The 144,179-nt window shown below is 44.0% G+C and overlaps 1 protein-coding gene across 1 annotated transcript; it reads right to left on the reverse strand.

Moving 5' to 3' along the window:
• Window positions 1–38,674: 38,674 nt before the first annotated feature.
• On the reverse strand, window positions 38,675–89,154 carry TRMT9B (tRNA methyltransferase 9B (putative)). Its single transcript, XM_029584136.1, has 4 exons — window positions 88,987–89,154; window positions 63,244–63,398; window positions 54,832–55,005; window positions 38,675–39,897 (listed from the first exon to the last, which is right to left on the reverse strand). The coding sequence occupies exons 2-4, from the start codon at window positions 63,395–63,397 to the stop codon at window positions 38,885–38,887; spliced, it is 1,341 nt and encodes a 446-aa protein (XP_029439996.1). The 5' UTR covers window position 63,398; window positions 88,987–89,154; the 3' UTR covers window positions 38,675–38,884.
• Window positions 89,155–144,179: the final 55,025 nt, after the last annotated feature.

Consider the following 144,179-nt stretch of genomic DNA (forward strand, 5'->3'; position numbering starts at 1 on the left):
AAACGTCCCCAGGTTTTAAAGAATCTCTTTCCGGCAGACTGATCTAACAGGTTCTTGTTCACAGTTTGATTGTGACAAAGTTGTTTGCATGAAACTGAAATATAGAGAACAGAAAACCAGAAATTGGTTAAATAAATAAATAAATAAATAAATAATGAATTCGATGTGTGTAAAAAAAGAGAGTGTGAGCAGTAAATATCACACACGGGGAACTCGTGGGTACTCGTTGTTCTCATGGATATTTTCCCACAGAAGCAATGGAAGAGAAGAGAAGCCAAAGAAATAGACTTTTCTCTACTTAAAAAGCAAAAGTACAAATGAGAAAAGTTAAGAGTTTGGGCCAAAGCCACTTTGTGGGAGAGAGAATCCAAGGGCTTCCATTCCCATGGCAGTGCTGGACAAAGTCTGCGATTGCAAGAGATTGCTCCAAAGCTCACTGGGAGCTCATGTCTAAAGCCCCTGCTAGAAACCCAAAATCTACCCAATTAGTGTTTATTTTCATATGTGAGGATTTTTCAAACTGCACTGTGTGTTTTAGAAACATTCTTTTATTTTAAGAGAGAATATTTTATTTTTGTGATTGCAAGTGACTAGTTGTTGTTAATCACCTCCCTGGCCAATCTCTCTTTCTCTTACATACAAACCAGTTACCTCCCTGACAGTCTCTTGCTCTCACACATGTTTTTTCTCTCTTACAAACAGTCTCAATCACACCATTCTCTCACACACTTACATGCAAACTGGCTCACTCTCTCTGTCTCACTCACTCACCCCCACCCCCAGCACACATGGCAGCTACAGCTCAAGGTAGCCGTATGCCGCTATTAAAGCAGTCGTGACAGGCTGGGAACTGCAGCAGGAGTGGCTCTCCCCCGGCCCCGCAGCAGTAAGAAGGCAGCACTCAGCGGTTTGCCTGTGCTGCAATCATCGTGGCACAGAGCAGTCAGCTGAGAATGTGGCCGCGGGGATTTCTTGCCATGTGGCTGTTTGAAAAATCTATCAATTAGCTGTGAACGCCGCACACCCGGGAAGCTAATAGATGGCTTTTCCAAACAGTTGCGTGGCAAGAAGTCTCCGTGGCTGCATTCTCAGCTGACTGCTCTGCACTGCAATGATTGCAGCACAAGCAAACAGCTGAGTGCTGCCTTCTTACTGCTATGGGGCCGGGGGGAGTCACTCCTGCTTCAGTTCCCAGCCTGTCATGACTGCTTTAATAGCAGCATACCGGCTACCTTGAGCTGTAGCTGCCATGTGTGCTGGAGGTGGGGCTGAGTGAGTAAGACAGAGAGTGAGCCAGTATGCAGGTAAGTGTGTGAGAGAATGTGTGTGATTGAGACTGTATGTACGTAAGAGAAAACATGTGTGAGGGTGAGAGACTGGTCAGGGAGGTGACTGGTGTGTGTGTGTAAGAGAGAGAGAGATTGGCCAGGGAGGTGACTGGTGTATGTGAGAGAAAGAGATTGGTCAGGGACATGACCTGTGTATGTGTGAAAGAAAGAGAGATTGGTCAGGGGCATGACTGCTGTTTGTGAGAGAAAGAGAGATTGGTCAGGGAGGTGACTGGTGTGTGAGTGTAAGAAAAAGATATTGGTCAGGGATGTGACTTGTGTGTGTGTGTGAGAGAGAGAGAGAGAGATTGGTCAGGGAGGTAACTGGTGTGTGTGTGTGTGTGTGTGTGTGTATGTGAGAGAGAAAGTGATTGCTCATGGAGATGTGTGTATGTGTGAAAGAAAGAGAGATTGGTCTGGGAGGTGATGTGTGTGTGTGTATGAGAAAGAGAAATCGGTTAGGGAGGTGACTGGTATGTATGGGAGTGAAAGAGAAATTGATCAGGAAAATGATTGGTATGTGTGAGAGAGACAGAAAGAGTCTGACAGACAGATTAGTCATTGGCCCTAAGGAAGAGGAGCATGAGGACTGAGATTCAGCAGCCATTGCTGCTTCTGATGTGTGCTATTGGCCAACAAGGGAAAGGAGTAGGATAATTGCTGGAGAGGGGTAAGTAAAGGTGGCTTTTTAAGTTTATCTCTCTTGATTGACTGCCATTTTAATTATTGGGTATTTTGTGATGTGTCTGTTATTTGAAATATTTTATTGGTGCTTAAAGAATTTCTAATAATTTTGTAACTTTTTAATGATTGGATGTTATTCTATTTATCATTTGTTTTAAAACATTTATTATATTTATTATTCTAGTTTTAGAATTATTATTTTATATTACTTTAAAAATGTATAAATAGAAATGTGGAGACAAAAACTGAACTGGAAACAGCAAGAAGCCAGACTGAGTGTATGCAGTGCAACAATGGAAAAACAAAAATATTAACTTGATGTTCACTTTATTCTCTATTTGGTAAGGGTCTGTCTGTGTTCTGCGTGTGTGACCCAGGATAGGATATTCTGCAAGCTTGTAGTTTGTGTGTAGGGATCTATAGCAGTTTGGCTTGTTCTGTTTTCCTAATAGGAGGTGTATTGGTGTTTAGGGCCTGGTTAAATATCTGCAGTGTTGCCTTTTCATAGGTAGGGTTGTTACTGTTTGAATGAGTTCCATAATGCAGGTGTAACTTTTTGCACATTGGTTTGTGTACATAATTGCATGTCCTGGGAGTCTGTTAGGTGCTATATTTCTGTTTCCATTTCTTCAGTTTTGCACTGAATGCAAAATGGATTTTTGGGTTTCCATTCCAGTTTCTGACTCCATATTTGTAATTTGCAGTCTTTCTGTACTTGGTGAAGGTCGATTCTATGTGTGTGACCAATGTGAGGTATTTTACTAGCATGTAGGCATTTGTACAATATTATTTGTTGTGTTTTCTCAATAAGGCATGTATTGGTGGTAAACTCCTGTTTTTTTCATAAGGAGGGCTATTGCGCTTGGTAGGAGAGAGTGTTTATGTAGCTGTTACTGAGATGACACCAGAAATATCTTTTTTGTATGGTAAATTGAATGGGGAATGTCCTAATTCTGTTCTGCACCCATTGTTGGGGGGGGGGGGGGTATCAGGGTGCTTCCTGTAGATACAGAGGATACGTTTACATTTAGCCCCATGATGATCATGTATTCAGTGTATCATGCATGTGAGAACCATCTGTCAGGTGTGTCCCGACAGAAAAAAGGTTGAGAACCATTGTTCTAGAGAGTAAGAGAATAGGTTAGAGTAGTGTAAGAGAATAGGTTAGAGTAGTGTAAGAGAATAGGTTAGCGTAGTGGGCGGTACCATTCAAATACAGCTCCTCCTCTTGTCTGGAATGGCCATCCCCCAACCTGAGCTCAGGAGGCAGAGGTGTAGAGAAGTTTAACTTTTGTTGTTTTTGCAGGCCCAGTCAGCAAGAGTAGGCTAGCCCAGCCTGTGGATCCTGACCAGGGTTGAGAGGGTATTCTCCTTCCAGTACACAATCTGTCTGGTGGAGTTTTCCTCTGGGTCTACTTTAAGGGATTTCTGAGATTTTTATTAGGAGCCTCACTGAACACCTGGACTTTTCCTGCCCACAGGGATTGGGGAACCCCGCGTGTAGACATCATAGGGATAGGGAAGATACACTTCTGAAGTGATGGTGACCTGCTGTGAGGAGGGGACTCTGCTATTTTGATTCTGTTCCTTTTGGGGGGAAAGTACACTTTTTGTTAGAAGATCCAGCAAGAGGTTTGACTGCCCCTTCCTTCCTGTCTTGAAGCAAGGGAACTGCTTGTTTCCAAGAGGATTCCTTACCATCAAAGATCCTGCGAAAGAGTGCTAAAGAGACTGTGTAAAAATTGAAGAGGATGCAGAAGATCTCCTAACCGAGAGTAAAGGAACATTTCACCAACTGGAAACACCTATCAGCGCTTCACACCCTGGGGAGAGAAAGAGAGGATTTAACCATCAGTTTTGGAAGGGATTTTGTCCAGTTTAAAAGACCCTGCCCATCTGAGAGCTCCACTTAATTAATCCAAGGGAGTGAGAGTTTTCCCTGGTTTCCAATACAAGTGAGTTCTGCACAGATAGAGGAAAGAGACTGTAAAGGATTTGAGAAGATAATTCTGTGGTGTTGCAGTTTAAGTTTTGTGCCATTCATCATCAGTGTTAACAGTAAATACTTTTATTTTGGACATTACCGAAGTGACTCTAAGAGTATTTATTTTGCACTCATTGCACCCACATAAAGGACAGACATCCTCCCCAGGGGGAACACAAGGGAATGTGTAAAGAAAGCACCCCTGTCACATTGGGACCTGAAGGGACTCCTTTCTTCCCCCAGTCCAACGAATTCACACCTGGGGAAGTGAGGGAGACAGAACTGCTAGCCAGGGAGAGGTTCCAGCCCCAAAGAGTAACAATTAAGTTTGTGTACCCACCCGTGCAGAAGAGGCACACTGGGGTGGGATTACATAACTTGTGGGGTCACAAGCCTCAGCCTTGTTCTCAATAAGTCCAAGACTGAACTGCTGGTCATTTTCCCCAATGATAATAACCCACCAGCCAAAACTACTAATACACCATTAGTAAATCAAGTGAGAGACCTTGGAGCCATCCTAGACTCCAGAATGAACCTTAAAAAATTCATTAACAACACCAGTAAAGAAGGCTTTTACAAACTACAGGTCCTAAAACAGTTAAGACCTCTCCTACACTTCCATGACTACCGCTCGGTCCTTCAAGCCATACTATTCTCAAAGACTGATTATTGTAATGCGCTGCTGCTTGGTCTCCCGGCCTCTTCTACCAAACCTCTTCAAATGCTGCAAATCGCTGCAGCCAGGATCCTCACAAACTTTCTGCCGCACAAAGGAACTGTTTTGCTGGTAACTGCGCTCTCATATAACTTGCCTAATCGACTCCACGGTGTAAATTGAATATAATTCTTACCATGTAAGCAATTACTCTCTGCTTACATGCACTGCTCTCCAGTTAGAAATTGTTAATCTATCCCTTTTTTTTCTAACAGCCTTATTCCACATTCCCTGTTGTAATGTAACTTTCGCTTTCAGTGTTAACTGGTTTCCCTTCCCTAGTTTATTGTAAACCGGTACGATAAGACCTGGTCTTGAGCATCGGTATATTAAAAGAATTTAAATAAAATAAATAAATAAATACATTAGCTTTGATGCTCTTCCATGATCTCTCTCAAGCTCATCCCTGAATTTCCAATAGGGCGCTGGCAAAATCTGTACCATGCAATGTATTCCAGATGTGGCCTGTCTAAAGTATTATGGAGGGGTAGTATCACCTTCTTTCCCTTCTGTTTATTACCATTCTCAGACATGTAATAACCTATGAGGCACTTGGGATTTCTGATAGAAAACAAACTAAAATTAAAGTTCAGAGTGAGAATCTGGCCAGGTATCAGTGCTTTTTCTTAATCTGTGAAAGAAAACACCAGTTGACATTTATTTAGATTTTGTTATTTATTTAGATTTTTATATTCTGCTTTTCGGCTCTTCAAAGTGTAAATCAAAGTGGATTATATTCAGGTACTATAGGTATTTTCCCTATCCCCACAGGGTTTATAATCTAATTTTTGTACCTGAGGCAATGGATATGGTGATTGCCGTTTGTTACAAAGCAGCCATCACCTATGTCATTCATGTCCACTCCTGCAGCCAATCAAGAAATGCTATTTTAGTTTATCACTGCAGGGATGATGGTACAGACTCTGAACCTTACTCAGTTTAAATGCTTTTCTGTTTCTGATAAATCTATTTCACTGAAGGAACTCAATGGATATTGCAGACCTCCTGTGGCATTTTTTCTGTAAAATGATAAGACCTCTAGTATTCTAAAACATGTTGGAGCTACATAAATTGCTGAGTATCTGGAGATAATTGGCCTGCTTTATTTTTCTCAGACTGCAAAATAGAAATTTCAGCTGACTTGGATATTTGAGTTTTCCCTGTGGAAAGTATTCTTTTGTATAATATTTGTGTATCTCTTCATTTTGCAGGATGCAGGTCAAATCAAGGTGAGAGAGCTTTACAAATAGAAATGCTCAGTATGTCAATACTGCACTTATGTTTTTAGGTTCCAGATGGCAAGTATCTGGGGATACTTGAGGTTTTTTGAATAGCAACTGGCATAAAAATGTTAGCATCACCGGCTGCGGCAAGCCGCAACTGGGGCCGGGTGTCATGGCCGCCGGCCACGGCCGGCCACAGTCAGGTCCGGGCCGGTGGTCGCGCAAATAAATTTACCTAAGGCGTCGGGCATCGTCGTGGGCTCCTGTGGGTACAGGCAGCCCTCTTCCTCTTCCTTCAGCGGACGCTGCCACGGCCAGGATTAGCAGCGTGGTCCCGCGACGATTCGGCTCCTCCCCCTCTACCTTCTCTTAGAGCCACAATCGTGGCTGATGATTACTCTTAAAGGAGCCATGACAGGAAGTAGTCATGGCTCCTCCTGACTCCTCCCCTGGCTTCCTGTACTTAAGGCAAGGTCTGAGCCTCAGACCTTGCCTTGGTATCAAGGTTCCTGGCTGCGTTTGTTCCTGTGCTCTTGGTTTTTCGTCCCGCTCTGCTTCCCTGCTCCGTGGATTGACTCTTGGCTTCTGACTTCTGGACCGGCGTGCGTGTTTCCCTGGCTTGATTCTGATATGGCTTGCGACCCTTCTCCTGATTTCTCCTGGACTGGCTTCGGACCCTTCTCCTGCTTTGATCTTGGACTGGACTTCGACCCCTCTTGTGTACCGAACCCTCGGACCGGCTTTGGACTACTCTTTGACTCCATCCTTGGAATACTACGACCTGCTGGAGGCGCCAGTCGTCTGGAACCCACGACCCGCAGGAGGCGCCTGCATCCAGACTTTTCTTCAGTCTTCAAGGGAGTCTCCTAAGTCCCAGTGGCCGGATCCCTACGGGCTTCTCCTGGGGGGATCACGAGCTTCCAGGGCGAAGTCTTCGTTCAACAGCTACTTGCCCTTCGACGGTAGAGACCTAAAATGATTTCTTTCCTTTTAGGTAGCGCTGACTCTACCTCGGAACAGGGGTCCACCTTCCGATTCATAACAAAAAAGGGATATTCAAAAGATATTTATGCACAGTGGCGTGTAGTCAAGGTCTTTTTGCAGTAGAAGAGAACTAGAAGGCTCATCTGCATACTGTTCCAGCATCCCCCAGGAGAGGACTTCAGAGGTCACATTGGTCGCTCTAGGCCAGTGGTTCTCAACCCTGTCCTGGGGACCCCCCCAGCCAGTCGGGTTTTCATGATATCCACAATGAATATGCATGAGAGAAATTTGCATGTTATGGAGGCAGTGTATGCAAATTTTCTCTCATGCATATTCATTGTGGATATCATGAAAACCCGACTGGCTGGGGGAGGTCCCCAGGACAGGGTTGAGAACCACTGCTCTAGGCTTTTTTGAGATGCAGCTACCAGAATTGTACACAGTATTCAAGGTACAGTCTTACCATGGAGTGATACAGAGGCATTACGATGAGTGAGGTAAACAAATTTGCAGATGATTCAAAATTATTCAGATTAGTTAAATCGCAAGTGGGTTGTGATAAATTGCAGGAAGACTTTGCAAGACTGGAAGATTGGCTATCCAATGACAGATGAAATTTAATATGGACAAGTGCAAGGTGATGCTGCATATAGGGAAAAAATAGCCCTTGCTGTAAATACACGATGTTAGGTTCCATATTAGGAGTTACCACCCAAGAAAAAGATCTAGTCATCATAGTGGATAATACATTGAAATTGTCGGCTCAGTGTGCCTCGGCAGTCAAAAAAGCAAATAGAATGTTAGAAATTATTTGGAAGTGAATGGTAAATAAAACGGAAAATGCCATAATTCCTCTATATCGCTCCATGGTGAGACCGCACCTTGAGTACTGTGTACAATTCTGGTCACCGCATCTCAAAAAAAGCTATAGTTGTTTTGCGCCCGTCAGTCACAGGCGGCTGCGACCTATGCTGCTCATGTCCTTTCTCTACACAGCTCCAAGCCTGGGCAGAATGGCGGTCTCTGCTTCTACATGCCAGCTCTCATGGTGTGCCCTGGATGCCATGGGCGCTTCCGGCAGCCATCTTTCATCCGGGGTTACTTAGGCACGTGCGTGCCTGCCATCCTTTTAACTATGTCATGGTGGGAACCTCGGGGGCGTCCCCACCGCATGACATCACCCACTCACGATACTTATACCCAGCTGATCATCTGAGCTACGAGTTAGCAAAGAATCTCGTCTTGCTAGTTCCGCTACCTTGGGACTTCCTCACTGACTACGGAGTTCTACGGAACTGATCAGCTGATTCCATCCTCGTCTGCTTGCTCTACAAGAATTTGCTGTACAATAAGAACATAAGAAAATGCCATACTGGGTCAGACCAAGGGTCCATCAAGCCCAGCATCCTGTTTCCAACAGTGGCCAATCCAGGCCATAAGAACCTGGCAAGTACCCAAAAACTAAGTCTATTCCATGTTACCATTGCTAATGGCAGTGGCTATTCTCTAAGTGAACTTAATAGCAGGTAATGGACTTCTCCTCCAAGAACTTATCCAATCTTTTTTTAAACACAGCTATACTAACTGCACTAACCACATCCTCTGGCAACAAATTCCAGAGTTTAATTGTGCGTTGAGTAAAAAAGAACTTTCTCCGATTAGTTTTAAATGTTCCCCATGCTAACTTCATGGAGTGCCCCCTAGTCTTTCTACTATCCGAAAGAGTAAATAACCGATTCACATCTACCCGTTCTAGACCTCTCATGATTTTAAACACCTCTATCATATCCCCCCTCAGTCGTTTCTTCTCCAAGCTGAAAAGTCCTAACCTCTTTAGTCTTTCCTCATAGGGGAGTTGTTCCATTCCCCTTATCATTTTGGTAGCCCTTCTCTGTACCTTCTCCATCGCAATTATATCTTTTTTGAGATGCGGCGACCAGAATTGTACACAGTATTCAAGGTGCGGTCTCACCATGGAGCAATACAGAGGCATTATGACATTTTCCGTTTTATTCACCATTCCCTTTCTAATAATTCCCAACATTCTGTTTGCTTTTTTGACTGCCGCAGCACACTGAACCGACGATTTCAATGTGTTATCCACTATGACACCTAGATCTCTTTCTTGGGTTGTGCACCTAATATGGAACCCAACATTGTGTAATTATAGCATGGGTTATTTTTCCCTATATGCATCACCTTGCACTTATCCACATTAAATTTCATCTGCCATTTGGATGCCCAATTTTCCAGTCTCACAAGGTCTTCCTGCAATTTATCACAATCTGCTTGTGATTTAACTACTCTGAACAATTTTGTGTCATCTGCAAATTTGATTATCTCACTCGTCGTATTTCTTTCCAGATCATTTATAAATATATTGAAAAATAAGGGTCCCAATACAGATCCCTGAGGCACTCCACTGTCCACTCCCTTCCACTGAGAAAATTGTCCATTTAATCCTACTCTCTGTTTCCTGTCTTTTAGCCAGTTTGCAATCCATGAAAGGACATCGCCACCTATCCCATGACTTTTTACTTTTCCTAGAAGCCTCTCATGAGGAACTTTGTCAAACGCCTTCTGAAAATCCAAGTATATTATATCTACCAGTTCACCTTTATCCACATGTTTATTAACTCCTTCAAAAAAGTGAAGCAGATTTGTGAGGCAAGACTTGCCCTGGGTAAAGCCATGCTGACTTTGTTCCATTAAACCATGTCTTTCTATATGTTCTGTGATTTTGATGTTTAGAACACTTTCCACTATTTTTCCTGGCACTGAAGTCAGGCTAAGCGGTCTGTAGTTTCCTGGATCGCCCCTGGAGCCCTTTTTAAATATTGGGGTTACATTTGCTATCCTCCAGTCTTCAGGTACAATGGATGATTTTAATGATAAGTTACAAATTTTTACTAATAGGTCTGAAATTTCATTTTTTAGTTCCTTCAGAACTCTAGGGTGTATACCATCCGGTCTGGGTGATTTACTACTCTTCAGTTTGTCAATCAGGCCTACCACATCTTCTAGGTTCACCGTGATTTGATTCAGTCCATCTGAATCATTACCCATGAAAACCTTCTCCATTACGGGTTCCTCCCCAACATCCTCTTCAGTAAACACCGAAGCAAAGAAATCATTTAATCTTTCCGCGATGGCCTTATCTTCTCTAAGTGCCCCTTTAACCCCTCGATCATCTAACGGTCCAACTGACTCCCTCACAGGCTTTCTGTTGTATCTCTGCTGAGACCTTGCCTGTCAGGGTAAGGGTCCATAGGGCTCCTCCCTGTGGGCGGAGTCTTTGCTCGCTTTGACCCAAGGGCCCACAATTAAGTTCAAGACACACTGAACTTAACAGATTGCTATCTCCATGGACCTGGCCACGCACGTAAACCCCGGTACGCGCACAAGTGCCAGCCCCTGAAAAAGGGGCAGGCCAGGGGGCATGGTCTGGATGGGGAGGGTCAGGGTGAGATGGAGGCCAGCCGAGACAGTGGCCATTAGCTCCTGTTCTGGCATTACGCACGCCAGCAGCTGGCCGGCGCGCATAACTTGCTCCTGCTCCGGAAGAGCAGTAAGTAAGTAATAAAATAAAAAATTTAGGGAAAGGTAGGTTAGGTTTAGGGGGTGGGGAGGAGAGGAGAAGAGGGAGGAAGTGTAGGTAGGTGGTAGAGAAGTTCCCTCTCAGTCCGCTCCTTAATTGTCCGGCATGTGCATGTTATAAAGTCGGCACATCATCTGTGCATGCCGGGAACCACTCGCACATGGATGCATGCTCACTACTTTGATATCTAACCATATTTGTAGTAGGCTGCTAGTCTGGTGAGACCTTGAGTGTGTGTCTCAAAGGTGAGTGTGCCCACTTATCTGTGGTCTCTGTCTCTTGATCCAAGGTTGGTCTGTTGCTGTGCATTTTCTGAGGCTGAGTATCTGTATGCAAAAGATCACACTCCTCTCATATCATAACTCTTTATCACCATAATCATATGGATCTGTGAGTGGCTGAGCAGCTAGCTTGATGGTCTAGTGGGTATCCGTGGTGTCTAATGGGATCCAGAGAACCCCTATGTTCTGGACCAATCAACACCATTTTCCAAGAAGATGCTATCCAGCCTTTGCCCCTATCACGTGATGAGGCAAAGGTCAGCTGACACCATATTGAAAAATGGCATTGACCAACCCAGAGCCTAGGGGGTGCTCCAGTCCCCACTAGACACCAGGAATTCCCACTAGACCACCAGGAATGGTTTCTAAGGCATGGTGGAATTCAGAGTGTAGAGGGAACTAGACATCTAAGGTGGGGGGGCCTGGGATTGGATGGAGGGTTGGTGGTAGGAAGCCATCTGGGGGGGTTAGTTGAACTGTGGAGGTTGGAGCCCAGAGGATGTGAGGTTTTTGTGAAAAGGGAGATGTTTGAGTAGAGGGGTGGAGTATCATTTTGCAATTTTTTTCTTTTTTTTTTTGCACTTTTGCTCCTGCTGGGCCACATCTAGAGGTAGTAGAGTGGGCTAGGGTCTACTCAAACCCCTGAGAGAAGATATTTTACATGGATGGGGGTGTATTGGATTTAGGAATTAGGACAAGAGGATGTGAAGAACTTTAGTGTACATGAGAAGGGCCAAGTAGTCCCTACATAAAATGAATCACTGCTAAGGGCCACACACATATATACTGCTTCCATATATACAGTGAAATATTCTAATTAACTGTTTTACTTAGTAAGAAACTGGCAAGTACAGAATGAGAAATTGTTTGCATAGGGAATAGTATATTTGACATATTATAGTTAGTGAAGGACATATGAAACTGCATTGAGATATTGGGATAATATGGAGGCAGTTTTATCCTGACAGAAAAGACATCTCTGCTACCATTTCAGAACTGAGTCAAACACATAGGCATTCAAAGCAGGTGGTTTTGGGTTAGTAGTTTCAATAAAGTTCATCTGCTCTGTAAAATAAGAGAAGTCAGACATCCTGGTCATAAGCCCAGAATTGGACGTTGGTTCAGAACTAAGGAACTGCTTGTAAGACCAGATAGTCAGAAGATAGTTTTGATAGCTTGCTTGAAATATACTATTTTATAATAATTTAGTTAAAATTCAGAAGCTGTATTGAAAACTTACTTTGAATGCTTAGACAATACTGTAGTACCCAAAAGAGGAAGTAGTTACAGTGGCTCAGAAAGCACAGAACTGGGAAGTATATTTTTGTCTTAGTGAGAGATGAGGCAAAGATATATATGTGACATTTACCATATAGCTAATGGATCCATCCCCCTAGTTGGAGTTGTGACAGTATGACCAAGAGCAAAGAAAACTGAACTACGTCTGTGCAGTTAGAAGGCTCCTGGCTGTTGACCCCAAAAATGGCCATTTGCCTAGGGTTGGATAGTAGCCAGATACTAGTTCTGCAATTTGGAGTATATAGGAAAGGGAGAATGAAAATGGCCTTTGCACTGAGTGGACAACTGACCCAAGACCATCCACGATGACCACAGTGCCTAGCGTGCCACCTGTTCTCCTATCGAGACCTTTCTTTATAGACATTGCTGAGGGTGAAAGAGAGAAGTGCCTACTATAGATATTTTTTCGAACCATTCTCATAAGTGGTCTTGTATGTATGCTCTTTCATTTGGTACCACATTTATATGCTCAGTTATTTTCTAGACTAATATATAATCTGAATGCTTTGCTATCACATTACTGATTACATTGCCTATGATTTTTGGTGAAGTGTTTGTTTTGAGTTATACTACTGCCATTAGTTCTTGTGTAGGACTAAAGCTCACCTAAACACTTTTGCTGTATCTCTCAGTGTATATGCCTTATTTCTGCTGGGTAATACAGGGCAAGCATTCCAAACCCTGGCCACACTACAAGGAAGTGTTTTGGGCTGCTGCTGGCCCTTTACTTTTCAGGTTAGAAACATCAGGATTTGCGTTATTGTCCCAATGCTCCCATAGAAGGTTAGCTACAACTCTTGAGTTATAACTAACTTTCTGGGAAATAACACTTCTCTAGTAAGCCACATTATTCTATCTGCATAGTATTAGGTAATAATGAGCTGCTTTATATGGATTAGAAAATTTTATGCATCCAAATCGCATGAAAAGCATCTTATTGTAATAGGGATCGGTTTTTGACCAAAATATTGCACAATATTCCAAATATCAAAAGATATCACCACGATATGGATATATTGCATAATAAATAGCATTTTACTCATGATAAACACTGGGTTTTGGGATTATACTCACATCACAGTTTAGTAAATGATTCCCTTAATCTGTAGGACATTTTACAATAGAAATTTGTACATATAGGGGTAGATTTTCAAAGGGTTACGCTTGCACACGCCGAGCCTAATTTGCATAGGCTCGGCGGCGTGTGCAAGCCTCAGGACGCGCATATGTCCCGGGGCTTCGAAAAAGGGGTGATCCTGGGGTGGGGCTGTGGGCGGGGTTGTGGTCCGGGGGCATGGCGGTGGTCCGGGGGCAGTCCAGGGGCATAGCCAAGTGCCCCAACACAGCAGCCCGTGTTGGGGCCTGCGCGCGCAAGTTACGCCTCTCAGAGGCAGAGGCAGGCGTAACTCAATGAAATAAGGTAGAGGGGGATTTAGGTAGGACTGGGGGCTGGGTTAGATAGGGGAAGGGAGGGAAAGGTGGGGGGGACCCAAAAAAAAGTTCCCTCCAAGGCCGCTCCGATTTTGGAGCGGCCTTGGAGGGAACGGGGAAAGCCATCGGGCCTCCCCTAGGGCTCGGCACGTGCAAGGTACAGAAGCGTGCACCGACCCTGCATGTTATAAAATCGGGTGTACATTTGTGTGCGCCGGATAGCGCACACAAATGTACACCCGTGCATAATATTAAAAATCTTAAAGCATTATACCACAGTAGATGTGGAAACACAAAGTAAAGCACACCAAATATAATAATGAAAGCAAGAGTGTGCTGCACAAAGACTATGAGGTCTGTGAGTTCATCTGAAGATTTGAAAATGTAATGTACCACTTGAAATAGCACCAGTCCAGATCAATTAATGATGAATCATGACAAGAGGATTCCAAACTGAATAACAAAATTTGTAAACAGTGAGTCAAAAAACATTCCTCTGTCCCCCGACAAGGGCAGTGTTTCACACCAGGCTGCATAGGTAGGAACAAATCTACAACAAGGAGAAAATAAAAGGATATTAAAAGTTAACAATGTTCAAAAAACAAATTTGTGGCTGTACAGCAGAGGGGGTACATCCCAAGTCGGTGGTATATCATACAATGACAATAAACAGGTCTGAAAGAAGGTAACAGAAATTAAGACAAACCACATTAGAGCTAAATACAGAAAACAGACCAAATATTGTAAGGCAAAGGCTAGAGAAACTGATAATACAAACCTTATAGAAGGTGCATGAAGGGAAAAAAATGTATTTCTATAGTTTCATCAAAAACAAAGGTTCGTGCGGCTTAAAAGCAGAGCCGATTGAGAATGGCTGAATAATGTAGCCGCAAGAGAGAAAACCGCGCGAAAGACTACATCGGGATAACCAGAGGGCAGGCCAAGTAATGTCACGGCATCAGATACAAGAGAGGGATGCCCTGGCGAGGGACTAGCTTGATGTCACTAATGCAAATTGAGGATGAAAGAGAAATCTCCCAGAAGCGGGACTGCTGATATTAGTCCTGCACTATTGAATATAGTTGACTATCTTAAAGTTAGCTGGCTAACTCAACTCCTCCCAGTTATGCCCTCAGAGTGCCCCTAACTTAACTGGCTAAATTATCGCCAGCTAACTTATCAGCCAGCTAAATTATTAGCTAGCTGGAATTTAGCCAGATAAGTGCTCAAATATTCATTTAGCTGGCTGAGTTAGCCGCTAAATGCTTCTGAATGTGGACCTTACCAATGATTTCCTCATCCTAACTCCTCCCTCTGGAATACATCTTTCAAATACATATAAAAGTCCATTCCATTCATACTTTATGTATATAAGCCTTTGGGCAATTTTCCAAAGGCTTATATACGTGTGTAAAATGGCATTTTACGTGCATGTGCCCTTTTGAAAATTCACTCATAAAGTTTTATCGCCTCACACAGTATAGTGGGCCGGATTTTAAAAGGGTTACGCGCATAAGTTATGCGTGTAAACCTCTTAAAAGGCTCCTGCACGCGCCGAGCCTATTTTGCATAGGCTCGGCGGCACGCGCAAGTCCTGGGACGCGCGTAAGTCCCGGGGCTTTGCAAAGGGGGCATGTCGGGGGCGTGTCGGGCGGGCGGCGTGAATTTCGGGGCGGGGCGGGAGGTATGTCGGGGACATGACACCGGCCCGGGGGCGTGGTCGAGGCCTCTGGACCAGCCCCCGGGTCGGGTGATGGCGCTGGTCCAGAGGCGTAAATCTGCCAACAAAGATAGGGGGGGTTAGATAGGGCCGGGGGGGTGGGTTAGGTAGGGGAAGGGAGGGGAAGGTGAGGGGAGGCGGAAGGAAAGTTCCCTCCGATTTCGGAGCGGCCTTGGAGGGAACAGGCAGCGCGCGCCGGGCTTGGAGCGCGCAGGTTGCACAAATGTGCACCCCCTTGCGCGCGCCGACCCCGGATTTTATGATATGCGCAGCTACGTGCGTATCTTATAAAATCCCACGTACTTTTGTTCGCACCTGGTGCGCGAACAAAAGTACGTGCGCGCGTAGATTTGTAAAATCTACCCCAAAGTGTTTAGCAGTGATTTTATTGCATACTTCCAAGTATATGTGAGTACTTTATGTTTGAAAAGTGACTGGATTTCTAAGGACTAAAATGTAGTCAGAATGCTAGTTAGGTGCCCTACTAAAAAGTTTTGTAATGATGCCAATGATGTATTGCATGGTGGAAAACAAGAGTAGGGTTACACTGAGCTTTCCCAGCTGTGTGTGGCTTCTCAGCAGCCCTTTTTCAAACTCAGAACAGATTAAATGTTTTTGCTTGAGATGGGGAATACATTTTTGCTGGAAATGTTTCTAAATCCCTAAAGGAAATAATCAATCCCCTCTATTCATTGAGGAATTCATGCTATTTTATAATATTTGCATCATCTCCCCCACCTCCTCCCCCTTTGGAAACAGAATAAGTTGAGTTCAGAGAAAGGTCCGCCACATACGAGACATAAATGTCACCACTGATTAAACGTTATCTACTGCCAGCAGCATTTGGCTGGCAAAGCAAAGGACAAATCTTTATCAATCTAAAATGAACATTTCTTGTTAAGACAGAAGATAATTGATTTTAATGCTGTAAATTGGTAGCTTACTTTTAAACTATAACACTGAAAAGTTATTAATTGAAAATGAAATTAATTGAAATGGAATTAATTAACCCATGCAGACATTATATTTTCTTTTTCTAACTCTTTTATTAAAATGTTTGTGTAGCCTCGTCTCTTGGTAACACCGGTGGGGCCATAAAGGTAATTTTAGTTCTTCTGGGGACAAGACTAGCTAAACCCTTTCTCACTGTCTCTTTCTCCAGGGCTTGGTTCTTTTACTGACACGGGGGGGTTGGAGGACGGCTCCTCCAGTGCCCTAGGTGGCTGGGGTGACACTGTTTTTTTTCTTTGGGTGAGGTTTTGCTTTTTCTGTCCCTCAGTGGTTGTGAATGCCGAACAAATGATTTGGGAGACTCTGGATGCGTCCAAAAATACATTTAACTAAAGGTGTTCTCTGAATAGTACTTGTTACATTTCACATCAGTCCTTATCTCACATGTGGCTGTTACAGATCTCACTCTCTATACCTGTGCAAGGGTCTCTCTATCTCTTACAGGGCAAGGAACACCCTCATTATCCCCAGGGCATGGATAAATGATGATCCCAAGTGGGCAGGGGTATCCTTGAGTGGGCAGAAAAACCCCTTCCAAACTGGACAGAAAAAATGGAATAATACACTCTATGCACAGACTCCCAAACTTCTCTCTCCCAGGGGTGAAGAATCCACGTGAGTCTCCTCAGATGTTATTCAGTATTTATCTTACTCCCACCCCCTAGACCGCCCCTCCCAGAAAACGCCCCCCGGCCTGCCCCTTTCAGGAAGGCCCGCGCTTATGCACGTACCAGCCTTTACGCACATGACCAGGCCTTTTTGAAAATAGGTTTGGCGTGGTCTTCTGAAAATCCGCCCTTTAGAATGTAAATGTATGCAAATATGCCTCAAGCTATCTATGAGCTACTGCAGGAAACCTGGGGCCTTACTGATGGTATTCTAGAGGACGAGAGTAATAATTCCATAGTTCTGGAACAGTACAGTCTATTGAACAATAGTAGAACATATTATGGGAGCAGAAAATTTGATTTGTATTATTTTATGTATTATTTTATTTTGGGGTCAGCCTCTCGTTGGCCTATGTGAGATTCTACTTGTTTTTACTCTTTAAAATCCATTTTTTTAAGACTTTCTTTGTGACACCTTTGTGTGAATTGATGCACAGCAGATTGGGGCGTCCCTGTGTATGGTTAAATCAAGGGAAGAGAAGACCTGCAGTGTGCTATCTCTCCTTTAGAGGACAGGTCTGACAGTGACCTGATGCAGAGGAATTTGAACTTTAACTATCTTTTTGGACTATTTCCTTTGTTTTGAGGCTAGGAAGTTTTATTCCACCCTTCCTGTCTCATGCTTGATTTTTCCCCTTTTTGGGTTCAAAGACTATTTTTGTTCCATTAGGAGCTGATGGCCCTTGGTACCTGGAACTCAGTAACCAAATCTTGGGGAAAATGATGTCTTTCACCCTGAAAGAAGCTAGAAGCGTGGAGGATTGCAGCTGAAGGAAAGGATTCCTGCCAATGGCAAAAGAGGGAAAGAAACTAGAGAATACAACTTAAAGGTAACCAGAGCTTTGTTGCTGCTAACTCAGGTAAAAAGAAGGGCATGGTCTAAGGAATCAAAGGATTTAAGAAGAGTTTAGTAAAATGATTAATACTGGGACTAAGTGCTGATAACATATTGGCACTATATTCTAACCACCCACATTGGGAAGAGCTAAGATATATTTTGGGAATCTAAAAGAGGATTGAATTACATTCAATCTAAGTAATTAGAATAACTGGGAAGAAGAGGGAATTCCGTGTAAAGAGAGTGCTTCCAAAGAAATGGGGAGGCTTTTCTAACTAAGTGGAGTCACAAGTTTATTAATATTTCTGTTGCGCTTGGAGGTGGACCCTTGTCCTGGAGCAGTGTAGAATGGCTCCCTGGTAGGGACCAGGAAGCACCTGTCCCCAGGGGGCAGAGCACTGGAGGAGACAGAAGCTAGGATGAGCTTCACCACTGGAAGCCCATGGTCCCCCCGGGTGGAGCCCGTAGGGACCTGGGCCGCTTGGATTTAGGTGGGCCTTGCAGGATCTCCTGGAGAGGTAGTAGAGAGGCGTGCCCACGAGCAACAAGAGAGCTCAGTCGGTCACTAGGCTGTAGGTCTGGAGAACCAAGGAAGGCCAGTACAGCATAGGCGATGACAAGGCAAGGGACAAAGCCAGAATCAGAAGAAGTGGTCAATAGCAGCCGGGGTCAGAGTAGTCAACAAAGCAAGGGTCAGATTCCAGAGGTCAGATGAGATCACAAGGCAGGCAGTGGTCAGGACCCAGGCAGCAAGCAGAATGGTCAAGGAACAGGCCAAGGACAGTACCAGAGAGACAGTCCAAGGGTACTACCTGGGGAGACAGGACAGACAGATGCTGGAACAGACGGACACTGGAACAGAAAGATGCTGGACAAGGCTGGAACAGTAGGATACTGGAACATTAGGATGCTGGAACAAGGCTGGAACAAGACTGTGAATGCGGAGGCAAACTAGTACACTTACAGTGCCGACCCGATTGCCAAGGCAAGGAAGTGCAGGCAGGGAGTTCCTTATATCGTACATTCAATCAGGGCACTCTGTGCAGCTAGGACCTGCCCCTGGCTCTACAAGAGGCTGGGCAGTCTGCGTGCGCATGCATGTGTAGGGGCGTGGCCAATGCCACTGAGGACGCCAAACTCCGGTGTGAGGCCTGGTGCGCAGTGGAAGGCCCGGCTAATACGAAATTGAACCGTTCAAAGAAGAGCGCTCATTGGGCTTGTCTAGGATTCAAGAGTTGAGCTTCTTTAAGGTGCTCAAGATTCTTATGGTAGGTGAAAATGGTAAATTTATGTTGCGCCCCTTCCAACCAGGGGCCCACTCTTGGAGCGCCAACTTGACAGCTAGAAGTTCTCGCTCACCAACAGTGTAGTGCTGCTCTGTAGGAGAGAACTTGTGTGAGTAGAATGAACAAGGTATCAATTTACCCTTTGGAGAAAACTGACTTAAGACGGCTCCTGCTACGATTGCAGAGGCGTCGACTTCGACAACGAATGGGCATCTTGGATGCTGAAGACAGGGACCGGAACAGAATGCTTCTTTTAGCATCTGAACAGTGGCTTGTGCTTTGGGAGTCAATACACGAGTGTTAGCCCCTTTCTTGGTCATGGCAGTGAGCGGAGCAGCTAGGGTAGAATAATTGGCAATGAAGCTCCTATAATAATTAGTAAAGCCAAGGAAACGTTGTAAGGCCCATAGGCCTACTGGCTGGGGCCAGTCTCGGATCCCTTGGACTTTATCTGGATCCATGGAGAACCCTCGATCGGATATGATGTACCCTAGGAAGGGTAAGCAATTTCGCTTGAAGAGGCACTCTTCTAACTTGGCATAAAGGTGGTTTTCTCTTAGACATTGGAGGACGATCCAAACATGATCTCGATGGGATTCAAGGTCTTTGGAAAAGATCAGGATGTTGTCAAGATATACGACTATGAATGAGTACAGGAGGTCTCGGAGGATTTTGTTCATAAGGCGTTGAAAGAGCACTGGGGCATTGCATAGCCCAAAGGGCATAACGGTATATTCATAGTGACCATCCCTCGTGTTGAATGCGGTTTTCCAGATATCTTCAGGTTGGATGCGCACCAGATTGTACGCATCCCTCAGATGCAACTTGGTGAAGATCCATGCCCCTTGAAGGCAGTCAAACAGCTCAATGATAAGGTTAAGAACATAAGAACATAAGAATATGCCATACTGGGTCAGACCAAGGGTCCATCAAGCCCAGCATCCTGTTTCCAACAGTGGCCAATTCAGGCCATAAGAACCTGGCAAGTACCCAAAAACTAAGTCTATTCCATGTTACCGTTGCTGGGGAGGTTATGGCATTGAGTCCTCTGTAGTCAATACAAGGACGTAAACTGCTGTCCTTTTTCTTGACGAAGAAAAAGCCCGCTCCAGCGGGAGAATCGGAGGGTCAAATGAACCCTTTTTCTAAGTTCTCTTTGATATAATCAGACATGGCTAGGGTTTCTGGATGAGACAATGGATAAGTTCTGCCCTTGGGAAGCGTCGTGCCTGGCAGAAGTTCTATAGGGCAATTCCACTTGCGTAGCGGAGTCAAGGTGTCCGCCTTGTGCTTTGAGAAAGCATCTTCAAACTCAGCATACTGGGTAGGCAAACCAGATAGACTTCAATCAGTCCAAGGATCAGTCCAAGGAGTAGTCAACGAAACAAGGGTCAGGTTCCAGAGATCAGATGAGGTCACAAGGCAGGCAGAGTTCAGGATCCAGGCAGCGAGCAGAATGGTCAAGAAGCAGGCCGAGGTCAGCACCAGAGAGAGTCCGAGGATACCACCTGGGGAGACAGGACAGATTGATGCTGGAACCGAAGGATGCTGGACAAGGCTGGAACAGTAGGACGCTGGAACAAGACTGGAACAAGGCTGTAACAAAGCTGTAACAAGACTGTGAACGTGGAGGCAAACTAGTACACTTACAGTGCCGACCCGATTGCCAAGGCAAGGAAGTGCAGGCAGGGACTTCCTTATATCGTACGTTCAATCAGGGCGCGCTGCGGAGCTAGGACCCGCCCCTGGCCCTACAAGAGGCCGGGCAGTCCGCGCGCGCGTGCATAGGGGCATGGCTAACGCCACTGAGGACGCCGAATTCCAGTGTGAGGCCTGATGCGCAGTGGAAGTCCTGGCAATCGCCGCCACGGGATGCCAAGGTCTGGAGGTGCTTGTGGCTGCCACTGGGGAGGCCGACCCGTGAACTGCAGAGGAGCTAGCGAGGTGAGCAGGCCCGTGCGCGGGCCGGGTGTGGACGGGGCACGCAACAATTTCTGCTATCTTATTATTTATTCACTAATTGAAATCTGAATTGAAGCTGTAAATATTATCCAGTCATCTGAACAACTATCAGTAAAAGAAGTTGGAAACCATCCTGCTTCTCAGCATGTTTATTGGAGGTGGAGACAGTGATAATTATTCGTGCAGTTTACCAGGGACGGAAAGAGACTTTATTGCAAAACAACAACCAGGTATAAGAACTATTGTTCATCCTCCGAGTGGAGCCTTGGAACTCAGATATTTAATGCTGTCCGTGGAGCGAGTAAGGAGTGAGAGATTTTAGAGGAATTGTGTGCAGAAAGGGTCCATTACATTTTTTTCTTCTATGTACCCCTGGGTGCCAGTAGAAAGGATCTATCCTGCCCAGGGGTTACATGTATGTGCAGTTGTTACCTGCTTCCAAATCTTTGAAAGAAGAGATGGTTTGAATGCATAAACCATGTAAGCAAAAAGTAGGAGACAGATCTCTTTTCTACAATAAGAAAAATATGGAGATTTCATAGATCAGAAGTCATATTTGAATTATCATTATCACTGTTTGTTATATTGGCATCACCTGCTCAGCCGCTGTGTTAGAGCAGAAGTCGAGAGCAGCATGTAGAAACTCATTTGATGAAGAAAAGTGACCAAGCAATAAATGTAATGGGCCAGATTTTAAAAAGGCTACGCACGTAAATCCGGAGGATTTACGCACGTAACCGGCCTTAAGTGAGCCGGGCCTATTTTCAAAAGGCCCGGCGACATGCGTAAAGCCCAGGGACGTGTGTAAGTCCCGGGGCTTTACTAAAGGGGCAGGGCGAGGCAGGGGTGGGGTCAGATTCCCGGCACAGCGGCTATATTTGCTGCTGTGCCGGGGATCGCACGCCGGCAGTCAGCTGGCGCGCAAAAGGTAAAATAAAGGTCGGGGGTGTTAGAGTAGGGCTAGGGGAGGAAAGGATAGGGGAAGGGGTGGGAAGGTCAGGCTAGGGGGAAGGGAACGGGGAAGGCAGCGCAGCTTGGTGCACGCTAGGTGCACAATTGTGCACCCCCTTGCGCGCACTGACCCAGGATTTTATAACACACACATGTTATAAAATCGGGCGTACATGTGCGCACGCCGGGTAGCACGCGCACATGTACACCCGCGTGTAACCTTTTAAAACCTACCCCAATTCTTTTAGTTTTGGAGCCACGTTGTCATCATACTTTAGACTGCTTTCTCCTGCCTGCAAGTATTAGAATCAAAGTCCTCTCCCTTCACCTTGGTGACATCTACATATTTACATATTTTTTACAACATTACTGCCCTCTTCAACATCACAGATTTCCTTCCCAGCATTGTTTGGCATCACACCAGTGTCATTCATGGCCCAGAAGTATCATTGATGGTACTAAGACAGATATCAGTGCCCGTCACCACAATTTGTTTCCCTTTACAACCTACTTCTCAGGTTCTGAATCATGATCATCCCTGATCATGTCTGAATAAGTGACCTATGTGGCCCTGATAGCTCATGTACCACAACATCTTTGGATCATTTTTATGTTGGTCCAATAAAAGGTATCCATTCCATTCCCAACCTGCAAGCATTGCTTGCTGGTGTTTAATCTGACAGCTTCTGAAAGAGCATCAGTGACGTGCCATGCAATTGTTTCCTCTCCAGATGTGCTCCTCTGAGTGCTACCTACCATATCTTTTGTCTTCAGTAACAGTCCTTTCTTTGTTTTAGCTTGTCTGGAGCTACAGCCCTTGAATTCTGCAACAATGCATTTGGATTTCCCATTACTCAAACTCTCCCTGCTGCCGCTGTTGCTGCTGGTATGGGACAAAGAAATACAATCAGCTCTGCCCCTTGCACTGCTTTCTGTGACAAAAAAATATATATATCTTCATTTTTCAGGCTATCCTAACTACAATTCAGCTAGCTTCACCCATTAAATCTTATGCAGTGGGAAGAGCACAAGAAGATAAAGAAAAAGCACTGTTTTATTCTTAGATAACAGAAGTGGTATAGAGCCTTAGAAAGATAAGAGAAAGAGATAAGGGCTTACCCCTCAATTACTAAACCATAGCAGATGAAAGTGAGACATGTACATTCAATTTGTTTTATGCACCAAGTCAGTTTGCTCCGCAAGAATTCAGGCCTATATTTACTAAACCATGATAAGTGATTCATTTATAAAAAAAAAAAGCAAAAAAAACCCCAGCTTTTATAGTGCGTAAAATGTTATTTCTCACAGATAATTGTGATATTTTGAACTAAAATCTGCCCTCTATTGAAATTAGATGCTTTGCATACATTTTCATGCATAAAATATACTAAAGCATGCAAAGCAGCTAATGCATAGGTAATCCTGTGGAAATAAAATAACATGGCTAGCCGAAGCCACGTTATTTTCCAAACAGCACCAACTGAGGGGTTATAGCTAACTTCACTGGAGCATCAGAACATTAATGCATGCCCCAATGCTCTGGGGCAGCTATTTTAAGGGCCACATGGCCTGTAAAAAACAAATCCTTCCTCCCAACATGACAAAATGCCCCCTGGAGGCTGTTTAGACACCCCCCCCCCCCCCCCCCGCTGCTTGTTGAGATGGCCAGTAATAAAAAGAAGAAAACAAATGGCCCAAGGTATTGCAAGGTAAACCCCTCCCTTTTGCAAAACAATCAACCCCCCAACCAAATACCCCCCATTCAACCCCCTACCCCCCCCCCCCTCCCAGTAGCTACCCCCCAGGACATAAAGCATAATCCCTGGTAGTCTAATGGCCCCATCTCCCCTTTCATAGAAAAGGCATCCCTGGTAGTCTAGGGATATCCCTCCCACCCCTCAGACACTCTCTTACCTATGAAAAGCTGTCACTGGAGTGTAGCCTGGAGTGTCCCCCTAGGCCCCGGGATGATCAAGATCAGTATTCATGATGGCGTTGGCCGGCCTTTGCCTTTATCCAACACCATTTTGGAAAATGACATTAACCAGCCCAGGGATTAGGGGGGTGTTCCGGGCCACCACCAGAAATTCTACTAGAAGAGGGTTTCTGGAGAAAGCCGACGGTATGGACTAGTGAGGAACTCGGAACTTACTGGACATGGTATGGAATAAGAGGTTAGAAGGAATTCCTCCACTATTCCAGAAGAACGTTGAGGAAGGTGTAACCTGAAGAAGCATGGTTTGCAGTGGGGAGTTCTTGAAGGGAAAGAAACTGCCCTACTTGTGGGAAAAATAACCCATGAGAATTCTGTTCAAGGAGTTTTCTGCCAGAAGCTCATTTAAGAGGACAGAACTGAGTGGATAGAGATGGTATCTGCCCACTAAACAGTAATGGAGTGTTTCCCAAGAAAGGGGGTTCCTACCCCTGTGAGCTGATGACTGAACTGTGCTGAATTTGGTGTGAATCGGAAACTGAGATTATTTTTTGTGTGCTGTATTTCTGCCTTTTGATTTCCTGGTCATTTCAGCAGTAAAGAACAAGTAATGTGAGTATCCTCCTTGTGGAATTTTTGTGATGTGAATGAGTGGAGAGCAGAAGAGCCCCAGAGTATGTAAAACCCTAAGGGCCTTGAAAAGACATTTTTCTCCCATCTGGGAACCTCAGAAGGTCATAGGGCCTTGCATGGTCTCTGCCCCTCCCCGTGTGCTTCCGTGCCCAAGAGCTACACTAATGAAACTCCTTGTATGCAGAGGCTCTTGCAAACTGTGGAGGCCATTTACTAAGGCTTTTCTCCCATTCTGTGTCAGGTCCTGTGTTAGGAGACCCTGCGAATGTGTTTAAAAGTACAATTCCAGGATCAAGGCAAAGAATGAACATCTCACTAGGTTTAGCTCCTGAGCCAGCATGGAAAATTCTAGCAACTCACTATACACCTAGACTGGGCTTGCTTATTGTCCCTAGGAGGCCAATGTAGTACTCACAGCAGAATCTCCTCCTCCCAGGATCCTCTTTTGGTATCATCATCTGAAGAGTGTAAGCATCTTTCCCATACTGGGTATTGAGAGGGAGTCAGGACCCCTTAGAAGGGATGCCCAAGTAATTTCAGCCAGTCAGTTAATGAAAGGAGGGACCCAGCCAACTACTGTAGATTCCCCTAAGGTTCTTGTGGGTCTGAACTGGAAAATATGCCCTTATGGAGTATCTTTTGCTGCTTCTAAAGCTGTCTCAGAGCATGAAGAGGAAATTCACATTTTCATTGGTCCCATGCAGATACTGAAACATTCTGAATCCATCCTACTTGCTACAACTGAGGCATCTACATGGGCAATGTTTAATGGGCATAGCATTACATATGTTGTCATTTGTACTGTCCTAATCCCTCAAGGGCTATGATTAATGGGGACAGGATCACATACACCTGTGATATTTTTCAATGCCTTGCTCTTTTTTATTCCTGTCATATCAGAAAGAGCAAGGCAATACCTTCATGAGGGAACATTTTTCAGAATCAGACCACTGCTTCAATGATTTTATGGTTAGGATTCTTCAGAACCATCAAAGAGGTTAAGACATTTGAAGGTATAATGATCAAACTCTTCAAAACTGATATTAAAAAAAAAACAAACCCAAGTCTCTGTTAAGTCATTTTAACTCACTATCAGACATAATTTTGCTGCCTTTGTCATCTTTATATCAATCTATAACACATCAGCTCCTCTCCCCTTTCCCCCTTCACACAACCATTGTAATATAATCTATGAGTCACTTGTAAGGAACACTTGGTTTCCTTACCAAAAGGAGTGAATCCAGTTGTTAGAAAGGAACAGAGAGATTAGTGGATAGAGGTTGGAGCCTAAGCTCCCCCATGAGGGAGAAAGAGAGGGTATGTGTTCCTGAGCCTTTATAAACCCCCTGCCACCATCTTAGTGTGTGGATTCTTAGTTCAGATTTTCTTCATGAGTTGTCCCTCTGAGGGAAAGCCCTGCTTGTGCAGTCCCTTTTTTGATTATTTTGCCTGGGGAAGGACTCTAAGGGTTGTCTTCACAGAGGCCTGGGAATAGATTGGTTCAATTCACAATAACATTTAAGATTTGTTGCCTGACATTTAGACCTTTAATCAGAGGCTCCCCAACATGCTTATCAAATCTAGTATTTGCTTATTTATTCAGGCTCAGAATAAAGCTGCAGTCCTCATAGCTTGAGTTATTGAGATTCTCTTCTTCTCATGAAGTTTTATTCAAAATTATTAGATGAACTACTTTTAAATTCCAAGCACCTTCATTATGGAATTTGTTTCCATTAGAGGCAAGACTTGAATCAGAAAATATGAAAATCAGAACATTTATTAAGACATGGCTTTTTAACAGCTATTTAATTGAGCTGCTCTTCCTGATTCTTCCTAACTTTAAAGTTATTATTGCTTTAATGAAGAAACCATTGGATGTTTACTGTTTTAATGTTATGATTAAATTCTGTTCTTATTTGGGTTTTTGGATGCGCTCTGTTTTACATGTTTCATTGTATAGATTGTAATTCATTGTTGTATATTGCTCACTACTTTGACTTTTAAGGAAAAGTGGAATATCAAAATAAATTTGAACTTTGAACTTGAGACTAGATAAGCCCAGCTGCTTTACATTTATTTCTGCACATTGAAATGGATTAACACAAGGTAAGTGCCACCTAAAAGACTGATTTATTGAGGAATGACCTTTCAAGGACAAGAATCCACTTTGTTAGATGTGGACTTTTGCCTCAGAAACTCAAACCTCAATAAATCAGTTTAAGTTTTACAATATTTAATTGAATGTATTTTGCTAATTTAGGGGGTTATTTTCTAAAGACTTATCGCATGTGATACGGCCGTATCGCGTGCAATAAACCTCTATTGCATGCAAAAAGGCCCTTTTCACGTGCAATAGCATGCAAAATTGATTTAGGGCGGAGTCGGGGCAGTGAGGGGAGGGGGCGGACTCGGCGGTGTCTTCGCTAGCGGTGATAGGGTTAGTAACATTATCGTTGCCAGTAGCACGGTGGCTCAATTCGGTGCGAAAGTCGGCAGCAAAGTCACCGCGGTGGTGTGAAGGCTGACAGTTTTCACAGGCCTGTCCCCCCTTCAACCCCCCGCCCCCGTTTTCGCTGGATTCATCATTCAGCGATGAATGATTAATCCAGGCCTCAGATATGTATTCTTTTTGCTATCTGCTTGAAAATATTTTGCTATTTGTTTCTAAGTCATTCTTTCTATTTTCTTCTGCAAAATTAATGAACTACGGTATTTTGTTATGCTCTTTTTATTTTTTCCCGCATTCATATTAAAGATTGATATAGTATTGTATTTTGGGTTTCAGGGTCATTGGTTTTAGATGTTCTTTGTCTCCTGCAATTTGATAAGTAAAAATCAATGGCTCACAATATCATAGCTGCTGATAGATCTATGAATTTCAGCTAATTAAACCTTTCTGGAAACCATCCTTACTGTATTGTGTAAGACTGAGTAGCCGGTTATGCATGATTTACCTGGGTAAAATCCATCTTATTCTAGGATCTGCCTCCTATCAATATGTGGTGCAATGTGATTCAGTAGGAGTCTTCAAATTATTTGTATATATGGGTCGAAAACTAGGGGATGCCCATATTCAAAAATAGCCTTTTCTGGGATATTCAGTGGTACAACCATGCTGCTGTTATACCTGGATAATTTTAAAGTTAGCCAGGTAAGTCTATCCAGCTAACTTTAGACCTCCTCAATAGCAGGTCTAACTAATCTGGCTAATTTAGGGGGTTATTTATCAAAGTGCTATATGGTGTGAGAGAGAGAGAGAGAGAAGCCATAATACCCTCATGCTTGATAGGTATTTATATCTCTATGGGAGGCCCACCTAGTAACTCGAGATGAGCTTTAGGTATTAGTGTAGGGGTTAGGGGCCACTTTGACATTTAAAGTGAGACGTACGAACAGAACAGTGCTCTCTTGTGAAGATTTGATGACCTTCGGAGTGAGGAAACTCACCCAAAGATGAGATTTGTGCAATGTTCTCTCAACCTAGCTTGATGGACTCTCCGAGAACATTGCACAAATCTCATCTTTGAGTGAGTTTCCTCACTCCAAAGTTCATCAAACCTTCACAAGAGAGCATTGTTCTGTTCGTACATTTCACTTTGAATGTCAAAGTGGCCCCTAACCCCTACACTACTACCTAAACCTCACCTCGAGTTACTAGGTGGGCCTCCCATAGAGATATAAATACCAATCTAGCATGAGGGCATTATGGCTAGGTGCTTGTGCTCTCTCTCTCTTTCTCTCTCTCTCTCATGTGAGTATTGCCACTTTTGTATTCACTGTTTTTTAATATAATTACCTCTAATTTCCATGAGTGGTTTACAATAAAACAGACATAAAAACATAAATTTATCATACACATAACATACAAAGTAAAATCTGACAATAACACTTAAAATGAATTAAACACTTCATGAAAGTAAAAAGTTTTTAGTTTCTTCCAAAAGGACTTCAGATCCCTTTTGAGACATATGTCAGGAGCTACATGGGAACGTGCTCTTGCACAAGTAACTTGTAACTTGTGCTCGTGTACAGATGGCTCTATCAGTAAATTGTCAGACTGCAATCTTAATGTCCTACCTGGAGTGTACCTTTCCAATTTGTCAACAAGAGAACATGATTCATCCAAATTCAAAAGCTTAAAACTATTATAAGAATTTTATCTGCATACATCACTTAATTGGCAACCAATGTCATTGGTACAGCACTAGACGAATATGTTCAGTGCGTCCGAGGCCAATTAATATCCGAGCTGCAGAATATTGAATTAATCATAGCCTACCATAATGCTGTTACAATAGTCCACCTGGTTAAAAAGCAAAGCTATCTGGCTAAATTAGAAGCCAGATATTCAGATGCCACCATTAGCCGGAACGTATCTGGCCGAGTGGCATTCGGTCTCCAATGGTTCTTTTCCAGGTTTGACTAGTGCCACTAGTTTCACTTGCTGCCAGATTTTTAAGGATTTTATGAGTTGTTGCATATAAATTATTATGTCATGTTACAAATTGATATAGTATTGTGTTTTGTTTTTTCAGAGTCAGTTTTTGGATGAGTTTTCACCTTCTGATTCTATTATATTTTAGCAATTGTATTTTGGAGGAATGGAGGCCTATGAGTAACTGAAAGGAAAGTTGCTGGCAAGACAGAGGAATGGCTTCAACAAGGCAGCATGCTTGCACCAATACTATTCAATAATTACACCAACTCTGTTCAATATTTAAAGCATTCATGCCTGCTAAATAGTGGATCTATACTACATTGTGCCTATGTATAAATACAAAAATTAATGCTCATGCATATGGAAATATATTATGTGCTTATCAGTTATTAGCAACCAATTCAATTAGAATTGTTAAATTAATGAGCCGAGCCATGGTAAATTCTGCACAAGCTCCAAGATGGTGCTAAATGTTAAGAGTGCTACAAGAGGGCATTATCCTGTCCTCAGGGAAACATAGAAACATGACGGCAGAAAAAGTCCATATGGCCCATCCAGTCTGCCCATCATTACAATGAATTTAGCATCACTTCCGTAGAGATACCCTGTATTTATTCCATGCTTTCTTGAATTCAGATACTGTTTTGTCTCTACCACCTCCACTAGGAGGCTGTTCCACTCATCCACCACCCTCTCTATAAAGAAATATTTCCTAAGCTTACTCCTGAGTCTACCCCCTTTCACCCTCATCTCATGACCCTTGTTCTAGATCCTCCTTTCCATTGAAAAAGGCTCACTTCCTGTGCATAGAAACTTTTGCAATATTTGAATGTCTCTATCATATCTCCCCTATCTCACCTTTCCTCTAGGGTATACATGTTTAGATCTTTAAGATTATCCCATATGATTTAGAACAAAGACCACTGACCATTTTAGTAGCCACCCTCTGGAATGACTCCATCCTGTTTATATCCTTTTGAAGGTGCGGTCTCCAGAATTGTACGCAGTATTCCAAGTGAGGTCTCACCAGGGACCTACACAGGGGCAATATTGCTTCCCTTTCTCTGCTGACCATTCCTCTCCCTATGCAGCCAAGCATCCTTCTGGCTTTTACCATCGCTTTATCCACTTGTTTGGCCATGGTAGTATGATATATGGTGAAGTACTGCTAGGTGGTGCCTTTTAGGAGCACAGTAAGAGGAGCATAGTAACTTACTGGGGAGGTTCTGTGCCTAAACAAGTGTGATAGGTTTGCTTCCCCATTTGGGGACATTCAAATGGAATGTGCTAGTTGTTTATCATCTCAAATCTCCTGCTGTCCTCATGGAGTTTAGTTTGGATTTTGTTGGTGAAGGAGCTCTCTGGCTTTTGTCTTCTAATTTTTCCTTATATATAGGAAAGGAGAAAGGAAAGTTTTCCCCTTTAGGGGCCGGCCTCCCGATTGGCCTGTGACCTACATTTAAGATTGTTTTGGACTCTTTTAAGACTTTTGAGGATTCCCTGTGAGAGCCCATCCCCCTTGTTGCAGTGGATTTGGGGTAAGGAAGATCTGCTTATGATATGTCTCCTAAAGAGCATGCACAATGATAGTGACTCGCTGCAGAGAGAGAATATTTTTGTATCAACTGTTTCAAACTAACTCCTCTGTTGCGAGGCATGGAAGTTTTGCCACTCTTTCTGTGTTGGCAAAAAGGAGGGTGGATGTGGATGTGGTCTGGGCGGGCCATGGGTGGGCTGGGACTGCACTATACAGTCAGTTACATGCACTAGCACATGCCGGGATCCCACAACTGCGAAACTTGCTTCTGCTCTGGGCAGCGTGTAAGTAAGTGAATTTTTAAAAAGTATAATTAAGGGTTAAGGTTAGTAGGTAAAAGGGAGGCTAGTTAGGTAGGGGGTTTAGAAGGCCCTCTCTTTTACTGGGGCGAACTGGGAAATAGGCCTAATGCGTTGCCGCACATGTGCATGTTAATATAAAATCATGCACGCATGTATGCGCAAGTAGCCAATTTTATAACATGCGTGCATAAACGTGCACATTATAAAATCAGTGCGACCATGTGCGCGCGCCAGCAAATGTGTGCACATGTGCGCACCACGCACTTCACTTTGAAAGTTACCGCTTTAGTGAATCAGGTCCTTTGACTTTATATATGGCTACTAGGTATATTGTCTTAATAAATAATAAATACAGAGAAGAAACTGATATAGGATAAAATGAAGCAAAGCACAATATTCTTAGGACAACATTCGAGTTCTGGTAGAACTGGACATGTAAATATTAAGAAAGTCAGAGATGTTGTCTTCCAAAACTTTAGAATCAATGGGCTACATTACATTTTACACCTAATGGTTTAGATAGATGTAGCAAAAGTCATTAGAGGATTAAAAATGTTTTTTGGTTTTTTTTACTATCATCAGATTGAAAATCCAAAAAGTGAAGAATGGAAGATTTCCTAGCAATAATGTTATTACATAACAGATATGACCCAGATTCTTTAGCAAGCTGATAACTTATGAGATGAAACTAAAGTGCCTAATGATGCATGCCCTGATGGACAGCATGGAAAGATAAGACGTGGCTGAGAAATTCCACTACTTCAAAAGGATAAATAATGCATAAGAGGTAAGCATTTTTCATTGTGAGGGAAAATCTAGAACCAGAGGTCATAAATTAGGCTGGATGAGTAAGGCAACAGGATAACATAAGAAAACATTTCTTTATAGGTAGGGCAGTAAATATATGAATAAAAACCTCTACGTGGAGAAAGTGGAGACAAAAATGCAATTAAAATTCAATAAATAATGCCACAATGTGGTGGACGGTGAGTGAGTAGGGGGAACCTCCTCTTCTGCTTAGCCATACTAGGAAATGAGAAACAGGAAAAATAAAATAAGAGATACGGAGCTCCTCCCAGCACATCTTCTTTAGATGCCATCTTGGACCCAAGTGCTCTGTGCTAATCTTGGTACAATACAGCTTACCTACAGAAATCAGTTAGCCCACTTTATTCAACTTTCCAATGAGTGAAGCCACAAGTGCTAGGTAAAGACCAAGATCTGGATGGATTATGGAGTTCTGGGACTAGTGGCAATAATTCACAAAACTGCATGAAGAGCTTTATAAAACCGGTAAACTAAACCCACCTGGGCCAGCATGGGGGTTATTACTTATTACAATTACTAGAGTTTTTTATGACCTTGTTTTCCGCTAACATTTCTCAAAGGAAACTGTCAAAATAATCATTTTGGCTTGCTTCTCGAGTCTGTAAAAGCCTTGTTGACATTTGCAATGCTATGGTAAGAAAATTGATTGCCTAAGTGCCCTTTGAGTATTTCATTTTGTTCTTCACATTATTCTTGCATCCTTCAACATCCCATCATATTGGGTGTGTCCTGAGAAGTAGAGCAGTTTGATATTTTTCACTTTTCCTGCTTGAGTAACAAGCTAGCAGTTCTACCACATGCAAATAATACACTTTCTAAAATGCACCAGCAACCAAGTCAAAACCTCATTATTGCAATTAGCATACTTGAAACTTTCCCCTCCTGTCTCTTTGTTCATGGAAGAGCTGGAAAGGATGCTCCTACTGCTGTTGAACAGTTCTAAAATTAGCCAGATAAACGTATCCAGTTATGTTCAGTGGTGCGGTCATGCCGCTGTTTATCCTGACAAGTTATCTGGATATGCTGATCCGGCTAAGTTTCCTAGCTGGACAAGTTTTGAATATCGACTTCTAAATCTTTTTGCATCACTCATTAAGTGGCTTTTTAACATGTTTGTTGCATTTTTTTTATGAGCCCGTGCTAAGTTTTGTGTAAATTTTATTTCATAATCCCCATAGGACAGGATAAAAAACATAAGGATAAATAGCATATTTTATAGCACTGGGTTTTTATCTGAAAATCTCGGTCAGATACATAATATCTCTTTAATCATGTTAATTCATCTTATAAGACAACTGTGGTGGCCTTTTGGGATCACCAATATATGGCCCTAGTGCCTAAACTCTTTTTGAGCTGAGAGTAGGAGTTAGATAGTAGAGGGAGGGGGGTGCACCATTTCAGAAAAGCATCTCCACAGAGATTGCTGGAATGGCTAGCTCCCTGCTGGTATAAAAGCAGCTTGCAGCATTGCGAGGTGAGGCATTTTGAGTTAGCGATCAGAGGAGAAGGAGCTGAGTTGATGTTTTTCCTATTCTGCCAGGCCAATCTAATAAAGCAACGCGGAAAATGGGCGCTCAGTGTTGAACGCCCACTTTCCTAACGCGCACCCAGCCACCTCTCCTGGGCTCGCGATCAAATATTTAAATGAGGGGTTGCACTGCCAAGGAAGCGCTAAGGACAAATGTGTGCCCCTAGCACCTCCTCGGCAGTGGCCACCCAGGAGAGGTCAGCAGTCATAGGAAAACGGACACTCAATGTTATGAGCGTCCCTTTTCCTATCCTGACCGCAGGTAAACTTTATTTTTTTTTTTTTTGACTTTCTGTCCTTTTGGTTCCTCCAGCTTACAATCACCATGAGCTTTTCTGTACACTTTTTTGGGCTGCTCAGAAATGAACGCCTGCTCTGGACGGGTGTTAATTTCTGAGGGTAAAAATGTGCGGCTCGGGCGCACATTTTTATTTTTTGGATTGAGGGAGATTAGCTAATAGCCTCATCACATGCTTTTGCACGTGATGAGCAGTATTAGTTTTGCAGGGTGTTGGACGCGCTAATCCCCTTAAGGAATGAGGGGCTGTGGACGCGCGTCCAAAACCCGCTGAGCACACTGTACTGGATCGGCCTGTTAGTGTGCTAGACCTGCACTGACCAGAAAGGGGCAATTGCCTTGCTGGCACAGTCTGACCTGTAAGGGTGTCCTGATGCTTGTTGAGACATTTTTGGACTTCTTTTGAGATTGTTTTCTGTGTATTTGGCCTGGGTCGGAGGTCTTTTTTTTTTGGTGGGGGGGGGGAGCTTTTTTTTGTGAAGACCAAGGGTAGAAGAGATTCTACTGCTCTTCATCACTCAGACCATGGATGAATCAGAGATGACTCGCTGCAGGAGAATTCCGTGGTTTTGCTTTTTTTGTGAACATTTGTCTGAATTTTAGGAGGAAGTTTTGCTGCCAACCTTCCTGCCCTGAAGTGTTGAAAACCAGAAGAGCTGTATGTTCCCTGCATCGAAAGATCCCGCATGAGTAAGATCTTTTTGCTATGCTTGGAGGCCCCCAACTGGAATCTTCACCTTGGGAAGAAGAGGTACCAGGGGAGTTGCAAAGAGACTGAGAGCCTATTTTTGTCTGCCAGTATTTGTGGAAGGGTACTTTCCACCCATAAGTAGGATTCCCCTGTACACCTGGGATGCCTTGGTTTTCCATGTCCTAGAGGATGAGTTTATCCCTGGCCTGACAAATAAAGAAAGTTGGAGAACTGTGATTATAGACTGTTGTGCCAAGAACTGATGTGTAAAGTGCTACTATTTGCTACTGAAAATTTGGTACAATAAAGTTTTGTTTTGGAGACCCAACTCAAGCATCTATAGCATTTTATTAGCACTCACATCACTCCCATTGAAAGTGAAGAGAGACCTTCCCAGGAAAGTGAAATTGAGAGTCACCCCCACACCTTAGGTATTGAAGGAGTATTCCTCCCCCTTCACATCGATAAGAACCCAACACTCTGGGGCTGTGGGGCAGAAAGAAAGAAAGACAAGGCCCTGAAGCCTGTGTGACCTCTGTCTTCTAGGCCCAACCACCAGAACAGGGGATACACACAACATTATACATAAAAAGAGTTATTCTGAAACTACCCACATTAGTGCAAAATCTGAGGGTACTTTGTACCTCGGACTTTATCTAATTTTCAAAGAGAAAATATGCATGTATATTCCCTCTGATAATTATTCCAAAAAACCACCCACATACATTTATACCTGCTAATTCATTTGGGTAGTTTTTCAAGAAAAATTGTTCACGCACTTTTGAAAATTCAAAAGTATGTCTGCAAATGCAAACTCCTACCCAGTCTCACACCTGGGAATGCCTCCCCCAACTGTGGGTAATAGTACATGCTTACAGGGCAGGCAGTTTTCTGAAAGTCCATTTCCATCAATAAAGCACCCTTCCCTAATATATAATGGTCTAGGAAAACAAATGTCAAGTTGTATGAAGACTGCATCTGATAAAAGCCAGTCATGTTTTAATGCAATATACATACAGAATTATTGTGAATGTCATGTATTTACTCATTAAATTACAACACAAAGGCCAATAAATGGTGTTGCAAAAAATCTGTAAAAAATATAACAGCACTAAAAACTGAGAAATAAAAGACACTTGTAAAGAATAGGCTAATGGTAAACATCTAATGCCCATAAGCAGAGCACCCAGTTTCCTGCGTGAGATTTTTCAAGAATATGTGGCAAGAGTTGGAAAATTCTGTGGTAGGTTTTTCAAAATTCTGCAGTAATTATGTGTCACATTTGCATAATTTTGCATAAAGATTCAGACCTTGGACTATGTAAAAAAAGTAAATTTTTTATTGAAAACCATTTATGTTGTTTGTTTTTAAACAATCTTTTAACTATATACAATTATTTATATGATTTTTATTGCACTTTTCAGCACTTCAAAGCGGGTTACATTTAGGTTCTGCAGATGTTCTCTATCCCCAGAAGGCTTACACAAAATTTATGAAGTGAAGACATGTTACAAACTAAGGAGTAGATTTTAAAACATTATGGGGCGGATATTAAAAGGGTTGTGCGCGTAACCCCAAAAACCCGCTCCTGCGTGCACCGAGCCTATTTTGCATAGGCCTGGCGATGCTCGCAAGCCCCGGGACGTGTGTAAGTCCCGGGGCTTGAAATAATGGGCAGGGCATGGCAAGGCGGTCCGGGGGCGGGGCATAGGAATGGCCAGAGGCCTCTCCACTGCCGCTGGGCCCAGGGATCGCGTGCCGGCACGCGCAACCTACGCCTGCCTCGGAGGGAACGGGGAAAGCCATCGGGGCTCCGCTAGGGCTCGGTGTGCAAGATGCACAAGTGTGTACTGTACCCCCTTGCACGTGCCGACCCCGGATTTTATAACATGTGCGTGGCTGTATGCGCATGTTATAAAATCAGGTGTAGATTTGTGTGCGCCAGGTTGCATGCACAAATCTACGCCCGCGCGTAGGTACAAATATCTGGCCCTCTGTGCGCGCGTCCACGTGTGAGCGTTATCCGGCGTGCGCTAGGGATGTGCATTCGTATTGACCGCATATGTAAAACGCTACTCATATTTTTTTTTAACTTAAAAAAAGGATTCGACATATACGATCGGATTTCCCACATATCCAACATAGCTATGTTGGATATGTTGGAAATCGCGATTGTTGAGCCAAAATTTATTTATTTATTTATTTATTTTAGGTTTTTATATACCGGAAGTTCCTGTATACAATACATATCACTCCGGTTCACAATTAACAGAGAAAACTATCGCCGGGAAGGCGGTTTACATGGAACATACATGGAACATGGATAAATAAAAATTTAAACCCCCTCACCCTCCTTAATCCCCCCCCCCCAGACTTACCACAACTCCCTGGTGATCGAGCGAGGAGTGAGGACGCCATTTCTGCAATCCTTGGCGAGAAGCATGTGACGTCGCGCCACGTCGAGTGACGCGGCGCCACGTGATTCCCGGCGAGTTCGCGCCGGAAGGCTCGTTCGGCCCAAAAAGAACTTTTGGCCAGCTTGGGGGGACCTCCTGACCCCCCTAAGCTGGCCAAAAGTTCTTTTTGGGCCGAACGAGCCTTCCGGCGCGAACTCGCCGGGAATCACGTGACGCCGGCGTCACTCGACATGCCGCCGACGTCACATGCTTCTCGCCAAGGATTGCAGAAATGACGTCCTCACTCCTCGCTCGATCACCAGGGAGTTGTGGTAAGTCTGGGGGGGGGATTAAGGAGGGTGAGGGGGTTTAAATTTTTTTTTTTGCACATATGGACATATACCCAACTCATTTAATTTTTTTTATGTCCATATTGACCGCAAATGGGACCCCCTTTGGACATATGGACATATGGACATAAACTTTTGCTCTGCACATCCCTAGCGTGCGCACATGGACATGCGATTTTATAACATGCCAGGTCGGTGCAAGCAAGGGAGGGAATAATTTTGTAAATTCATGCGGCGATGCATCAGGTCCTTCCCCAGTTCCCTCCCAGTCTGCTCCAATTAAGGAGCGGACTGGGAGGGAACTTCCCAACCCCCTAGCCTGACCTCCCTTCCCCTTCTCCTATCCTGCCCTCCCAAATGGTAGGACATTTGTCCTACCTTTTGCTCCTGCTTCTGAGCAGGAGCAAGTTGCGCGTGCCAGTACCTCCACCCAGGAATTATATCAAAATTATCTTTGGTTTGAAGAATCATTCTGACTGCTTTTTCTGTCCACTCCAACTTCACCTCTCCCCTCCTATTCAGGACATAAGGAAGGTGGGAAGGAACAACAGAAGGAAAGGAGCTGGATCAGGGAGCAGTGTATCTTCTTTCATCTGCTCTGTCTGCTCCTGCCTCAGCCCCCCACTCCCTTCCTGTTCCCTGCAGACTGTTTGAGAGGGAAGGGGTTGGATCAAGAGTAGAGACAGATGAAACTGAAGGCAGGCATTTTGTAGCTTTCTTCAAAAGATTGAATTAAGAGGTGGGAAAGCTTCAGGAATGTTGACTATGTGTCAGGTTGTAAATTATGCAGCAAACAGTCTATGCTGTTTCTCCAGTGGCTACAGAATCAAGGGAGGCTTAGAGCACTGTCCATAATGTCTTAATCATTAATCCCATATATACTCTTGCATTGCTGCAAAGTTCACAGGCACTTTTTATAATGCGGACTTAATACCAGTTTTTAAAGTGAAAGTACATGCACAGTTTCACTTCCATTATTGCTTATGAAAAATATACGTGCGGCCAGTTTGTCTGATTAAAACAACTTGTGTACTTTGGAAATATCCCACCCTAACCCTGCCCATATTGGAGCACCTCTGTCAAATGCTGGTAAAATTATGCAGCTGTGTCCACTGGGAAAGAAAAGGAGATAGACACTGCATTATGAAAAGACCATTTTATAAGCCCCTAACACAGACTTCGGTCAAAACACTGACCCTGTCAGACTGACTACCTTCAAGTCTCCTACCTGGCATCACTACTTTTTCCAACCAGAGTCCAAGATGTACTATATATATATTTCACTTTGTATATAGGATTCTCATTTCCACATATGAAGGGGTTGCAAATATTCATGAACTGTTTGTTGAAGATTGGTTTTGAGATATTTTATTTTCCACTAAAAATTATAACACATTTAAAAGGAATACTCTACAGGGATGAAACATTTTCCAAAAGATTGACAGAATATAATTTCTGGGACCACTGATTAAAAGTTTATGGGCATTTGGTGCTTACCTTTAGCTCATTCTTGGTGAATGGAGCTTATTTTTCAATTGTTGACAGCTGTTCCTATATGTATATATATATATATATATATAATGTATATATAGTAAAGAAAAAGCAGCAAATCAAACAAAATGCTTGTGTACATATGTAACTATATTAGAAATCTCAAAAGAGCACTCATAGCATGAGTGCTCTTTTGAGATTTCTAACATATACAGTTTATATATATATATATATATTTGCTCATTCACATACTACAATTCACAAAAAAAAACATAAAAGTGGTACTAGCAAATTGATAAAATGTAAATTATTCTGCATTATATTATATTTAATAACAAAGATTTGTTAGACTTGGTCCTTATTCACTACAATTTTCCTCTAATTTAGTGCCCCCAAGAAACATACTTCCTAAACAGTTTCTTAAGGAATTTTTCCCAAGAGGCAGAGGAATGGGTCAGCTCTTCTCCTTAAAGAATATCAACTTTTAATTATGTATTTACTTTTTCTCAGCAATAATATACCAGTTTCCATGATCATAGCAAGAATTTAGAATCTGAAGATCTGGCACATTTTCTTCCAGTAGACAGCAGAGTTCACCTTCCCGAAAAACATGATAGTAACGCATGTAGGCTTTTGCATCTAACATGTCAGCATCCTGGTCCTCAACAGCAACTGCAGCATCCAAAATGGAATCAGCTGAGTCTGTGGTTGAAGTTCTTTTCAAGATTTTGCTAACAGTGGACTTATCTGTTTCATCACTGCATTTGCAGGTGCAGATCCTGTCTTCTGTTAAATCATTCTGAAAAGATGTTCCAATACCGTTGCTCTGAATTACTCCATTTAAATCCCCAATAGCATCTGAGGATAGGAACCACTGTGCTTTTTTGTGGGATGTATTTTCCATGAACACCTCATCATCGTCAAAACTTTCTCCTTGTAATAATGAGCCACGATGACCCAGATCTAAACTGCAGTGCCTAGAAGGCTGAGCAGATATGGCGCTGTTTGCCCATCCTCCTAGGCTTTTCAATGGCTTCATCTTCTCAATTTGCTTCTTTAAAGCAAATTCATCGAGGGATCGGGAGAAAAACCAGGAACGTAAAGATCTCCCCAACACAGCATAAAATCTGCTTTCATCTTCATAAAATTTTATGCAGCATCCTTCAGCAGGTGCATAATTGTCAGTGCTGTGTGATCGTTTTGTATCTAGACCTTGTCTAAGGTTATTCATGTTGATAGATTCAGCAGAACCCATGGTTTGCTTGTTGGGGTCCTGCATTTCAATGCTGTGGCCTAGAGTGCCCTTCCTTCCAGACTGGGTGGTTTCAGAAGGGGGTCTGGAGCACAAGGCCTTATTCCATGGAACAAATACATCTTGCTTTTCAAACCGACGATTCTTTTGTTCCATTGCCCATACATACAGCATAACTTGCCCTCCAGGTATCAGCACTCGCACCATTTCCTTTATTGCTCTGATTCTTCTTTGCTTCGTTGAAAAATGGTGAATTACTGCGAAGAAAGGAAACAAATGGCAGGACTATTAATGTCACAGTAAAAACAAAAAGATATTTTGCCAGTAAGCAGGAATAACAACTTTGTATGTCACAAAGGAGCAATCCAGTAAACATATGGGACTCATAAAATTTTCGTCTTACCCCCAAAGCATCAGTTCATCACACACAAAATATAGTTTTACAACTTACCAAATTCTATCTTGTTAAAACAGGGTTTAAGGTTAATTTGCTGTTTTGTACAAATTTTCATATATTCAGATTACAGCAGCACATAAAGTATATTTTAGTTGGTTCCCCCCTCAATTGGACATATGGTAATTAAGTCAGTTTTCATGGTATATTTGCCACAATAGCATATCCTGTGTATCTAAAAATTTAAAAGTATGCTGCAAGTGCAGAAGCTGGTTTTCAGCATTAAACTGATCTATATTGCTATTGCTTTGTACAGTGTTCCTGGGGTTTTTCTAGTGGACCATTTCTCATCACAGACTGTAGAGACTGTCAAGGGAAAAGTTTAAGACGGAGAGGGAAGCTGCTGGAAAATTTACAGTCTGATGTAGACGCTGGCGCCACGATTATCAGGAATATAAAAAGTAGAAAAGGGAGTGCAGATAATCAGCATTACTAACAAAAACATTGTCCTCAAATAAGTGTTCACAGAATGGTTAGGTATGCCAAATCAACAAGTATTTAATTAAAGCAAAACATAACCCCAGACTCCAATCCTTCAATCCCAATAACTAGAAGCCGGGTTCTGGTTTGGAGCGACTGTAAATGTTTGTGTAAGAATGTAAGCAGCCCGGTATTTTTCTCCTCATATGCTACCCTCTTCACTTAAATCAGCTGGAAAAATACCGAGACTGAGACATGTCCAAATAAATGTCACTTGCTTAGCTCACTGCTCATATTATCAGAAGTCAAACCTAATAAATCGCTATTAAGGCTGACATGAAGTGTTTCATTCAATGGGCTCACTTTAATCAATGTTTTTACTGTTTTTAGCTTTCCTTTCATAGCCTCACTCTCAGTTTCTCCCTTGCACTTTTTCAGGGGATAAACGTATTGTTTTAATTTTATTTTTAAAGTCTTTCTTAGTTTCTCATCAGCACCTAATAGTGGTTCTACTTTTTGCCTAGCTCCCACATTAGGAAAGTTTGCTGAAGTTGAAAGTGATGAAAGCAGCCAAATAAAACTCAAATCTGTTCAAATGTCCTCTTCTGCCAACCTAAAACACTCCTCCCATTTTTTTGGTCAAACGTTCTGTGTTAAGATGCGTGGCAAACTTGGAGTGAGTGTACCAATGCACATTACGGAAAACATACTCGGCTCCTAAGGGAGTCAATAGTGTGCAATACTTTACTCACTTTCTGAGAAAGAAAGTTAAGCACTGTGTTAAGCAGATCTTAGGATCTGGTTCTGTGGTAAATAAGCATTAAGTTACATAAAATGAAAGTGTTACGCTCAGTGGTCAGCGGGTCATTACAGTGGACCGCCGTGCTCACCCTCAAGCCAGGCCGGGTGGGAGCATCGGGCCCCTGCGACGGATGCTCAGCTGGCTCTTGGCCCGATGAGGCACATCCTGGTGGTGGGGAAGGGTTCCTGCTCCAGGGTGCCTGGTGTGCCGTGTGCCGCCGGCATTGGCTGTTCCTACTGAAGCAGGCAGCCTTCTTCTGCTCTGCTCCCCGGGCCTTCCCTACACACGCTCACGCTGACTGAGCCCTCTTAAAGGGCCAGTAGCGGGAATCTTGCGGAGGCACCCTCTGATGATGTCATGGGGCCTCTGCTATTAAGCCTGGCTGGACCTGCCTCAGACGCTTTGGCAATAGGTCAAACTCCATTGAGTAGCTATTTGCCATGCTGTTCCTGTGCCCTATCTGTGGTTCCTGATCTTTGGTTCCTGTTCCTGTGTCTTCATTGGTTCCTGTCTCCTCGTCTGGTGATTCCCGGTTTGTCTGCTCCCTGCTTCCCTGTCTTGTCTTCCTCCCTTCGGATCGTCTCTTCGGCTTTGGACTTCAGCGCGCACCCCGGCTTCTTCTTCAGTATTGGATTCTCGGCTGACCTCGGACATCCTGGACTTCACTGGATTGCTGCCTGCCCTGACCTCTGCCTGAATGGACATGTCTTCTTCTTGCTGGCATTCTTCTTCTATGACATATCCTCCATCATCCAGAGGCCCGCGCCTAAGTCTGGCCGGCCCCGGCACCCAAAGGCTCAACCTATGGGAAACATGGGCTAGTATTGGTGAAGTCCCTGTTGAGTCTCTGCTTTACTCAGCTCTGCCAGCCATTGGTGAAGACCTGCAGGGCTCCTCCCTGTGGATAGCTCTAATCATATATTATGCATATATGTTTATGCATATAAACAGCAATTGTGCATATAAACAAGCTCTAAATCATGTATACAAATTACTACTATAAGGACGTTTAAAAGTTATTATGAGGACTGCTCCTCGCCTCCCTCATATACTCCATTGTATATTATACCCTCTCTTCGTGCCCTCTCTTACTTCCTACTCCAAGTTAACATATCCTTGTTATAATGTAACTTTATTCTCCTTTCAAATTGTCTCTTGTTATTGGTTGTTTATAGTTACTGCTTGTTCGATGTAAACCGAGTTGATTTGATTTGTATCAAGAAAGTCGGTATATAAAAGCCTTAAATAAATAAATAAATAATCTCACCTCGGTCCAAGGGTCCATACTCATAACAGAAAGATTGGGAACATGCTTGTTCTTATTGTGCTTTCAAAGTTTTTTACATGGTTTATAGAAAGTTTCTGTGCTGTTATTTTGTGTTTTGATATTCTGTACCATGTGACCCTTTATGGCACAATTTTGGAATCTATTTCTACTCCTTTTTGGAGCTAGTGAAGAAAAGCTGTTTAGAAATCATCTTGTGCAAAACTTGCTTTAATGGCTTGATGATATGAACTCTTTTCAACTTTTGTATTAATATGTACAGGAAGTAGCCTTTTGATATGTTCTGTCATTTATGTACATTTATTTCTGTTTGCAGTTTGAGGAGTCCCTCCCACTGCAGCTGCACGGCAAAACATGGTCCATATCGAGGGGATTCACCAGCTATGTACATGAACTTTGAAATTTGGTTAAATTTGTGAAAAATTCTGCACAGATCATGTTGTAGGATTGTTTCTGAGGACAGATCAAAAGTTGTTTAGCGACACAATTCTTCTTTTCCTTTTGGATCTTTTGTATATTGCCCAAATTTTCCACCTTCTCATTTGCTTCATATATGTTTCTCCATTTTATTATATTCTGGATAATTATCTACTTGTTGGTGAAGGATTGTATATGTGTACCTGCTGCAAAACATTCCTGGCACCTCAGAGAGTGGCAGGACCTGGATAAGCAGAGGAAGACAGAGAGGGATATAGATGAGAGCTTCACGGACATAGTAGACCTCTGCCAACTCCAGTCTGGCAGCCCCTGTGCTGCTCTGGAAGAGCAAGGTCACCTGGCAGCCGATCATCATCTTGGAGTGGCAGAAAATGATCCCTGTACTTAGGACCTGCCCTCCGGTTGATACCCTATCCTCTTGCACTAAGGATGTGTCTCCAGGGGGAGAGCCCAGGAGGAAAGGGTTGGCACTGCCATTGTAATAAACAATTCAATCATTAGGAATCCAGATAGCTGGGTGACTGTTCAGTGTGGATCATTTGGCAACTTGGCTGGCTGGTGCAAAGGTAGTGAACCTTACATATCACTTAATTATGATTTAAGGAGGAGCTGGCACTCATGCTACATATGGGTATCAAAGATATAAGAAGCTGCAGGAGAGAGGTTCTGGAAGGTAAATTTAAGCTTTTAGATAAGAAATTGAAATCCAGAACCTCCAGGGTTGAATTCTCAGAAATATTTCCTAGTTCTGGGGCCAGTTCTGTTCAATATTTTTGTGAACAATATTGCAGAGGGGTTAGAAGGTAAAGTTTGTCTTTTTGAGAAAGAAACTAAGCTCTAGACATGTTTGAAGGAGAAGAGAGAATGAGAAATGATCTAAGAAAGCTCAAGGAGCGTCAAAGGCTTGGCAGCTAGAATCAATACCAAAAAGTGGAGAGTTATGCATTTAGGGTGCAATAATCCAATGGAGCACAATAGGGAGTGGGGACTGGGCAAAGACTAATGTGTACAGACCGGGAGAAAGACCTTGGGGTGATAGTGTCCAGGGATCTGACCATAGCGAAGCAATGTGACAAGGCAATAGGTAAGGCCAGAGGACTGCTGGACTGCATAGAGAAAGGCATAACTAGCAGAAAAAGGAGGTGATAATGCCCTTGTACAGGTCTTTGGTGAGGCCTCACCTGGAGTACTATATTCAGTTCTGGTGAATATATCTCAAAGGATAGAGACAGGATGGAAGTGGTCCAGAAAAAGACAAACAAAGTGATATGGGAAAGACTTATGAGATGAGACTTGAGGACCTACATATGTATACCCTGGAAGAGAGGAGAGACAGGGGAGATACTGTACAGACTTTTAAATATTTGAAAGATATTAATAATACACAAGAATCAAACTTTTTATGATGGAGCCATGGGTCACTATATGAAACTCCAAAGGGACTGACTCAGGACAATGTCAGGAAATATTTCTTCATGGAAAAGGTGGCGGATGCAGGGAATGCTCTCCCAGGTGTTGTACTTTGGACATTGAAGCATGGGCCCTTGGCCCTGCAAGAGATGGCACCTCCCACAGGGCGGAGCCCTGCAGGGACTTGCAGCGATAGGCTAGCTCCTGAGCAAAAATGGACACAGAGAAGTTAGTTTTTATTATACTGCAACATAGATGAAAACCCAAGGAACGGATAATGATCCCAGCCAGCAGAGGAGATGTCTGAGGGCTGCAGAGTGGAGAAGGCAGCTTCACAATCTCACCAGGTCCCGAGAGGGAGATGGGTCCGGTAGTGGTCCACGAAGCAGGGTAGGCCAAGAACCCAGGCCATGATGGAAAGGCCAATGAGAGTAGATCCGGTAATGGTCCGCTGTGCGGGGTAGGCCAAGGATCTATGGAGAGAGTGGTGAGACAATGCAGAGACAGAACTGGGGCGGTAGTACTCACTCTGATGCTGGCAGTTGTAGTAGAAGAGAACCCCCTAGGAGCGGAGGTCCAGGACAAAATAAGGCCCCCCGAGGAGCAGGTACCTTAAGCATCCTTGTAGGTGATAGGCAACCCCAGAGGGTAGATAGGAGCGAAGTAAGGCCCCCGAGGAGCGGGTACCTAAGTCGTCCTGGAGCAAGAGTACACAGAGTGGGAGTGTCTGGTACCGGAGAGAGATCAGCCTGGAGGATTCCTTGCTAACTCGTATTAGGAATCGTGAATGGAGTTTAAATACCAGAACTTGTGACTTCATGCGGTGGGGACGCCCCCGAGGTTCCTGCCATGACGCAAGTAAAGGATGGGGCTGCATGCGCGCATGCCCTAGGTGACTCCGGGAGAAAGATAGCAAATGCAATCACCCATGCCGGACTGGGAACGCCGGAGGGGTCGGCGTGAAGAAGCAGAGGAAGCCATCTTCCCGAAAGGAACTGAGTCAGGCAGGAAAAAGGTGAGGAATAGAGGGTGCAGCCGTCTGTGACCGACGGGCGCAACACCAGAAGAGATAGTGAAGATAAGAACAGTAATAGAATTCAAAAGGGCAATGGATAAATAAAGAGGATCTTTATAGGCTAGTGGATGGAAATGAAGGAATGGAGTAACCAGTGTTAACTTTAGGTTTAACATTTCTGCATGGGAGGTAACCTGCACAGAACACAATTACTAACCTAAGCAGCTTATTTGGCAGACTGGATTGATCATTTGGGTCTTTATCTGCCACTATTTATTATAACCACATGCAGGAACTCAGTCAGGTTGAGTTCCAGAGTCTCAATGTGTGGATGAGTCAATGGTACAAGGAAGAGGGATTTAGATTTATTAGGGATATGGAACATTCTAGGGAAGGATGAGCCTATTCCAATGGGATGGACTCCTCCTTAACTAGGGAGTAATCTAGCTTCTGGTGCTAAAATTTAAAATGGAGATAGAACTAAACTAAATCATGGGGGAAAACCAATAGTCAGTCAGAATAACAAGGTTCAGAGGGAGGTACTTCAAAGGAAACTGGCAACACAGGGAAGTTAGAATACCCTGATATCATCTGCTAATAAGCAGGATATGATTACAAATAAAAAACATACTTTAAAATGTGTATATATGCGAATGCCAGAAGTCTGAAAAATAAGACTGGAGAGTTATAATGAATGACACTAAATGAAGATATAGACATTATAGGCATCTCAGAGAGCTGGTGGAAGGAGGATAATCATTGGGATGTTGTGACAGAAGTATATGTTAAAGATAAAAATTCTGCAGAAAACAAACTGCACGCTGGAATGTTTATGGATAAAAATTCCAAGTGTGACAGAAAAGAGTACAGTAGTGAGGGTATATATCACCCGCCTGACCAGGATAAGGAAACAGACTATAAAATGCTAAAGAAATTGAACAGGCTAATAAAATTGGCAGCACAGTAATAATAGGAGATTTCAATTACATCAGTATTGATTGAGTAAATCTCATATCAGGGCGTCCTATGGAGGTAAAATTCCTAGATGCTATTAATGACTCTTCTTGCAGTAGCTACTCATGGAACCAATGAGACGGGAAACTAGTTTATATCTAGTTCTCAGGAGAACACAGAACCTGGTACAAGGGATAAAGGTGCTGGATATATGTGCAATAATGACCATAATGCAATCAAATTTGACATAATCACTGGAGGGGGGATATTAAGAAAAACTACTAATTTAGCATTTAACTTAAAAAATAGAGACTATAATAAAATGAGGAAAATAGAAAAAAAAAACAGAAAGAAGTGATTGCAAATGTAAAAGTTTGCATGAAGTATGGATATTGTTTAAAAATACCATCTTGACTGCCCAGACAAAATGTATGCCGTGCATTAAAAAAGATTGAAGACAAATGGCTACCAGCATAGTTTAATGGTGAGGTAAGAGAGTTAGTTAAAGCCAAAAGGGCATCTTTCAAAAATTTGAAAGGGATCCAAAAAGAGGCAAGAGCATAAGTATTGGCAAGTTAGATGTAAGACAAGTCATGAGAGAATTTGAGAAGAAACTTGCCCTAGAGGCAACAACTAATAATAAACCCTTTTTCAAGTACATTTGAAGCAAAAAGCCTGTGAAGGAGACAATTGGGTCACTAGATGACCAAGGGGGTAAGAGAAATGCTCAGGAAGAAAAAAGAAATAGAAGAAAAACTGAATGAGTTCTTTTCTTTGGTCTTTACTGAAGAGGATATTGGGACCATACTTACAATGGAAACATTCTTTGATGGTGATGATTCTGAATAACTAAAACAAACCTTTGTGGTAATGGAGGATAAAATACATCAGACTGACGAACTAAAGAATAACAAATCATCAGTACTGGATGGTATCCAACCCAGAGTCCTAAAAGAACTCAAAATGAAATTGCAAACCTGTTGCTAGTAATCTGGAGGTCAATATTCATAAGTGTTTGGACAAATAATTCAGAAGTTATCCAGATAAATGAATATTTGGGCACTTAGCTGGCTGTATTTTATTATCACATTTGCATGTGATGAGTGCTATTAGTTTCGGGGGGGTTGGCCGCGTGTTTTCCGCATGCTATTGTTACCCCTTACAGTATAAGGGGTAATAATAGCGCGTGTAAAACGCGCGGTCAAACGGGGGCTAAACGGTGCGCTCGGCCGAGCGAACCGTTCTGTATCAGCCTGAATATTGGGCCCATTGTTACTATTACCAATACATGAATATGAAATGCTTGTATTTCACAGCCTAAGTTACTTGAACTTGTAATGTATTTCAATTTGCCACTACATTGTGTAGCGTAGTACTAGTACCTATAAAATGAAATCTTTCTTTATTAGCGTTTGTAATATCCAAGGCCTGACATCCTTAGCCTTTGGAGATACATGCAGAGACCCCGACTGCATTGATAGTGTGATAAACTATGACATAGTCATGTTATATGAATCCTGACTAGGCAAAGGCCCAATAATACACTGCCCTACAGGCTACAAGAAAGAAAAAAGCAGGGAAGGAATGCGGGGGTGGGGGAGAGTTAAATCATCTGGATCAAAGAGGAGTTAATAGAATTTATTACACCTATCAAAAAAGGTGAAACACATTTTTTGGGTTAAAATATCAAAAGTTCTACTCCAGTTGCTATTATACCTACTCTGTGCCCTCTATATACTTCCCTCCAATTGTCACTAGTTTGACTGAGTATTTTACAACCATTCAATGCAAAATTCCTACCTTCAAAATAAAAGGAAAAATTATTTTATAAGGAGACATAAGGAGACCTAAATGCAAACACAAGGAAAGAATTAGATTTTATTTCCAACCAGGGGAATAAGCATATAGTTGAGAACTAAGACATTAGTATCTTAGAAAAACAAAGTAACTATGACAGGGGTAATTAATACACATGGGTAGAAACTCCTTAATCATTGTAAAGTCCCAGGACTATATATCTAGAACAGCAGAGCAAAGGAAGATTCCTTGGGCAGATATACTTTCAACTCAGTACTGGACCACAGTGTTATCGATTTTACTAGAACAGACTTAAACATCAAGGGGCTGGATAAGTAACTTAGCCAGATATAACATTTCCAGCTAAATTAAGATGGATATTCAGCGGCATGGCTATGCCACTGAATATCCGTGTACAAGCCACTACTTAGCCAGATAAGATCAAATATCGCTACTTATCTGGTTAAGTTAACCGGATAAGTAGTGCCACCCTGATTCCCTCACTGCCCAGCCACATTTTATGCAGCTAAGAGATAGCTGGATAAGTGAATTATTCAGCTATCTAGTGGCCAGTGAACATTGCCAGATATTCAGCGGCAGCTAAATAGCCCGATAAGTCCTACTTATCTGGATATCTAGCATTAAACACGCTTTGAATATCACATCATGACAGGAACCTCGGGGTCATCCCCTCCTGATGACGTCAACTTGCTGCTGTACTTAAGCTGACCGGCCCTTTGCTACTACGAGTTAGCAATGAGTTCCCTCGTTGCTGAATCCGCTCCATTCTTGGACTTTCAGTTCCAGATTTCTCTCCTGGCACGTGGACGCTCTGGGTACCCACTCCTCAGGGGCCTTTCCGCGTTCCTGGCTATCCACTCCTCGGAGGGCCTTCCAGCCTTGGACTACTACCTGACCCGCTTCTCGGGTCATACTCCTGGAACTACCACTTGTGAGTACCTTACTACAGACTTCAATGATACTAGCTTTGCTGAAGCTTCACTGCGGAGTACCCCTTTTTTCGGGCCACTACCATTCCTCTTCAGTACAAGCTGTTCCAGTATACCCTGTGCTGCAGGGTATTGCCGTACCAACTACAAGATCCACTTCCGGGTTCCTGCACCTCAGACTATATCATCAGCATCGTCTTCAGTACAGTCATGGCGCATCCATGTGTGCGCGCCAAGAAGCGCGCACACGTATTACAATCTGTTCCTTAGCCTTTATTGCTGACTACTTGATCGCAATAAACAATTGGCTTGCCTCTAACAAATTAGCCCTCAGTTTAAAAAAATCTGAAATTATATTGCTTTCACGTTTCCCTGCCTCTGAGGTGCCTCCAGTGATGCAGTTTGACAATATACAGATCCCAATTACTCACTGGTAATAGAAATTTTAGTATTCTGTTCAATTCTGTGCTGATCTTTCATCCACACATTAACAAAGTGGTTAAAAAATTCCTTTTGAAAAATCAGATAACTACAACATTTAAAATCTTTTCTAGGGAAGTATGATCTTACAACCATTATTCAAGCCCTTATTATGGCACTGTGAGGGAGTCTACAAAAAACTCCCTCAGACCACCTTAAGGGACCTGGCACAACTGTCTCCCCCAGTCCTCCTTAAGAGCCAGATTCACAGGGAATCCTGGGTGATGGGAGGAGCCCTTCACCAGACCATAAAAACTCAGAGCCCAGAAGGGTTGATGGGGCCCCTGGAAGGAGGAAGAAAGCCAGAGGATGCCAGGACTGCTTACATTTGGTTGGGTTTGTTACCAGCACTGTGAGGTGAGCAGTTTCTTTTTCTGTTTTGCTTTATCTCTGTAAATAAATTGTATATAAGGAAAGAGCCAGTGTCTGCCTCCTTTATCGTACTGGCTGTTTCCCCAGGCACGGCCAGCCCAAGTTACCACACACATCAAAAGATTACTACAAAGCTCTGTTTTGGGGCCTGCCATAATCATCATGGAGGGCCCTCCAGCTGGTTCAGAAGACAGCAGCTTGTATGATTTCTAGAAGCTCATCTAGGTAGCACATTATGCTAGTTCTGGAAAGGCTACACATGCTGCACGGAGTGGCACTTGTTACCCTTAACAGAACACATGGGGGTACCCTGCATGGAGTGGCAGTTATTACCCTTAACAGAACACATGGGGGTAACCTGCATGGAGCAATAGTTACTATGATAAGCCAATTGCTGGGCAAACTAGATGAATTATTTGGTTTTTATCTGCCATCATTACTATATTACTATTTTGCTAATGACTGAATGACGGATTAAGTTCAAGGTATTAACCCTGATTTATAAGGCTATTAATGTGCTTGCACATGCATTTTTTAATACTGTACTAAATATCTATCATCCTAGTTGTGTTTTATGGTCCTCTTTTCATAACTTACTGGATGTTCCTGTTACAAGAGTCCCGTGTGTGCATGTTTGGGGCTGTGAGCCCTTTACTCTGGAATTCATTACCAGAGGAGCTAAAAAAACAAGATCTTACTAACTCTTTTCAGGAAGAAGTTGAAAGCCTTCTTATTGAAAAAAGCATTCAATGTTTAATTGTGTTCTTATAGGAGTATGGTATAATCACAACTTTGGGAACCTTTTTCTTGTTTGATATTTTTATCAGCGTTAGCTCTTTCAGGGTATTATTGTTAACATCATAGCTAAAACTGTGAGCTGACTGATTGGAGGAGTGGACCATATCAAGGTCAAGATTCAATGCTATTTAGATGGATAACTCACATTAAAGTCCAGCTCAGCTCATTGTCAATCATTTGCTGTTACCCAGTCTGGAGGGACTACCTCCTCTCAGCCAAAAGATCAAGATTCAGGTAAAATTATAGAAAAAGAATAAATACAAGCTATTCTATCCTAACTGGTTTTTTCTTTCTGTGCTTTTAAAGCCATGTACCCAAGATCTCTGACTCCCCTTGTCACACAGGGTAAGAATCTGTTTGCTTGCTAGTACTGGTTTTTCAATATCTATTTTTTTTTTCACATATCCCACTCTGTCAGAATTCTGCAATTTACTGTCAAGGTTCCATAGTTTGGTACTTTGCCATTTTTTGTTTTTAAAGTGATATTTCACTGTAAGTTACCAGCAGGGGGCTGTAACATCCAAATCCCATACATGAATATCTGACTCATCTATTCAATAGTCACGTACGCACCATCACAGTATGAGATCTGGCATCCTTTTCAGTCTTGCTTTGGCTTTCCCTGGATGGTGGCTCATGTTACATAGCTGCATAGTCCCCTTTTTTAATTTCTGCTGCAGTTCACTTAACTGGTCTTTCTCCCCCCTCCCCCAAAAGGGGGTTTCAAGTTTTCTTCAGCAGTTACATTTTCTGAAACTAGATAGCATGGGGATTTCATGGATGGGTGAAAAATATCTATCCTGGAGAGGAGCTTTATTAATAATCTGCATGTGCATGAATGCTGAAAAATGTTGCAGTTCCACATAATTGTTCGAGAAGAATTCTGGGTAAATATGACAAGTTAGCTACATGAGGTCAACACCACTGGAAAGTCATTGATGTGGTGTTGACCTCATGTAGCTAACTTGTCATATTTGCTTTGTTGCCCTTGAACCAAGAACAAGTTATTGTGGTTTGAAAATGGTATTGCAGGTTTGTTGGGGTGGGTTTGGGGGGGGGGGGGGTAGTTTTATATCCACAGTCATAGGTTCGAATAGCACAGTTGCCATCAGTGAAAATTTTATGTGATTTGGAGTGATGAAAGGTAAAAGAAGAGTAGATTTGTACCATTTACTCTCTACCTAGCTTGATTGCAGCTAAGTAGAGAGTGCATCAGTCTTGGTAGAGAAAACATGGTACAAATCTACTCTTCTTTTACCTTTCATCACTCCAAATCACATTCAGTCTTCACTGATGGCAACTGTCTGTTTGTACGTATGACTATGCATGTAAAACTGCCCCCCACCACCAAAACCCAACCCACCTCATAAACCTCACCACAAGTTCATAATGCCCCCTCTTACAGTGGTATAAAAAGTTCAATTATAAGTGATCCTCCACAGAGGCTCTCTCTCTCCCCCTCCCTTCCAAACCAGCATTTGCGATAAATACCATTTCGGACAGTAACGCACAGCTATTGCAGGCACAACACACAGAAAAAAGGTGTAGTTATTTCCAGTGTTAAAACCTGCATTGCTGCACATTACTATATTGCACGCCCCGTTAACTGGCTCTGATTTCCATTTACTCCACTCAAACTCCTCCCACTCAAATACTAATTTTAAATTTGCATATGCGTTTCTTGATGCAGTATTTATCATGTGCGTTATGGAATTATCGTGCACGTTAGGGCTCTAACTCGCGCGATAATGCCCTAACGCATTTTGATAAATGACCCTGTAAATTCTTTTGGCCACATAGATGCAAGCATCCTTCTCCAGGAAGAATTTAATGCACAGGACCTCAGTTTAACATGACATCCAAATCAGTTCACCCTCAACAGCATTACATGCTCCATGGCACCATGATGAGGCATTGGTCCCATACCAGCTCATAGATCCCAATGCACTAAAAGGTTTTCCCATTTTGCGGGCAATTTTCAAGCTGTCCACATTGGGACAAAGTTTTCACCCACAGATTTTGCGCACATTTTCAAAGCAAATTTATGCCCGTACTTTCGTTTTGAAAGTGGTTGTGAGAACAAAGTAACCGCGGACATTTGCACTTGCTTTCTCACAGGGTCATCTTTTCATAGCAAACAACATATATAGAGTTGAGAATGCAATCTATGATTATTTCCTTCCCCAACCTAACCATACCCCCAGGAATGCCTTCTCTTAATGTGGTTAAAAGTATGAACACTGGAATAACATAACAACAGAAAAAATTGCCATACTGGGTCTGACGTACAGTCCTTTGAGCCCCTGTCTCTGACAGTGACCTATCCAGGTCACTGGAAAGTATTTGGCAGATCTTAATGGGAAGATCCTTCCTTTGTTGTTCATGCCCAGAAATAGGAGGTGAGTAAATAAAAGCCCAGAATGACAATTATTGGAAATGTTACATCAATACAATCCAAATTCCCACCAAGATTGATTCAAAACTTCATTTACATCCACTAAACAAGGATTGCTGGATCTTTTAAACCCCAGGGATTGCATAAATAAAATCCTTGGTCTACTTGGTTTAGATGGTCTCTTAGATTATTTTTTTCAATTTTCTTTTAGCAATAAAAAATTATTTATCAGGCAATGGTGCCAAAAGATGTAATAAACTTAGCTGAATGTGGCCATTTCCTTCCATAACCCTAATACAGTGCTGTGTTTTGAATTCTTCTGCATCAGGGGGCAATTGTTGCGCTGGAGGTGGACCATTGGCCTGGTGCAGGATTGGTACGGCCCTCTGATCGGACCCAGAGAGTGCCTGCCACCAGGAGGTGGAGCACAAGAAGAGACAGAGGCTAGCTGGAGCTTCGCCAATAACAGTCCGGGGTTTCTGCAGGTTGAGCCCTTGGGTACCTGGAGCACCTGGACTTAGGTGGACCTCGGATGATCTCCCAGAGAGGTAGTGGATGGGTGTGCCCACCATGAGCAAGGGTGCGCGGCTGATGTAGGGATGATGGACCAGACCCGAACTGGGAGCTCCGGAGACCTCAGGGAGGTAACAGTTCAGGAAGGTTCTCCGGGTGAGACAGGCAGCGCCTGCGGGTCTAGTCAGGAGACGGCCGCGGGAGGATTCCAAGCAGGTTGGTCTGGTAGCCTCAGTAGGCCAGAAGAGAGTGTCCAGGTGAAGCGCAAGGGTCAGAGCCAGAGTATCAGTCCAGTGATGGTCAGCCAAAGCAGGGGTCAATACCAAGGTCAATCCGAGGAGGTACTACCTGAGTAGGATAAGGGAACACACGGAAACTCAGGAACAAGGAGACGCTGGAACAAGGACACGCTGGAACACCGGGTTAGGCAAACTAGAGCACAAGGTGTCGACCCAATTGCCAAGGTGAGGTCCTGGGGACAGGGCCTCGCTATTTATAGTCAGGTTAAGTGATGTCATCACTTCGCGTCCAGATCAGGTTTCCTGTGCGCGGCCTTTTAAATAGCAAGATGTCGGCCGCGCGCACACCTAGGGGTTGGGGCCGAGGCGGCCGAAGACGCGGAGCCCCGACAGGCCTGCGGCGTGGAGGAAGCCGGAGAGGGCGATGGTGAGCGACGGGGACAGCGGGAACTAGCGGCAGCGGTGAAATCGGAGCTGGTCGAGGGTAGTGCAAGGTGAGCAGGCCCGGTCGTGGCACCCACGTGGCCGGGACGAGCAGCAGCAATTCCAACTCATACTTCATTGAGCACCTCTATGAATGTAATCCATACAGAAATAAGGAGGTGACACTTTCCATGTTTGCCTGGCTAATAATTAATGGATCTGTCCTCCAGAGCCATGTCTAAACCTTTCTTATATTGAAATTATTTATTAATTTCCATCAAAGAGGTGCAAAATATGTCAGCTATGCTATTTTCCAATCTGAGTGCCTAACTCTCAATGTTATTCACCTAAACTCTTTGAAAATTGACCCTTTACATATAAGAAACAGAAGCAGGTAGAGTAATTCCTTCAATACATAGAAAACAGACATTGTATTATAGTCTTACCTCCTATAGAGATGACAGCGTCAAAGCACTCATCCCGACAGGGAAGATTAAGGTTGTCACATACCATTACTTCATGGCCTTTCTTCTTTGCAATTTCTACCAAAGGCCCACAGTAATCACAGCCCAGATTATACACTTCACAATTGACACTGAGATATTTTCCAGTCCCACAACCTTAAAAAAAGAAAACTTTGTTACAAAATTGAAAATTATAAAAGCTGTATATTTACTATTTTTAGGCATGTTTTACTAGAGCAAGAGCACCTATTGTTGAAGGTGTCTGTCTGTATGCCTGTCTGTTCTTCTGTACAGAAGTGGCAGGGGCCTTCTCCTTGAATGGATTTGGATGAAATGGGGCAGCAGAGCGTCTTCCAAAATGTCACTACCCATGCGAAATTTCCATAGCATCTGAGAAGCTGAAGGCCCACTGAAGGGTCCAAAGAGGGAGGCCAGTGGTCATTTCCAACAAGCAGGAAAACTGGTGCAGCAGACAGCAGAAGAAGCTGCAATGTGCCTTCTGTGTGTTATGCTATTAGGAGTGAATTTTCAAAGGGGTTCCGCATGCAAAAAATAGCATGCATGCATGTAAGTAGCATGTACGCACGTGTAAGCTATTTTAAAAATGCATATATTTTCAGTTTCGTGTGTATATTTTACTGGGAGAAAAAAAAAGGGTTGGTTTAGGGGCAGGCTTCAGAAGTACAAATGGGAGTTGCTATTTTGTAAGAGATATATGCGTATGTGCTGCTGAATTTATTTATACACTTTTACACCTGCTAGTTGACTCGTGCAAGTAAAATCGGACTTGTCTATTAGCTGCCGTTTTTGAGTGTGAGCTATAGGTGAGGGCTCAGGATGAAATGCCAGAGAGTCTAAGTGAACTGGAGAAGGATTAGGTGAGCTGGTGGTATTGGCGAACTGATGATTCCAAGTAGGCACACAAGTATTTTCAGACTGGTATATGCCTCCACATTTCATTCATGGTGTTTATTCGTTCAATATCACAATTATTTTACATGTCAAATATACACACACATAATTATAAAATAGGTAGAGAAAGTGTGTAGTTTCATGTATTAGAAATATATATGCACACTAAACATACATGCATACTTCAGAGCAGAAATATGCAGTATTATTTAAACTATGCAGCTCCCACCGCATAGTTTATAAAATGCTAGCATTAATCTCGGCACGTCCACTTATCCATGCAAATATTGTAGTACAGATAAGTTTGAAAGCTGGGCTCCCTATGTACACATTTATTACTTTTGCTTTTAACAGAAATGTTAAGTAATACCCACTTACTATAACTTTTTTAGAAGTAATATAGCTGGTTAGATTTTAAAGTGAGCCGGATACATGTAGCCGGATAACTTGCTACTTATCCATCCAGATATCTTTAAAAGATATCCGGGTAAGTAGCATTGCATCAGTACAAAAATAAAGAAAAAAAACCACAAAAAATCAAAGGGCCCACAGCACCCATCTTCATGTAAATCAAAATTGCTGGCCCAGCACTCCTCAAATATGTTCCGGGGCCATCTGTGTCCCCTCCCTCACCACCCTTTTCCTGTTTAACAGTGCATACATTTCTATTGCACCCCCACCCCAGATTTTGAACCCCCCCCCCCCCCCCCCCCACACACACACACACTCTACATAAGAACATAAGAAAATGCCATACTGGGTCAGACCAAGGGTCCATGAAGCCCAGCATCCTGTTTCCAACAGTGGCCAATCCAGGCCATAAGAACCTGGCAAGTACCCAAAAACTAAGTCTATTCCATGTAACCATTGCTAATGGCAGTGGCTATTCTCTAAGTGAACTTAATAGCAGGTAATGGACTTCTCCTCCAAGAACTTATCCAATCCTTTTTTAAACACAGCTATACTAACTGCACGAACCACATTTTCTGGCAACAAATTCCAGAGTTTAATTGTGCGTTGAGTAAAAAAGAACTTTCTCCGATTAGTTTTAAATGTGCCCCATGCTAACTTCATGGAGTGTCCCCTAGTCTTTCTACTATCCGAAAGAGTAAATAACCGATTCACATCTACCCGTTCTAGACCTCTCATGATTTTAAACACCTCTATCATATCCCCCCTCAGTCGTCTCTTCTCCAAGCTGAAAAGTCCTAACCTCTTTAGTCTTTCCTCATAGGGGAGCTGTTCCATTCCCCTTATCATTTTGGTAGCCCTTCTCTGTACCTTCTCCATCGCAATTATATCTTTTTTGAGATGCGGCAACCAGAATTGTACACAGTATTCAAGGTGCGGTCTCACCATGGAGCCATACAGAGGCATTATGACATTTTCCGTTTTATTAATCATTCCTTTTCTAATAATTCCCAACATTCTGTTTGCTTTTTTGACTGCTGCAGCACACTGAACCGATGATTTCAATGTGTTATCCACTATGACACCTAGATCTCTTTCTTGGGTTGTAGCACCTAATATGGAACCCAACATCGTGTAATTATAGCATGGGTTATTTTTCCCTATATGCATCACCTTGCACTTATCCACATTAAATTTCATCTGCCATTTGGATGCCCAATTTTCCAGTCTCACAAGGTCTTCCTGGAATTTATCACAATCTGCTTGTGATTTAACTACTCTGAACAATTTTGTGTCATCTGCAAATTTGATTATCTCACTCGTCGTATTTCTTTCCAGATCATTTATAAATATATTGAACAGTAAGGGTCCCAATACAGATCCCTGAGGCACTCCACTGTCCACTCCCTTCCACTGAGAAAATTGCCCATTTAATCCTACTCTCTGTTTCCTGTCTTTTAGCCAGTTTGCAATCCACGAAAGGACCCTCGCCACCTATCCCATGACTTTTTACTTTTCCTAGAAGCCTCTCATGAGGAACTTTGTCAAACGCCTTCTGAAAATCCAAGTATACTATATCTACCGGTTCACCTTTATCCACATGTTTATTAACTCCTTCAAAAAAGTGAAGCAGATTTGTGAGGCAAGACTTGCCCTGGGTAAAGCCATGCTGACTTTGTTCCATTAAACCATGTCTTTCTATATGTTCTGTGATTTTTGATGTTTAGAACACTTTCCACTATTTTTCCTGGCACTGAAGTCAGGCTAACCGGTCTGTAGTTTCCCGGATCGCCCCTGGAGCCCTTTTTAAATATTGGGGTTACATTTGCTATCCTCCAGTCTTCAGGTACAATGGATGATTTTAATGATAAGTTACAAATTTTTACTAATAGGTCTGAAATTTCATTTTTTAGTTCCTTCAGAACTCTGGGGTGTATACCATCCGGTCCAGGTGATTTACTACTCTTCAGTTTGTCAATCAGGCCTACCACATCTTCTAGGTTCACCGTGATTTGATTCAGTCCATCTGAATCATTACCCATGAAAACCTTCTCCATTACGGGTACCTCCCCAACATCCTCTTCAGTAAACACCGAAGCAAAGAAATCATTTAATCTTTCCGCGATGGCCTTATCTTCTCTAAGTGCCCCTTTAACCCCTCGATCATCTAACGGTCCAACTGACTCCCTCACAGGCTTTCTGCTTCGGATATATTTAAAAAAGTTTTTCTGTGAGTTTTTGCCTCTACAGCCAACTTCTTTTCAAATTCTCTCTTAGCCTGTCTTATCAATGTCTTACATTTAACTTGCCAATGTTTATGCTTTATCCTATTTTCTTCTGTTGGATCCTTCTTCCAATTTTTGAATGAAGATCTTTTGGCTAAAATAGCTTCATTCACCTCCCCTTTTAACCATGCCGGTAATCGTTTTGCCTTCTTTCCACCTTTCTTAATGTGTGGAATACATCTGGACTGTGCTTCTAGAATGGTATTTTTTAACAATGACCACGCCTCTTGGACATTTTTTACTTTTGTAGCTGCTCCTTTCAGTTTTTTTCTAACAATTTTTCTCATTTTATCAAAGTTTCCCTTTTGAAAGTTTAGCACGAGAGCCTTGGATTTGCACACTGTTCCTTTTCCAGTCATTAAATCAAATGTGATCATATTATGATCACTATTGCCAAGCGGCCCCACCACCGTTACCTCTCTCACCAAGTCCTGTGCTCCACTGAGAATTAGATCTAAAATTGCTCCCTCTCTCGTCGGTTCCTGAACCAATTGCTCCATAAAGCTATCATTTATTCCATCCAGGAATGTTATCTCTCTAGCGTGACCCGATGATACATTTACCCAGTCTATATTGGGGTAATTGAAGTCTCAATGTACATATAGTGCAGGAGGATGTGTAATCCTGACAAAACTGATTCAAACAGTCTTATAAAACAGGATGTCTTTTATTTTTCCAATATGGCAACTCCACAAGGTTATACGAGCACCGGCTTAATGGCGTCCCCCGACACGGTCCCGTGTTTCGCCGCGGGCTGCATCGGGGGGGATCGCCACCGCTGGAATTCACACAAAAGCTGACAGCAGCGTTTTGACAGTGACAGGGAGCGCCTGTCACTGTCAAAACGCTGCTGTCAGCTTTTGTGTGAATTCCAGCGGTGGCGATCCCCCCCGATGCAGCCCGTGGCGAAACACGGGACCGTGTCGGGGGACGCCATTAAGCCGGTGCTCGTATAACCTTGTGGAGTTGCCATATTGGAAAAATAAAAGACATCCTGTTTTATAAGACTGTTTGAATCAGTTTTGTCAGGATTACACATCCTCCTGCACTATATGTACATTGCGATTTTGCTTGAAGTGCAGTCCTTGCTCATTATTTATTTTGTGGTAATTGAAGTCTCCCATTATTCTGCACTACCAATTTGGTTAGCTTCCCTAATTTCTCTTAGCATTTCACTGTCCATCTCACCATCTTGACCAGGTGGACGGTAGTATACCCCTATCACTGTAGTCTTCCCTGATACACAAGGGATTTCTACCCATAAAGATTCAATTTTGTATTTAGTCTCATGCAGGATGTTTATCCTGTTGGACTCTATGCCATCCCAGACATAAAGCGCCACACCTCCTCCCGACTGCTCCTCTCTGTCATTGCGATATAATTTGTACCCCGGTATAGCACTGTCCCATTGGTTATCCTCTTTCCACCATGTCTCTGAGATGCCAATTAAGTCTATGTCATCATTTACTGCTATACATTCTAATTCTCCCATCTTACTTCTTAGACTTCTGGCATTAGCATACAAACATTTCAAAGTTTGTTTTTTGTTTGTATTTTTATTCTGCTTTTTAATTGATAGGGATAAGTTAGAATTTTTTAGCTCAGGTGAGTTTTTAGTTACAGGCACTTGGACTACTTTTCTAATTATTGGAACCTCACTGTTGAGATGCCCTAATTCTAATGCATCATTAGTATCCTTTAAAGATACATCTCTCCGAACCATGCACTGCTGAGCGACTGTCGGCTTTCCCCTTTGTTCTAGTTTAAAAGCTGCTCTATCTCCTTTTTAAAGGTTAGCGCCAGCAGTCTGGTTCCACCCTGGTTAAGGTGGAGCCCATCCCTTCGGAAGAGACTCCCCCTTCCCCAAAAGGTTCCCCAGTTCCTAACAAAACTGAATCCCTCTTCCTTGCACCATCGTCTCATCCACGCATTGAGACTCCGGAGCTCTGCCTGCCTCTGGTGACCTGCGCGTGGAACAGGGAGCATTTCAGAGAATGCTACCCTGGAGGTTCTGGATTTAATCTTTCTACCTAAGAGCCTAAATTTGGCTTCCAGAACCTCCCTCCCACATTTTCCTATGTCGTTGGTGCCCACGTGTACCACGACAGCCGGCTCCTCCCCAGCACTGTCTAAAATCCTTTCTAGGTGACGCGTGAGGTCCGCCACCTTCGCACCAGGTAGGCATGCTACCAGGCGATCCTCACGCCCACCCGCCACCCAGCTATCTACATTCCTAATAATCGAATCACCAACTATGACGGCCGACCTAACCCTTCCCTCCTGGGCAGTAGGCCTTGGGGAGATATCCTCAGTGCGAAAGGACAATGCATCACCTAGGGAGCAGGTCCTTGCTACAGGATCCTTTCCTGCTACACCTGGTTGGTGCTCTCCCATTATGAGACCTTCTTCCTCCAAGGCAGCACCAGGGCTGCCAGTCTGAAGTTGGGACTGGACTACTATGTCCCTGAAGGTCTCATCTATATACCTCTCTGTCTCCCTCAGCTCCTCCAGGTCTGCCACTCTAGCCTCCAGAGATCAGACTCGTTCTCTGAGAGCCAGGAGCTCTTTGCATCGCATGCACATGTACAACTTCTCACCGGTGGGTAAAAAATCATACATGTGACACTCTAAAAGTATTTTATCTTGAAGGTAAGAGTATAATATTTTATCTTTTTTTTTTAATTTATTAATCTTTTACAAATAATAACAAAGATAAACTTTGCAATGGAAATTAAGAGACAATCTTAAAGAAATCTCTAATACAATAAGCAGCTAAACAAGTTAATCTCTTATTCTTTTCCCTTGGAAACAAAAGGGGGGAAGGAGAGAGAAGGAAAAACAGAGGAGTTTTTCAATGAAACATATTTATACAAAAATGCTGCTTGATACCCGTGAACACTTATATGATCCACACTTGAACTACAAATTAATTACAGGATGTAATACTCTAGCATTCAAGAACTCCCGCAATTGCTCAGGACTGAAAAAAATATAGGTATTACCGGAAAACTTAATTATGCATTTGCAAGGATATTGTAACAAGAAACTTGCATCTAGAGTATAATATTTTAAATTAGGTTTGAGTTTTGGTGACAAATAGTTATAAACAAAAAGCCAAAAGCAAGTGACCTTTTAAATTGATTCAGTGTGAAGAGATAACTATCAAGTTTAATTAATTGAATGCAACCATCCTTCAGAGATATGATCAAAAAACTGAGACCTTCAAATTCTGAGGAAGAAAATTTCAGTGTCTCCGTTATATAATACAGAATGCATGGCACATTGCTGGGCAAAAGGCTTATTTGATTTTCTTCTAGGACCCACTATAATTCACAGAGATGTGGCATAAGTAGAATATATGAAGGCATGCCTTTGGGTTCAAACCAGAACTTGTTTGCAAAAGGTAGTCAACTGGTAAACACTGTCACAACTGGGCAAATGCAGGAGAGGCCAGGATGCTAGGCCTTTAAGATCGCTGCGCTCCCAAGAGTGAGTGAATAGACCAACAAAATCATATTCCCTGCCTTAACTTTCTTTTTCATTATTTAATATCTATATTTATATTACAACCTGAAGAAGTAATCTTGAGAGATGAAGCATTGCACATACACAAAAAAGCAATAAATGATCATTACAATATACTCCACTAAGAGTGCTTCAAGTCCATTAACTGGGAGAAGCTCCAAGTCACAACCCAAGTCAAAAAAAGAATGCGTAGGTCGAAAATCCTCCCAAAAACGGTATACAAAGGTGTACAAGAAGAAAGGAAGCAAAGAAACATTGCACCCAGATGACAAACTCTAGACCTCATTGATAAGAATTGTTTCCTCCTATATCCCTCATTATAGGTGGATGGAGTAATGTGGGAAAAAATCTGGGCACATATTTGAAACTTGAAAATATTTAATTTCATGTTCTTAGATTGTCTTTATCAACACAAGACCCAAAGTGGTATATAACATAGTAAAACAAAATACAATATTAATATACACATAACAAACAGAGGAATGTAATTTACTTTATACAATACTGGTAGTAAACGTCCACCCAAAGACAGGTAAATACTGTGAAGAGTAAGAAATGCATCATTTAGATTTCTGGTAGTAGAATCACCTCCATTCCCTCTTTCCCTTATTCCCCTTTCCAAAGCCCCTTGGATCCCCTCATGCTCTCTCTTTCACTATCTCCCCCCACCCGATCCCCTCACTCACCCAGGATCCCTCCCCCCATGAACCTCTCACTCAACCTGTTTCCTCCCCTCATGAACCCCAATAGTCATCCTGGTTCCCCCCACAAACCCCTCACTCACTGTGGTTTATTCCCCCGTCCCAAACCCCTCACTCGCCCTGGTTCACTACTCCCCACACATGAACCCCTGACTTATCCCAGTTTACTTTCCCATCCCCTGTTCACTCGCTCACACCCCCATTTCCCGTGATTCACTACTTCCCCTTCACCCCAATCACGCTCCCTCTTTCACTTCCTCCCCCCACCTGATCTTCTCACTCATCCGTTTCCCTCTTTCCCATGAACCCCTCACTCACCCTGGTTCCCCCTCCACCCACAAGCTCCTCACTTACCCCATGTCACTGCTCCCCATCTCTGGTTCACTCACTCACCCCCTCACTTCCCCTAGTTCACTCATGTTTCTCCCCTTCCCCCACTCCTCAATTCCCAATTAGTTTGTTCTCTTCCCTCCACCCCACTGAGTATCGACATCTCAGTTTATAAAAATAACAATACCACTGCATAACACTTCTCTTTTCACAAAATAACATCAGCTTACCTATATCTGCTATGAGACTGCCAGGCTTCTGATCCAAAAGGAACTGGCGTACCCGGGGCCAGGCCTTGCTTTCCAGGTCATTAAAGTAAGAAGCTGTGCTTTCATACACACCGTGCACATGCCGCTGTTCTAGCTGACAAGCCTCATGTTCCATTCTGAAATGACCATGGGACAAAGTTAGTATTTCCATGGCAGAAAAGTCCAGGAATGAATCATAAGTCCAGTTTCCAGTTTATTTGGACAGTTCTCAAAGTTGTTCTGACAATTACTTTAAAATATGTTAGTTTGTTCAGACAAGTATCTTTGCTTATCTATTTACAGCTCTGAGCTTGGATGTTCCTATCGAAAGATAAGCCCTACTGAATGATGATGCAAAGCAGGGGTGAGCAAAATCTTTTGAGCTACGGCTCCCCTTCCATTCATGCAATAGGTTGGGGCCCCTCCCAAGATGGGATACTATATATATATATATATATATATATATATATATACACAATAAATAATACCATAGGGCAAAGCATCTAAAGTGTTCCTAAAATATACATTTTATATACCTAGAGAAAGAACATGGAACACTCATGTATCCTATATCACATTTATATTATATATTATATAAACACTTTTATTTAAATGTTATCATTTATTTACACACTAAACAGAAGCAAACACCTCTCAAATAGTCACTCACAAATAAAGTGTAACACTCTAGAGAGGGAAATAGTCTTTCAGCTATTTACCATCAACACATATCGAAAACTAGACTAGAGACAATATCATAGGCAATTGCTCACGGTAAAAACTTTAATCCGCTGTCTCTCGCCCTCAATGGGCCGCAGGCAGTAGTCAGCCTGTGAGCACAAAGGTGTTTAATCATCTATTGTCTCGTGCCTACCCAAATATCATTCCAAAATTTTTTAATTATTATTTTATATATGCGAAACATACAACAGGGGTTGAATAACTGAATAATTCCAAATGATTGACTGACCATTTTGTGGCTAAGTATTTTTGAACTTTTGGTTATTAGCCGGTTTAGTGATTTTTCAAGAGATGCTTTAATAATTTGCACTTTAATGTTTCACATATATAAAATAATAATAAAAAAATTTTGGAATGATATTTGGGTAGACACGAGACAATAGATGATTAAACACCTTTGTGCTCACAGGCTGACTACTGCCTGCGGCCCATTGAGGGCGAGAGACAGTGGATTAAAGTTTTTACCATGAGCAATTGCCTATGATATTGTCTCTAGTCTAGTTTTCGATATGTGTTGATGGTAAATAGCTGAAAGACTATTTCCCTCTCTAGAGTGTTACACTTTATTTGTGAGTGATCATTTATTTACAAACATGTTTTTAATAGAAATTCAAATTCAGACCAATGCTTGTATAACAATGTATTTCAAAGCTGTAAAAATTCATGATAATGCTTTCTGTCAAAAAAGTTTCCTAATGAGCCACCCAGCTAGGTGGCTGGAGCGTGGATCAGTCTACAAAAGCACAAAGGCCATAAGGAGATATTTCCTTTAGATTAGTACCAGCAGGAAACTGCTGCACATCTCAACTTGAAGCGTGGTTTTGTCAGCGCAAACACACACATATACACACACACGTACGTACGTATGTGTGCGTGTGTATATATATACAAACACACACACACACACATATATATATATACATACATACTCCCATATTCATATGTGAGGAATATTCACCAGGCAGTCGTACTGGCAACCAGTGTCTCAGAGATCACATTTTGTTTCTCTTCAAGTTGCTGAAAGGAATAAGCTCACACACACACACGGGCACAGAAAGGCAGACAGCCCATTCTCAAAATGATACAGATACCTCATACCCAGACAGACACAAACACCCCATACCCAGACTGATAGAGACTAAAACAGATACCCAGATAGACACAGAGACACACCCCCCCCCCAGAGACAGATGCTATTACCTCATACCCAGACAGACACAGAGAGACAACGACACCCCACACGTAGACAAAGACACCGCACAGACGGGCAGAAACCCAACAGCCAGACAGGCACAGAAATACAGCAAAACACAGACACACCACTACTAGATAGAAGACAGACACGCAGACAGATCACATCACACACAGAGACATACTCCACATCACACCCAGATACAGAGGCCACAAGCCACAAAGGTAATGGCTGGAAAATATTTAAAAAAACTTAAGATACCAGCTAAAATTTTGTAGGAGCTGAGAAAAACTCCATAGCACCCTCAACTTTTTTTTGTTTTGCTTTTTTACTTTTTTTCACACATTTTCTCTTTATTTTTATATTTTTCTTATTTTGCCATCTTTTTTATTTCTCATGTTTTGATTTGCTTACTTAACGTTTGACACTTTTTTTTCCTTTGTTCTCCCTTCTCCACATTCTCTCTGGCCTTTTTGCCCGTTCCTCTCTCCAGCATCACCACTGCTTTTTCCCCAGTGTACATCAGCTGTGGTCTCTCTCCCTGGAGGCAGCAGCAGCAGGAACTCCTCTCGGGCTGAGGCTTGAGGGTGGCAGCTCTTCCTGGGTTGTGCAACACTGCGGTGGCTGTTCCTATGTCCGGTTCTCTCTGGGCCCACCACAGCAGAAGCAACTTCTCTCCCCAGGCCACCGAAAGAGACGCATGGCTTAAGCCGTGACATGCTCACAATAGTGTCACTACGCTCTGGCAGCTCCTTCCCTCCTGAACTTGTAGTGCTGCCATGGCACTAAGACTCAAAAGCACAGCCATTTTTTTTTCTTCCCTGATTGGGCAACCAGTGTGCATCCTTTCAAGGTTGTTCAAACTCCCCCTGGGGCAGTTACCCCCACCCCTGGTGTAGTAGTCTGGTTCTTATAGTTCCAATCAACTGCTCAGTGACTTACCTTTCATGTCTCATCTTCTGTATAAATACTATTCTCCTTCGTTCGTATCATTCCCTACACATGCATATTGGGGTCTATGTACTAAGGGGCAAGAGATTTAAGGCTTGTGTTAAATGTAGATTGACACAAAGCATATTGACATGTACTGTTTTCCTGTGTGTTATTGCTGGCTCCTTAGCTGTAACACTTAATGCACTTGCAAACTGACCCATTTATAAATAAGATATTTTATTGACCTCACTAGGGTGCCTTATTCAGGGAATACAAGAAACAGGGTTAATCACTCCAGTGGTGTTAACAGAAAATATTTTTAAAAGTATAAACAAGAGTCAATAAACATTTTTTTGCTAACACCACTGGAGTGATTAACCCTGTTTCGTGTATTCCCTTTTCTTATTCTGTCCTTCATACGGTTTAGTTTGTTTTTCACCAATCAAAAAAGAAGGACGTGCCTGCTTCAGGTCAGCCAGCGGCATTTTGACAAGCTAGTAGTAGTAGTGCATAATGTGTCAGGAGCAGGCTGCAGAAGCCGGGCCCCACAGCTGTCAGGAGCTAGAGCAAGGGCGCCCTGTCCAGAGCTGAGTAATGGAATGGCATCTGAGCAGGAGCAGGCTGGAGCAGCTGCCATGGGGCTGTAAGGAGGAGGAGGAGGAACAGCAGCAGCATTGCCCAGGCAATGCTGTCCCTGGTCGGAACTGAAGGAGGAGGCTACCGCTACTTTTTGGGCTTTGTCCGCAGGCTACCCCCATGGACCTCTCATCTTTTGGGACCGGCTTGGCCAAGTGACCCCGAAATGCATCAGGATGCCGCCAATGATTCTGGCATGGCAGGACACCGCCAATGATCTGGCATGGTAGGGCTCCGCCACCAACTCCTATGCAGAGCATCCTCCTTAGGCGCGCGCACACCTCTTGTCAGAACTTAAAGGGACCTCGATGGGAATACCCCAGCGGCCCCTAATGATGACGTCAACCCCATGGCCGTATATTAAGGGCAGCGTCCCAGATTCAACTTGCCTCAACAACATACTCTCCAGCATAAAGCATTGCTCCAGCATCTTGTCTTCAGTTCCAGCCTTGTCTTCAGTCTTCATCTCCTTCTCTATTGCCCGTCTGTTTTTCTCATTGCCTGCCTGCCCTGCCTATCTGTCTCGCCTCTCCTCTTGGATGGATGCTTGGTGTTACCTTGTCCTGACCTCAAATACGCCTGACCGCTACCTGCCTTTGACCATTGCTCGGACCTCAGACTCTCCTAATCTCTGCCTACATGCAACCCAAGGACCACCACTTCTGCCTTCAGCAAAGACCTCCTTGCAGCCTGACTTGAACCCCTCATAGGCTAACCAGAACCCCACCCCCCTATCCCTGTGGCCCAACCAGAAATCCCAACAAGTAGAGCAGGTAGATTCAGCACTTCTGAAGCCCACTCCTTTGGTGCCTCTCCCTTCTATGCAGTTCACAGTGTCTGATCAGCTGTTTGAACCATGTGATCCTCAGTAGATAACCATCTATGAATTATTATATGATTCAAACAGCGGAACCGAGACTGTGACCCACAAGGCACCAAAGGAGCAGGTTTGAGAAGTGTTGGGTCTGCTGGTCAGGCAATGGAGCAAAGGTATGATCTGGCCATGTGACGAGATGGGGGAAACTCCCATGAAAACATTATCTGGAATGGCCTCTATCTAACCATTTTGGATAAAGAGTACTCTACTGCAGTAAAAAGAATATTGCTAGTTGCCGCATCAGAATAGTTGCATCCTACAGTTTTCTTGGAATTTGTCAGAGCTCCCCCACAATAACAGAGCATGGTAGAAATAGAGAACAATGAATGGTAGCAGCTGGTTTAGCTAAGCGCCTGATTTACTGGGCTAAATTACATGCTATCTCTAAATTGTCGTGTCACTAAGTCAGTGTTTTATGTTTTTGTTGGAAACAGTGATCTTGACATTTTAATAAAAATATTGTCTAAAATGTTGCATCCTAAAAGCAAGCACAATAAAATGATGATGTGTAGAATATTTTAACAGGAATAATTACAGTTATATAGATATCATTACTAATTCCTAATTCCTTTCCTGGTTATTCATATTTCAAACTAGGTAGCTATTTGAAAAAGAGGGCAGCAATCCCTGCTGCTTCAACACAGGGCATTATATCCTCTAGGTATAACACTTAGATTCAGTGATAGAATTTATTATCACTGAAGAGGTCTGGCTGATAGATGGAAGATGATGATGCAGTTCAGTTACCAAGGATATGGCAGAAACATGCAACATTTTTGTCATCCAGAAGAGAGGCCCTTGGGAATTTCACAATCTTGAGGCCAGAAATGGAATCTGATGACATGACAAAGAATTATGTTGTGATACAAATCCAACATGTTATACTGAAATCCATCTGCTATTTAATGAAACATATTTTAGCTCTGTAAAGTTTAATTTAGCCATGCTTCCAAAAAGATGGTTACATAATTAATGATTCCGATGTAAATTGCATCATGAGAATATATAAGGCTCAAGTATGACTCTCAAGAGCAAAGCCACAAAACAGACTGTCCTCACAGCACAGCATACAAGCCTGCAAAACACTAAGGGCCGGATTTTAAAAGCCCTGCGCACGTAAATCCGGCTGGATTTACGCGTGCAGGGCACTTGCGCACCGGCGCGCCTATTTTGTATAGGCCGCCGGCGCGCGCATAGCCCTGGGACGCGCGTAAGTCCTGGGGCTTCGTAAAAGGAGCGGGAGGGGGCATGTCCAGGGGCGTGTCTGGGGGTCAGGGGGAGGTTTGCGGCGGGACCGGGCGTGGCGCCGGCCCGGGGGCGTGGTCGAGGCCTTCGGACCAGACCCCGGGTCGGGTGATGGCGCGCCAGCAGCCCGCTGACGTGCGCAGATTTACACCTGCTTTCTGCAGGCGTAAATCTGCCAACAAAGGTAGGGGGGGGTTTAGATAGGGCCGGGGGGGTGGGTTAGGTAGGGGAAGGGAGGGGAAGGTGAGGGGAGGCGGAAGGAAAGTTCCCTCCGAGGCCCCTCCGATTTCGGAGAGGCCTCGGAGGGAACAGGCAGCGCGCGCCGGGCTCAGTGCGCACAGGTTGCACAAATGTTCACCCCCTTGCGCGCGCCGACCCTGGATTTTATAAGATACGCACGGCTACGCGCGTATCTTATAAAATCCAGTGTACTTTTGTTCGCGCCTGGTGCACGAACAAAGTTACGCGTGCGCGTACATTTATAAAATCTACCCCTAAGAGGGAAAATAAGTAGGAAACAGCAATCTTCACTACAGTTTAACTCAAAGTAAACAAAAATCATGGAGGCCATATTCAATAGGGCGGTTAGAGGACAAGTTATCCGGCTACAATTAGCTGGATAACTTGTCCCATGTACTCAGTGGGATAAATCTCCCATTGAACTTATTTATTTATTTATTTATTTATTTATTTATTTAGCATTTTTTTTATATACCGAGGTATAGCATAGTTGCCTTCACTCCGGTTTACATAAAGAACAACTTGTTACATTGAAGGATTTTTTAAACTTTAAATTTAACAATTATGGGAAATGGCATCAAAAAGAAGAGGTACTCGTGTACATAGAGTACACAGGATAGGTACACTGAATAGGTAGACAGAGATAACTGAGTTCTTCATAAAAAGGGAGCATCAATAGCTTGAAACAGTTGAGATTGTCCAAGGGGAATAGTGGAAGTTGGCAGTTTATGGGATTATAATATAAAGTCATTGAGAGCTGTCCTTAAGAGAATGGTTGAGAAGCCAGGATTTTAGGTCTTTTTTGAAGGATTTTAAGTTTTCTTGCGTATCTTCTATCTCTCAAGCAATACAATACTGTCATCAGATGTTCTTGTTGTCTCAGTCCAACGAGAGCCTCGTTTCACCTGCTGTCCAGGGCTTCTTCAGGGACATCACTCTAAAACTTTCCAGCGTGTCACTCTTTTGTTGCCTAAGTTTTCACATTAAACCAATGTATAGTGGTCCACCATGTGATGCTGTAATCATTTCAAAATCTGCAATATAATGAACATAATCATAGCTACTTATACATACCAATAATCAATATTATACCTTTTAATGTACACTGGTTTAATGTGAAAACTTAGGCAACAAAAGAGTGACACGCTGGAAAGTTTTAGAGTGATGTCCCTGAAGAAGCCCTGGACAGCAGGTGAAACGAGGCTCTCGTTGGACTGAAACAACAAGAACATCTGATGACAGTATTGTGTTGCTTGAGAGATAGAAGAGAGAACATTCTCATTGTAAAAACAATATTTTTTGGAAGGAAAATAATATATAGTGATTCATAAGTATACTAAGAACATCACCATTATACTTGAGTGTTATAAGCATACCGAGAGCATTATTACACTTGTGCAATGAAAGTTTTAATATGAATATGGTTTTATATATGGATGAATGAATGTGTGTGTGAGATACAAGTATGGTATGGTTGTAGTGTTTGGAGGGTAAAGCAAGATTGAGTGTGATAAGAGAATAGTTTTAGTAATGGAAGCTAATGGGTATAGATAATATAGGGGAGTGGTCCACTAGATGCTATAAACCGTCTTTGTAAATGATTGGTGTTAAATAGATTGTTGAAAATAAATCAATAGTGTGGCATTAAGTATTGCCTTAAGACCTCTGATTTGTAAGTTATTGTTTACTGATTTTTTAGAGGACATCCAGGTGTATGTTTACCTTATGGAATTAGATGAGTGAACATTAACACAAAGTATATGTCCATTGACCATGAATATGAATGCTAATAGTGTAAAACGTTGTGATCTTCTTTTGGAACCACAGTATATAAAATGCATAAATAAATAAATAAATAAATACATACATACATAAATTTATGTCTGCTATGCAGAATCATGTCAAAGGCCTTATTGAAATCCAAGTATACTACATCTAGCATTCTCCCCTGATCCAACTCTCTGGTCACCCAATCAAAGAACTTAATCAGATTTACCCTTGGTAAAACTATGTTGCCTCAGATCTTGTATTCCATTAGCTTCCAGAAACTGCACTATCCTCTGTTTTAGCAACAATTTACATAAGTACATACATTTTGCCTTGCTGGGTTAGACCAAGGGTCCATCAAGAAGGCGTTTGACAAAGTCCCTCATGAGTGGCTTCTAAGAGAACTAAAAAGTCATGGGCCAGGAGGTGATGCCCTTTCGTGGATTACAAACTGGTTAAAAGACAGGAATCAGAGAAAAGGATTAAATGGTCAATTTTCTTAATGGAAAAGGGTAAACAGTGGAGTGCCTCAGGGATCTGTACTTGGACCGGTGCTTTTTAATATATTTATAAATCTGAAAAGGATCTGAAAAGGAATACGACGAGTGAGGTTATCAAATTTGCAGATGACACAAAATTATTCAGAGTAGTTAAATCACAAGCAGACTGTGATACATTACAGGAGGACCTTGCAAGACTGGAAGATTGGGCATCCAAATGGCAGATGAAATTTAATGTGGACAAGTGCAAGGTGTTGCATATAGGGAAAAATAACCCTTGCTGTAGTTACACGATGTTAGGTTCCATATTAGGAGCTACCACCCACAAAAAAGATCTAGGCATCATAGTGGATAATACTTTAAAATCATCGGCTCAGTGTGCTGCAGCAGTCAAAAAAGCAAACAATGTTAGGAATTATTAGGAAGGGACATTCTCTCCTTTTGAAAGTTGGGGGGGGGGGGGCGGTGCTTCCAGGACTTTGGACTGCCCAAATGTGGTGCTACTGCACAGAGTATGTGGTCACTACTGACAGTGTATTCGGAGGCCACAGACATAGAAAGCAGTGGCAGAGGGTGATAAATGCAGGAGTGTTCCAGAGGCAAGAGGGGCAAGAGTGATGTTTGGGGAACCAGAGGATGAAGGCCTAGCAGCATTGGTGTGCCTCTTCTCTTTAGATGGTGTGCAAGATGAGGCTATCTCCGAATCAGCAGAGGGGGATGTCTCAACCTGTGTCAATGGGAAGAAAGGGGAATCTTCTCTGAGGTGGTAGAGGTGTTGGTGGAGGTGTCCCTTATGACACCAGTCTATGCTGTAAGGTTTCTGCCCATCTCCGCCCCCCCCCAAAAAAAAAAAAAAGCTTGTCACAGGAAATGACACTTTCATGCTAAATGGGCTGCCCTTTGCCCAGTGCCACCAGCCCTGGAGTTTTGCTAGAGCCATAATAGTATTGGAGATGTCGCTCCTACAGCTGTGGCTATGGGGCTGCACACTTCCCCAGCGTGTCTATGTGTGAGGAAGCACTTCAACATGTGCAATCTTTTCCCTGGCTTCTGTACAAAACGGCATGCAGAATGCAAGAGCCTGCACCTAATGTATGCATTCTTGCACATGCACCTTCCTTGCCCTCGCTTGTGTTTTTATAACCCTAGTTCCCTCAGGCAATGGATAGAAGGCTCCACAATTAAACTGCCAGTGGAGACCCTGCCAAACCTGGCGTTGGGGCAGACCCTCCTAGTGGGAAACAGCAAGTTTGTGACCACCAGGTAGGCCAACCTGACCATGTCCCTGGAGGTGAAGTTGGGCTTCCTTGCAGGGGGACCATTTTGAAATGAGCCCATCACAGCAAAACCAGAACTGTGCACACAAGGGAGTACACACGTGCTAAACATCCCAAGAACAAACGAAATATTGTGTGTACTCAAAATTACGCATGTACTTTGGAGGGTAGACATATGTATGTTTTAAAACCTGCACAGACTGCTCTGCGCAGTTTCTAAAACACTTTATCAAATCTATATGGACCCATGTACACAAGTATATGTTTGAAAGTTAGGATCTCTGAATTTATAAATCATAGTGAAATCAAATAATATTATGGGGCAGATTTTAAATATTACGCGCGCGGGGTACATTTGTGCACACTACCTGGCGCGCACAAATGTACACCCGATTTTATAACATGCGTGCCTTAGGTGATTTTATAACATGGAAGCCTTAGGTGAGATAGCAGAAACACTGTATGTTCATCTCACTGTAAAAGACAGAGATTGATGAAGAACTGGCTTTTCATGAAATCTAAGGCTCAGAGAATCCTTATGATGTAATACAAATTAACTAGTCGATGCCTGTGGAAATTCCCCAGAGGTCCCTATGTATTGCCCTCTCCCCCACTCTCAGTACAGCCTGCCCTCCCACTCTGAGTCCCAGTACAGCCTACTCAGCCTGCCCTCCCCCCACCCCTGCAGCCTCAAGAGCAGCACAGTCTACTTTCCCCATCTCCAAACCTAGTCCAGGCTACCCCCAGCTACAGCGCAGTCACCCATGAAAATTCCCCAGTGGCTCCTATTTATTGCCCTAACACAGCCTGCCACCCCAGCCTTAGCACATCCTGCCCTCGCTCCCTAGCAGTCTCCCCACAGCCTGCACTCCCCCCAGCCCCAGGCACAGCCTGCCCCCTACCAACCCAAGTCCAAGCCACTCTACCCTCCGGAGATCGGGCTCATTCTTTGAGGGCTAGGAGCTCCTTGCACCGAGTGCACACATACAAACTCTCACCAACTGGTAGACAATCATACATGTGGCACTCGGTGCAAAAGACTGGATAGCCCTCACTGCTGGACTAGGAAAGCATCTTAATTTTGTTCAGTTAGAAATTTAAAATTGCTAAGGGAATAAGGATGTTCAAACCAGCTAAAGTACTTTTAATCTGCTATTTTATATTTGTCTGTCAATGATCCTCCAGAGACTACTTTTAATCTACTTATAATTACCCGTTTAAACACCTTATTGACTCTTGTTTTCAACAAAGTCCCTGTTATTGTATCAAATAAATAAATCTGTTGTTGAAAATTTATTGGAAGTGATGTTGGGCACGTCTTCTGATCTTCTGCTGCTAGAAAGAAAGGGGGATGTGGAAGCTGGGACTGTGGAAGCTGAGCTTAGATGGTTTGCTGTGTCCTCTGGAATCTTCTGCTGGAAGAAGTATGCAGATGAGCCTACCAGTCCTCTGCTGCTGGAAAGAGTGCAGGTGATGTAGAAGCTGAGCCTAGAAGACTCATGGTATTCTCTGCTGGGAAAAGTATGCAGATGAGTCTTCCAGTTCTCTGCTGCTGGAAAGAGTGCAGGGGTAATGGAAGCTGAAGACTAGAGGGCTCACAGTGTCTGCTGGAGATCTCTGCTAAGAAAAGTATGCACCTAAGCCTTCCCATTCTCTACTACTGGAAAGAGTGAGAGAGCCATGGAAGCTGAATCTAGGTGGCTCACAATGGTTGCTGGAATCCTCTTCTGAGAGAAATATACAAATGAACCTTCCCATTCTCTGCTACTAAAAGGAGTAAGAGAACTAGGGAAGCTGGACCAAATAGCTCAGAACGGCTGGGGGAAGTACGTAAATAAGCCTTCCCATTTTCTGCTGATGGAAAGAACACAAAGACTACAGAAGTTGAAGCCTAGACAGCTCACAGTGTCCCCTGGAGTCCTTTGCTACAGCTGCTGGGAAAAGTATGCAGATGAACATTATGATCCTCTACTGCTAGAAAGGGTATGGGGACTGTGAAAGCTGAAACCTAAATGGCTTGTAGTTTCCGCTGGCGTTCTCTGCTGGGAAAATTATGCAAATGAGCCTTCCAGTATTTTCCTACCAGAAAGCATGTGAGAGTTATGGAAGCTGAACCTAGATAGCTCATGGTATCCTCTGGAGTTCTTGCCAAGGATGCTGAGAACAGTATACAAACAAGCATTACAGTTTTCTGCTAATAGAAAAAGCACAGGAGCTATGAAAGATGAAACCTAGATGACTCACAGTTTCCTAGACTCTTCTACTGAGGCTGCTAGAAGAAGTATGCAAATGAATCTTTCAGTTCTCTACTACAGAAAAGAGCACAGAGACCATGGAAGATACAGCTCATATGTCTCACAGTATCCTCTGGAGTCGTCTACTGAGAAGAATATGCAAATAAGCTTTTAAGTCCTCTTGCTGCTGAAAACAGTGAAATCTGAACCTAGGTGACGTGCATTGTCCTCTGGAGTTCTTTGCTGGGGCTGCTGGGAGAAGTATGCAAACTACCATTCCAGTTCTGTACTGCAGACACTATTGCCTCCTAATGTCTGTTGCATCCGTCGGTCGCAGATGGCTGCAACCGCTCTGCCTTACCTCTTTTCTTCCCTTTTCCTCCTCCTTGGGCAAGATGGCTACTTCCGCTGCCGAGTGCTGAGGGCCTTGGCGTCTCCAGCTCAGCATGGGTGTCCCAGTCCACCATACTCACTCCGTGGCCTCCTAGGGCATGCGTGTGCACATTTCCTACACTCAAATACACGTCATGACGGGAACCTCGGGGGCGTTCCCACCGCATGACGTCATGACTGGGTATTTAAAGCCTCCGCTACGCTTCCACCTTTGAGTTAGCAAAGACTACGGTCTAGCTTCTCTGACCACTCTAAGCTGCACGCTTAGACGCTGCTATTCACTCCAGGGCCTCGCTCCGTTAGAAGCTCTAGGCACCCGCTCCTCAGGGGTCTCTCGCTTCCATCCCCCCTTCGGGGTCTCTACTAATTAGACAATCGCTCCTCGGGGGTCTATCTCTCTTATTCATTTCAGGATCTCAGGACTATCAGGTACTCGCTCCTTGAGGGCCTACCAGTCTAGTATCCTGCACCACGGACATTCGGTCCAACATCCTCACTACCAGGAAGATGCCTGCACTACGTTCCAGTGAGTACCTATATGATCCGGTTCTCCAACACCACCCACCAGACTCGGCTTATCCCGCACCGTGGGGTCCTATCTACCTTGAACATCTGGGTGAGATATCGACATCTGAGACTGTCAGAACATATTGGCACCTTGCTGGACTCCAGTGCCTTTCCTTCCTGCCTCATACCATCTATCTACAGCAGTACAATAAAGCTTTCCACCTACAAGTGTCCGCTCTCTGCATTTAGCCTATCGCTGTGGTTCCCCACGGGGCCCCTCCCCGTGGAAGGAGTTATCTCCACTGCGATTAAGGGTCCACAATGCCAAAATGGCTCTTTAAACAGGCATACCCCAACTCCTCCCAATCCTAGTCATTGTCTTGTCTCGAACTTCTCAGCTCCCGCTCAGCCTACACACCCCCTCCTCAACCTCCCCTCGCCATCCCAAAATAAATAAAATTCCCAGCTCCCCCCTCTCCCCTACCATTCTAGCTCCCTCACCTTCCCAGCTCCCCCCTGCTCCCTCCCCCCACCCTTCCCCAGCACCCTGCTGCCTCTCCCCTACCCCTCCCCTCTCTTCCTACAAACAGCCTTTCCTTGAAAGTGCCATTGCCTTAACGTTCTCCTATACCCCTACCCCCTCCTCTCCTTTCCCCTCCTCGCTACCCCCTTCCCCTTCTCCCTGCCCCTACATTTAATATTATTATTGTAAATAATTTCATATGTTAAGTTCTTAAGGGTACTTGCATCCTTTACATCCTGATGCATACCTACTCTTAACATGCATAATCATCATCCAGTTCGTTTTACAAAGTTGTATCCTTGCTCGTTGACTCTCTCTATCCTTGTTCCTAGTTCATTGTAATATCGTTGACTCTCTCTATCCTCGTTCATTGTAATTTCCTTTCTCAGTTAAATGTGAACCGACATGATGTGTCCTACGAATGCCGGTATATAAAAATTGTTAAATAAATAAAAATAAATAAAAGCACAACAATGTCCAAATTTTAAAAGGCTCGCATGCGTAAATTTCTGAGGTTATGTGTGTGGCTGGGCCTTGCGCGTATCGTGCGCATTTTCGGAAGGGCCCAGACACGCGCATAACCCCATTACACGCCAAAGTGCTGGGCCTCTCAAAAGTGGTCGGCCAGGGGGCAGGGTCTGGGCGGGGAGAGGCGAGGCAGATCTGCGCCATTCAACGTGGTCCCGGGGAAGCGCACACCGGCAGCCAGCCAGCGCGTGGAGATTACTTCTGCTCCAGAGGAGTAGTAAGTAGCAAAATAAAAAATTTGGGAATAGTTAGGGTAGGTTTAGGGGGTGGGGAGGAGAGGGGAAGAGAGAGGAAAAATAGAGTTAGGGGTGGGAAAGTTCCCTCCCAGTCTGCTCCTTAATTGGAGCAGGCTAGGAGGGAACTGGGGGAGGCCCAATTGTATCGCCACGTGTATTTTTCTAAAATCCCTTGCACACAGAGCAGGCCACACGCCCACACATGCACGCGCGGGTATGAAAATCTGACACGCGTGTGCGCGCAGGGCCTGTATATTATAACATGCGCGCATGTTATAAAATTGCCATGTGTGTGCACAGGTCTTACAATCGACCCTTAAGCATAGACATGTATAGATGAAGGATATAAATTAATGAAGAACAGTTGATATAATGCCCTTGCCCATTACCTCTAGGCATGAGTTATATTGTTTGTGTTAGCACAAATCCTTGGTTACGTTATACTTTGCTATCTTCCATGACAGCTGTGCAGCATATCAGAGCTGTTGTGCTGAATATTTGTATTTGCAACCAACTTTCAATAAAGGAAATTCTAATTTAAAAAAAATGTTTTTCTGGGAACCTGTCACCTTGGGCTAATAGACAGTATATCTGGTCATTCTGTTTCCCTTATGCAGTGCAAGCTTGCCTTTCTTACAGCAGCCATGCACAGCATAAGAATGAGAGGAGGAGGAAGGCACTTGGGGTAATTTTATAACTGCCTGCATAGAATTAAAGGCAATTGCCTTTGGACATTATCCCAATTTTCAAAGTGAAAGAATGCCCATAGTTTCCCTTTACCATTCATCCCAGAAAAGCTACCTGCACACATTTACACCTACAAATGTGTGTAGGTAGTTTTTTGCTTTGGGGGGTTTTTTTTAGAAAAAATATGTGCCTATATTTCAAAATGCAAAAGTATGCACATATGTGCAAATTCTTCCTGAACCCTGCCAGTCTGGAATGCCTCTTGTCACTGTGGGTAATACAGTGTAGGGTTTACAGGCCCTCCGTGCATACTTTTACCTCCATTTTGGCTGTGGGCAATTTTTCAAAAGTTCATTTCTGAGGGTAAACCACTGTTTTGTAGGAATGTGCTGGGAAAAAAAATGAGTTTCATTTTTTAATTTCGTTATTGGGGTGTTTTTTTTCCATGAATTTCATTTTGTTTAATGTTAATTTTATTTTCCTTAGTTTATAAAAATGAAATAAACATTAAAAAAAAAAACCCACCGGGAAAAATGTGAAAGCCAGGATCCTCCCTGGCCCCCACTTACTCGGTCTAGGGGATCCTCTGACGAGACCTAGGCCTAGGCCACAGTAGGTCACTATGATCTCGGCCTAGGCCCTATACAAAGGGCCATACATGAAAATGGCACCCTCTGCTGAGGAGAAAAGTACCAGAGTTAATTTACTCCAGCAATTTGTCCCAGGTATTGGGATTCAGCCTTCAGGCTGGGTCCTTGTTTCAGGCCTGGGCTGAGGCCCAAGGGTCAGTACATAGCCCCCAGGCAGGGCCCCGGCATCGAGCCAGGGCCTGGGCTGTGGCTTCAGATCCCCAATAGACAAGGTAAGTGGGAGCCAGGAAATTTCCCTACCCCAGCAAATGTTTTCGTGCCTGGGTCTTTGATCGAGTCTCAGCCAAGGCCCTGATTTCAGGCCTAGGCCTAGGCTGAGATCCTGGCGCCACACTCAGGCATAGGCTGTGTCCCCTGCACTGAGCCATGGCCTAGGTCTAGGCCAAGGTGCCGGTGTTACGCTTGGGCATAGGCCGCATCCCCTGCTTTGGGCCTCAACCTATTTCCTAGGCAAGACCTGGTTTTGGGCGTGGGCCTATGCCCAACGGCTTTTTTCTTTTTTTCCAAACAAAATGTGAAAAACCAGCAAAATTTCATTGGATATTCATTTTGTTTTTGAAAACATTCTGTTTTTGAAAACAAAATAGGAAATTTCATTTTCATTTCCTATTTCGTTTCTAATGAATTGCACATCCCTACTGTATTGCCCACTGAAATGGTTTGGAAAATTACCCTTGCTATGCATGAGGAAGACCTCCAACAGGTGACTGACAAATTTCTTTTCTATTAGATTCAAAAACAAGAAATGAAGCAAACCCACCCCTGTCTGAGATGACACAAATCTCTCTCTGCTATAATGATGAAATAACATCTATAATTCCATAAAATATACAAGAATCATGTCATGTCACCCATTAGCTCCTTCACTGAAAATAGCCTCTGCTGAAAAATGTGCACCTATTGTAAGGTGGACTTTTTGTTTTTTTGTTGGTTCCTATCTGTCATACAGTTGTTAAAGTGGTATGAGTGGCTCGTCCTCGTGCAGAGGGCTGAGGCCTACACATGCTTCTCACTCAAAATATTTTCATCTGTACAGAGTCCCAGATGGTCACCATTTCTGCTATGCCGCTTCCAACCACTTATCATAATACAGCTGACTATGCCACAATTTCAGGTTTTCTCATACTGTTTTCCATTGTATTAAAAAAAAAAAGAAAATGCTAATCCCAGTGCATGGAAATATGATAATGGTTTTACTCCTTCATCAATTATTTATCTGATATTAATGTCTTGTAAGTTTTGCTTACATACTTTGTAATCTTTAAACTGTCTGTTAATTTAATGGCTCTGAACATGGCAGTGGTTATTCCCTAGCACAAACACATTTTTTAAATTCTTTTAAGGATCTAGGAAAAGCTAGCAAGAAAAGCTAAACAAAAAATCCTGTTAAATTACTGCACATCCTATCACCAATTTATCATTAAGGGCCTATTTACTAAACTGCAATAACTATTTGTGTGCAATTTTGGCATTTATTGTATGGTAAAACTGCATTAAAGCAGGTTATTTGGAAAACATCAATGAAATTTGCGAATATTGCTAAATTTCACACATTATTTCCCCAAACACTAATCAGATGCTGCGTGCACCTGGTAATAAGGTGCGTTGCAAGCAAATCATACAAAGCCTCTCATTGCCATGCCAATGAGCAGCGAGGCGCACAAATATATATTGCATGCTGAGCTACTCTGGGAAATTAAGCTAAATTTACACAGGGAGTAATGCCAAGCTAATGTGCCTGGTGATGCTCCCCATTTGGCATCTTAAAGGAGCCAGATGCCCCTATGGAAGCCCCTCATCACTCCTCAAACAATCCCTGGTGGTCCATGGTGCTACATTACCTGTGCCCTCTTTCCACCCAGCTAGCTGGCACATCAGTATTCAATACCTGGAATCCCAGTGGTAACCTCAACCCAAGTCTGCAAATCCTGCCTCCAACCTCTTAAAAAATGCCCCTTTACTGTTGACCCCTGTCCAGTTTTTCCACAACTTGCCCAAAAGACCCAGGATCAGGAGCCATCTCCAAACACTCCAGTCCCACCAAAGCCACCTTGGAAAATGGCACTCACTGCCAGCATGCGCTCCTTTTCCCTGCACCTATGAGGCAAAGCAGCACCTGAGGTCAGCCTAAGAGTAATCGAGGCTGTTATGGGAATGTTACAAACACTGATGGTGCATGTCACAAAACTCAAACTGCAGCACCACAGATATCTCTCTTCATTTCCTTTACAGTCTCTTCCCTCTGTCTGTGCAGGACTCACTTATATATCAGGGCAGGGAAAACATCCACTCTCTTCATTTAAAGTGAAGTGGAGCTCCCAGATGGGCAGGGTCCTTAGGATGGTCAAAACCCCCTCCAAGCTGATAAAACTAGCAACGTCTGTGGCACAGAAAGTAAATCCTCTCTTTCTCTCCCCAGGGTGGTGAACACCGGATGGGTGACCCCAGTGATGTTATTTTCCTGTACTCACGGTTAGCAGATCTTCAGGATCTCCTTGATCTTACACAGTCTCTTCACTACTCTCTCTGGATCTTTGATGTAAGGGACCGTATTTGAAACAAGCAGATCTCTTGCTTCTAGCAGGAAGGGGGAGCCAAAGCCTTCCTCCCGAATCTTCTAACAAAATGTATTCTTTCCCCAAAAAGCTGATACTAACACAGAGTTGTTCCTTGCAGTGGGTCACTGACTCCCCCTTCCTCACCAAGGGTATGAAGGGCAGGACTTCCTTATCCCTGGACATTCCAGACACAGGGTACCCCAATCCCTGTGCCAAGGAAAGGCGCAGATGTCTCACAAGGATCCTACCATGAAAAATCTCAAAACCCTCAAAAGCAACCCAGAGGGATATCCCAATCAGGACCAACAGACTGGGTTAGCCTGCCAGTACCGACTGGGCCTGTAAACAAAAGAATGTAAACTCCTAACACCTCTGCACTTTGTGCTAGCCTAAAGGGACTGCCTCCCGAGCTCACTGTGGAGAGTTCCTAAATAGACTTCCAAGGGGACGGCCATTCCAGACTCCACAGAAGGAGGAGCTGTATTTGAATGGTACCTCCCTCTACTCGAACCTTCTCTTTCTAGCTGAAACAGGGACTCAATCAGGACTTAATGGTGATGTGACCGGAGGGTCCATCACAACAGAAAATATGGAGAAGACTTGAGAATGCATGAAGTAATGTAGATCATTGATAAGGCATATTGTGTTCAAGGGGGTGTGAGAACATGTTCAATGACCTAAAAGCGACAGACTTAATGGGGGTCAATCATTATGGAGCACTGGTGTTTTATATGCATAGGAAAAGGAGGCCATCAGAGAATTCTGGGGAGAAACCCCAAGCAGCTGCAAATAAAGACTCATGGTACTGTAACCGCTCATGAGCATTTATTTGGAAGCCCAAAAGACCAAGAGGACATTGCTGGGCTAGATAAAAAGCAAATAGAATTTAATGTTCTATGGATGATTATTTTTCTTTCAAACTAAAATTGTATTCATTAATTGATTTCACCCAACATTTTCAAGCAACAATGCTTAGGATGATATGATTTAAATAAAAGCTACACTTTACATTTTTCTTTTTTGTAGCAAATGTATTGTTTTTTCTTCAACATACCTATTAATGTTTCAAGGCAGGTAACGGTGACTCAGTCAATGCTAAATCGCATAGTTAGGAATACCTATTTAAATATAGTTTGATTTTTTTTCCTTCTCCCTGGAAAGTTGATGCAAAAGCCTTTAAAAAGTTTTAAAGCTCTACATCTGCAGAAAATTGGCAGATCACTGGCTTAACTTCTTTAAAATCAGAAATCTTTATCAGTTTTCACAAATGTATCCTAGAAATTCAAGTTATTTTCAAAACTTGGGTCTCCCCATTCCCCTGGTCAACCAGGGATGCTGTCAGGGCGGGTGGAAGGGTGTGAGACACCTTAGGCGAAGCTTACAGCCTTGTGACCCCTCCTCTCCAGCCATACCTCCCCCCCTCCCCTATATTGAGCTTCCATTGCAATTATGGGCACCCAATGCGATAAACTACTTTGAGAGATACAGAGGCAAAATTCTTCCTTAGCACACCCTTTTTTACACTGCTCTGATTTCCCTCTCATTTAAATACCTCATCGGGCGTGCACACTTTGGGACAATGGGTGCTCAATACGAGTGCCCGTTTGGAGCGCACGTCTTACTGCATCGACCTGCCAGTGGCTCTGCTCAAGAGATATATCTATCCTATGCAGCACTTTCTAGTACCGTTCCATATATATGGGTCCAGGTGTGCTGACTGAATGCTTGGGAGAGATGAATAGTATGTGTGACCAATCACAAAGGTTGAATTCCTGCAGATGGCTTTACTATTCATGTACTTCAAGGCCAGACAGAGAAAAATTATGGAAGAAGCCTTTGCTGAAGGGGGTCCCATGACGTCTGTGCAAATCAACACAATTCTTTTCCCTGTAAACTGACTCTCACACATGCTGCTGGGAGCATCAAAGGCATCAACAAAATGATGATCATCATCATTTATTTATTTCATGCTTTTCCAACTAACAAGAGCTCCAAACGTGTTACAAGTTAAAATCGCCGTCAAAGTGCATACATTTAGACCAGTGTTCTCAACCCAGTCCTCGGGACACACCTAGCCAGTCAAGTTTCCACGATATCCACAATGATTATGCATGAGATAGATATGAATATACTGCCTCCATTATAAATGGATCTATCTCGTGCATATTCATTGTGGATATCCTGAAAATCAGACTGGCTAGTTGTATCCCAAGGACAGGGCTGAGCACCCCTGATTTTAGAAAATATAACTGTTAAAGAGACCATAAGGAAATGGTATAGGAAGAAGGAAAATCAGGAGTCCAGAGATTGGTAATGGCTAGGAAAAGTTTTGCTGCATATCAGAACAATCTATTTGGGATCAGGGGGCGCATTTTGAGAGGCACGCCATGTTACAGTTTCTGGCCTGAAGGCCACCTTGAAGAGTCAAGTTCCTGGTAATTAATAGGTTAGATGCTAGTATGATGTCCAGAGTTATGGAGCCACATAGGGCTGGAAATGATGATGAGAAGGCACTCTTTTCAGTATTTGTGAGGTGCAGGCATGCAAACCCATTCGGTGGCACTGATGAAAGCATGACATATTCTCCTTTCTACTGCATCACTCCAGCAATTCTGTCAGGATAACATGGTCAACTTACTCTGATCACAACTAGTTTGGCAAGGTGTATTCCTTTCTGGAGGACAGAAGAAATCCAAATGTATTCTATTTGGGCATTTGGATTTGGGACCTACCCATTTTATATGGGTAGATCCTCCTCTCCAACATGGACCTCAGCCCGTGAGTTTTTCCTGGTGCAGTCAGGTCAGTCACACTTAAGTCAATTGGCACAGTGGACTTCTGCTTATAAGTCCCTTGTAGTGAGGACTTGTGTGCAGAGAGGCTGCCTTAAACATCCCCAGAAAAAAAGATGGATGCCATGTCTCTTTAATGCATTATTTTCCACAAAGACTACATAATAAAGGAGCTGCATGTCTAGTCAACAATTAGTCAACTATAGCATTAAGGACTGCACATGAAAGAACCAATAAGGAATTTAATTAGATTATCTCTTGGTTTCTTGGCTAAAATCCAAGTCTGTGGTCTGAGCTGTCCACCGATGACTGTTTTGTCTTAACCTTTTTTCCAGAGTAAAAACTTGTATGATATGGGATGCTTAACACGCTGCCACCTAACCCATTGGGGACATGATGATGTTACACTGGAGGTGGATCCTTGGGCCGAGGTGGGTTTGACGCTACCTGTGGGGTAGATCCCCGCTGGTCCCCACTGTCGGTAGGCGGAGCTGGCTGATTGATGGAGGCCGGCTGGAGTTTCACCAGAACCAGCCCTCATTCCCCGCAGGTTGAGCCCTTGGGTACCGGAGCCAGCTGGGCTTAGGTGGACCTCCGTCCAAGGTCTTCGGAGTGACGACGAGAGAGTCAGCCAGGAGCCAGCAGCATAGTCAGATGAAGCAATGGTCAGAGCCAGGAGACAATCCATAGCGTGGTCAGACGTAGCAGTGGTCAGAATCAGGAGAATCAAGAACACAGGCAGTGGAGCAAGCAACTGAACACATGACTAATGTGAAGACCAGTTGTCAAGGCAACTCCTGATAATCAGGACTTGCCTAATATAGGTCCCTGAACCAGTGATGTCACTGAAAAGGGCCGGCAGCCAGCTTGCCACAGGCCCTTTAAATAAGCTAGAGGGGCGCGCGCACACACACACGGGGAGCCAAGTGAGAGGGGCTGACGGCGACGGAGTCTCTGCCGTGAGTCAAGATTCTCCAGCAGCAGGCAGGGCCGTGAAGAGGAGAGCAGCGCTGGGGGCACTCCCCCTGCCCTGCAGCAGAGCCAAGGACCGCCCCAGGCAGGGCGGCGAGGAAGGTGAGAAAGGCCGGTCGACACAACAGATGACGCAATGACTAAAGCAAGTGGATTAAACCTCCTGCTTAAAATTGCTTCTTGGCCTCTTGTTCACTCAGATCAAGTGTTAAGATCTGTGTCATTTGAGAATTGTCCCTTCTTTGCCAAGACTGATAATTTGTACAATATAGTAATGCTCAGCAGTTGTTTTTTATATCATTTTGTTGCTGGAGGGTTTGTCTCTTTTTGTTTTATTTGCATCTTTTTTCAATTGATTTCTTTTTTAGAGCATGCTATTTTTGAACAGCCTGCACTAAAAGCTGGCATTCCCCCCGCCCAATTAAACACACAATTTAAAGCGATAAAGAAAAAGAACCTGGGGCTTTCCCTCTCAACCTCTCATCCTATCCCTACCCCCACCTTAACTTATTCCATCCCCAAAGTCCAAATGGGAAAGGATTGATCCCTAGTTGTTCTTGTTCCACTAGTAGTGCCATACTCTCTTCATTTTACAAGATCCTTAGGGTCTAAATGGGGCAGGAGCAGCCTCCAGTTACTCCTCTCCCTGCTGGTGCAATTGTCCGAAATGGTGCCAGCTTGGGCATGAGCAACTGCTCCATTTGGACCCAAGAGATGAGGTAAGTTAAGGGGCTCTCCAATGGGATGGGAGGGGAATCCCAAGAGCTTTTGGACTACTTTAAGTTGTGGGTTTGTTTGTTTGTTTATTTATTTAATTTGGCATTTAATTGGGCAGGGGACGAGGAAGGGAGGGGCAGCTGCCATCTTTAATGAAACAAATAAAAAGCAAATTACATTTTGTTTGTTTTTCTTTCATTTCCAAAATGGAACAAGATAGGAAATATCAACAACATTTCCTATATCTTTTTAAATGAAAGCACATCCCTAGTACCAATATGGAGGGTTAACATCTTGCTACCTACTGGGGACCGACAACTGTTTAGGCCATGATCAAACCAGAAGGTGTAAAAACCTCTCATTACATCATGAGTTTATCTGATGAAATGAAATATTTAGAATTATTGCTGCCAGTAGATCTTTTCTAGCAGAGAATATAAAATAGGTTTTAAAAACTAATTATGATATTGTACTGTACTTGTATAAAATAATTAGGTTGTCACTTAGAAATACTGCAGAGAGCTTAGCCATGTTCAGACATGCACATTGTACTCTTTGATTCAACTCAAATTTAAGGCGAACAACTCCTCCATGGGCATTCCATGTAAAGCTATTATCCAAAACAGGATCCACTGCATGTGTTGTGAGGCTCACTCAGCCATACATGGAGATTCTGTTTCTCACCCTCAGATCCTACCCTGAAAGGGCCATCTTGGCTCAAAGTTCTTGTATCCGGATACCTATCAGCAAATGTTAGGGAGCACATCTCTACAACTAGATTAATAGCATTCCTCAGCCAACAACATTTTTTTCCCATAGTTTTTCTTCTTAAACTTATGATGAGTACATACTACTGTTAGGTGCCAAAGTTCTGACTACTGTGAGTGAATGAAAATATTTTATTCATAAGACACTAGCAAAGAAACCAGGTTTTGACCTTCTAAGATGCCTATGGTTTCGCTTTAGGTCTGATAGGCCAAAGGAAGTGCAGTGTAAACTAGCATAGATAGGAGTCTATAGAGAGATTCAAACAATAGCAAAAATTATCAATGACTGCTGTCTCACCATGCTCAAAGGTGGAATGGCACTATATCCATCTCTGCTATTGACTGGCTTAGCCAAGTAAGCATGTGATAAAAAGAAGAAGAATGTGACTCTAGCCACATAAATATAGGTTTCTGTTCCATTCAGTTCCTTTTCACTTCTTACTGTGTCAAAATGTCTCCTAGGTTCCACAGGTCTCTTAATGCTGTCTGACACTCGAGGAATTTCACATACATTTCTGAATAATTTCTTATTTATATCCAATGAATTTACCCAGGGCATTTTTCCTGCAAATAGGTGTCAGTACCTAGTCCCAGCACCATATTTTATCCTGCATGGGACCATAACAGTTGACAGGATTAAGATCAGAACCGCTCAGCTCTTCCCTGTCCCCCCAGCCTCAACCCCTCCCCTTCTGTGCCTTGCAAAGGACAGGAGGGGAGTGGAGGGAAAATGACAGGAGAAGAGACACACTGGATTAGGTAACAGAAATGCTCTGTTTTGTCTCCTCCAGTCTTACCCCTCCCTTCTTGTTCCCTGGCTGCCTAGGAGGAGAGGGGCTGGAGCAGGAAGCAGAGAGCTGTCCTCTACTAACAGGCTGATTCAGTACGGTGGCCGAGCGCACCGTTAGCCCCCATTTGGATGAGCGTTTTCGACACGCTATTATTACCCCTTATACAGTAAGGGGTAGTAATAGCGTGTGGAAAATGCACGGCCAACCCCCCCGAAACTAATAGCGCCCGCAACATGCAAATGCATGTTGATGAGCCTATTAGTTAATCCCACACGATACAGAAAGTAAAAAGCCAATCCGCACATTTTACTCTCTGAAATTAACGCCTACCCAAAGGCAGGAGTTAATTTCGGCCGGCACCAGGAAAGTGCACAGAAAAGCAGAAAAAAATGCTTTTCTGTACACCCTCCGACTTAATATCATAGCGATATTGTCGGAGGCCCCAAAAATAAAAAAATATAAAAAATCTTAAAAAAAAAAAAAGCTGCCGGCGTCCGTGTTCCGAACTCATGGCTGTCAGCGGGTTTGACAACCTATGCCGGTAAAATTAAGGGTCGGCTGTCAAAACCGCTGACAGCCGCCACTTCTGCCAATAAGGAGGCGCTAGGGGCGGTTAAAGGGGGGGGGGGGGAGAGAGAAAAGCAGCAGTGTTGCCTCTCTCTCTTGTATCCTCTGCCACCTGCCCCTGGGGTTTTTCTCCTTCTCTCCTCTTCTTCCCCCACTGGTGCTTTTCACATGCTTGAGGGCAGCAGAGGAGGCACCAGCAGGTAAGAGCACTGCTCTCTTAAGGCACCTGCTAGCTGGAGGAAGAACAGGCAAGGGAGAGGACTGCACTGTGACTGAGCTCTGTGGTCCAATACAGGGGGGCAGTGCTACCACAGGGTTATGGGCCCCCATAGCCTGGGGTCCTGGATGGTGGCTATGATCCTCACCCTCCCCGCCCCCACCCACACACACACACACACACACACACAGACACATACACATACACACACACACACACACAGACACATACACATACACACACATACACACACACACACATACACACACACACATACACACACACACACATACACACACACAAAGTGCATCCCTGCATCTGAGTAACAGCAGCTTTCTGGGGAAAAAATCTTAAATTTACCACTTTACAAAATCTGTTCCAATCAATTGTTTTCAGGAAAAAAATGCTTTCTTTAGCTTTAAATTGCAGAATGATAATAAAACTATGAACGGCAGCAAGACAGAAATAGTATAATAAATTCTAGTTAAGGGGGAAACTTGCTCTAAGTCTGCTTGCTTGACCCAGTGCTGTAGCCATGCACCTTGGGTATCAATGCACAGGAGGGGAAGGCAGGCAGGCTTGGCAGGGCGGCTGCTGGGAAAGCAGGACACCCTCGGAATAACTGATTGCGAGCAGCAGCTATAAAGGGACAATCCAACGCCTTCATAACCCGGGAAAAGGCAAATAACGATCCAGCCCCTGCCTCCAAATGAAATCGTGTGGGCTGTGCGGGGCAATGAAAGGAAACTTCTTCCTTAAAAAAAAAAAAAAAAGCAAGAAAAAAAATCATTGAAAGTTTTCAAATGTAGAAAGGAAAACCTTAAGCCAGTAATTCTATTTATGGGAACTGTTGCAGGGATGCAGAATCTCCCACTCGTCTCTTTTGGAGCTTGATTTGGTTGCTGGATTTTGTGAGAGCTGCCCTAGTTCCCATTTCCCCAGAGACAATCCCAAGCTTCAGTAAACAGGTGAAAGATCCCAGTTATCTCCCTTAGGAACAGAAAAAAAAAAAAAGAGGTAGCAACGTCCACCCATCGCGCTATCATTTTACAAAAAAAAAAAAAAAGGCAATTACAGGTCACATTGCGGGATCGCCCTGGCTCTTTAACTGCCCCCCCCTCCCCCATCCGAAGGGCAGAGGGAGATGCCCGCCCCTCCCCCTCCCCCTCCCCCTGTACCTGCAGCCGGGGACGATGGCCGCGGGCGCCCGTGTGTGTCACGCCTGGTGCCGGCCGGCAGCATCCCGCCCCGGCCGGAAAGGGGACGCCGGAGCCCAGCGGCGGCTCTTCTCCATCCCTCGGCGCTCCTCGGCTCTGCTAGCGCCGGCAGCAACAGCCCGAGAGCAGACTGCGGGGGGGCGGGGGCGGCGGTGCTGCTGCTGCTGCCTACGGGTTAGGCTGGGAGGTGACAAAACCGGAGAAAGGTCTCAAAGGAGCAAGGCAGCGCTCCCTCTCTCTGTCTCTCCCCCTCCCTTCCTCTCCCCTCCCCGCTTTTCTCCCCCCCCCCCCCTCGGGGGATAGGATGCTGGAGAGCGCCCACAGAGAGAGAGAGAGAAGAAGACAGAAATGATTTCCACATGCCCGGCAGCTCTGCCCAGCTCTCTTTTACTGTCTCGTACTCAGGTGATGATTTCCCTGCAGCCCCCGGTGGCCTTTCTTCCCATTTGACTCCCTCCCATCTCCCGGGACAACACTTGCTTGCACAGTTGCTATTATTTGCTAGCAGCTTTTGTGCTGCTTTCAATCAAAGCAAAGAAGGTGGAGATGCAAAGTGCTGGCGGCAGGAGGGTTCAGGCAGGTGAAGTGGGTCTTCTAGCTCTCTGCCTGCCGGAGGGATCCCGGGTGCAAGCCCAAGAAACAACATCCGAGGAGAAAACATTGCAGGGAACTAAAAAAAAGGAATGAGTATTGTTGCCTGCAAAAAGAATCAGGCTGAGGTCATGCAGTAATTAACAGCTCCAGCCTCACCTTCACTCCTCCTGTTCTCTCCACAGGACAGAAGAGAAGGGGGTGTTGGAGGGAAACAACAGGAGAGGAGGGGCTGGATTAGGGAGCAGACTAGCTCAGTTCTGTGCAAAGAAAAGAAGGGGAGGAGGTGAGGATGGAGCAGACAGAGCTAGTCTGTTTCCTAATCCAGCCCCCCCACACACACACACCCCCCACCACCATTGCTTCCCACACCGCAGCCTTTCTGTTGCCCCCCGGCCTATGCAGAGACCTGGAAAGGAAGAGATGAGGCTGCAGCAGACAGAGAAGAGCTGCTAAATAAATAATAACATAGTAATGACAGCAGATATAGACCAAATGGGCCATCCAGTCTGCCCAGCAAGTTGCTTATGGTAGTAACTGCCACTCCGTGCAGGTTGCCCCCATTCCTTCTGTTGAGGGTAGTAACTGCCGCTCCATGCAGGTTACCCCTATTCCTTCTGTTGAGGGTAGTGCAGGTTACCCCTATTCCTTCTGTTGAGGGTAGTAACTGCCGCTCCATGCAGGTTACCTCTATTCCTTCTGTTGAGGGTAGTAACTGCCGCTCCATGCAGGTTACCCCTATTCCTTCTGTTGAGGGTAGTAACTGCTGCTCCATGCAGGTTACCCCTATTCCTTCTGTTAAGGGTAGAAAATGCCGCCCCATGCAGGTTACCCCTATTCCTTCTGTTGAGGGTAGTAACTGCCGCTCCATGCAGGTTACCCCTATTCCTTCTGGAGGGTAGTAACTGCCGCTCCATGCAGGTTACCCCTATTCCTTCTGATGAGGGTAGTAACTGCCGCTCCATGCAGGTTACCCCTATTCCTTCTGTTGAGGGTAGTAACTGCCGCTCCATGCAGGTTACCCCTATTCCTTCTGTTAAGGGTAGAAAATGCCGCTCCATGCAGGTTACCCCTATTCCTTCTGTTGAGGGTAGTAACTGCCGCTCCATGCAGGTTACCGTTATTCCTTCTGTTAAGGGTAGAAAATGCTGCTCCATGCAGGTTACCCCTAATTCCTTCTGTTGAGGGTAGTAACTGCCGCTCCATGCAGGTTACCCCTATTCCTTCTGTTAAGGGTAGAAAATGCTGCTCCATGCAGGGTACCCCTATTCCTTCTGTTGAGAGTAGAAAATGCCTCTCTATGCAGGTTACCCCTGTTCCTTCTGTTAAGGGTAGTAGCTGCCGCTCCATGCAGGTTAGCCCTATTCCTTCTGTTAAGGGTAGAAAATGCTGCTCCATGCAGGTTACCCCTATTCCTTCTGTTAAGGGTAGTAACTGCCGCTCCATGCAGGTTACCCCTATTCCTTCTGTTAAGGGTAGAAAATGCTGCTCCATGCAGGGTACCCCTATTCCTTCTGTTGAGAGTAGAAAATGCCTCTCCATGCAGGTTACCCCTATTCCTTCTGTTAAGGGTAGTAGCTGCCGCTCCATGCAGGTTAGCCCTATTCCTTCTGTTAAGGGTAGAAAATGCTGCTCCATGCAGGTTACCCCTATTCCTTCTGTTAAGGGTAGAAAATGCCGCTCCATGCAGGTTACCCCTATTCCTTCTGTTAAGGGTAGAAAATGCTGCTCCATGCAGGTTACCCCTATTCCTTCTGTTAAGGGTAGAAAATGCTGCTTCATGCAGGTTACCCCTATTCCTTCTGTTGAGGGTAGTAACTACTATTCCTTGTAGGTTACCCCCATTCATCCCTTTCTTCATTTCCAAATTCTAGCCTCTAGGGATCCTCAGTGTTTATGCCATGTCCTTTTAAATTAATTTACTGTTTTTGTCCTCATCATCTCTTCTGGGAGGGCATTCCAGGCATCCACCACCCTCTCCGTGAATAAATATTTCCTAATATTTATTTAATTTATTTATTTCTAATTACATTTATTCCATGCCCTCCAACGTTCGGGGCAGATTACAAGTATAATATGTTGATTTTGAGTCATTGTCCCTTGGAGTGTCATTTTTAGTTCTACAGTTTCTGTCCCTACAGAAAAGGTTCAGAGGTTGTACATCATTAATACCTTTCAGGTGTCTGAAGGTCTGTATCAAATCTCCCCTGCACCTCCTTTCCTCCAGGGTATACATATTTAGATCCTTAAGTCTCGCCTCATAAATCTTCTGATACTGACCCTACACCATTTCGGTCCCCTTCCATCCTGACTTTATCCTTTTTGAGATACGAGCTCCAGAACTGAACACAGAACTCCAGGTGAGGCCTCACCAAGGACCTGTACATCTCTTTTAATGCCCTTGTACAAGTCCTTGGTGAGGCCTCACCTCATCAAGAACCTATGCTTGTCTTGATTAGACTGTAAACTCTACATAGAAGAACTGTCTGCTATATCTATTTGTACACCGCTGTATACCTCTATCATAGGAATGATTAGTAGTAGTAGTAGTAGTAAGTAGTTTGTGGCAGCCTCACCTCCTCCACTCTTGTACTTAGCACAGTACAATACGTGATAGGGGAGGACACAATAAAATGGGAGGCACTGGATTATGAAATAAAGTAGCTGTTTTCTGCTCGATTAATGGGCTCCATCCTCATCTTTTCTCTGCACAGTATAGGAAGGGAGGAGTGTGTTTGGGCAAACAACGAGAGGGTAGGGGCTGGATTACAGAGCAGTATAGCAGAGAACAGGAGGGGAGCAGGTGAGGCTGGAGCAAACAGAACAGAGCTACTATATGTTTGCCTTGTCTAGACTGTAAACTCTACAGAGTAGGAACGGTCTGTTTGCACAGTGCTGCATACTTCTAGTAATGCTATAGAAGTGATGAACAGTAGTAGTAGTAGTAGTAGTAGTAGTGGTCTGTGCCAACCTAACATCTTCCTCTCCTGTTCACTGCACAGGATGGGAGGAGAGGAAATGGGGGGACAACAGTAGGGGAGGGGCTGTGATCCGTCTGCTCCAACCTTATCCCTCCCCTCCTTTTCTCTGTACAGGATGGGAGAGGAATGTGTGGATGGTAAACAACTGTAGCAGGTGCAGCTCAAAGCAATCTGCTGCCTGAGGAAAGGAAACATATGGCGCCTTCCCCCAAGATGTGGTGCAGGTCAAATCAGCGAGGGGGCGGGGAGTGTCCCCCCTTGGAGTCTAGCCATTTTGATGGTTTACATTTCTGGGGGAGGTGGGGTTAGGGTTCCCAGAGGAGTAGCAGGTAAACCGCTAGTGCTATTTTCTTGCCACACGCCCAGGAGCTCTACCACCTGCCTCCCACCCTTCCCCAACATTTGCTGCCAGGAAAGTAATGGATGGGTGAAAGGTATGTGCAGGTGAAGCACTCTCTCTGGGCCGGTGCAAGGATTTTGGCCATCTAGGTGAATCTTACAGCCTTCTTCGTAGCTCCTCAACTCCCTGGCCCTCCATACACACAATTAAAAATTATGCATCCATAATAACAGATATTACATGAAAAATTACAGTCTTCTGAGGTAAAAACATAATTTATAACAGGTATATTATATTTACATGCACTATTGTGGTGTCAACCAGAAAACCCTGCTGGAAACAAGACACTTGGAACCCATATATTTTTAGGCCTATTGTAAAGTGAGTTAGGTGTGAACTTGGCCCTCAGAAAGCTATGAGTAAACTGAATTATAAATTACAATATAGCAAACTTCCCATATCAAAACAGCACTAATTGCCAGCACTCAAACAGTAACAACCCTACCCTTGAAAAGCAACACTGCAAATATTACCCCAGGCCCTAAAATACCAATACACCTCCTATTAGGAAAACATAACAAGCCAGGCTGCTATAGACCCCCTATACAGAAACTTCACAGCAGAAGAATACCTCACGTCAGTCACACATGTAGAATACAGACAGACCCTCAATGAATACAGAAAAAAGAGACCAGAAATTAAAACACAAAGGCAAAATCTTAACTGGAAACTGCAACAAGCCAAACTCCAAATCCATTGCAACAATGAAAAGCCAGGTGAGTGAGGGCAGCAGACCCTGACCTGGACACAAAGAGCTTTGGTTTTGTTTTTTATGTGGCGGTGAATATTCAAAATGGAACAAAAGATAAGCATAATTGATTTCTTTTGTTCCATTTTGAAAATGAAGTGAAACAAAATAGGAAATGTTGTTGACATTTCCTATTTCATGTCAAACAAATGCACATCCTTAGTTTTTATGGGCATGGCTGGAGTGGATTTTGGAATTGTGCGTATAACGTTCACATTTTCAAAAGTATTGAATACTTTTTCCTGAAAAAAATCTGCATACAAATTAGCAGGTGTAATTGTGTGGGGGTTGTTTTGTTTGGAGAATTTTCAAAGGACAAAAATGCGCACACTTTTCCTTTGAAAATTGGTGTATATTCGGCATGTAAAAAGTAGCTGTAGACATTACGCCAATGCGGACCGTTGCAAAATTACTACCATTTCCATTGGTGAAAATCTAATTTATGCACAGAAATAGGGATTTTGAATTTTGCCCAACATGTGCATCGTTGAACAACTTGCATACCTTTATCCACAGATTCTAGAGGAATTCCCAGGGGTGGGGGGAGGGTACAGAAAAGAACAATATGCGTAGATTTCATCATTCAAACCAACGGGCATTCTTTTGTGCTGAAAATTTACCCACAGAGAAAGCTGGGACAGATCTCTGTGGGTAATGTTTCATTGGATAATAATCAGTGTAAGTGCCTATGGTTTTGAATTTCCTGCAATGTTTCCACATAGGCACCCAGTTGTGAATATTTGCTCCATATTATTTGGTACTTTTTGAGATTTTTGTAGTCATAGCTTTTAATATATTGGCTCTGCACTACAATATATAGCTATTAATAGGGATGTGCAAAATAGGAAATAAAATTTCCTATTTTGTTGCATGACATTTTCAAAATGAAACAAAAAAACCAATAGGCCAGACCTTAAAATCTACACGTTCGGGCAACCCAGTGCGAACAAATCTACGCCCGATTTTATAACATGCGTGCGCTACCACGCGCATGCTATAAAATCCAGGCTCGGCACGCGCAAGGGAGTGCACACATGTGCATCTTGCGCATGCCGAGCCTGAGGGGAGCCCCGATGGCTTTCCCTGTTCCTTCCAAGGCCGCTCCGTAGCAGCCTTGGAAGGAACTTTTTTTTCTGGCCCCTCCCCCACCTTTCCCTCCTTCCCCTATCTAACCCACCCCCCAGCCCTACCTAAATCCCCCCCAACTTATCTCGAGTTACGCCTGCCTCTCGCAGGTGTAACTTGCGCGCGCCGGCTCGCCATCACCCGGCACAGGCCACTGTGCCGGAGGATTCGGCCCCGCCCCCGGCCCGCCCCTGAACCGCTGCCACGCCCCGGCCAAGCCCCGCCCTACCCCCGGACCGCCCATTTTTGAAAGCCCCAGGACATATTTATTTGTTGAGTTTTATATACCGTCATTCGGTAGAGCCATCATAACGGTTTACAAAAATATACATTTTTCTTAGCAGTTGTGTAACAGAAAAAACAATTTGAACAATATCAGAAATAAGCATATCAAGTCCAGAGAGCATTATTAGGTTGGATGAGGAGGGTATGCAGTTCAGGGTGAAGAGAATGTATTAAGAGGTTTATAACTGAGAGTTCAGTTGAGAGTTGGGATGATCAGACGTCTGAGGGTCAGTGTAGAATTTGCAGAACATTAGTGTTTTTAGGTCCTTTTTGAATATTTTTAGGTCGTGTTGGGTTCTCAGGAATTTAGGTAGGGTGTTCCAAAGTTTAGGTGAAGCAATTGAAAAGGCTCTTTCTCTTGTGGTTGCCAGTTGCGCATCTTTGATAGGGGGAATGTTTAGGTAGCCTGAGTTATTAGAGCGTAGGTTTCTTAGAGGATTTTGAGGGATTATGTTTAGGGTTTTAAGACCTTGATGATCATTGTTTAGAATTTTGTGGATTATGGTCATTGATTTGTAAACAATATGTGCAGTAATAGGGAGCCAGTGAAGTGAGGTCAATATTGGTGTTATGTGTTCATTTCTTTTTGTTCCAGTTAGGACTCTGGCGGCTGAGTTCTGCAGTATTTAGAGTGGTTTGAGGGATGAAAAAGGTATTCCAATTAGTAAGGAGTTGCAATAGTCGAAGGTGGAGAAGATAAGAAGTTCTGAAATCATATGGGTTGAGAAATGGTTTCAGGTGTCTTAGGGTTAGGAGTCTGTGGTATCCTTCTTTAGTTTTATTTGCTATGTGGTTCTTGAAAGAAAGTTCTTTATCAATGATAACTCCGAGGTTCCTGGTGTGGGTGGTAGGGAGTATAGTTATCATTTGTTTGTCAAGTATTGTCAGGGGTGGCGGAGTTGGATTGGGTTTTTTATCCACGAGTATTATTTCAGTTTTGTCAAAGTTGATTATGAGTTTCAGGGAATTTAGGAGATGTTTGATTGAGATAAGTAGTTCTGAGGTTTTCTTGTAGGTGTCTTCAATCGAATTTTGTATGGGAATGAGGAGCTGAATGTCATCAACGTAGAGGAAGTGTGTGATTTCATATTCTTTTAGTAGTTGGCAAATGGGGAGATGGCTGATAAAGCTGATCCTTGGGGGACTCTGGTGTTGAGGTTGATTATTTTTGATAAGTTGTTGTTGATTAATACTTGGTATGTTCGATCAGATAAATAGGAAGAAAACCAACGTAAGGTATTGCCAGTTAAACCAATTTGGGATAGTCACTCCAATAGTATATTGTGGTTCACACCCCGGGGCTTGCGCGCGCCACCGAACCTATGCAAAATAGGCTCGGCATGCACAGGGGCAGATTTTCTTGGGCTACGCGTGTATCGTACGCACTTAGCCTTTGAAAATCTACCCCAATATGTAGAACCCTTTTTCTGAAAAAAGACAGGTAAAAACACCCTTAAAACACCAAACAGAGGCTTTCCAGGGCTGACCTGAGACCAGCACTGTAATAGCTTCCAAATGATGCCGGTCTTAGGGCAAGCCAGCACCATTTTCTTTGTACAGACGTATGAGAAAATGGTGTCCGCCAGCCCTGAGAACTGGCAATTTTCATGTCACTGTGGCACCGATCTCAGGGCTGACTGATGCCATTTGAAACTGAAAGTGGATGACCTGGGGCAGGATGTGAGTGGGCATCCCTCCTGCCCCTCAGGACCTCCCCAGATGGGGTAAGTGGGTCCGGGTTGGTTCCTGGCCCTGGTACATTTTTAGGCCAGGTGAGAGGGCTCTGGGGACTTGTTTCTTTTGTTTTTGGTTTTTAGGGGTTTTTTTTAATGTTTATTTTGTTTCTGCAAAGGAACAGAACCGAAATAAACATTAAATGAAATAATACCTAAAGGAACCCCTCCCCCCCAAACAAACAAACAAACAAACAAAAGAACCAAAACAAAATGTTTGAGGCTGCGCGGCCTTTAGCTATTAATTTTTCCTTTTCTGTTTAATTAAAGATACAATGTTAACAGTTAATAAGTATTTATTCCTTATATTGTTACATTTTTGGGAGGGGTAGGGGATGTTGTATATGCAATTAATACTTGATTGGTTGGTTGATTGCCCAGCTAAATCATTATAGGCACAAAATTTAGCCTCTTAAAAAAAGAGGTGCCGATTGAACTGATAATCAGGGTTATCCAGGTGAGTCTGGCTGTTCTGGAGGGCTGTTCTAAAGATATCTGGATACTTTTATTTGGGTATCTTTCAATTTAGCTGAGTACATTCTGCTGAACATTCATGTAAAATGACCTGGATAGCTTTACCTGGTTAACCTTCCTGCTCCCATCTTGCTCAGGATGGACCTTTTAGTAGATTACAAAAGATAAAGCCAGAATTGATCAATCCAATCTGGTTAGTTGAGATTCTTTCACTTTGGGTAGATAAGCACACAAATTCCCACATGCAATCTAACGATAACTCCCTCCCATACTGTCCACCTGGTCTTTTACACCAGCTCTCAACCCTTTACCTCCCCTGGGGGTTCAGAAGAGGATTGGACAAGGTCCTGAAGGACCGTTTTCCAGGTAGACTTGGGAAAGTCAGTGCTCATCCCAGGGAGAGTGCTACTAGGAACAGATCTGGGAGGTAACTGAACTTGATGAGGCGGGCCCAACCAATTACACAGCGGCAAAGGGGGAGGCTGTGGCTCCAAATGTTTGCACCCCCCTGGACTAGCCTGTGACATCTGCGGAACATGGGCTGTTTGTGCTACAGAAATGTCAAGTAACAGCAGCAATGCTATCATTTTACAAAAAGGATATGAGGTCACGTTACAGGGATTGTGGGGCTCATTAACCCCCCCTCCCCCAATCCCATTCCCACTTCAGTCCAAGAGAAAGGGGTGACGCTCACTCCTCTTGTTCTTGCTGGTTTACCTGCTGCAGAAAATCAGGCCGATACTGTAAAGTGCGGGGGGAAACGGGCGCTCAGTGTTGAGCACCTTGGGTAGGCGCTAATTTCTGAGCGTAAAATGTGTGGATCGGGCGCATATTTTTTTTACGGTATATGGGGCGAATTACTAATAGCCTCATCAACATGCATTTGCATGTGACGAGCGCTTAGTTTCAGGGGGGTTTGGATGCGCGTTATGGACGCGTCTAACCCCTTATTGTATAAGGGGTTGTGGACACGCGTCCAAAACGCATGTCCAGCAGCGTGTTAAACAGTGCGCTCGGCTGAGCGCACCTTACTGTATCAGCCTGAATGAGTGCTGCAGCTGCCCGTGTCATACTTGGTGCAGCCAGGAGCCCCCGGCCCTGACAGCAGCAAGCTGATTGTATCATGCATGGGAAAAAGTAACGCCACAGCTGAAGGGGTCTTCTCTGTTCCTCTGTGCTCCGATTCCCCAGTCCTTGACTCAAGCAGTGCCAGCAACAGCAGCTGCCCAGTAGCAGGCTACCAACAGAATCTGCAGTTCTCTGGCTTGGAGCCGAGAAGCTGCTGGGGCAGAAAGAGAGAGAGAGAAGGGGGACAGTGCGATGTTGCTGCTGCCCTCAGACTAGGAAGAGATCAGCTAAGATTGTGGCAAAACCAGAGAGAGAGAGAACTCCAACCTCCAAGAAGCAAGGGCTCGATCTCTGTTTCGTTCCCTCCCCCCTCCCCCCATCTCACCCCGCACAGGCAATAGAGATAAATGCTCATATGCCAGGCGGTTTTACCCATCTTTCTTCTTCCATCTATTACTTAAGTAATCATTTCTAATCCCCCCGCCCCACAGAAACACGCTTCCAGTTCTGTTGACTTTTATCCGCTCCCCCCCCCCCCCCCCCCGGGTAATACTTGCTAGTTCAGTTGCTAATAATTTGTGTGCAATTTGCAAGAAAAGCAAAGAAGGTGGAGATGCAAAGCTCATGAATTCAGGCACTCCAAGTGTGTTTTATAGCTGTCTGCCTGCAAAGAGTGCTCTACTGGGGACAAGTCTAAGAGCATTATCAGTGAAAACATGGTATGGATCTAAAAAGAAATTAGGAGAGCTGCCTGCATAGAGAATCTTCTTGAGGCCATGCAGTAATTATTAGTTGAGCAAGGTCATCACAAACAATAGGAAGGCACTACAGATCAAATGGAAAATCATCTTGCCATTAAAAAGGACATTTAAAATCACTACCTAAATGTAATATGCTTTGAAGTGTCTGACAGGCAGAATATAAATAAACAAATAGTTCAGATGTAGCCTTATCACCATAAGGAGATCCCTGCCTACTATTAACAGGGGTATACTGTGACCCTGCGACTTTAAGTGGCACCCTGTGCGTTCATGTGGTGAGACCTTCAGTGGGAAGGGAGGGGTTTGCTTGGAGTTTGACTTGAGAGAGGTCTGCAATGAATGGCACCTCATGGAGAAACACTACTTATTCCATTACTTATTCCACTCAGAGCCCAGGTAGCTTGCTAAAAAAAGGCCCTGGGAGGTCTCCAGGTACCGGAATATGAGAACCGTGCCTTACCAAAGGCTTCACCATCTCACTCACCTGGAGAAACGGAGTGCCTGTGATTATTGTGGATGAAGAGGTCATGGTCGGATTCTTTCAGAAAAGGGTTTGTTGCTACTGAAATGTGATGCTTTCCATTTGTCTACTGTAGTGCATTGGGCTAAGGACTTGGTTCATATGATTTTGGTCTCTTCTCGTAAAATAAATTGGTGTCTGGGAAGTATTTGTGCAACTGACTTATCCTCAGAAAAGTTAGCCAGCTAGTAATCCGCATTGAACTTTGTGGAAAATAAGATTGAATGAATGAATAAATGAATAAATAAATAAACAGTACTCAATATGACACCATCCAACTAAATGTTAGCCCGCCCCCTTTTTTTTTTTTTTGATAACTTTTTTTTGATAACTTCATCCACACAAAAAATTTGTACAGAGTCACCCAGATAAAAGGAGGAGGGTATTTTTAAGGGGACAGATTTATAAGGATAGAACATGATTTTACCACATGGAAAGGTTGATAATGTGGTAAAGAAATATAAATAAATAAATCTTTTGAATATGGTCCTCAGTGTATCTGCATGTGTACTTTTTCAAATCAAACCAAAGAGATGGGTAAGTTACCAAAGGTCCTAACTCGGTACAGCCCAGAGGGTACTAGCCAAAATAATAGAGAGCAACATTCATAACTGGACAATACTGGCACTGACTTGCAATGTCATCAGTAAAGTACAAAAGAGAAGTTCCTGCAGCTCAGTGTCACAGAACCCCAAGATAACAATATGAAGACAGGTCTGGCTTTCTAGCCATTCTTCTACAAATTATACAAACTTGCTTAGCAAATGGGGAAATGGGCAAAAAGGTTTGATACCAGGGACTAGAAGGAGAGTATCCACTGAGGGAGGAGCTTTGTGTAGGCAGAATTAGACTTAAGAACACCATTCTCGGTTTCTTATCAACTTTCCCCTTCAAAATATTCTATTCTTATCTACAGTTTCCTCTTTTGTCTATATATGTCACCCTTCGTTTTTTTCTTTTTTTTCCATCCTCTGACTCTTCGGTCCTGAAATATCAAACTTTTATAATTTATACATGATTTTAATTTGACTAAAGTAAATTATTAGAGACTGCATCGGGTTCCAGAAATCCACTTCTGCTCCTCACACAAGCACTGAGTGCTGGCTGGCCAGTGGGAGGCAAAGACTGAAATTTAAAAGGGAGGAAGGAGGACGTAAGGAGGGCACTTTTGAAACAGTCTCTTTACCGAATGTTTCCAAAACGAACTTCCTTGTGCAAATTGGCTTGCAAAATACTTGGGTCACTGGCGGAGCGCGCGCACACGTTCACTAGCGAAAAATTACACCCTCTCTCCGGAAGGCACCACGCATGCGTGTACACTTGCATGCAGGTCTTTAGATTTCAGAAAGTGTGCAGGTGAGTGACGTCTCTGTCACAGCTCCGCCCCCGGGAAGGCCTCTGCTCAGCTCGTGGGAAAGTATACCCGCAACCGGCTTACACGCAAGCTTGTACTCGTACTCAGCCCCGGGCGATTTTAGCACAGACATTCGCATGCATAAAGCTAGGCTTTCTACACCGAAATGGCCTTGCAAATTACCCCCAAACGCAGGACACAGCGATTTAAGGGAATACAATTACATGAAGGCTGCCTGATGAAAAATACGAAAACTAATTAAAAAAAAAGATTACAAAGAACTTAGGAGAAACAGGGTACTATCATTTTGCAGGCGATTGTTTTAGGATGGGGGACAGAACATTAGAAAGGAGATAGTTGTATCTTTTACAGTTTGTAACTCCGGAAAGCATAGGCCTGACAGGGGCTCTGAGAGTAAACTGCAAGATAGAAACATAACAAAAGAAGAGCTTTCACCAAAAAGGCTTAAAAGATTCTGGTCATGAAATGAAGTAAAACCCATTTTTTAACACAAAGGACAGCAGTTCCATAATACAAATGTTTGAGAATCACAGCTCCTTTTTTCAAGCACCTTGATGAAAGGTCTGTGATTCAGAAACGCTGAATACTGTGAGACTTTATTTTTGGAACAGCAGCATGCTACACACATGCACATGGCCTCATTTTTCATAACAGAACGCTCTGGGAGGTCATGTAACCTCAATCAATGAGCGTGCAAGCTGCAATCCAGAAGTGGAAATCCTATACATGAAAATAGAATAGAAGTTGAAGAGCCTGATTAATGAAAGCTTCCCCCCTCCCCTCCCCCGTTTTGTGTCTACAGGAAAGAAAAAGCTTAGTGAATCTGGTCCACATAATACTCCTGCTTTCTATGTTAAAAAAAATTCACCCTTCTCCTTGCCTCAATAAATCTGTTTGGTTTTTTTTCTATAAGGAGCCACCAGGATCTGCATCATTTTTGCTAGTGCAGACTAACACGGCTATTCTTCTGCAAAGAATTTACCTTATTGGGAGAAGCAATCATTTCTCACAGTTTGTATCTAAAATATGAAAACAATCAGAGAGAAATGAGGCAAGATGATGAAGACCAGGGGATTTCTTGCTGAGATTCTGGCTCTTTAGCTGCAAAATTATGATTAAACCAAGTTCCTTCTAGTTTAGTCAAATAATATTATTTTGAGAAATGTAAAGTATCTGTACAGGTTGGGGGCTGGTTGGTGTGTGAGGTATTAGCTGTTCTGTCAGAGAGGTGCTAGTGATTGGAACTTTGACACTGAGGTTGCTCAGATAACTACCAGGACCAAAATTCAAGGTGGGTTGGAGGACAGGTTTTATGGACATTTAACCACTGCCAGTTGATGGCTATCATCAGTATTATCAGGAGGCCTTTTTGAGACATGGAATATTTAGCTATGTGCAAAGTTTGTTGTTTCTGCAGCATTTATCAATAATTACTGCCTTTCCCAGCAATGGTACAAGTCTCCTGTACTTGTTCCCCCTACGTCTGAAGATGTTTCAGCAAAATGAGAAAAAAGAAGTAGCAGAAAAGAAGGTGCCACAAAATCTGTGGTAAAATGGTGGTACAGCAGGAAATTCCTCTTCTTAGTTAGAAGCAAGAACTGGCTACTACAACACAGTGGATCCTTAGCAGATACGTTAGCAATTACACAGCCAGGACTGTCTGGCAGATTGAAAGTGCAGTAAAAAAAAATAGAAGTCCTAACAGAAATGCAGATGCTGCAATAGCTGGGTCTGTCTGGCAGAGATAGGAGGCAATGCCTTATTGTGAATTGGTAAATGATTAAAATATAAGGAAAGAGTAGGAATAAATGGTCAGTTTCTTAATGGAGAAAGGTAAACAGTGGTGTGCCCCAGGGGTCTGTACAGGGACCTGTCTGGTAAAGGAAGCAACAAGTGAAGTATTCAAATTTGCAGATGACACAAAATTATTCAAAGTAGTTAAAATACAAACAGACTGCGAGGAACTGCAGAAGGACCTTGTGAGATTGTTAGTGTTTGTGGTAGTTGTGGGTGGATCCTTGGGCCGATGGCAGATGACCAAGCCCCTGGGGGAAGATCCCGAGAGGGACTACCGGACAGGCTCAGAGTATGGAGACAGGCACACACTAGTTCTTTTATTAAACAGTATATTGAACCACCAGAGGTGGCAGTAATGAGCTGGGAGCGCCCGGCTGGGCTGTAGTCCCTCAGAGACTGGAACAGCGATCCTGGATAACTGAGCTGTAGAGAAACTGAATATAGTGAGTAGGCAGGGTATGCAGAGTTCAGGAACAGAACCTTGATGGTAACACTCACACAATAGTCTCTTAGAAGCAGCCCAGGAGCTGGGGTGAAATAGGCCCTCGAGGAGCGAGTACCTGGTTCCAGGGAACGCTCTTAGAGGCAGGAAAGGGTCAAAAAGCTGGTACATCTGGAGCTGCCTGCTTCTATGGGGATCCCTCCCATCTGGGATCTGGAGCCAAGAAAGAAATACAACAAAGAATACCTCCTAATTGCGAGTAAAAACAAGCCTGAGACCCTGGAGGACCCCATCGGACATCTTTATTTATTTATTTATTTATTTATTTATTTATTTAAAGGCTTTTATATACCGGAGTTCATGTACTAGTACATACCACTTCAGTTTACACAGAACCAAGATTGGAAAATTACATCAAACAATTACATCTTCTCCCCTGGGGAGGGAGAGAGAGGGTTGCATGCTTTGTGCGGTGACAGCTTTGTTAGTTTTGCCAGTCTTGGAAGGGGTTTCCTCCTTTTTCAACGAGGAATACTTTTCCCAACTGGGAATACCCCTCATCCTGGAGGGTAGAAGCTTCCTTTAACTGATGTTTGATATCTGTGCACAGATTGAGAGAAGAGATTTGCCATTGAAAAGCCACTGTGGTCCTGAGGACTCCATTAATTGTATCATTTACCAATTCTGATTCACCTCAGTAAAGACTTTTTATTTTGGACACACACAAAGACGTTTTCAGTGTTTCATTGGGCAATACAAACTACAGTGAGCAGAAGGAAAAAGTATTCCTCTCTCTCAGGGACAAAGACCCTGAAAGAATAACCTTTCCCCCACCAACAAAGGATTCACACCCTGAGGTGAAGAGGAGACTGTGTTTTAAGAGTTAGTCAGAATGCTTCCAGCCCCAAAGAGCCTTAAAATCTTTTATAGCTCCCTCGGGGATGGGGTTACACTAGCATGACATTTCTTGTGTTCTTATGTTCATGGTGCTGAAGGTTGTTGGTGGCAAATAATTATGCAAAATTGCACAAATTTGCCACAAAATATAGGAGTGACTCTTGTCTCAACAATTAAAATCCTAGACACAACATTGGACTATAATAATAGCAAACAGAATCAAAATGCTTTTGATATTAAAGCTAAATCTCTGTATTCAGAGGTTGAAATTTTAAAGCAACAAATTTTAAAAAATATCACTCAACTAGACTTCTCTAAAATATTAACATTGCCCTAATTGCAGAATATACCAAGTTTCACAAGTAAAATAAGCATAGAAACAGAAAATATGATGACAGAGGATGACTGCTTAGTCATTCACTCTGCCCACTTCCCCCTTCTCCTGCAATACTGCAGACCCTCATGTGATCTCCAAATTCATCCTCACTTCCCTACTAATTTTCTGTGCTTATCCCATGCCTTTTTCATTCTAGTACTGTTTGACTTCCTCATCCCCATTGGGAAGTAGCTCTGTATGAAAAAAGTTGACAATAAATGGCAAAAACTGAGAGTTAGACATGGTGAAATTTGCAGAAAGCAAACATGACAACATTATAAATACTATAAACAAAACATCAATAGTTTAATATGTGCACACAAAAACAGAGCTCTGTATGATTACTTGTCTATGCTTCTTGATTTAAATTCTGTGCACTATTTTTGTGTGCACATATTAAACTATTGATGTTTTGTTTATAGTGCTATTGTCCAGTCTAATTGTTTGCCGCACATTATCCTGCTGTGATTTATCTAAATGTGTGTGTGCGCTTAACTCCGCCCCCTTTGTATGCTTGCGCACAATAAGATTAATTACATTGTTTTTTTTTTCAGTGCACATGACTGAGACAGAATTTTGTAACCAGCCAAAAGAAACAAGGGATAACATTCCAAGGTCTACTTTCTGCTATCCAGTCTTAGAAGGAGGTATGCTTGTGTGTCAGGTTGTTTGCAACTTGGATCTGAGATAGGCTACTCTTTCCTGCTAAATTAAGAAGTAAAAATAGTAAATAGAAATACTAACTTGTTGATAAAGATGATACAAAAAGAAATGTAGATGACAAACACTCTCAGCGTCATGGTTTGTATTCCTTGTTGCCAGCCAATATCGGAAACAATTCCTTTAGGCTGCATCCATCAAGGAGACTGTAATAAATTGGAAGAGCTTGCATTTAAAATATAGGAAGGGAACAGCATGTAAAGCCCCCTTGACCACTTACCTCACGGGGTGTTCCTGGGTCCAGGACCAACCTGGAGGGAAACCCCCCCCCCCCAGGGCAGACTCCATTGGTCCTCACGTTTCTGGCGCCTGGTGCCTCCACCTGGGGAAGATGGTGTTAGTGGGGGTTTTCCCTTTACCCCAGGAATCAAATGAGAATGTGAACAAGGCTGGCAGTATGTACAAATATATACAGGTTTAATAGACTATATAAGTATATACATTTCTACATGACTATGCACATTGCTAATAGGATGTCAGACAGCACACGTATCTACTCGTAATAGTCTTAGGCCACACAACTATATATATTTCTACAAGGTAGCAAGGATATTTAATATTTGGCAATTTGGGGTTGTTGGCCCCCACAGTATTCAGCTATATGGAATAGAAGGGACCTCTTGAGTTCCCACTTAATCAGTTGTTATTATTATCCTCCCCCCTTTTTTCCCAAGTTTCACCCATGTGAAAAGATGCAACTGGGATGGTGGGCAGTGTTGGCCTGGGGGGATCTGTTGTATCTAAACTGCTGCCATATCCTTGGTGCCACTTCTGCTCCTCTGAAAGTTCCATGCCAATGCTGGGGTCCATGCCCAACTAGGGACCTGACTCTGATTCCAGGTCTGTCACTGGGGTCCACACCCTCCTGAGGCACTGTTTGATCTGCCGCTGGAGTCTCCTTCCTTGGGTTCCCTTGCTGAGCAGGTACCCAGGGTCACCTCCCAATCTATCACTGGGGTCTTCTTCACCCTCGGGGACCACTTTTCTGCTACTGGATCCCCTTGATCAAGGGGGATCCAGGGTCACCTCCCAATCTTCCACTTGGGTTCCCTTCCTCCTGGGGGACTGCTCAATCTTCTGCTGGGCTCCACACCCTCCTGGGGGACCACTCCACCTCCAGATCTGCCACTGTCCTTCGCTTCTTCTCCCTTGGTAAGATGGTTTTTCCTGGCTTGGGTTTATGGCTCCACTAGGCTCATGGCTTAGTTAGCATTCAGTGATTCAGGCCCTCCACGGTCTCAGCTTTCAGAGATTTTAGCTCCGCTAAGCTTATGGCCAGTCATTCACTGTCACCCAGTCTGGATGGGTCACCTTCTCTCAGCCAAAAAGGTAAGACCCAGGTAGGATCATGGAAAGAGAATTTATGCACACCCTTCCATCCTGCCTGGCCTTTTTTTACTTTGTCTGAGAACTGGGTATCCAAGGGTCTGACTCTCCTTGTCAGTCAGGGTGAGAATCTGTTTGCTTCCTAGGACTGTTTTTTTTCAGTATATTTTTCTCATAAAACCCTCTCTCATTCAGAATTCTCCAATATAGAACTTTTCCAGTCATAGTTCTGTAATTTAGAATTTTGCTATCCTTTTTTAAAGTTATATTTCATTGCAAGTTACCAACAGTAGTCCAGGGGGCTGTGACATGCAAATCCCCTAACTGAGTCTCTGACTTATCTATTCAATGGTCATTTAAGCAGCTTCACAGTAAGGGGTCTGGCAACCTTTTCAATCTCATTCTGTGTTTCCTGGGCTGGCGGCATTGACCTCTTTTTTTTCTCGGCTGCGGTTTACTTAAATGGTAGCATTCTCTTTAACCTCTGTCTCCCTTGGTTGGTGAGTTTCAAGCACTATAGCTAAAGAATTGCTCTGGAATACAAATGCCCACAGTAGAGGTTTTCAGGAATAGATTGGATTAGCATTAGCAGAAGTTTAGTCATTGAAGGGTTAAAAAATATTATAAACAGGATGTTAGGAGCACTTCATCAGGATAGTGAACAGAAGGTGCTGTAGGCAATCATATTAAAAAAGTTGAACCTGAAACTAATCAATATAGTTCATAAACCCCACAGCATGTCTAAACAACAAACCTCAAAAAGGAATGAAAACAACATGCTCATACATTAATTACTTTCGTGCTGCCAATGGCAGGTTGTCAAAGTTTAATCATAACATATCATGAAAAGTACTCCAAATATAATTTTTCAAAAAGTATTTTTAGACATTTGTGTTAAAAATTCTTCACCCAAATAATATGTGTTTAAAATATCACCCATCCCAGTTCACAGATGAATTAAAGGAATTGGCCATTTGCATCATTGTTACTGTGCAATAATAGTGCTGAAGAAACTGCTGAATTTCTAGAATGTCTCGCTCACTATATTAGTAATTCATCTGAGTCCCAAAATGGTGGCAGTTTAACTGAATCCCCCAACAAAGGACCTTCATTGTGCCAAACTCCAGCTTTTTCAAAAGAGTATAAATAAAAGGGAAACTGATAAGAGAGAGCTTATTATTAAGTATTCTCAATATGAGTATCAGCACCAATCTACGAATATACATGCATTGTAAATGCAACTCCTTTTCAAAACATTTTGACTCCCTGGACATGGTAGATCATCATTTTATTTTTATATTCCGCTTTTTGCAACTTTTTCAGTGCTTCAAAGCGGATTACATTCAGGTACTGTAGGTATTTCCCTATCCCCAAAGGGCTTACAAACTAAGGGGGTCATTTATCAAAATGCATTTCCATATTGTAAGGCTGAGTTCAGACGAGAGAGAGAGAGAGAGAGAGAGAGAGAGAGAGAGAGAGAGAGAGAGAGAGAGAGAGAGAGAGAGAGAGAGAGAGAGAGAGAGAGAGAGAGAGAGAGAGCGAGAGAGCTGGCCATGATAGCATGTCCCATACATAAGTATTTATATCCCTAGGATAGGCCCACCTAGTAACTCGAGGTGGGGATTAGATAAGGGTGTAGGGGGTTAGGGGCCACTGTCACATTCTACATGAGACGTACGAACAGAACAGTGGTCTCTTGTGACGATTAGCTGGCCTTCGGAGTGAGGAAACTCCCTCCAAGATGAGATTTGGCCAAGGGTCTCTCAGCCTAGCTTGATGTTACCCAGGTAGAGAGTCCATCAAGGTAGGTTGAGAGACCCTTGCCCAAATCTCATCTTGGAGTGAGTTTCCTCACTCCGAAGCCCAGCTAATCTTCACAAGAGACCACTGTTCTGTTCGTACGTCTCATGTAGAATGTGACAGTGGCCCCTAACCCCCTACACCCTTATCTAATCCCCACCTCGAGTTACTAGGTGGGCCTATCCTAGGGATATAAATACTTATGTATGGGACATGCTATCATGGCCAGGTGTTAGTATGGTTTCACTATTATGTGTTATGCCCATCGGTCGCAGACAGCTGCGACCGCGCTAACTCACATCCTGCACCATTCTCCAGCCCTCCCCAGGTCTGCTCGCGGCACAGGCCAATCTCCACCGCCACGTTCTCCATGGCTCCTCATCTCTGGGCCTTCCTAGGCATGCGTGCGCCACCGGGCCCTCCTTTGAAGCTCTTCAGTGGGAACCTTGGGGGCGTCCCTGCTTGATGATGTCATCGAATAAAGTGCATAAGCTCCACCTTCGCCCTCAGCTAGCTGACTTGGCAACGAGTTCCATACGTCTCTACAAATTCCTGCCTCCGTGTTCCTGTGGCTACGCTAACTGACTCTGTTGGACTTTGGACTCTGTCTGGTACCCACTCCTCGGGGGCCAGTGGGTGCTCTCTCGGGGACCTTGTATCCTGGCCTCCCCCACTCCTCAGGCTGGCCCTGTGCTTCCTAAAGTCCTACTCTGCAACGCTCCCTGCTCCTCGGGGCTGCCCCCTGGAACACCTTTAGCACTCAGGAGTTTACTCCAGTGCTTCCCCGCTCCTCGGGGTTGTGTCAGTTCAACTCCTCGGGGGTTGAACTGACAGCGCATCCCCGCTCCTCGTACTATACAAGAGACTCTCAGCACCATCCCGCTCCTTGGGGCAGTGCTCTCCTGCCACATTTATTTATTTATTTATTTATAATTTTTATATACCGAAATTCTTGTAGGGATACAAATCAATCCGGTTTACATAAAACAAGGATGCCAAAGGGCTTAAGGAAAGCCAAGGTTTACATGTAACAGTTTAAACAGAACGATTCCATAGAACAATGAGGTGGTAACTCTCCTTGGGTTTTAAAGAACAGACCCAGGGCTATAAAATAAAAAAAATAAAAAAAATAAATAAACATTGCGATTGTCCACGCCTTCCCGCTCCTCAGGGTCTCGCTTCCATACTACTAAGACTGCCAGCACTTCCCCGCTCCTCAGGGCTGGCTTCTCTATCATACAGAGACTGTCTGTGCTCCCCGCTCCTGGGTTTCAACATACGTCATCTTCAGAGACCTGACTCGGGTTTCCCTGCTCCGCGGGTTGGCCTACGTCACTACAGCTGCACTTCCCTCGCTCCGCAGCTCCGCCCCTTGGGGGTGTCTCTCCGCTATACCTCCTGCACGTCAGTCTCAAGCCTTCCTGCTCTGCAGCCTGCCTGGAGCCTTCCCCCTCAGGAGTCTCAGTCCAGGTTTTATCTTCAGTCTGCTTTTCTACTGGGGAATTCCTCCTGACTCTTCGGGATCTCTCCACAGCCCTACCCAGAGCTCCCTGCCATACCTGACCTCGCCTCCCGACAGTGTGGGTCTGTGGGGCTCCTCCCCACAGGTGGTGACAGCTCACACCTCGGGCCAAGGGTCCACATACCCACAAACCTTAACATTATGATTGATGCTTTATATTTCTCGATTTTATTGTTTGATGTTTTCTGAGGAAGGCTGATACTTTAGTTTATCCATACATGCACTCATACTGAGTCTGACTTGTTGCGGTTTCCAGTTCAGTTTATGTTTGTACTTTTCCATGTATACTTTATGGTCACTTTATTCTATATTTGGCAAGGGTTTGTCTGTGTTCTGTATTTGTGATTGAAGTTAAGTATTCTGCAAATGTGTCATTTCTGTGTTGGGATCTGCTTGGTTTGTTCTGTTTTCCTAATAGGAGGTATATTGGTGTTTTAGGGCCTGGTGTAACGTTTGCAGTGTCACCTTTTCATAGGGTGGTAACTGTTTGAGTGCTGACAGCTAGTGCTGTTTTATTATATTGTAATTGTAATTTAGCTTACTCATGGCTTTCCGAGGACCAAGCCCACACCCATCGTACGTGACAATAGTCCTAATATCATATGTGTTCCAAGGGTCCTTTTGGCTTTTATACAGGGTTTTCTGGTTGACACCATAGCAGTGCATGAAAATATAATATACATGCTATTGTGATATTTTTATTTCAGAAGACTACTTTGAGTGTCTTTTTTCATGTAAAATCTTTTATTATAAATGCATAATTTGAAATTGTGTGTGTAGAGGGCCATGGTGTGGAGAAGGCTGGGCATAAAGCTGTAAAATTCACTTGCACTGACCCTGATTAGAAAAAGAATACAAATACAAATGTGGAAAAAAAACAAACCAGAATGAGGAAGGACCAGCACTGTAATTGTTCGCACAGGACTGCAAAACAGTTAGCACTGGCCCTGCATGGCAGCACTCTGTGGTGACGTGCTGGCTGGGTTCCCGCCCTTCCCCAGTGAAAAGAGATCCCACACAGTTGTGCCATGCGGTGATGCGATGGTGAGGGAGAAAGGGGGGCTGCATGGGAGGCCATACAAATGCATTGGCCCCCGGGTGCTGAAAACCCTCGCTATGCCTCTGAATAAATTTACACTGCTTACATCGGCCAACACACACACACACACATAGTTGCTGGTATTACCTTTAGCTTTACATGGTACCTTCTTCACTCCCCATGGACACCAATAAACAGAGCCACATTTTAACTGTGAGGCTGTATAATCACATGAGCCGTCCCACCTTTTTGAAAAGAGACCAATCACAAGATGTATTATTTTATGTTACACATAAATGACAAGTGATGCACAGAGAATGACAAATTCAAAGTTACAAGAAAGCTTGCTGTTCTACATCTTGATTTAGACTCTGAGGGCTTAATGTACACCACTAAAATTGAATAAATCATTGTTCACAGCGTACTAGATTCTGGGCAGTATTTCTACCATGGCCTAATGAAACATGTTGAATTATAAAAAAAAAGTATGACATCAAGAGTATGATTGAAGGAAAGCCAATTGGTTAATGAGTAAACCATCATTTTCCTAGTTTGAATGCAGCTCCCGTGTTCAGCTATCCATGTTTTAATGTGACCTTTTGTTTGATCAATGTAAAGTTTAGAACAAGGACAAATGATGACATAAATAATTTGAATGGTATTACAATCAAACCGACTTGGTAGACTATACTGAAAAAAAAAACAGTTGAAGATGAGCAAACCATTGAATTTCCATTACAGAAAAGCACATGTAACAGTTTCCACACTTGAATTGACCGTGTGCTTGAAGGCTGATATCACAAACAGGTGAAGCCAAACTAAATGAAACTAATTGATTTCTCAACTTTGTACCTTTTATTAAATGCAAACACTGGAGGATCTTTAAATATGTGAGGTCTGTTAATATTTGTGATAACACTAAATCAGGAAGAAAAATTGAACAAATGCATTATGTTTTATATGAAAATAATTATAGTCCTTCTCCAAAGTGAAAATACTTTTATTTATTTAATAATACTTATATCCTGCCTATTGCGAACCAATCATATTAGGCAGATTACATCATAAAATCAATCATATATATATATATATATATATGATTTTTTCTATATAAAATAGGAAAAAGGATGAACATTACTGACACAAAATTGCTATTGGTGCAAAAACTATAAATTTCTAAATGTTATTTACTTTCTGTAATGTTCACCTGTGACTGATGAAACAACTGTGTTCATAGCAGCGTGACTAAAAAAGACTATTCACAAATATTCTATTGTAATGATGGATTTGACCTTTATGGTTTTGCACTAATAGCAGTTTTGTGTCAATAGTATTCATCTGTTTTTCTTATTTTTTGTTTAGTAACTGAACACTTTAGCTCAGGATCAATACTGCCTTTCATTTTGTGTATGTATGTATATACATTCTATTTTCTATTTAGATTGAATGTTCAAATTTGAATCCTTTCTTTGTACACAGCAGTGCATTACAATGGGCCCGATATTCAGCACTATTTAGCTTCCTAAGTGGCACTGAGTATTCGGGCACAGCTAGTGGTTTCCACATAGCTAGGTAACCCCTAGATTCATCAAAATGTGTTATTAAGAACATAAGAACATAAGAAAATGTCATACTGGGTCAGACCAAGGGTCCATCAAGCCCAGGATCCTGTTTCCAACAGTGGCCAATCCAGGCCATAAGAACCTGGCAATTACCCAAAAACTAAGTCTATTCCATGTTACCATTGCTAATGGCAGTGGCTATTCTCTAAGTGAACGTAATAGCAGGTAATGGACTTCTCCTCCAAGAACTTATCCAATCCTTTTTTAAACACAGCTATACTAACTGCACTAACCACATCCTCTGGCAACAAATTCCAGAGTTTAATTGATAATGCCTACGTTATGGAAAAGAGGCATGTTGAGGGAAATTTTAGAATTACCATGCATTAACATACCGCTTCACATCAGTATCACATGGTGGAGTAAACTTAGCACACGAGAGAGAGAGAGAGAGAGAAAGAGAGAGAGAGAGAACCTCTGGGGAGGGCCTTCTAGTGTGCAACTATTTATATCTCTATAGGAGGACCATCTAATAGGTCAAGGTGAGGTGGTGGTTTAGGGTTTAGGGGCCAGTTTCGCATGTAGAGTGAGACATATGAACAGCATAGTACACCTTGGTGAAGATTTGACATCATTTAGAGTGAGGAAAGTCTCACAAAGATGATATTTCTACTATGTTCTCTCACCCTAGCTTGATGGACTCTATAAAGGGTACCATTTTAGCACAACCTTGTTAATGTCATGAGAGAATGTTTTAATGTACACATTAAGACTTTGCTGCATGCTACACTATTTTTAGTGTGTGCAACATGGCCTTATCCCTTGCATTCAAGACCTATCATGTAAGAATCAATAAGAAATTGAATATACTTCCAATACAGTGGGTCTGAGCAGCAGTTTGCAGAAAGCATCTTAATGAAGTGTCATGAATGCAGGGAATCCTCCCTATGTTCTTCATTGTATGTCAGCATTTTGAAAGTCCTGTGTTCATATGTGGCAATGTAAATATAGAGTGCATTCATTCATTTTATTTAATTTAAAATTTGTAGACCACCTATCAATATTTCTAGTGAATGTCCCTTACATTCTGATTCTGGATTTAACTCAGGAAATTTATAACGTCACATATGCTGCTACACAATGCCTTGAGTAAACTGTAGCCATAGAGGTGTCATGAGCTTGTAATGTCAGAACAGAAGGGTAGAGGCTTTGAGGAGTGCAAACTGGATGCAACATAGAGGTGACAATTTATGCAAATCATGCTGCTGCCATAATGATCCCTGCAGCACCTGATTTACTTTTCAACCAGCTGCTCATGCCCTTACAAGGAGCAAAAAAAAGTTGTGATTATATAACCCTTAGAGGAGTGTTTAATCCCAAGGGCACACAAACCTATTTATCTCTTTGGACTTCTCTGGCTAGTGCTCCTCCCATGGCTTGTACTCTCTATCCCAGAGGTGAATTCTTTTTATGGGGGAAGCTCTCGCTTATGGCCCAGGCAGTGGAGTATTATTCCCTGTATGTGATGATAGTTGCAGCATCCCAAGGGAAGAGATCCTGGGACAAACCAGGCAGGACAAGGCACTGGGTGTTAAATTGTAAGTTTACTGATTTCTTAAAAGTTCAAATTAAAGTCCATTTTATATGCAGTTACATCTGAATGTAGTACAGATGGGGGTGTCTCTCCTGGGTAGGTGTCCTTTACTTCAGTACTCTGGCAGAGCGTCCCATGGTGATATTTAAGTGCACAAAAGTTCTCTCAGAGGCCTACCGGGAATCCTAGTGAAGAGGTCCTTTCAAATACAGAAAAACAGTTCAACCTGAATCTCTTGATCATTCCTGAACACCCAGCCCCGTGTCCTGGTCCCATATAGGTGGAGATCTGGATGAGAATCTCCAGGCCTTACTTCCTCTCCTTTGTCATTTTAAATGGTGATTCCTCGTGTAGAAAAGTGTTAAGGATTGAGATCCTGCTATACAAGCCTGGCTCTGAGTGAGAAGAGGTGGCTAAGAAAACATCCTCACAACAAAAGAGAAAGTGCTTCCTAAATCCAAAATCTTCCTTGACTGGTGTTTTGCTGTCACAGGTGGATGGGCTCACTGATCTTCAGCCCCTGTCTCCTGTGTCCAGCCAGCGAGGATGACCTTCCCCAAAGGAGCAAGATTTAAAAACAGTCCCTTTTCAAATATATATATATTTTCAGGCCATCAAACATCTCACACTGCCAAGCCTATCACAGGAGGGAGAAACCAGAAATCTTTCTTGCTCTGTGTCTAACCAAAACTAACCACTAGCCACACTCCTGATGACCAGGGTTAGCTAGGGTTGAGGCATCCAACTACAGCCAAATTCAAAATAGTTGTAGAATATCAATGAGGTAATTTATATACATGCAGAACACAGTAAAACTCAATGGTGTAACTTAGGGGTGCTCAAACTGGGCTTCCTGCCCTCCCCTAGCCAGTCAGGTTTTCAGGATATCCCTACTGAATATGCATGAGAAATATTCACATGCATAGGAGGTAGTGCATACAAATAAATTTCATGTATCTTGAGTAGAGATATCCTGAAAACCTCGGTATAACTAATTATATGGGATTTTCTCTCACTAAAACCTGATTTGTTTCTTATTCCATTGATGACACTACATAAAAAAAATCAGTGACAGACAGGCATGATGTAATCAGAGTGCTATATTTGTAGAACAATTAAATACTTCACTGAAAAACACAAGTAACATTACATAAAAAGGCAAGTCTCTGGAATACATTCAATATAATTAGTGTGTTAGAAATATTTATATTTCATGCTGCAAGGAACGTTTTATTTGGTTGTCACACATTATATCAACAGAACCATAATGAAAATCAATGTACACTTAACTGGATAAATTTGTATCCAGCTAAGTGGCAATCACTGAACTTAGCTGGATATTCAGCGTGTTGCATCATGTAAAAAGAGAATGCCTGTTAGCACTGGTATCAGGGGAGGGCACCCGTCTACCAGTCAAAGAAGCACTAGCTGCAACAGGAAAGTGCTAGTAGAGGGGTAGTCAGTCTCCCAAGTCAACCCCCCCCCCCCCACCACCACCACCACCACCACCAGGCTTCTTCCTCTAGTGAGGTGACAGGCAAGCAACCCCCAACCCCACAGCAGTAGGCAGCCACCATGGAGCAGATGGGGTTTGTCACCACCTTACTATTCCATATAGGGGTTAGGAAGCATCAAAGACAGTCCTTACAGATGGTAGAGAATGGTAGAGAATATGGGATTTAAGTGACTGCTGCAATGGTTAGCTCCCAATTGTAAAATGCTCTCCCAGACAACATTCAGTAGACATGTTATCCCTACCATATACAGCTGGCCAAGGAAAAGAGGAGAAGCATCCATTTTAACAGTGAAATCTGGACCAGCCAGAATGCTACTCACATTTATCTTTTCCTGATGGCACAAGGCAGGGGCAGGCAGCAGCTCTAGCAAGGTTGAAGCATCAGGGTGTAGGTGAGCAGTGCTGCATACCAGGTGATGGACAAGAGCCATACTGTGGTGAATATTTTAGCAGTGCTAATAAAGAAGGTGATGGAAGGCTGGCAGCTAGAGCAGAGTGACAGGACACTAGCAAAAACATCTATTGCATGCTATCTGGCAGGCCCCATAGAAGATGAGGCCACAGAGCCATTGACATATTGGGCAAACAAGTCCATGGCCTGGCCAGACATTGCCAATATACCCCAGCATTTCCTTTACTACCCACCACCCAGCATGCCAATGGAATGGTTATCCTCAATGGCAGGGGACATCATGAGTCCATATTGTTCACGGCTGGTGGCAGAGATGTTGGAAAAGTTGGTCTTTCATAAAATAACCATACCAATGCAAGTGAAGAAGTCAAACTTAAAACAAAATTCTTCAAACACCACAATCTACACTGATCAAAATTTGATATTAAAGTTGAATTGGCATCAAACGGGTGACATAGTTTAGCATCTTTCCCTGTCTTTCATCATTTGCCATTAATTTGTGAAAAATTATTTTTCGAAATGCATTTTAAAATATTTCTCTTGTCTTTTTCTTTCTTTACTGTTAGTCCCAATTAATTGAATGAAAGCAAATTCAACTTAGGAATAAAGGGGAATTAGATTCAGATGACAACTAACACTGGGCCCTGATGTTTATGGTCCAGAGAACTGATTTGCAGACATTAGAGAAATAGTGCAGAACTGCTTCTATGGCCGAGTCCAAAAGCAAAGCACATTCAAGCAACAAGATTATATGGATTATCAGGAAAGCTGCTCATCCTGTAAAAATATTGATAGCAGTAATTTTGTTATGTTTTTGACAGTTGCTTGGTTTTGATTCTAAATATTACTACCCTTAATATAAGGCTTGGGAGTAACCTGCACAGAGTGGTAGTTATTACCATAAGAAACTTGCTGGGCAGACTAGATGGACCATTTGGTCTTTTTCTGCCATCATTACTATGTACTTTGTTTAGCCAGCGATGAAGCAAACTCTCTCTCCAAAGACTTTTCCAAAGCCCCGATGCGATTGGGCAAATGTTTTGTTCCTGGCCTTCAAACAATTATAGGTTTGGAATGAGTAATATCAATTGGGGATGGTCATGTGATATTATTTATGGGTCTGATTGACTGAAACATCTTTGGTGTCTTTTAAAAAAAAGAGGCTCAACCCAAGCAGGATTCTTTTGATACATTGAAGTCAGGACATTTGAAGAGTCTTTGGAATGAGAGTTTGCTTCACATTTGGCTAAAGCTAAATTGAATTAATTTGCTTTGAAATTAATTAATTGGGACTGACAATAGAGAAAGAGAAAGACAAGATACATATTTTTAAATGCATTTCAAAAAGTATTTTTCACAAATTAATGGTAAATGATGACAGAAAGGGTATCAGAGAACTAGCAGCCAGGGCTGGTCTCTGGGGGCAGCCCTCAGGCCACTCCGAAAGCCCTTTCAGACTATAGACATACGTAAGCCTCTGTATAGCACAGCCTTGAAGACAAGAGACCACAAGGCCTGTGCTACTTGTGTGTAAATGTATCCAATCGCAGGACAAGTGATGACAAGGATCCACTGAAGACAGGAACCAAGACTGCAGCAGCACCAAGCTAGAGCCGAAGACAGAAGTGGAGCCAAGCTCAAGACATGGAACCAAGAACCAGGCTGAAAACCGTAGCAAGCTGAAGACAGGAAATCAGGCAATGATGAAGAATCAAATGAAGGCTGAAGACAAGGATCCAGACAAGGACAAAGAGCCAGGTGAAGACCAAGACAAAGATCAGATGGGCACTGAAGACCAGGACAGACTGTAGGCTGCAGCAAGCTCTCCGAAGACCAGGAACTCAGGAACGCAGAACTCTGGGACTACAAACAAGACTATACAACCATGAGGACTCCAGAGACTCAATCCAGCAAAGGTAGACCCAGCACAGAAGACCATAAGGACCTGGAACAGAACAAGGACCACTGAAGACCACAGGAACGAGAACCAGACTGAAGACACTGAACAGGGGGCCAGGAACAGATGACCACAGCAGACCAGGAACAAGAGACCTTGCAAAGGCCCTGATGCAGAACTGAAGAACCCTTTTATAGGGCAGTTGGAGGATGACATCACCTCAGCCTTTCCCGCTGTGGGCCTCTCGCTGCCCTAATAAAACCAGACACAGGACTCCAAGGTGGCAGAATAATGTAATTTAACTTCATTGCCAATGAATTTAAAGGGAGAATGATCTACTTATTGTGAACACTAGAGATGTGAATCGTGTGCCCGATCGTCTTAATGATCGGGTTCAGCTGGAGGGAGAAACAAATCTGATCGCTGGAGATGTGAATCGGAATCGGTTCCGATTCACATCGTTAATTTTTTTTTTAGTGAGGCCCGACCGTTTAAAATTGACCCCTTACCTTCCCCCACCCCCCGAACCCCCCCCAAAACGTTTTACGAGTACCTGGTGGTCCAATGGGGGCGCGGGGACCGATCTCCTGCTCTCGGGCCATCGGCGCCATTTTGACTGCCACTCAAAAATGGCACCGATGGCCCGATTAAAAAAAAAACCCACCCACCCCTTTAAAGATGACCCCTTAACTTCTCCCACCCTCCCGATCCCCCCAAAACATTTTTAAATTACCTGGTGCTCTAGTGGTGGTCCCGGGAGTGATCTCCCATTCTCCGGCCGTCGGCTGCCACTCATAAAGATGGCGCCGATGGCCCTTTGCCCTTACCATGTGACAGGGTATCTGTGCCATTGGCCGGCCCCTGTCACATGGTAGGAGCACTGGATGGCCGGTGGCCATCTTTACGATGGCCGGCGGCCATCCTTTACGGCGGCCGGCGCCATCTTTACAGCGGCGGCGGCCATCTTTAAAGATGGCGCCGGCCAGCCAGTGCTCCTACCATGTGACAGGGGCCGGCCAATGGCACGGATACCCTGTCACATGGTAAGGGCAAAGGGCCATCGGCGCCATCTTTATGATTGGCAGCCGATGGCCCGAGAACGGGAGATCGCTCCCAGGACCACCACTAGAGCACCAGGTAATTTAAAAATGTTTTGGGGGATCGGGAGGGTGGGAGAAGCTAAGGGGTCATCTTTAAAGAGTCGGGTGGGGGTTTTTTTAATCGGGCCATTGGCGCCATTTTTGAGTGACAGCCAAAATGGCGCCGATGGCCCGAGAGCGGGAGATCGGTCCCCGTGCCCCCACTGGACCACCAGGTACTCGTAAAAAGTTTTTGGGGGGTTTGGGGGGGTGGAGGAAGGTAAGGGATTAGTTTTATAGGGTCAGGGTGGGTTTAGGGGTTGTTTTGGTGTGCCGGTTTTCCCGCCCTCCCCCCAAATAAATCGTGAAAATTTCTATTGTATCGCACACTATACCGATTTTTGACGATTTAAAAAATATCGGACGATTTTTTTAAATCGTCAAAAAACGATTCACATCCCTAGTGAACACCCCTGGGAGCAAAAATACTTCAGGCACTGTCATGTGGGTAGCCAGATGGTTAGGCTATAGGGGTTTTTCACTTTAAAAGATAGATTTTTGCTGGATTTCACTTTGGGGCAAAAGGTGCTCTCAATTCAGAGGGCTGAAGATCTGTGAGCACCACTCTACTTCTTAGGTGGGCAAGACCAGTGACAGATCTTTCTGAGTAAGATTTTTGATGGCTGAAATGTATCCTGTTGTGAAGAGGTTTTAAGCCACCCATCTTCACTGAGAGCCAAGCTGGATCAGCAGGTTCCCACCCAAAGACTTTTCAACCTGAGGAGTCACCATTCCAGAGCAACTTAATAGAGCCAAGGAAGAACGAGGAGACCCCATCCGGATCTCCACTAATTTGGGACCAGGACCCAAGGCTGGGTGTTTGGGAAGACGCTGGACTGTAAGGTAGGAGTTTTGCTATGCAAGAAGGGAAACCTGACCTCGGAAACCCGAATAAGCTGCTGGGAGAGCTTTGAGTGCACATTTTACACCATGGGAATCTCAGTGTGCTGAAAGAAAAGGGAACCTATCCACAGTTAAACACTCAATCTGTAAAGACATCATCTGTAACTGCACAAGTATTTAATTTGCCTCAAACCAATCAGTAAATTATTATTTAACATCCAGCTACTGGGCCTGTTTGTTTATTCACAGCATCTCCCTCCCGGAGATGCCACAGCAACAAATATACACAAGGGACTCACTAATGCTTCTTTCATTGTCTGGGCCATAGACAAGAGTCTTCTCCCATAGAAAGAATCCCCCCCAGGGATGTAGAGTTGAGCTCGGAAGGAGTCAGCTAGCCGGAGCAGCTCCAGAGGTTATAAGTAAGATTGTGTGCCCTTGGGACTAAACACCCCAGGTAAGGGTTGCATCACTAATGTAATTTAAAAGTTTTGTCACCGTCCATTGGTGTGTACTTATCTCAGATTTCTGTGGGACATAATTTGAAAGCAAGTTTTGTAAATGCCAGAAGCAGGCGTAAACCCTGGCAATGATGAAAAGCTTTGGGAGCTTGTTACCGACACATAGGGTACACTGCTTGATAGCGCCGACTAGGACCTCTGGTACACCACTCTTGATCTCAAAGTCTCAAAAGTCAATCTTCTTTCCTACTACACCTACTCAAACCAAAGAAATAAAAGATACTGACTTCCTATGACAGCCATTCTTCCACAGCCTGCAGTGTTTCTCTAGTGTGTGTCTCGACATCTTGTTAAAACTAAAGATCTTACTAAGAGAAATATAATGATAATTATATTATATATGATAAGTTGGAGGCTTAGTATGAATGGAATGTTAGGAGCATTTATTTGCATGGATGGTGACTAGAGAAAGTCAAGAATGGATTGTGAACTAATTACTTTCTCAATTATACACACACTACACATTCATACTCTGTCACATAACATTAATAAAGCTCAATTGGGATTATGAACTAAGGCTAAGAAACAAATATGGACAAGTGATACTTCTAGATTTAAAGTAGCTTTATTAATTACCACATGCACTGTCATGAAGACAGGGATAATTTATAGGATTATTATATTCCAACAATTATTTTTCAAAAATCTTTCTTCTAAGGAAACAAAACACAATGATATCTTTATCTACAGATAGGGGTAGATTTTCAGAGTCCTGCTCGCCTAAATCCGCCCAAAACCGGGCGGATTTCGGCGAGCAGGGCCCTGCGCGCCGGTAAGCCTATTTTACATAGGCCTACCGGCGCGCGCAGACCCCGGGACTCGCGTACGTCCCGGGGTTTTCGGAGGGGGGCGTGTCGGGGGGCGGGCCCGGTCGACGCGGCGTTTCGGGGGCGTGTCGGCCGCGTTTTGGGGGCGGGTACGGGGCGTGGCTACGGCCCGGGGGCGTGGCCGCGCCCTCCGTACCCGCCCCCATGTCGCGGCCCGGCGCGCAGCAGGCCCGCTGGCGCGCGGGGATTTACGTCTCCCTCCGGGAGGCGTAAATCCCCCGACAACGGTAAGGGGGGGGTGTAGACAGGGCCGGGTGGGTGGGTTAGGTAGGGGAAGGGAGGGTAAGGTGAGGGGAGGGCAAAGGAAAGTTCCCTCCGAGGCCGCTCCGATTTCGGAGCGACCTTGGAGGGAACGGGGGGAGGCAGCGCGGCTCGGCGCGCGCAGGCTATACAAAATCGATAGCCTTGCGCGCGCCGATCCCGGATTTTAGTGGATACGCGCGGCTCCGCGCGTATCTACTAAAATCCAGCGTACTTTTGCTTGAGTCTGATGCGCAAGCAAAAGTAGGCTGTTCGCGCGCCTCTTAAAATCTACCCCATAGTGCGTTCCCAATTTTCTAAAGTGTAATAGAATTTTACTTCAGTATAGTAAAAACCAGGAGAAAGAAATAAGTCAATCTTCCACTTTTCCTTTCACGCATCTGACTACCAAAAGCTGATAAATCACTGTGAAGCTGCTATGTACTTAAATTTAACCTAACTAAATTTCCTTACTGATGTCAGGCTCAAATTACCAATAAACACCATATTCACACACTCTCACACAACAATGTAGTATTCCCTAGCAGTGTTTTGTGTTTTGTTCACATAAACTGGGCCCTCTGTGACAGAAATCTGTGACAAGTCTCACGTTAGTACTGTCCAACGTATATCTGCACCAGTTCTAAAACTGTTACAGTGAAGCTTCTGTGCAGAAATCCCTGCTTCTCTGACATCACTTTCAGGCCGATACAGTACAGTGCGCTCCAGAAGAGCGCACTGTTAACCTGCGTTTTCGACGCACTAGCTTTACCCCTTATTCAGTAAGGGGTAACAGCGCGTCGAAAACACGCGTCCAACCCCCCCGAACCTAATAGCGCCCGCAACATGCAAATGCATGTTGATGGCCCTATTAGGTATTCCCGCACGATTCAGAAAGCAAAATGTGCAGCCAAGCCGCACATTTTACTTTCAGAAATTAGCGCCTACCCAAAGGTAGGCATTAATTTCTCCGGGCACCGGGAAAGTGCACAGAAAAGCAGTAAAAACTTCTTTTCTGTCCACCCTCCGACTTAATATCATGGCGATATTAAGTCGGAGGTCCCGAAAGTTAAAAAAAGTTAAAAAAAATAAATAAATTTGAAATCGGCCCACGGCTCGAAAACCGGAAGCTCAATTTTGCCGGCGTCTGGTTTCCAAACCTGCGGCTGTCAGCGGGTTTGAGAACCGACGCTGGCAAAATTGAGTGTCAGCTGTCAAACCCGCTGACAGCCGCTGCTCCTGTCCAAAAAGAGGCGCTAGGGACGCGCTAGTGTCCCTAGCGCCTCTTTTTGCCGCGGGCCCTCATTTGAATACAGAATCGCGCACGCCGGGAGATCTCCCGCGACTTTTACTGAATCGGCCCGTTTGAGAAATAGTGCTTATCCACTCCAGAAAACCCATTTACTATGTAGAGACACACTTAAAAAACCCCTTGGCTCAAATAAGTATCGTAAGATAGGATTTTTAATTAATGTATTAAATATTCCTGTGCTTTGACTTAACATAGTGTTATTGCACAGACCTAATCACCTAACAGTTTTGGGTAATCACTGAGTTGCTATAACGTTGCTATAGCATTGCCCGGAAGATGGTTTTGGAACTCTCTGTTTTTTTTCTCTCAGAATTGAACAGACCTAATTTTTTTTAACCACACTTAATATTGCCCTTTAAAAGAATAGGAAAAAAAAACTAATTAAATACAACTACCAAAAATCTCTCTCTCACACACACACACACAAGCCTCAAAATCACAGTGAATTTCTTAATTAGCACCTAAATAAGTTTAACAGGTGTCCTTAAATTATTATATTAGCCAATTTAAACACCCTTAGAGCTCATTATATTTTGAGAAAGAAACACTTTCTCCCAAACCAAGGGTCAAAACAGTGTTTTTATAACCCCAACTGTTATTGCTGGGGTTAGTGGACCCTTGGGCCGGCCATGCGGATGAAGAGGGAATGTGAAGAGGACTCCGCAGAGATGAGACGGCCAGGAGGCGGCACGGAGCCGGGAGACCAGACAGGAGCTTCGCCACTGGAAGCCCGAGGTCCTCCCGGGAGGAGCCCGTGAGGACCCGGGCCGCCTGGACTTAGGAGAGGTCTCCCGGAGCCGAAAAACAGCAGGACGGAGGACAGTCCGAGATCAGGGCTGGCAGCAGACAAGGATAACAGCAGATGTACCAGAATCAGAAACCAGGAAATCAGTCCGAGGGTAAAGGCAAGGCTGAGACAGGAACAGAGGCTGGAACAGGAGCGGAGACTGGAACAGGAACTGCAACTAGATGACTCCAGGAGTGAACCTCGTTGCAAGGCAAAGTCTTCAGGCAGATGCCGAGTTTAAATGTCCTGCCGGCGTCTGACGTCATCTCGGGGGCCAGCCGTGGTTTCGCGCCATTGCGCCTTTAAATCCTTCCCCCTTGCGCGCACCTAAGGGGGTGGAGTTGAGAGAAGAGCTCGGCGGCGTCTCCCTCGTGGGACCTCTCAGGGACCTCTCAGAAAAACTGGATATAATAACTCCTTTAAAATCCATTTTTTTCCTCAAATTCCTAATTTGGACAGGTCACTAGACCCCTCTCCCTTCACCACCACTGGCAAAATCTTAATTTTTATTAAAATGGAGAAGCTTGTTAAACATATTGGTGCTGGGTTTGTCAGGGTACTTTGCAGTGGCTGAATTTTAGGTGGGCGCTCTCCACCTGAATCACGCTGCTTTTAAATTTTTAAAACTGTTTATTTAGCTTTTATTTAAATTTTAAATTTGGCGAAAGCAGCTTGTGGGCAGCCCTGCTGACGTCAGCGAGGAACCAGGCCTACATATGTTTTGTGCCAGGAGCTTGCCTAAGATGCCCAGCATCGTGTGTCACTCTCGATCCTGCGACAGCAGCACCCCCACGGCTACTGTTGCACCTTGGCCTCAGGCGCACACAGCGGCCCTGATTTATTTTTTAAAAACTTTCTGCAGCCAGCCCATAGCTGAATGGGCGATCGGAGCAGGAGCTACATCATAAACAGCTGTTCGCTCCTCTCCCGCTAAGATAATGGCCCCTCCTCATGCCACCGGGAGCTCCCCAGGCTCCTGTGGCCCCACTTGTCTTGCTCATGGCCAACCGCCGCTTTCAGTTTTCAAGCGCAGCTCAGAGCCGCTAAGAGCTGAAGGCTGTCTCTCGCCCTGGGCCTTACCGAACTTCCCCGGAGAGCTCCCTAAGCTCCCGGGGCACCACATTCTCACAGCCAGCAGCCACTTACAGCAGCCACATGTTGCTTCTGCTGGGCCTCACACACCCTAAAAAACATTATGGCCATTCTTTCACAGGCCTCCAGAGCCCCAACCAGCCATGGAGTCCTTTAATTTAAAAACAAACTTTTGGACCATACCTCTTTGGGCTATTCAGCCCCAGCGCACAACAATGCCACCAGACCACATGACTCCTGCCACCCCAGCCACGGGACCTTGGAATAATAATGGACCCAGAAATAAATCTAAAACAACACATATCGCTAAAAGTAAAAGAAGGCTATGCAAAACTCATGATCCTCAGAAAACGAAAACCACTACTAACACCAACTAATTTCAGAACAGTACTTCAAGCTCTAGTTTTCTCCAGCACGGACTACTGTAATGCACTTTTACTAGGACTCCTGAGTACAACTCCTGAGTCCCGTGACTCCCGAGTACAACTCCTGCCACCCCTACAAATACTTCAAAACACAGCAGCTAGAATACTAACCGGAAAAAGAAGGAGAGACCATATAACTGAAACCCTGGCGGAATTACATTGGTTACCCATTGAACAAAGAATAAAATACAATGCCTTATGTACCATACATAAACTAATACATGATGAAAAAGCTGACTGGTTAAACACAGCACTAAGGGTACACGTCCCACACAGAAACCTTCATTCAGCGAATAAAGCACTCTTAACCATTCCTTCAGTAAAGACAGCAAGACTAACCCAAGTGAGAGAGAGGGCCCTAGCCTTAGCAGGCCCCACCCTCTGGAACGCAATGCCGGTAGAGATCAGATTACAAAACGATCTCAAAACCTTTAAGAAAAGTTTAAAAACATGGCTTTTTAAACAAGCATACTATAAATAGACCAGAGAATAGAAAAAAATACAGGACTAGGCAGAAGAGCCCCAACACACTGCACTACTCTCAGAATGTGCAACGCTATATCACCACAAACATAATTGTAAAATACAGAGAATAAGAATTTTACCAGCGATTAGTACCTTAAAGGCACACCTGGGCATGACCTACTTCACTTTTCAATTGATTGCTTGTTCTTTTGATATATTGTAACCCAACCTTTTGCGGCACCTGTTAGAATGTACTATAGTACGCACTCAATCACCTTAATTTATGTGCCAACATGTAAACCGTTGCGATGGTATTTAACTTAGCGACGGTATAGAAAAAGATTTTAAATAAATAAATAATAAAATGTACATTATGAGCAAAATCACAGCAGCATTCTACAAGCTGTAAGACCTTCATACTATTTTCATGCAACCAAGGTTATGTGCAGCTACAGTATGTGCCAAATGTCACTTTTGCTACATTTTGCCTCAAGCCTCAAGTTTTGATTATCACTACCAGTAAGTAATAAATGATTCAGCACAGCACATCTGCTGAGATAAGAGAGAGACTACACATTCTTTTTTAATCTCTGAGACTTTGTTTCAGATTTCTTTTCATGGCCTACTAGTTGCGGTTCTTATACATTTATTTATTATGAAATCTTGTGGTGTGTGACTACAGAAGGTACTGATCTGCTACTCTAAGCTGAATTGAACAGAGCATAGGATAAATAGCCTATCAGTCCTGTCAGACCCTTACAGGAGGTGGGGAGGTGAAAGAACCAAAAATGCCTATGGGTTTCAAAAATCCTAAATCCATCTCTGCCTATGCCACCCATTTCATAAGCATCGGAACGGGGGGGCTGCAGGAGCCATGGCCCCCCAAATATCTGCTGGCAATGAAAGCAAAGCCTCATTGGTAACAGTTGGAACAGTGCATTATTTCCTTTCTGTGCCCCCCCCCCCCCCCCATCTTCAGCGCTGCCTCAATCCCCTCACTCACCCTCCATGCTCCTAAAGGGTAGGAGGATTGAGGCCTTGCAGCATCTCAGGTTGCTTCCTCCTCCTCGGCTGCCAACATCTGAATAATATCATCAAATACCAACAGCCGAGGAGGAGGAAGCAGCCTGAGGTGCTGCAAGGCCGAGATCCTCTGACTGTAGGAGTATGGAGGGTGAGTGAGAGAATTACAGCAGCTCTGGGAAGCATGGAAAGGAAATAATGCACCATCCCACTTGCTACCAATGAGGTCTGTCTTCCGGGGAGGGGGGAGTGAAGTTGAGTGGGGAGGGAGTGAAGGAGATGAGTGAAGGGATTGTGAGGGTTGAAGTGAAAGAGATGAGTGAGAGAATTGTGGGGATTGGACAATGAATCCAAAGCATCCCCTCACAATTATCGGAAGCACTTAACAACTAAGCAACCAAACCTTCTTAAGCTGGTGTCATACTTGGTGAAAATTACGAGCTTTTGGACATATACTCTTAATGGTCAGTGTAGTGCTCAATTTGTCAACATTGCTCAAATGATCTGTGCTTCATCAGATTTTAATCACTCACCAGCTTTATTCTTAATTTTTTAAGTCATTTTGATATGCATTAAAAAAGTTATTTATCTTATCCAAAGGTCTCAGAAATAAAGATATACAAAGGCTCAAGCCAGGTTTATACATTCTGGACGAGCTGCTGCAAAAGACCAGCTTCCCAATGGGTGCATGCATTTGTTCCATTGTGGTGTAACTTTACAATCTTAACAAAGTTGGTCAACTGCTACCGATCTGGTGTGCCAAAACAAACCACCTGATGTTGCAGCATTTCATCGTCTTATCGTCTGCATAGTGTTGCGCTTGGAGGTGGACCCTTGTCCTGGAGCAGTGGAGAATGGCTTCCTGGTAGGGACCAGGAAGCACCTGCCCCCAGGGGGTGGAGCACAGGAGGAGACAGAGGCTAGGATGAGCTTCACCACTGGAAGCCCACGGTCCCCCCCGGGTGAAGCCTGTAGGGACCCGGGCCGCTTGGACAGGTGGGCCTCGCAGGGTCTCCTAGAGAGGTAGTAGAGAGGCGTGCCCACGAGCAGCAAAGGAGCGTGGTCGGACTCTAGGCTGTATGTCTGGAGGAGCAAGGAAGGCCAGTACAGCGTAGGCGATGACAAGGCAAGGGACAAAGCCAGAATCAGAAGACGTGGTCAATGGCAGCCGGGGTCAGAATCCGAGGATCAGTTCGAGGAGTAGTCAATGAAGCAGGGATCAGGTTCCAGAGGTCAGATGAGGTCACAAGGCAGGCAGAGGTCAGGATGCAAGCAGCAAACAGAATGGTCAAGGAGCAGGCCGAGGTCAGTACCAGAGAGACAGTCCGAGGGTACTACCTGAGGAGACAGGACAGACAGACGCTGAACAGAAGGATGCTGGAATAGAAGGACGCTGGACAAGGCTGGAAGAGTAGGATGCTGGAACAGTAGGACGCTGGAACAAGACTGTGAACGCGGAGGCAAACTAGTACACTTACAGTGCCGAACCGATTGCCAAGGCAAGGAAGTACAGGCAGGGACTTCCTTATATCGTACGTTCAATCAGGGCGTGCCGCAGAGCTAGGATCCGCCCCTGGCCCTACAAGAGGCTGGGCGGTCTGCGCACGCGCACATAGGGGCGTGGCCAATGCCACTGGGGACGCAGAACTCCGGCGTGAAGCCTGGTGCGCAGTGGAAGGCCTAGCGACCGCCGCCGCGGGATGCCGAGGCCGGGAGGAGCTCGCAGCTGCCGCTGGGGAGGCCGACCCATGACTTGCAGAAGAGCTAGCGAGGTGAACAGGCCCATGCACGGGCCGGGCACGGACGGGGCGCACAACTCATCGGGGGTATCCTTATCACAACTGCTAGGATTGGACAAATATCTCACTTCACCACTGACCATTAAAAGTACATATCCAATAGCTCTTAATTTTCATTGAGTATGACACCAACTTAAGTAAGGTGTTGTTGTTTAGCTGTTGAGTTAAGTGCTCCCAATAATTGTGAGGGGATACTTTGATTTCATTTTCATTGTTCTTTTATGTTTACTTATGCCTTCTACCTGCCCAGGGTTAGCAAATTCACCATCTTCTGGTTTCTAGGTTCTAGTTTAATTCATCTTTTTCCCTATACATACATGAGTCTGAGATCTTATTTGCACATCACAACTGCTACAGACCTTTCCAGGTTTTTATATGGCTTCAGGTCACTGTTTGTGATGATTTTCCTCTCTCACGTTGATTTCAGAGTTCTAGCAGGGAAGCACAGCTGTTCATCTAGCTATGCTAGACGAATAGCTGTGTAGCATGGAGTGGAGAAGTAGTCTAGTAGTTAGAGCAGTGAGCTACAAACCAGGAAAGCCAGGGCTCAAATCCCAATGCAAGTTACTTGCATTGGGAGGGTGAAGTAACTTTGGCAAGTTACTTCACCCTCCATTGCCTCAGGTACAAATTTGGTTAAAAGCCCATAAGGATAGGTATACCTACAGCACCTGAATGTAATTTGCTTTGAAGTGTTGATAAGCAGAATATAAATAATAATAATATATAACCTTGACCAAAGAAAGGTCATCCTCTTTCACCGAGCTCACAGCTTTCTGAGGAAAAAGAAGGGAGGAAGGAGTCACCTACCTAACCAAGTCAGACCAGCTGAATCAATCTTAGTGATCAATGAGGTGACGTGTCTCAGCCAAAACACTCTCACATCCCTTTCACAGTGCCTTGAGCATTCATGTCCTTTGCCCCTCATTTGGTGCCTTCCACAGGCAGGACATCAGAAACAGGTGGAACTCAGAGTCTCAATGCATGGATGAGGTAATAGTGCAAGGAAGAGAATTTAAGAACATAAGAAATTGCCATACTGGGTCAGACCATGGGTCCATCAAGCCCAGCATCCTGTTTCCAGCAGTGGCCAATCCAGGTACAAGTACTTGGCAAGCACTCAAACACTAAGTAGATCCCATGCTACTGATGCCAGTAATAGTAGTGGTTATTCTTTAAATCAATTTGATTAATAGCAATTAATGGATTTCTCCGCCAAGAACTCATCCAAATCTTTTTTTAAACTCAGCTACACTAACTGCACTAACCACATCCTCTGGCAACAAATTAAGAACATAAGAAAATGCCATACTGGGCCAGACCAAGGGTCCATCAAGCCCAGCATCCTGTCTTCAACAGTGGCCAATCCAGGCCACAAGAACCTGGCAAGTACCCAAAAACTAAGTCTATTCCATGTTACCATTGCTAATCGCAGTGGCTATTCTCTAAGGGGCGGATTTTAAGAGCCCTGCTCGCCTAAATCCGCCCAAATCCGGGCGGATTTAGGCGAGCAGGGCCCTGCGCGCCGGTGAGCCTATTTTACATAGGCTCACCGGCGCGCGCAGACCCCGGGACTCGTGTCAGTCCCGGGGTTCTCCTAGGGGGGCGTGTCGGGGGCAGGCCCGGTCGTCGCGGCGTTTAGGGGGCGTGTCGGCAGTGTTTTGGGGGCGGGTCCGGGGGCGTGGTTACGGCCCGGGGCGGTCCGGTGGCGTAGCCGCGCCCTCCGTACTTGCCCCCAGGTCGCGTCCCGGCACGCAACCAGCCCGCTGGCGCGCGGGGATTTATGTCTCCCTCCGGGAGGCGTAAATCCCCCGACAAAGGTAAGGGGGGGGTTTAGACAGGGCCGGGTGGGTGGGTTAGGTAGGGGAAGGGAGGGGAAGGTGAGGGGAGGGTGTTAGAGGATTCCCTCCAAGGCCGCTCCGATTTCGGAGCGGCCTTGGAGGGAACGGAGGTAGGCTGCGCGGCTCGGCGCGCGCCGGCTATACGTAATTGATAGCCTTGCGCGCGCCGATCCAGGATTTTAGCGGATACGCGCGGCTCCGCGCGTATCTACTAAAATCCCGCGTACTTTTGTTGGCGCCTGGAGCGCCAACAAAAGTACGCCAACGCGCCTTGTTTGAAAATCTACCCCTAAGTGAACTTAATAGCAGGTAATGGACTTCTCCTCCAAGAACTTATCCAATCCTTTTTTAAACACAGCTATACTAACTGCACTAACCACATTCTCTGGCAACAAATTCCAGAGTTTAATTGTGCGTTGAGTAAAAAAGAACTTTCTCCGATTAGTTTTAAATGTGCCCCATGCTAACTTCATGGAGTGCCCCCTAGTCTTTCTACTATCCGAAAGAGTAAATAACCGATTCACATCTACCCGTTCTAGACCTCTCATGATTTTAAACACCTCTATCATATCCCCCCTCAGTCGTCTCTTCTCCAAGCTGAAAAGTCCTAACCTCTTTAGTCTTTCCTCATAGGGGAGTTGTTCCATTCCCCTTATCATTTTGGTAGCCCTTCTCTGTACCTTCTCCATCGCAATTATATCTTTTTTGAGATGCGGCGACCAATTATATCTTTTTTGAGATGCGGCGACCAATTAGAAAAGCTTAATTGTGCATTGAATGAAAAATAATTTTTTTCTGATTAGTTTTAAATGTGCTACTTGCTAACTTCATGGAGTGCCCCCTAGTCCTTCTATTATCTGAAAGAGTAAATAACTGATTCACATTTACCCGTTCTAGACCTCTCATGATTTTAAAGACTTCTATCATATCCCCTCTCAGCCTTCTCTTCTCCAAGCTGAACATCCCTAATCTATTTAGCATTTCCTCATATGAGAGATATTCCATCCCCTTTATCATTTTGATTTCCCTTCTCTGTACCTTCTCCATCACAACTATATCTTTTTTGAGATGAGGCGACCAGAATTATACACAATACTCAAGGTGCAGTCTCACCATGAAGCGATACAGAGGCATTATGACATTTTCCATTTTATTCACCATTCCCTTTCTAATAATTCCTAACATTCTGTTTGCTTTTTTGACTGCTGCAGTACACTGAACCAATGATTTCAATGTATTATCCACTACGACGCCTAGATCATTTTCCTGGATGGTAGCTCCTAATATGGAACCTAACATTGTGTAACTACAGCATGGGTTATTTTTCCCTATATTCATTACCTTGCACTTCTCCACATTAAATTTCATCTGCCATTTGGATTTCCAATCTTCCAGTCTCACAAGGTCCTTTTGCAATTTTTTACAATCCGTTTGTGATTTAACTACTCTGAATAATTTTGTATCATCTGCAAATTTGATTACCTCACTTGTCGTATTCCTTTCCAGATCATTTATAACTATATTGAAAAGCACTGGTCCAAGAACAGATCCCTGAGGCATCCACTGTTCACCCTTTTCCACTGAGAAAATTGACCATTTAATCCTTCTTTCTGCTTCCTGTCTTTTAACCAGTTTGTAATCCACAAAACGACATCGCCTCCTATCCCATGACTTTTAGTTTTCTTAGAAGCCTCTCATGAGGGACTTTGTAAAACACCTTCTGAAAATCCAAATAAACTACATCTATCAGTTCACCTTTATCCTCATGTTTATTAACCCTTTCAAAAAAATGAAACAGATTTGTGAGGCAAGACTTCCCTTGGGTAAATCCATGGTGACTATGTTCCATTAAATCATGTCTTTCTATATGCTCTGTGATTTTGATATTTAAATCCATTAGGAACTGTAAATCTTTTTGTGAAAGGAAAGGATGGGCATCATGTTAACCAAAGAGGAATTAGATGTTGGCATTAACAATTATAAAGGAATAGAACAACTTTTAAACTAAAGTATAGGGAATAGTCAACAGTCTCTTGAGTGTACATGGTTTGGAGTATGGCATCCACAAAGAATACATTTAAACAAGGGAAAATAAATTGTCAGGATTATGAAGAAGTGAGCAAAACTTATTCCAAACTATCTGAATCATCTATTTAGAAGTGGGGTGTGGGAAGTGGGGTCTGTATGCAAATGCCAGAACTCTGAAAAATAAGAGCGTTAGAATGTATGGTACTAGAAAAAAACATTAATATAATAGGCATCTCTGAGGTCTGATGGCGAAAGTGAAACTAGTGAGACAAGTTGATACAATATTTCAAAATATATCGAAATGACAGAGCAGATAAAAGTGGTGGTGGTGTGGCATTATATGTCAATAATTCCATTGAATCAAGTAAAATAAAGATTTTACAATCCTTCCAGCATAGTTGGTCTATTATGGGTGGAACAGATATTGCAACCTGGAATCTTTATGGATTGAAATTCCATGCTCGACAAGGAGGAATTTAGCGCTGGGGGTTTACTACCACCCACCTGACCAGAATGGTGAAACACCAATAAAGCAGGCCAAGAGCAAATCTGAGGAGAAACTTGACAAAGAGGTAAAATTGATAATAAAAACTTTTTTCAAATACATTAGAAACAAAAAACCTGCAAGGTAGTCAGTTGGGCCATTAGACAACTAGGGTAAAAGACGCACTAAGAAGGATAAAGCCATAACAGAAGAAATAAAATTAATTCTTTGCTTTAATCCCTTTAACCTTTACAGAAGAAGATGGGGAGATACCCACACCTGAACAATATTTTGTAGGTAATGACTCAGAGAAACTGAATCTAATCAGTGTGAATCTGGAAGCAGTGCTAGAGCAAATTGACAAATTAAATAGTAGCAAATCACCAGGACCTGATAGTATTCACCCCAGAGTTCTAAAGGAACTGAAATATTAAATTACAGACCAACTACTGGCAATCTGTAATCTTCAAATCTGCCTCTATACCCAAGGACTGGATGGTAGCAAATGTAATGTTATGAAACGCTGCCCGCGGGTCCTCCCCACGAGCAGGCTGCATTTACCTTCCCCCTTGCTGCCTTACCCGACGCGGCACAGACGCTGCCGATGTCAGGCCTTCCGGTGCGGCTGGAGCTGCGGACTGAAGTTCCTCCCACAGCCCGGAGGCCGTCCCTGGCAGCAGTCTTCACTGCAGCCGGAGCCGCGGACTGAAGTTCCTCCCACAGCCCGGAGGCCATCCCTGGCAGCAGTCTTCACCGAGGCCGGAGCCGCGGACTTTCCTGTCCATCTTTGTGGCACGGAGCCGCCGCCAACGTGCTTAACATCTTCGCGGTGCAGAGGCCACATCCCCGGGCTCGAGTGGTGGCTGGAGCCGCACCCGGGGCTTCCTACAGCGGCTGGAGCCGCTGCAGCCTTCAGGACCTGCCTCCAGGCCCAGCCCTGCGTCTCTGGCGTCTGACGTCAGTGCAGGCCACTGTCCGCGGTCCTGCACAAGCTCCTGCTTCCTTCCTTAGGCGCCAGCATGCGCCTCTCTACAGGATTTAAAGGGCTAGACACAGGAAGTGTGCTGGCCTCACCTAGGAGTGGACTTCCTGCTCTAGCCCTATAAAGGGCTGCTCCGTCACTTCAGTCTTCGCCTTGCATTGGAGTTACTTCACTCTGGAGGCTCCTGCCTGCCAGAGCTCCATCAGGTCTTCTTAGTGGCGCTCCTCTTCGTTTCATCTCATCATGTCACGTCATGTTCATGCCTGAGGTCCCTGTCCAGGTGTCCTGGTGTCTCGTCTTGATCCTCTGCTGCCTGATGTCCCAAGTTCCTTGGTGTCCTGCCCTTCTTGGTGTTTGCTTCAGCGCTCCTAAGCCTTCTGGTACCTGTCAGGCCGTGCTCTCTCGGATGACATCTTTCCCGAGCATGGAGTAACCTGCAGGTGGACTGGTGTCCTGTGCTCCTGAGCCGTCATGTCCTGCCAGCCTTTGCGGAGCTCCGGATGACTTATGGCTCCGTCGTCGAAGTTCTGCCTTGGCTGGATTCTTCCCTGCGCTCGTCCCGTTCTCAGCGTGGTCCGTGACCAGCCTCCTCGGGCTGTGTAGTGTGCGCAGTGGACAGGGTGGTCTGCGACCAGTCTCGCGGGTGGACTGTGTAGGGCGCTCTGAGAGACAGTGCCAATGTCCTTCCACCCAGCTTCTCGTCTCGTCTGGACTTCGTCAAGTTCCTCGTCTCATCCTGGATGCCGTTGCATCAGTCTTGGTATCATGTCAACGTCTTGTTCCTGATGTCGTCACATCGACCCTGGTCCGGGATGCCGTCGCATCGACCATTGGTCCGTGATGTCTTCGCATCAGCCTTGGTGTCATGTCTTCAACTACTTTGGTGTCATGTCTTGTTCCAGCCAACATCTCTGATGCCGTCCACATCAGCCTTGGTGTCATGTCTTCGTCCGCGATGCCGTAGCATCAATCTTGGTGTCATGTCTTCGTGTCAAGACCCGTCTGCCCTCATCCTCAGGCCAGGCCTGCTGCTCCATGCCGATCTAAGCGGCAGGTCCGAAAGGGCTTTGAATGTTCGGAGGACCATTCAACTTCCAACATCATCCTGTTGTTGGCCTTGGGAGGTTGCTGGCCTGGCGGAGGGTAAGACCGTCTGCCATAGTGGAACACGCCGTCAACCCTTAGTTCGGTCCTGGATCCATCTGGGGTCGGGCTGAGGCCCAAGGGCACACTAAAACACCCGTACGTAACAGAATGCAAGGCCTTCGAGGCCGTTATGTAACATGTAACATCAATTTTTAAAAAGAGCTCTGAGGCAACCTGAACTTCAGAATGGTGTTCAGTACCTGGTAAAATTGTGGAAATTATAATTAAAAACAAAATCACTGCTCATTTGCATAAATATGGTTTAATGGGAAACAGGCAGCATGGCTTTAGAAATGGTAAGATATGCCTTACTAATCTATTAAAATTCTTTGAAGGTATAATCAAGCATGTGAATAAAGGAGAACCAAATGATATAGGGCCAGATTTTAAAAACAGCGCAAGGGCGTAGATTTGTTCGCGCAACCTGAAATCAGAGTGGCCTTGGAGGGAACTTTCCTTCTGCCCCCCCCCCCCCCCACCTTCCCCTCCCTTCCCCTATCTAACCTGCCCCCCCCCCAGCCCTAACTAAAACCCCCTCCTGACCTTTATCTCGAAAGTTACACCTGCCTCCGGGCAGGCGTAACTTGCGCGTGCCGGCCAGCTGCCGGTGCGCCATCCCTCGGCACGGTGACTGTGCCGGAGGCCTCAGCCCCGCCCCTGGAACACCCCTTTTTGCAAGCCCTGGGACATACGCGCGTCCCGGGGCTTGCGCGCGCCATCACGCCTATGCAAAATAGGCTCGGTATGCACAGGGGCAGATTTTCTCAGGTTACGCACTTATGTTACGTGCATGGCCTTTGAAAATCTGCCCCATAGTGTATTTGGATTTCTAGAAGGCATTTGACAAAATCCTTCATAAGAGACTCCTCAGTATACTAAAAAGCCGTCAGATAGGAGGCATTGTCGCAATATGGATTGGCAACTGGTTAAAAGACAGGAAATAAAGACTAGGACTAAATGGTCAGTTTTCCCAGTTGATTAAGGTGAATAGTGGAGTGCCCCAAGGATCTGTCCTGGGACCAGTGCTGTTTAACTTAATCATTAATGATCTAGAAAAGGGGGCGATGATTAAAGTGATTAAGTTTGCAGATGACACAAAAATATTCAGGGTAGTTAAAATGCAGGCAGATTGTGTGAAACTACAGAAGGACCTTGTGAGATTGGAGAACTGGGTTTCTAAATGTCAGATGAAATGTAATACCGACAAGTGCAAAATGATGAAGATAGGGAAAAATAACATTAATTGTAGATACACGATGATGGATTCTGCTTTAGGAGTAACCAACCAGGAAAGGTATCTAGGAGTCATTGTCGACAATATGTTGAAATCCTCAGTCAGTGTGCAGAGGCAGCTTAAAAAGCAAACAGAATGCTAGGCATTATTCAAAAAGGAATGGAGAATAAAACAGAGAACATTATAAGCCTCTGTATAGATCAATGATGCAGCTGCACTTTGAGTTTTGTGTGCAATTCTGATCATCTCATAAAAGATATAACGGAGTTAGAAAACTTACAGAGAAGGGCAACAAAAATGGTTAAGGGGCTGGAACAGCTCTCTTAAGAAAAAAAGTTAAACAAGCTAGAGCTCTTCAGCTTAGAGAAGAGACAATTGAGGGAGGACATGATTGAGTTCTACAAATTCATGAGAAGAACAGATAAATAGGGAACAGTTATTTACCCTTTCAAATAACACTAGGCCTAGGGACACTCCTTTAAAGTAACAGGTAGCAGATTGAAACAAATTGGAGGAAGTAGTTTTTCACTCAATGCACAATCAAGCTGTGGAATTCATTGCCAGAGGATGTGGTCAAGGCAACTAACATATGTGGATTTAAAGGATTTGGACACGTTCATAGAAGAAAAGTCCATAAATAGTTATTAGCCAGGTGACAGGGAGCCCTACCACTTGTTATAGTTAGTGAGCAGCAAGAAATTGAATCTACTTGTAAGGACTGGCCTCTGTCGGGGCAGGATGCTGGGCTCAATGTGTTACGCTTGCCGCCCGCAGCAGCCCCACGGTGCGACCCTCTCACCTCTCACCTCTCTACACAAGCTTCAGGCTCCAGCTCCTCGTCGCTGGCAGCGGTGGGCTGCCAGTCTTGACCTTGGACTTCCACTCCTGCTCCGCTTCCCAGGACCTCCAGCCAGGATGCCTCCAACCGTCGGGCCTCTCCAAGGGGAACTTGGGCTGGTATAGGTGAAGCTCCAGTGGCCTCCAACTTCAGCCCACTCCGCCTGCTGATGGTGGGGACCCGTAGGTCCTCGCCTATGGGTTGTGTCAACCCCACCTCAGCCCAAGGATCCACCTCCTATGCAACACAATGACCTTAGGTTTGACCCAGCATGGCACTTCTTATGTGCTTTCCACTCTTTGTGATGCTTTGCTTCTCTCATGCTGCCTTGGAGTGTTGATTTTTCTCGGCTATTTTGCTCTGTCACAGTGCCTTGGGCTACTCATGTCACTTTTGGTGCCACTTTGTCACAGTCTCCGTGTCTTGGAGTGTTCTTCCCTCTGCTGCTGCTGTTTAGTTTCACTAAACTTGAATAGAAAACCCCAATTTTGGAGCCCAAAGTAGGATGCATTGCTTCCCCCCCCCCTCCCCCCCCATACACTTCAATGGAAAATGAATGAACCAATGACAAGAATGAATTTAAACAATAATTTTGTTTGAAATAAATAAAACAAATTATGGAGGCAAACAAAACAAATTACCAAACCAAACCATTTTTCTGTGCACATCTTTAATATACATATGTAAAAAAAATACAAACATGTTGACCGTAAAATTGAAGCTGAGCCTATCAAGCTATTTTAATTTAGCAGAGATGATTCACAGACTGCAATTCGAAATGATAATTCTAGGGATAACAAGACAATAATGTGATTCCAGCACTTCATTACTACTTCAATTACCACTATCTACATTCAAGAATCTCATTTTCTGCACAGTTTGCAGGCAAATTAACTTCATGATGTATTCTGATTGTTTCTGAAAGTTCCAGTGATTTATACCAGATCAATACAACCAACTGATACAGAACAGAGAAGAAGAAAATCAACTTGCAAATCAATAAATTATAACGCCATCAAGGTAGAATCAGGTATTGATTCAGACTGTATCTTTTAATTACAAGTGTACTCATTCAACACTCAGCTGCTTACCAAAGGCTTACCACAGGGGGACAAGACATAGTTTAGCTTCCTAAATATTGCTACTTATTTCTAATCATAATGCTTTTATTTCTAAGCATAATGTTCTCAAATTGACAGCTGATTCAAAAGATATAATACTTTCCCAAAATGTCCACTTCCTTTTTATCAATGACCAGCAAAGAATACATGTCACAAAGTCAATATACACCCTAAACCTGTTTTTTATCACTGTTTTAATACATTTAATTTATCAATGCCCATTTGCACTAGGTTGATTTCCATTGAACCTGGAGCTGTATTCCTTGTCCTGTAATTCTCAAATGCAGTCATAGGGTCCGCATGCAGTCAGCAGGAATTTTCAGCACTGTCATTGTAACCAGGCAGCCCCGACATCCTGGGTTCTATCCCCCCCCCCCTCCTCCACCCACAATTACAAACAGACACAAGAAGAGCCTCAGTCATCGCTGGGATGCAAATTGGCCGCTGCCATTTATTAGATGACCCTAACAGGGGAATCTAAAGTTGGCGCTGAGTCCAGTAACTATCCACAGGGGCGGTGCTGAGGACTCCACCCCATTCCCACCCTAGCAGGGTCTGAAAGGGGGGCGTGAATGGGGGTTTGCTTTCACAGTGAGTCCCCCCCCCATCCAGCGGCAGAGCGCCACTGCTGGAGGGACCCCATTGGGCCATCACGCAGCAAGCCCCGCCGGGGCCCCTTGCAGATGTGCCAGGCTGTCGAAAATCGTCAAGACCCACTCCCCATGTCTGACATGTGTCCATGACAGCCAATCGTCAAGAGATGGCCCCTAGGCCTCTCTCATCTTCATCGGCGCCTCACTGCCTCATATGCAGCATTCATCATTACATTAATCTTCAGGACTTAAGTCGCCACTGCTGCAACAAGGTAAAAAGTTAACAACAAGCCATCATGATTGCTAACACCTGGAACTAACGTAGAGTAGAAGGGGGGCTAGGAGGGATATTGTGCCGCATCGCGCCGGCCAAGGGAAGAAGAGGACAGATGAGAGGGAACCGGCAGGTTTTAAATCTTCCGCTGGCCCCTCCCCTGCAACCAACATCAACGTGTCACTCCCCCAGTCAATTCAGTGGCCTGGCATTGGAGGTGCATTCTTATGATGTCACCGCGCCCAACACCATCAGTAGAGCCCGGGAGTCCAGCACTGCAAGCATGCCCGAAGCACACAGCCGGCACTATTGCCGGCTGCACCAGAGAGTATGGAGAGGGAGGGGAAGAGAGATGAACCCCTTCCTCAGTCCAGGGTAATCTGGCCTGGCATGGCAGGGGCAATGCCCCCAGGGATGAGCAGGTGCCCGGTTACTTGCAGCACCCGCACATCCGTGCTGGGGGTGCCTTCCATTTTCATTCTGCTGTCTTTTCCTGAAAGAGATGCATTCCTGCCATCTGCATATAGATTCCTGCAACTGGATCTCTACCTTCTTAGTGCTCAGATGGTTTACTAAATTCTTTAAAAAAAAAAAAAAAGCTGGGCACCAAACAGTGCTGTTCCAAAGAATTTCATATAATGCATCTGGAATGAAACACGTGCAAGGGAATAACAGTTACTTGCTGGTCAGTTAGTAACATAGCGAATGACGGCAGATAAAGGCCAAAATGGTCCATCCAGTCTGCCCAGCAAGTTATCTTTTTTCAAAAGATTATGAAATTTTTTTTTTTTTTAAGGGTAGTAGCAACTGCCGCTCCATGCAAGCTATCCCCAAGCAGAAATGTAAATTTTAGGCGTAATAGTAAAGTTACCCCATTTGTTCATTTCTATTCTCAACTCCTCTCAGCATACAGCAGTGCACAAAATGGAGCAAGAACTGTTTTACCGATACAGATATTTCACATATCATTATAAATCAATAGCAATTTTCTGTTCAGAGTTCAACACGTCAGAATAGAATTATCTCTAATCTAACAATACAATGATAAAGAGAGATCTATAGTAAATGGACTGAAACAAGTACAATGGAATAACAACTCCTTGCTGGTCAGATCAGCTCCTCTCAGTATGCAGGCAGTGCACAAAATGGAGGGACTTAGGAACCAACACATCTAAGAAGCTTACCTGTGTTCAGGGTACCATAGCAAAACCATCAATTTTGGTGAAACTGTAAATTAAGAGGTCAATATTCAAAAATAAACGACTAACTTGGAGTTAGATGGATAACCTGGATAACCTAAAATTAGATGAATAATGTTATGCCTGTCGGTCGCAAATGGCTGCGACCGCGAATACTCACTGCTTGCACCGCGCTCCTGCCCTCCCCGGGTCTGCTCGCTGTGCGGGCCTGCCTACACTGCCGCGTTCCTCAGGACTCCTCACAGCGGCATGGATGCCGCTACTTCCTACTTCGACGTCGGGCCTTCCTAGGCGCGCGTGCGTGTCACAGGTCCCGCCCCTGAAGCCTCTTCGGCGGGAACCTTGGGGGCGTCCCTGATTGATGATGTCATCGGACTCCTGTACTTAAGCTCCACCTTCGCCCCCAGCAAGCTGACTTGGCAACAAATTCTGTACGAGTCCTCAATTCCCGCCTCATGTTCCTGAGACGTCGCTACATGCCTAGCTCTTGGACCCTGTCTGGCACCCACTCCTCAGGGGTCAGTGTGCGCTCCTACAGGGACTTGCTCCCCTGGCCTACCCCGCTCCTCGGGCTGGCTCCGCGCCTCTTGGGTCTTACTCAGCAACCAGCTCCTACTACTCGGGTCTCCCTTAGAACACTGAGGCAACCTGTGAGTTCCTTGGCTAGCCTTCCCCGCTCCTCGGGGTTGCGCCCGTGTTCAGCAAGACTGTCCACGCTCTCCCGTACCTCAGGCCGCGCTCACCACTCAAGAGACTATCTTGATCCTCCCCACTCCACGGTGCTTGCTTCGGAGTATTTAACTACTGTCAGCTGTCCCGCTCCTTGGGCCTGCTTCTCCACTAGTCAGCCAGTTCTCCTCCGATCTCCGGGCTCCTGTCTACGTCAGCAGCTGAGACCGGGCCTAGGCTTCCCTGCCTCGTGGGTTGGCCTGCACCTTCAAGTCTACGCCCACTACACTGCAGCTCCGCCCCTCGGGGCTGTCTTCCCGGAGAACCTTCTGCGTGGCTATTCCTGCTCCTACCGCTCTGTGGTCTGTCTGGCGCCTCACTCTCTTCAGGGCCTCACTCCAAGTACTGCCTACTGTCTGTCATCCTCCTGATCCCTGGGGATCTCTCCACTACTGTGCCCAGAGCTCCCGCTGTACCAATACCTCGCCTCCTGATGGTGCGGACCAGTGGGGCTCCTCCCCATGGGCTGTAACAACTCGCATCTCGGGCCAAGGGTCCACATACCCACAAACCAAAACAAATAACTTGGATTAGATGGATAATTTGCCATTTAGATGGATATCCCACAAGTTATCCATCTAAATATCTTTGAATATTGACCTCTAAAGTACTAAGCAGTATAAATTACAAGAATTTTTCAGTGCTTTTACAACAACAACTTTCAATAGGGATGTACATTCATTTGAAACAAAATAGGAAATGTCATTTTGTTTTTAAATAGAATGAAAGAAAAACCAATGAAATTGTATTGATATTCCTGTTGTTTTGTTTTGACAAAAAAGATGGAAAACCCCACTTCATCACCAGTCTGGGCCTCCCCCCCCCCCCCCCCCCCCCCACACACCAAAATCTTGCCAAGGTCTGGTACCTCTCTAATCCCTCCCAACCCCCTCCACTCCAAAAACATGTTGCTGGGATTTGAACCTTCCTGGGCACCTGGCACCTCTGAACCCTCTCCTCCCCAAAAGAAAGTTGCTGGAACCTGGGATCCCCAACCCCCCCTCCTGAAAAAGTGCCTGGGAACTGCCCTGATCCCTGCTTACCCCTTCCATGGAGGTTCTATTAGTGAAAGGGGCAGGAGGGATCCCCACTTACTTCCTGCCCCTCGTACATTCCTTCAAAATGGTGCTGGCCAGCCCTATGACTAACACCAAAGAGACATCAAAATAACACCATTCTCAGGACCAGCCAGCTCTGTTTTGTTGCAGACATGTCTATTTGTACAGCCATACAACAAAATGGGGCTAGCACCCTGCGAATGATCCTATTTTAATATCACTTGTGGCACTTGCCTCAGGGCTAGCCGGAGCCATTTTCAAGTGATGTCTGAGGGGCGAGAGGTGAGTGGGCATCCCTCCTGCCCCTTTCACTAACAAAGAGAAACAACTAACCCAAGGAAGGGGGTAAGTTGGAGCTGATGTAGACCCTGGCCTCAGCAAACTTTTTCGGGGGCAGTGAGAGAAGGTTTGGAGTGATCTGGAGAGACTCCATTTCCGTTTTTGTTGTTGTTTTTGATGGGGTTTAATCTTTTTTCAGTTTGACAAGAAACAGAAATAAATATTACTTGAACCAAAACTAAAAAAAAAATCAAACAAAATCAAATCCAAAAAGAAATGATACCACTAACTGCTAAATGTTAAAATCAAAGGAATACAAAATGGGAAGTATGCACCCCAAGGGGGCATAAAAAGTTTAAGAACATAAGAACATGCCATACTGGGTCAGACCAAGGGTCCATCAAGCCCAGCATCCTGTTTTTAATAGTGGCCAATCCAGGCCATAAGAACCTGGCAAGTGCCCAAAAACTAAGTCTATTCCATGTTACCGTTGCTAGTAATAGCAGTGGCTATTTTCTAAGTCAACTTCTCCTCCAAGAACTTATCCAATCCTTTTTTAACCACAGCTACACTAACTGCACTAACCACATCCTCTGGCAACAAATTCCAGAGTTTAATTGTGCGTTGAGTGAAAAAGAACTTTCTCCGATTAGTTTTAAATGTGCCACACGCTAACTTCATGGAGTGCCCCCTAGTCTTTCTATTATCTGAAAGAGTAAATAACTGATTCACATCTACCCGTTCTAGACCTCTCATGATTTTAAACACCTCTATCATATCCCCCCTCAGCTGTCTCTTCTCCAAGCTGAAAAGTCCTAACCTCTTTAGTCTTTCCTCATAGGGGAGCTGTTCCATTCCCTTTATCATTTTGGTCGCCCTTCTCTGTACCTTCTCGATCGCAATTATATCTTTTTTGAGATGCAGCGACCAGAATTGTACACAGTATTCAAGGTGCGGTCTCACCATGGAGCGATACAGAGGCATTATGACATTTTACATTTTATTCACCATTCCCTTTCTAATAATTCCCAACATTCTGTTTGCTTTTTTGACTGCCGCAGCAAACACTGAACCGACGATTTCAATGTGTTATCCACTATGACGCCTAGATCTCTTTCTTGGGTGGTAGCACCTAATATGGAACCTAACATTGTGTAACTATAGCATGGGTTATTTTTCCCTATATACATCACCTTGCACTTATCCACATTAAATTTCATCTGCTATTTCGATGCCAAATTTTCCAGTCTCACAAAGTCTTCCTGCATTTTATCATAATCTGCTTGTGATTTAACTACTCTGAACAATTTTGTATCATCTGCAAATTTGATTAGCTCACTCATTGCATTTCTTTCCAGATCATTTATAAATATATTGAAAAGTAAGGGTCCTAATACAGATCCCTGAGGCACTCCACTGCCCACTCCCTTCCACTGAGAAAATTGTCCATTTAATCCTACTCTCTGTTTCCTCTCTTTTAGCCAGTTTGTAATCCACAAAAGGACATCGCCACCTATCCCATGATTATTTACTTTTCCTAGAAGCTGCTCATGAGGAACTTTGTCAAATGCCTTCTGAAAATCCAAGTACATTACATCTACCGGTTCACCTTTATCCACATGTTTATTAACTCCTTCAAAAAAGTGAAGCAGATTTTTGGGGCAAGACTTGCCTTGGGTAAAGCCATGCTGACTTTGTTCCATTAAACCATGTCTTTCTATATGTTCTGTGAGTTTGATGTTTAGAACACTTTCCACTATTTTTCCTGGCACTGAAGTCAGGCTAACCGGTCTGTAGTTTCCCGGAATCTCCCCTGGAGCCCTTTTTAAATATTGAGGTTACATTAGCTATCCTCCAGTCTTCAGGTACAATGGATGATTTTAATGATAGGTTACAAATTTTTACTAATAGGTC

This window comes from Rhinatrema bivittatum, chromosome 1, assembly GCF_901001135.1.
Source record: "Rhinatrema bivittatum chromosome 1, aRhiBiv1.1, whole genome shotgun sequence".
In the NCBI taxonomy this organism is placed as follows: domain Eukaryota; kingdom Metazoa; phylum Chordata; class Amphibia; order Gymnophiona; family Rhinatrematidae; genus Rhinatrema; species Rhinatrema bivittatum.

Bases quoted from the DNA above. Each gene is read 5' to 3' on its own strand.
- TRMT9B (XM_029584136.1), bottom strand. From the start codon at position 63,397: ATGGAACATGAGGCTTGTCAGCTAGAACAGCGGCATGTGCACGGTGTG. The intron at 55,006-63,243 runs GTAAGCTGATGT...TCTTTTTTTAAG, and splicing joins CAGTCTCATAGCAGATATAG to GTTGTGGGACTGGAAAATAT. The intron at 39,898-54,831 runs GTAAGACTATAA...CTTTCTTCGCAG, and splicing joins CGCTGTCATCTCTATAGGAG to TAATTCACCATTTTTCAACG.